The sequence below is a fragment of the Schistocerca americana genome, chromosome 1 (assembly GCF_021461395.2).
Source record: "Schistocerca americana isolate TAMUIC-IGC-003095 chromosome 1, iqSchAmer2.1, whole genome shotgun sequence".
In the NCBI taxonomy this organism is placed as follows: Eukaryota; Metazoa; Arthropoda; class Insecta; order Orthoptera; family Acrididae; genus Schistocerca; species Schistocerca americana.
Window position 1 is genome coordinate 342,823,173 of NC_060119.1, and position 144,179 is coordinate 342,967,351.

A 144,179-nucleotide genomic window follows, 5' to 3' on the forward strand; every position below is an offset into this window, starting at 1 on the left:
GTTACTGTTCTCATAGTTTCAGTAGAATGTTTATTTTCTTATTTTTTTTTATATTTTTAAAATTTTTTGTTGCCCTTGGGTATTGTACCAAGGATTTCTGAGTTCCTATTTCTTGTTTTGTCACTATGTCCCCATCAAGAACAACATAAAAGTAATTACGTGAAAAAGTTTTCGGTTGACTCCGTTTTGCTTCTTCAGGTTCTAATGTTGAAATCGCATATCTTCTAGGTATTCTAGTAAAGCAGCTGTAATGAAAGTAATTTCATTAAATGCCAGTTTTCCTGCAGGCCAAACACGAACATTACACATGGCGATGGGGAATTTTTTTGCAAATTTGTGGTAAGATCCTATACTACCAAACTGCCGAGTTCATCGGTCCCTAAGCTTACACACTATTTGATTTAACTGAAACTAACTTATGCTAATGACAACACACACACACCCATGCCCGAGGGAGGACTCGAACCTCCGACGAGGGGTAACCGCGCGGACAGTGCAAGGCGCTCATGACCGTGCGGCTACCACGTGCGGCGCGATAGGGAAAAGTTTCCATTCTAACCATCTGATGTTGATGATGATGGTGTTGAGTGTGGTTCGCGTGATAACACTAACCTTTCTCTGGTCCAGTTCAAAATGATAGCGATATGCTTGGATAAAAATGTACAAGCTACGGTTACCACTAAACTGCATTTATAACGAATGAAAGGTGGTATCATTTTTATTCTGTACTTATTTTCCAAAGGCGAACAAGTTTATCATTAAATCTAACAAGATCGCACTCACGTTAATGGACTGGAACCTCCAATTGCTGTTGGTTCAAATTCGGCTCCAATGTGCTTCCGAGTATTTAACATGTCTTGTGACATACTGCAGGAGAAAGTGCGACAGACAGGCTGTAGGCTGTTTCATGATGTTTGGATCAACGTAAGCGATCTACAAACAGTAAAGTTTAGTATAATTTGGCACTGAACTGTCCACCTCGAAAGATACCGTTGGACTGGCACCTATAGGGCGACATGAATTGAATAATATTCATGAATGCTGCCTTATTTTTGCTAATAACTCTTCCAATCCAAATGTGGCATACAGCAAACCAGTGCTTAACAGTATTGGTTAAAAACAGTCTTGGTTGAAATTTTACCGTCCTGTGAACGGGAACGGGTTATGCAGATCTTGGTGCCTCTCGCGTCCATCTAGAAAAGATAACCTGAAGATGCCTAAATAAGGCGAAACGCGTCGTTGAAAAATAAAAACTAAAATTGCAACCAAGGCTGTTTTTAACCAATATTGCTAATAATTCTCTGAGTGTTTCTCACATATGGCCATACATTGTTTTACAGACTGTGCAAGCTCTCCTCTATGGCAGGGTGTGACGAAGGTAACAAAGCGTAATTTGAAATTACGTAATAAACTCCTTGCTATTCGTCCAAGTTGCACAGATGCTATACCACTCACGTAGCCTTAAGTAGTTGCACTTTCTCTCTCCATTTTTGAACCATAATGTCTTCTGGTTTGACAGTAATTAGCATATGCAACTGGCGTCTAGAGTTGATGCCAAGACCTGTTTTGCGGAACTGCTTAGCACAGGTAAGAAGGCTAAAGTGTGACTGAGTTTTGCAAGGATGTAGCTGTTTACGTGATATAGCCTTTGCTATCTGTCCTACTTCTGCAGATGCTGAGTCTTTAACGTAGCGTTAAGTAGTTGTACTTTAACTCTTTGGTTTTGTTCTGTAATGTGGTGCCTCGGGTCTATTTCATACAGTAGTTGCTGCGTAAATGTTGAACTTTCGGACTCAAGGCGAGAGTGGCGGATCTAATTTACACTGAAGAGCCAAAGAAATTGGTACATCTGCCTATTATCATGTAAGGCCGCGCGAACACGCATAAGTGCCGCAACATGGCGTGATACGGACGCGAGTAACGTCTGAAGTAGTTCTGACTCCATGAATCCTGCAGGAGGTGGAGAACCCTTCTGACCAGCACGTTGCAAGGCATTTTAGATGTGCTCAATAATGTTCATGTCTGGGGAGACTGGTGGCCAGCGGAAGTGTTTAAACACAGAAGAGTGCTCCTGGAGCCACATTGTAGCTATTCTAGACGTGTAGGAGTCGCATTGTTCTGCTGGAATTGCCGAATTCCGTCGGAATGAACAATGGACGTGAATGGATGTAGGTAATCAGACAGGATGCTTACGTACATGTCATCTGTCACAGTCGTATCTAGACGTACCAGGGGTTCCATATCATTCCAACTGCAAGCGATCCACACCATTACAGAGCCTCCACCAGCTTGAACAGTCTCCTGCTGACATGCAGGGTCCATGGATTCATGAGTTTGTCTCCATACCCGTACACGTCCATCCTCTCGGTACAATTTGAAACGAGACTCGTCCGACTAGGCAACATGTTTCCAGTCATTAACAGTCCAATGTCGGTGCTGACAAGCCCAGATGAGATGTAAAGCTTCGTGCCGTGCAGTCATCAAGGGTACACGAGTGGGCCTTCGGATCCGAAAGCCCGTATCGATGATGTTTCCTTGCGTGATTCGCACGCTGACACTTGTTGATGGCCCAGCACTGAAATGTGCAGCAATCTGCTGAAGGGTTGCACTTCTGTCTCGTTGAACGATTCTCTTCAGTCGTCGTTGGCCGCGTTCTTGCAGCATGTTTTTCTGCAGCAGTGATGTCGGAGATGTGATATTTTACCGGATTCCTGATATTCACGGTACACTCGTGAAATCGTAGTAAGGGAAAATTCCCACCTCATCGCTACCTTAGATATGTTGTGTCCCATCGCTCGTGCGCCGACTAAACATCACGTTCAAACTCACTTAAATCTTGATAACCTTCTATTGTAGCAGCAGTAACCGATCTAGCAACTGTGCCAGACACTTGTTGTCTTATGTAGGCTTTGCCGCCCGCAGCTCCGTATTCTGCCTGTTTACTTGAATGCGCATGCCTGTACCGGTTTTTTTAGCGCTTCAGCGTAGTTTTGTTTAATAGCACACCACTCATCCAGTTATATTTATCTATGATTTATTCTGCTCGTGTTTCGTTGCCTTGGTTGCTCAATAAAAGGCTGAGATGAGGTACGACAGTTTTTGCGTCAAAGATCGTGATTTCTCGGATCTCGACTTGCAGACGCTTCAGCAGGGGCTATGTAGCTACGACATATTATATCGAGGCGGACGAAGGACAGCCCCGTCTCAGACGCCGTTAGAGGTGGATTTCAGTTCTAGCATAACTTATAGCGTTGCATATTGCAATCGTAAACCTTCTGTTAAATTTCATTTTATCCATGAAGACATAAAGTACGCTTTTTGGAAATGTAAAAATGCAGCTGCCAGTGATATGTGAGCTTCCCACGTGAGGTGAACAACGTCCCGATCCTCCACCAAAATGGCTTCATTTTAAGTCCAGACACAGACTTTTTATATGTTTTTAAGATTTTTTGTAACACATATTTTAATGGACATTACTTTTTCTTGTTAAAGATTAGGGCAATGGGCCTCATACTTGAAGACAAATGATTCTTGCCTTTTTTGAAATGAAAATTGTGGCTGCTTCGGCGAGTTCAAGCGGCGGCATTATCCTTTGCAGAATCTCGTTATATATGGTATCCAGTATTTCAGGCAGTAAACGCCAAAATTCAGAGTTAAACTCTATACGTAAGGATCATCGGGCCCTGCTGACATGTTCGACGGGGGCCGATTTCAGGGCACTGAGCACGTCTTTATTTGGAAATAAAGTCATTAATTACAGTATTTTGTGCCTCTGTAAGCGCAATCAGATAGTGAATCTTCAGCTTTTCACAGCGTAATTCACGACGAAATGGTTCACAGGTGAATAATGGCCGGATGTGACTGTCCGACTGGCACAATATTTCAGCCAGCGGCCACTCTTTCTTTTTTCTTTTTTTTCCTGCATCTACATCCGGAAGGGAGAACGCAGCCTATTTCCGGCCTAAATTCTATATTCAAGTAAAAGTACTTTCATTTATTTCATTCTCGCTATACACACGAGTTTTTTTACTTATAAATGTGAACAAAAAGAATAAAGGTACCAGTTTTAAAATCAAAATAATGATATTAGGTGTATTATTGATATTGATAGTAATAGAGGAACAAAATAAAATAATAATATGTTAAAAAGTAAAGTAGAATATACAATAGTGAGTTAATACATTGATAAACAAAGGATACCTTGGGAAGTGGTAAGTTACAGTGGCATAAAAATACAAAACATCTAGCTGCGGGATCAAATTTGTACGTGGGTTTGTTGTCAGCTGTGAAATACCTTAATTTAATTACTCATACAATTACATCTAAATGAAGGTACTCAAATAAAGTTTGGCTAGACATTCGGTTGTTTGTTAGTAGCTGTTTTGTCACTTGTTGATTATTATTTAGGTAATCCTGTATGCTATTAAAACTTGAAATGGTGTGCGCTTACCTCTTGCACCCTCCCCCATCCATGGACTTGTCAGTCTGTCTGCAGTCCGTGCCCAGAATCGCCCCCCCTCCCCACCCGCCACCCCCCTGTTCCATGTTACATATACGCGCTTGCAGAATCTCTGCGTCCAACTTCCCCGAAGTCCCGAAGTCAGTTAGATGTGGAATATCTCCTTCTTCCTCTTAATCAGCCTAACTGTGAGTTCAAAGGGCTTACTAAGGTCTTAGCCTCAATCACGATTGTCGAGGGGTTAACTTACTAGGATATCGGTGGGTTCTTTAATGAGTCGGTCTCACAAGTTAGGATCTGTGTCGAAACCATTTCGTACGATTCCGGTAGGCAGTGTTCCGTGACTGCCGAGATGATGGGCTGTTGCAATCTGGGATGTCATTGGTGTTCTTGAAAACGGTCTTCCACAGTAAACACCTTCTGATCTATACACGTCTTGCCACATTGACAGGGTGTGTGATATCTGCAGATCTCAGTAGTCCGAGGTCGTCTTTGATACTACTAAGCAGTTGCTATGTGTTAGCTGGTGGGTGGGAGACTGTCGTCACTTGGTGTTTCCAGAGCATTCGTCGTATCTCTCTGGATAATGCAACGCAAAATGAAATAAATGAAATGGGGCAGTCCTCCTGAGACTCCTCTTCTGTTTCCGCCGGTTGTACAGTGGATGTAGGACGTAGAGCTCTCTTAATTCGACGCTCCCTGTAGCCGTTCTTCTGGAGCACCATCCTCAGAAGTTCAGTTTCTGCGAGCCCTATGTATCAATGCACTCCGTGCCTCTGTCCCAGGTGGTGACAGTTGCCCACGTACAGGTACAGGTCAGTGTACCTCATCTTCCGATACATTGTGTCCCGAACGTGCCACCCACTCTCCTTTTCTACCAGGACGTCCAGAGAGGGAAGCGCTCCACCCACTTCGACTTCCATGTTGAAACTGATGTTCTGATGTATGGAACTGAGATTTATGAGGAAACCGTTCAGCTTGTCTTTTCCATGTGGCCATATGACAAAGGTGTCATTTGCATCCTGGGAGAAAAGGTAGGTTTTAGTTGGGCTAATTCCAAGCAGGTTTGAGTCTTCTTTCGGGCATCGGTGTGTGTGTGTTGTTCTTAGGATAAATTAAGTTATTTTAAGTAATTTATAAGTCTAGGGACGATGGCCTCAGCGGTTTGGTCCCTTAGGAATTCACACACATTTGAACATTTGAAGGCTACCTATAGCGCCGTCACCTATCGTACTTCACGAAACTATGGGTACAAAAGCGGAAGAATTACACTATGTCCCATAACAAATTCTGTATTTTTTCAACCGAATCTGGCCTAGAAAAAGTTGTGTTCCATTACTTTTTTAAGCTCATCTTATTTAGTAAGTCAGTACGTAGAGGAACAAACGTTACCAACACTGCGACACAAAAGCACTCCATCTCTGTGAATCTTGAATGTCCATAAGGTCTGGGTGAAATTGGTGTTCTCCATGGTAGCTTTTTAACAACTTCGTCTGGCAAACCGTATCTTTTGACGAGATACATAGATTTCCTTTCCACCCTCTTGATAGGATCAGTGGCGGTTTTCCGATATGAACTGTCTTCTGGCAGGCACAACGTCTTCTTAACGTAATCCTGGTGAGACAGGATAACAGATACGTTCTGTTTATCGGCTGGTAACACCACGATATCTAGATCTTCTCTACGTTCCCGAATCGCTATCCTCTTCCTGCTACAGATAATCGGTTTCATAGGCGTTGTTCGTGTGAAAGCATGACAAGTTTCGGAACCTACTTCTTCAGTTGCTTCAAATGGAAATCGTGCAACAGACTGTTCCACTGTGCGGATGATGACCGTAATAAGTGCGAACTTAGATTTTGGTGTAAAATTGGGTCCTTTCTTAAGAACTGAAACCGCCTCCTCATCCATTTGTTTGGCGGTGAGGCTGTTGACAGTCTTGCAGGGAGAGTCAGGAGGTTACCTCTCTGACATATGGCCGAATTTTTATATCTGAAATCCGGTGGATTTCCCTTGTGAGGAGTTCGCTGTCGTCCATTGACATCATCAGTCCGTTCCCACGTCCTGGAATTTAACTAGTTGGCTTGCTAAAAGTGTAATTTGGATGGTATTTTGTTAGTCGAGTCCAAGCAACAAACTGTATTATCAGCTCCTGGTAGAGTTGCGGTCTACCAAAACTATGTTAGGTAGTTTTTGTACGCTACATAAATGACGTAGTGAATGGTAACATTACCGATAGTATTGGCAGGGAACGAAATATAAATGAATATGTAAGAGAGAAAAGCGACGACTTCGCTGTTTTTCACATAATTAGAACCCCTCCATTGTGTATTTTATAGCTCATAGAATACAAATTGCATTTTATAAGTAATAAAAATTAATTGATAGCGTATCTTGTGCGTTTTTATGTAACGTCAGCAATTATTTCTGATACAAATACAGTTTATACGCACAAACATAAAAAATACGTATAATTATTGTTGTTATTTCGTACTCAATAGAACATTCTTCATCTAATCAAAGGCAAGAGTTTCCTGTTATTACTGATAAATGAGAAAGTTGTTTACGAATACCAGAAACATGTTTTATGTATGTTCGTTGTAGTACTGAAGCGCCGTGTGATGTATTTTTGTTTTGCAGGGTCCTTTTATTTTATCTTTTTGTTAAGGAGTAGCGTTTTCTGAAACTATAAGATAGATCTATGTTTTTGCTACAACAGCCATCCGTTTCACGTAACTAATGAACAATTTTACAAAATCTGGATTAAACATTGGTGATTTTAACTTTTCTATAAATGCTGTTTACTTTTAAGCAACAGACTGTAGGATAATTGTGTAGGACAATAAGGTTCCGTAGGTTACCTGGGCCTTTATATATCCTCACTCAGTTTCTAAAAGGTTCACCGCTTCCAGTTTTTACGGTAATCTAGTAACACACCGATCGCATAAGCAAAGAGAGCGATCGTTATGTGGTACCGCCTGATAGGTATGCAACACACCTAACGTACTGTTAACGTGGGTACGACCTGAACTGACCGAAGCTAAACTACCGTAATCCACACTTACTTACGATAGTCTACAGTAGCCCTACGGTACTTTTACGGCTCTACCTCTGGCCTTTCTTTCGTTCCTGCTGCAAACGGGTACATGCCTGCCCGAATTACCGCTGGCTCGGAACGCTGACAAACGTATCCAATAGTGAAGAAACTACATCCGTTTGCTGTTATAATTATTCTGATTACGTAGCAGCCGTCACTGTATCTTGCTTCCACAGGCACCAGAAATCTTTAACCCTGGAGTTAATTCAATAGTGGATTTGCTTACACTAAGAGTCAGCTGGCAGAATGTGCACCAAGAGGACAGCGACTTCCCGTCTTACATCAAAGAAGAGCTCAGAAACTCAAAAGATTATAACGGTGGTCAAAAAAGTAACTCAAATTAAAAACTATAAAACGTTACTTGTTCTGAATAATAAAAGAAAACAGAGACAATAAAGTGTTAGAATGTCTGTTACACATGCAGGAAATTCTGAATGTACCATATTCTAACGTTTCACTATATTATCTACACCACTGAAACTAAAATTGCTACACCACGAACATGACGTGCTACAGACGCGAAATTAACCGACAGGAAGAAGATGCTGTGATACGCAAATGATTAGCTTTTCAGAGCATTCACACAAGGTTGGCGCCTGGCGACACCTACAACGTACTGGCATGAGGAAAGTTTCCAACCGATTTCTCATACACAAACAGCAGTTGACCAGCGTTGCATGGTGAAACGTTGTTGTGATGCATCGTGTAAGGAGGAGAAATGCGTACCATCACGTTTCCGACTTTGATAAAGGTCGGAATGTAGACAATCGTATTGCGACGTTGCTGCTAGCGTTGGTCGAAATCCAATGACTTTAGCAGAATATGGAATCGGTGGGTTCAGGAGCGCCGTGCTGGATCCCAACGGTCTCGTATCACTAGCAGTCGACATGACAGGCACCTTATCCGCATGGCTGTAACGTATCGTGCAGCCACGTCTCGATCCCTGAGTCAACAGATGGGGACGTTTGCAAGACAACAACCATCTGCACGAACAGTTCGACGACGTTTGCAGCAGCATGGACTATCAGCTCGGAGACCATGAGTGCGGTTACCCTTGACGCTGCATCACAGACAGGAGCTCCTGCGATGGCGTACTCAACGACGAACCTGGGTGCACGAATGGCAAAACGTCATTTTTTCGGATGAATCCAGGTTCTGTTTACAGCATCATGATGGTCGCGTCCGTGTTTGGTGACATCGCGGTGAACGCACATTGGAAGCGTGTATTCGTCATCGCCATACTGGCGTATCACCCGGCGTGATGGTGTGAGGTGCCATTGGTTACACGTCTCGGTCACCTCTTGTTCGCATTGACGGCACTTTGAACGGTGGACGTTACATGTCAGACGTGTTACGACCCGTGGCTCTACCTTTCATTTGATCCCTGCGAAACCCTACATTTCAGAAGGATAATGCACGACCGCATGTTGCAGGTCCTGTACGGACCTTTCTGGAAACAGAAAGTGTTCGACTGCTGCCCTGGCCGGCACATTCTCCAGATCTCTCACCAGCTGAAAACGTCTGGCCAATGGTGGCCGAGCAACTGGCTCGTCACAATACGTCAGTCACTACTCTTGATGAACTGTGGTATCGTGTTGAAGCTGCATGGGCAGCTGTACCTGTACACGCCATCCAAGCCCTGTTTGACTCAATGCCCAAGCGTATCAAGGCCGTTATTACGGCCAGAGGTGGTTGTTCTGGGTACTGATTTCTCAGGATCTATGCACCCAAATTGTGTGTAAAATGTAATCACATGTCAGTTCTAGTGTAATATATTTGTCCAATCATCTGCATTTCTTCTTCGTGTAACAATTTTAATGGCCAGTAGTGTATGACTTATTTTATTTTTTTATACAAATACGCAGTTAATCAATTTTAACTAAAATAGGTTATACCACAGTTTCCAGTGATGGTACCTTTACATACCGAATAAGACCAGAATCTTACACACAACGAGTTCAGCTAGGAATAGCAGTCAGGATCTTTGTTAAGTAATATTAAAAAGTTACTTACCCTTATCGCACCAGTTGAGCACCGCGACCAATATGTTGTGCATATCAGGGAATACATTAGTAAGTATTTGCCTAGCAGTTCTACACATAATCATGGAACAAGACCAAGTTTGGACTAACATTTACCAACGAAAAACGCATTGCCTATCAAGGAACATTTAAAAATGATTTAGAGGATTCAGTGTACTGACTGATAACGAAAGAGGGCAATTACGACAACCTACCACATTATACTACACAGTCAGAATGTAATGTTTTTACAAGAAAACAAGTGCCAAGATCTTTGGTGCATGACAGTAATGCCTTATCATTCTCCTGAGCTCTACATCTCATGATGAGGGGACGCTAATTCAGTTTTCCGTCGCACTGAAGGGAGGACATCGAAGACTTGGATTAAGGGTACTTGCATGTTTACGGATGAAGAGTCAGTTTTACGATGAGACTGGAAGGAGCTCAAGGGGCGTAACTTCAAGCTTGTTGTTCAGGAGCTATTAGTGAGTGTCCATAGTATGTGCAGTGAGAGATTTTGGTCTATATTATAACTTATCTGGTACGTACTGTATATGATCAAAAGAACATAGTACAAGGGACCAGCTGAATGAGTTGATAAGACACTGACCTCACATTCGGGAGGATGGAGTTCGCCCTGTTCGGCCATTCTGATTTAGGTCTTCCATGGTCTTTCTAAATTATTTCGCGCAAATGATGGTATCGTTAGTTCAATAAGGCCACAGATGATCGCCTGTCCTTTCCTTGTAACAATATTATTGCATGTTCTCTCTCTCTGCCTCTCTCTCTCTCTCTCTCTCTCTCTCTCTCTCTGTGTGTGTGTGTGTGTGTGTGTGTGTGTGTGTGTGTGTGTGTGTGTTTATGTGTATGTATTTTGAGCTGTATGTTTTCATTGTATTATGATGACACATTCTACATCATTGGGAGACGACCTGTGGATGAATGAGAAACTAAATAAAAACACTTTGCCTGAGCGTTAGTTACTTGTCAGACTTCAAAATTAACCAGTAGCAGTTTAAAAGTGTCTTATGGAGAAGGAAGAAGTAAAACCAAGAAATACAATTAGAATGCCTAACTTATCACTCATAATTCAGCAGCTGGTTTTTGTGTAATCAGTACTTTCTTCCTAAGTGAAAGGGTAACAGAGAAAATTATGCCATTTCATAGGAATGAGTGAAAATGTGCTACATACATTCATATGTATATTTGTTTGTTTCTAGAAAAAATAATTATGAGAAGAACAAAAGTTGCTAAACTTAGCTGTTTGATAAGCACTATGTCAAATTTCTTCCAGTTGAAACTTTCATCGGTATCTACACCAAAAGATTTAGAGCATTATATTCCATTCACTGCCTCTTCATAATAATTCATCACGTTCTTCTGTCTGTTATACAGTACAGATGAATTTATGACAGATGCCGTTGCAGTGAATCGCTTATCAATTATTTTGAATACATTATTAACTAAATCGTCTGTTGGTCCTCTTTCTTACTATATTAATTATAACACTTGTTGCAAATAAGTACGTTAAGTAGTAAAAGTTTCATTGATATAACGAATACGAGAGGATCAAAATTAAAACCTTTGGTTTACCATTTCTAATTTCTTCCCAGTAACTTGAGTTTCCTCTCCTTCTTCCATGCTTTTAATTCTTTAGCATTATGTTTTGCATTTTTGTTACATATAATACAAACCAGTTTTTTAAGCATAATTGATTCCATGAAACTTGAGAATTTCTAAAAAAATAAAATCATGTTCTGCATATCAAAGGCTTTGATACCAGTTGGCGACTTTTATTTTTGTTATTTAAGGCTTTGAACATTTGATGAGCAAATGTATAAATGATCTTCTCAGTTGAGGAAACCTTCTGGAACCCAAAGTCCAATTAACTGAGTAAATTTTTCCTATTGAAGTGTGCTCGGCTCTTGAGTCCATTACTTTATCGCATTTTTTAGAAAGAATTCTCTCTAGGGGAACTGGAAAAAATTATTTCAGTTTTTCGGTCACCTTTCCTGCAATGAAGTCTAACAGCACCATATTTTAATGATTGGAAAAATGCCCTAAGCTGGTGATGCGTTGTATTTAGCGCTAACGATGCGACTTATTAAGTCATAAAAGCTCTTCAGAGTTCCGTTAGAGGACCTTTACGTATACAGCACCCAAATAAGATTTTGTTTCATTCAGTTTTAGTGGAGGACATAAATCACTTCAAGTTGCTTCAAGATTTGTAGAAACATATTTTCAGTGTATTCCTTTACTTCTTCTAAAGAACTGTTTGACACTACTGTTACTGCTACATTTAGAAAGGGATTGTTAAAAATTCTTGCAACTTGTGAGCTATCAGATGCAGTATAGTCAATCATTTCAACTGCGATATAGTTTTGTGCGCTTGCTGTCTGACCTGTCTCATGTTTCACAATATCTTATATAGTTTTAATTCAGTTACTAGTTTATATCACAATGTACATACTTCTGGATCTTTTAATAAACTTACTTAATGTATTGCCGTAATGTTTATAGAAGTAACAAAGGATCTTTATCCATACTAGAAATTGTATAAATCTCCCTTTGCCTGCAACCAGATATTTTAATTCACTGGTTCACTTTTTGCAATGAAATTTCTGGATATTTTTTTAAGCATAGCTATTTCAGACATTGACAGAAATTTATCATAACATACTTTAATTTTCACATTAGTACCTCTTTCCATACATATCCTACAATATCTCATCCATTTTCATACCGTATGTCAGTATATATTCCTCATCCACTTTCATCTCATTTACCTTACTCTTAAAAACCTGAATCCTAGAACGATTAATAGGTTCCACAGTTTTTCTGCACATGTCTTAGAATTGTATGATGTTTCATCATTTTCATTAGTTTTCCGTCATTGTTAGGTAGTGCACTAACAATAGGAGAAATTTTTTTTTTCAATCAGAACAACATATCTGAATGCGTTATTAATCAGGGTCCTGGAGTCTTGCGGCAGTTAATTTGGAAGATGCACTAAAGGAATCAGATTGCAACTCTCAAATGTTGGTTCTGGTTTGTTTTTTTCTCACAGAGCCTCTTAACGAACACCGCTGAAATCTCCGCAACCTGTTAATTATTTTGTGTTACATGACTGGTAGCTCAATCGACTTTTCATAAATAACTGAATGTTCCTAGGGCGGACCTACAGAACGTTAAAGAATTATGAGTATTCAGCAGGAGCAAATCATATGCACTTGCTTCTAGGTTTAGATCTACACAAAAACTATTTTTTCCAATATTTAGGACTTTGTGTTCAACTCTTACATTCTTCCTATTTCCATGTTTGTTTTTGCATGAAAAAAGTGTTTATCTACAACTACTACGTTTTAACTTCCGTACCCCTGTGTTTATATGGTGTTCAGAAAGATAAAGAACGCCTCCCTCTACAGTATTCTGCTGATCTTTTATACAACCAAGATGTTCCTCTCATTTATTTTTTAGTTCCTCGATTGTTCTGATGGTACAAAATTTATGTTTTCTTTTTCTCTTTTTGATTGTAGGATAGTTTTAGTCTTATTCTGTTCTGACATACCATCTGTCTGTAAGCTGTTAAAACTGTCGATAGCCCTTTTAGTGTAGTGAAGTGTGTAACACCGCTGAAAGTTATTTCGGAGCGAGTGCGTGGATAAATCTACGACAGTTCACATTACAAAATACCATAACTTAGACCTTTATTTGTGTAGATTCGTAACCATACATACATTTTCTAACATTCTTGATCCTCCATCAAAAATATTACTCTATCGTCATACCACCATAATATAAACTCCGTCTTACATGATGTGGGAGTGAAGAAGGATGTCATCAGCATTAATTGGGGCACACCTGTAGAGTTCGCATGTACGGCTGTAATGGAATGCCGTTCTTGTCCAGTACTCGTCTCATCTTCCGTATGATATCTTTTCCTGGATTCTTGGCTCGTGTCAGCAACCACGAAAATCCTGAAACAGTGCAGTTGTAGGTCAGCAAATCTTCAGAATACCAGTTCACTCTGCTGTAATAGAATGCTGTTTGAAAACCACTGGGTATTTATTAAGGTATGCCTGTCTCAATAATTTGTTAAATCGTTATGTGATCTTCGCGACGAATTACACACACTCGTCGACAGGAAGTTAAATCTTAATTTTCTTCCCTGTCACTTTTTGCAACAATTTTATTGATTTCTAGTGCCTCCACAAGATACAGTGCAGTTTTGTAATCGTGAACAGAGATGATTATAGGAGCCTTTATTATTTAGGCAGAGTATGTTCGACGCTACTTTCATTAATTGTCACAAATGACTCCAGCAACGCAGACCAGATCAGAAAGCATATCATGATACTCAATAAGGAACAAAACTGGCCATCGATTGGTCAGACGAATATAGACATGTCTCAGCGAACTCGATGGGTAAGGCGAAAAATATGTGCATAGTATGTCCTCCAGAAACAGCATGTGCTCGTGACGTTGCAGAAGAGGCAAACTACTGGGCTGGCTGATGATATGGTCGTACCTCCAGCTTCCAATGTGTACAATCGTTATAAGTTCCCCACAACACGATACTCTAAGTTTTTCCTGTAATTTTCTGCCTGAGGAATTCCGACAGTTGTTATTCTTGCCAACGCTGCAGTAGCAAATGACCATCACTGAAACTAAGGCAGGGTCCGCCCACGTCCCTAAATACGATACTCTCTCTCACTCCGTCCGAACAAGCCTCGAAAGGCCCAACAGTACCGACCGATCGCCATGTCATCATCCGCTGAAGGCGTCACTTTATGTGGATATGGAGGGGTATGTGGTCAACATACCGCTCTCTCGGCCGTTGTCGGTTTTCGTGACAGGAGCAGCTAGTTTACAGCAATATAGTAGCTCCCCAATTGGCCTCACGAGAGCTGTATGCACCACGCTTGCCAACACCGCTCGGCAGGCCTGACGAGTCATCCATCCAAATGTTAGCCAAGCCCGACAGAGCTTAACTTCGGTGATCTGACGGCAACCGGTGTTACCGCTTCGGGAAGGCCGTTGACTCTCTAAATAGAGCCTCGTACATTGCATCCCACTAATTCCGTCTTCCAGTGCATGATCCGAGGCAGGTTGAACGAATATAAATTATAAGAAAAAGCCTACCTAGTTTCCAATAGACGGCGCCAGATTGTCCTATTTGACACTATGGGTGCAACAGTGAACCTAATGCGCTCTGCTGTTGTCTGATGCATTGATTCACGAGTGAACGTGAATGTATTTGTCGACTGTATTCAGAACGATGAACTTTTAAACGCTCCTTAGATCGCTAGCACAAACACTGATACACACTTGATGACTCGTGTCCCAAGTGCTGTATAATTTTAGAAAAGGACCGCGACATAATCACGACACTACTTTTAAAAAATTCACTCAAGTACAGGAATTCGGATTGTAGACGCTGTTGCTGCATGTTTGCAGCGTTTTATATCCAAGTTATTTGCCCAAAACAGCGAAGTGTCTCTTTCAGACCATTAGATACGATTACGAACTGTTGTTGAAGGCCGGCCGGGGTGGCCGAGCGGTTCTAGGCGCTACAGTGTGAAAGCGCGCAACCGCTACGGTCGCAGGTTCGAATCCTGCCTCGGGCATGGATGTGTGTGAAGTCCTTAGTTTAGTTAGGTTTAAGTAGTTCTAAGTTCTAGGGGATTGATGACCTCAGTAGTTAAGTCCCATAGTGTTCAGAGCTATTTGAACCATTTGTTGTTGCAGGAAACAGCATGCAAGGCGTTAGTACGACTTAGTGTCAAATAATGCTCCAATATTTGGGATCTGTATCAAGTGACATGACTGAAGACACCAAAGAAGTGCAGAGAGATATGCGGCTGTCATGGCGTTAAGTTGACGTAGCCCATTGCCGAGATATGCGACTACAGCTGCCAGTCTTAAAGTGGGAGAAACCAACGAGTGAAGCCGGAATTGCGAACTAATACTCGTGAACAAACGTAGAAACGCAACGTTCTTTCTGTGAGTCCCCCCTAACTACAATTCTATCACAGGAGCTACCCATCTGACTTTCTCAGCGTGAAATGCTGAAGGTGGCTGTTACCTTAACAGGGTAAATGTCAAGAATTTATCACACAGGAGTTTCCTACTTGCGCGCCATAACCTTCTCGCCTAGAGGCACACTTCAACCATTTCCAGAGCACGTTGCGAAAGCATCACATTTAAATGGTAATGCAGTGTCACAGCGTATGACTTGATTTCTCAGCAACACAGTTCACACACATAACAATTTTCAGTATTATTTGTTTTTGGCGTGCCGAAGATATAACATTATTAAAATTGGGTTCAAACTGTCCGCATATGGACAGAAGCAGACGATTTCACTGATTTTCACTCTCAGGTTTTGACGCAACAGTGACTTTGTTAGCCTTTCACAGACATATGTTGATTAAAATATTTTATCACAGTTGCAACCTCATTACGGAGACGTGGAAACTCTTCCTGAGGAAAATAACCTAGAACTCCTGGATTACTTCGACATAAAAGAATTTGTCTTTTAAACGGTAATCACACTCCAGATTGTCAGTTCTATCTGCACATGTACAAGGGCGCTTCCATCTCAAACGGGCTCGAAAACGGATGTGAGATTGGCAGTCTCCTCAAAACGTTTAGAAAACTATTCTTTGTAATTCTTCCAAGACCACTACAATTTCTTCAGACACCACGCTTTCTTTAATGCAAGTGAATTTACGGAAATGGGTTGTTTTTTTTCAGTATTTGCCCTTTCACAGTGCATCCCCATCAAAGCAAAAATGAGATTCTTCTCACCTCGCAGCGTCTTACTGTGCACAGTGTGCAGTGAAGTCCACCTAAAATCCGTCTGCAATCCGTTCCGGATGTTCTAGTTTTCGTTCCTGTTCTCGTTCTTCCTCCATAAATTCAACAATGGTGTCATTTAAATCGAAAAAACGTTCCAGGCATGTCCCTTGACTCAACTGAGTACATTTTGCTGTAATATATAAAGTCTTTATAATCTTCCTTGAATTTCAGCGGAAACTGTTGCAAATAACAGTGGAGTAATGCGTGAGAATCCAGATAATTTACTGCTCGTCTGCTCAGTTTTATGCCTGAAAATTTAGTATAACGTGTTTCTTGATGTACAGGGCACGTTTGTCGATCGTCGTCCCTTTTTGCTGTTTCATCGTAAACTAAAAGTTTAAATTCTTTTTGTATTATGTTATATCATTCCCTAGCAAATTTGGGGTACCTATCGACTATGCAACTGTATGTCACATAATAGGCATTGCTCATTCTTATCTTTCTGTCACTCCCATTCGTTTTTAAAGGTTTGTGACGATAGATCACTAGACAGGCTCTTTTTGTGCAAACAGCCACTGGACCTTTGAACTTCTTTTATACCACGAACAAACTGCGAAGGATAAACAGCGCGGAGAGCACGATTCTGCCGAACTGAAGGAAGTCGTACCGTCCAAAGAAATGCTGCACCGCAGTACTAAACGAAATGTCGCGCTATACCGAATACTTCCGAGAAATCCCGAGCAAGGTGGAGACACGCCGAGCGTCCTCCCACAAGCGGTACGTGCATCGTGCTCAAGTGCAGTTTGGCACTCTGGGGCCAACTCTGCCCTGACGCTTTCAAGATGGGCCCAAGTCGAACATGGGCATTGATCCATAGCCATAGACGTCTTACCTCCTAAACTATGTGTCGGACAATGGCATAATTCTTCATATTCAGTCAGTACTATATGCGAACACTATCAGCCAAATGTGTTGTGAATAGGATCAAATGGAGGTTCCAAGTGAAACAGTTGTATTGGCCTGGTGTAAGCACGTAACTGTTAGCTTCTAATTCTGCAGGGGAAATGAAAGTGGCCCATGTGAGTGAATACAATACAGTGTGAATGTATGAATGAAACCACAGCCCTTGACTCGCCCACCGTGTTTACACCCGCCACTTCATGAGCACCGGTTCAGAGCATAGTGAGGGCTGTGTCAGTGTGTGGATAAATGCAAAAGGGACGACAGTCCTCACACTGCAGCAGCGGGCGTACGTTGTGGAAAGTTACGTGACAACCCAGACTAGAAACAATGAGGTCAGTTGTTTTCTGAGTAGTTTAATGGTGTTAGAGTGCCAGCAAAGAGCGCTATACATCGATTACGCCTAAAATGGCGTCAGACAGGATCTGTTTTGAACAAGTCAATAAACATTCCGAAACGTGCCTGCCCATCAGAAAATGTGGCTACAGTTCATCTGCAAATGCTTCAGAGGCCTACCAAATCAACCCGACACCTGTCGCCAGAGAATGGTGTATCACGTCGGCCATGCGAAGGAATACTCTACCTAGACCAGCTCATGCATCACTACCGAATGACTGTTGTTCATGCATTAAAACCACCTGATCCTCCTTTGCGCATCCAGTTTTGTGAGTGGCTCTTCACCGAGATAACAATTAATGACTTTATGTCTGATGAAGCATGGTTTCAGCAGAGTGGTTTGTCAACTCACAGAATCATAGGTTCTGGGCAGCGGAGAATCCGTATGACTTCCACGAAACCCCACTGCTTGATCAGAAGCTTGGGATTTCGTGTGCAGTGTTCGCGCGCGGTATTATTGGCCTCATCGTCTTTCATCAGACTTTGGTGCATTACATGGCCAACATTTTGAAACCATGTGTGGCAGAATGAACGGAAGTGGAAAAGATCTACACCTACTTCGAACAGGATGGATTGGTTGGTTGATTTTGAGAGAAGGGACAAAACAGCGAGGTCATCGGTCCCACCGGATTAAGGAAATTTATATTAAAAATGATGAAATTCCTCCAGCTGAATTTAAGGTGTCGATTTTATTTTGGCAACTAGTTTCAACGTCGTAGCAACGTTATCTTCAGTGACGTCAACTGTGTGCGGCTGATACTAGAAGTCAGTGGTGAGATAGGGCCGTCCATGGACGACTTGTTGGCGTCAACTGCGTGCGGCTGATACTAGAAGTCAGTGGTGAGATATGGACGTCCACATCTCACCACTGACTTTTAGTATCAGCCGCACGCTGTTGACGTCAACAAGTGTTTGGGCCTGAAGATGACGTTTTTGCAACGTTGAAACTAGTTGCCAAAAAAATTCGACACCTTAAATACAGCTGGAGGAATTTCTTCATTTTTAATATAAATTTATACCAGCTGATGTCCCACTGTCCTCCATTTCAACTATGGGTGTACGAGGATTAGGGAAAGGTTGGGAAGGAAGTCGGCCGTGCACTTTCAATGGAACCATCCCCTCATTTGCCTGAAGCGATTTAGGGAAATCACGGAAAACCTAAATCAGGATGACCGGACGCGGGTTTGAACCGTCGTCCTCCCCGATGCGAGTCCATTGTGCTAAACACTGCACCACCTCGCTCGGTCCAACAGGATGGAACAACTGCCCTTACAGTCGGTCAAACTTTGGAGCACATTTATACAATCTTCACGCCTGACTGAGTCATTAGCAGGGATCGATATGGTCGTGGCCCTAGTTGGCCATCCAGGTCACCTGATCTATCAGTGTGCGGAGGCCGTTAAGTTTAGGGTGTATCGCAACAACCCTCATACTCTTCAAGAATTGCAGCATAACATCTCGGATGAGACTGTAGCAATTCTAGCAGTCCAGCTTCGATCCGCCTTCAGCATCCAGGGCCCAAATGTGCCAAGAAGTGAATGGGGGTCGCTTTGATCATCTACTAGAGTCAGGTTTACTACTGTGTCTCCTTTCCTCTGTTTCCTTGTACTCTGGAACTCTGTTCTCCGGGCCACTTTTATTTGGGCCCTGTACGAGCTCAGCAATTAATATTCTTTATACCCAAAATGGAAATGGACCCTACTACACAGCGATGCGCAAAAGAAGACAAGCCAGCCTCAGACAGGTCTTCTGTGATGCTGTTTGATATCCGTCATGCAGGAATGGCTGCCTGTCCGCACTTCAGCGGAAGGGGCGAAGAGAGATCCTAGCGTATAAAACTCCACGGTTTTTGAACAGCCAACTTCCTCGGTGTCAGTCGCAGATGCTCTGAACCTGTAGGGATCGATTTCCTACAAGTGATATCATTGTTACCTCCCGTAGAACTTGAATTCTGTGTGAAATTCTTCTGCACCACCTAAAAACTTCTCCTGCAGTTTCTTACGTTCAAAGACCATATTGCATTCCAGCATTTATTCCCTGAGATTTCCCATTTTCCAAAGATTTCGCTAATTAGCGGAGTCTTTTACTAGGGTCCCAATGAAAGATACATAACCACCTCTTAATTCTTAGCGTTAACGTTTCAGGACATTCAAGGTGCGTTCCATAAGTAACGCAGCCAAATTAAAAAAATATATATATATATATTGAAATTATTGAATATATTCGTACAAATAATCAAAAATTTTCAAAATAGCACCCTCTTGCGTCAATACACTTCTGGAGCCGGTGTTTCCATGCCTGGAAGGTATCCTGGAATGCCTTTTCCGAAATGTCCTTTAGAGCTGATGTGATATGCGCCTGGATGTTTTCAATCGTGTCCCAATGTTTTCCTTTCATGACTCCTTTTAACCAAGGAAGCAAAAAAAGTCAGTGGGAGCCAGGTCAGGACTGTAGGGAGGATGGGGAACCAATGGGGTGTTGGTCCTGGCCAGGAAGTCGTTGACAATGAAGGCGCTGTGACTCGGCACTTTGTCGTGGTGAACTTTCCACGTGTCCTTGATGTCACTTCGGCAGCGCGAGACCCTCCTTTTCAGTCTTTTGACCACTTCCAAGTATAAACCTCAGTTCACTGTAGTCCCGGTAGGTAGGGATTCGTGGTGGACAATACCTCTAACGTCAAAGAAGACAGTGAGCATGATTTTGGTCCTGAACTTGACTAAGTGTGCCTTCTTGGGACGGGGCGACGATGGGGTTTGCCACTCTGAACTCTGTCTTTTTGTCTCAGGGTCGTTTTCAAAAACCCATGACTCATCACCAGTGATAACTGAGTTTAAAAAATGAGGATCATTTTCACACATTTCCAACATTTCTCGGCACCGAAGCACTCACGTGTGCTTGGTTCGTCTGTCAACACTTTTGGGTGGAGTTTGGCACACATCTCTCTCATGTTCAAATCTTCTGTCACAATGCGGAAAACGGTTGTTTTTGACATGTTGAGAGATTTTGCTTTCAATTGAAGGCTCAGCCGTCTGTCAGAGTTCAAACAATCGCTCACACGCGTCACATTTTCGTCGACTCGTGCAGTTGATGGCCGTCCATGAACGACTTGTGCCATCGGAAAACTTGTGATTTGGACAAGCAATCAGTCCCAAAGGCATGCTGAAGTAATGGAAACGTTTCGGTGGCGGACTTGCCAAGTTTAATGAAAAATTTGATAGTGTACCGTTGCACTACAGAATGATCCATTGTGCCGTGTTACATAAACTCAAAACGGGGTTGACGGAAACGGACGTCCTTACTCTGCAGCAGTTCGCAGCCGAATGAGACAAAGAGCGTTTTGAAGCTAACGCCCCCATCCACTTAGCCCAACCTGTTACAACACGCTGTGGTGTACCGTTGGTTCAGAAAAAATTGGTCATATTACTTATTGAACGTACTCTGTAGGTGCTGATCGCTCAAAACACCTAAAGGTGATGGACAGACCTTCTGGTCACGGTCACAAAACCTTATGTACGTGTGATGGAAATGTTCAGACATCCTACATGATCTAATTTTAAATCAATACAGGAACAAATAAAAGACAACTATTGTACTTGTTGTCTTCTCCTTAAAACATCACAACATCTTGACGCTACCACGAGGCTGGAAATCCGAGTGCTTTTCATTAGCAGTATACGCCGGAAAAATGTACATTCACGCATAGGTCTAATCCGTTCAAAACTTTGACTTAGTGACTTCATTATAGATGGTTGCTTATAAGTCAACTTTCTTCCGGCGTGGAAATTGAGCACTAAGGTTCACTTACTTCACTTTAATGTTCATAATAATTTTGAGTAATTAAAAATTTTTATAGAAAAAATGACTTCTTTATGCACAACAGTTTCATGTCCGATGCACCCCCAAAAATTTAAACGGTCGAATGCAAAAGATTGAAAAGAAATGTTTGTAAAATCAACGAACGTATATTCTTATGATGTTGAGTTTCGTACTCCTATTAAATGACGTCTTGTAGTATTTGTTCAAAAAACTTACTCAAATGCAGGCGGGTGACGCTCTCGAAAACTATCGATATTTCGACAGGTGCACAGCCCGTCGTTTCCAAGGCAGAAATGCAACGAGAGAGGGGTGTGCAAAGGAATTTAAACGCTCTTACGGGAATTTGCGTATTGTTAGGGCCCCTGTCAGGTAGACTGGTCACCTAGTGGAAGTCTCTTTAGCTGACGCCACTTCGGCGACTTGCCTGTCGACAAGGATGAAATGCTGATCACAACACAATATGCAGTCCTCTAGCAGAGGAAAATCTCTGACCCTGCTGGAAATCCAACCCAGGCCCCTCACATGGCATTCCATTGCGTTTACCAATCAGTTCCAGAGGCAGACTCTTACGGGAACTTAGCAGCGTTACGTGTATGGACCACAAGCGTCACACACGCTAACAACAGTCGGGGAAATCTGCTATTGCAGAACACTGTTATCCGTCATGCCGTGGAATATAACAGCACTGCTATTGGGGTAGAGTTATTAACGAAGCAGTTGAGATTAAACTAGGAAGTTCCTCATGATTAGAGACAAAGGTTTCGCTTCAGTTTTGCATGGAAAACTTTTCTCTCGCAGGCAAAACAACACTTTGATAGAGTAAATATTATTTGGTCACCAACTGATGGTAATTATTTGTTGCCATTAGCTTCAGACTCTTGTTCATCTTCGATTGTGCGATAGCGCTAGTTGTTTCATGTCTACTGGAGTTAATTATGTTTGGTTATCCAGTGATGGTTAATATTCGTTGCCATTGGCTTCTGACTCTTGTTTATCTTCAATTGTGCGGTGGCGCTAGATGTTTAATGTCCACTTCCCCTGTTTAGCAGCTCGGGTAGTGAAACGTGGGTGCATGGATGCACAGCAGAAAGTCTATACTGACAAGCACAGTCCATTTTGTGACCCAGATATGACCACAATGCATGTTACACCCATTTAGAAAACATCAGATCTCAAAAATTTGTGATGTGTTTGTGAAAAGACTCTTCGAAGCAGAGAGGAAAACCAACATACTGATGTGTGTATATATTAAGGTACCGCATACAAAAATATTTTCACTTATACTCATTACACCCTGTACACGTACACTGATGAGAAAAAAATCGCAACACTGAGAAGGAGTTTTGCAACATAAAAAGGAGTTTCTACATCTGAAAGACGATGTCCATTGAGGTTTTGCGCCTCACCTAGGAGTTGTGCTAGGTACCGCCCCTATGAGGGTGCAAATCAGCTTTGCTTTAAACACACGCTGTGACGGTCGTGAGCGCTAGTTACCTTTGAAATTGGACGTGGTGAGTTGATCTTAGCCAAGAATGTCTTTAAGGCGACAAAGACGACATTATCGAAACCTCACTGAGTTCGAACTAGGTCGTCTAATAGGGCTATGAGAAGCAGGATATTCCTTCTGAGATACTGCAGAACGATTTGGCAGGAATGTAGCCACTGCACATGATTGCCGACAGTGGTTGTCACGAGAATTAACGGTCGCAAGAAGACCGGGCTTCACACGGCCACGTGGCGTTAATACTGGGGAAGGGCATCGTGTCTGACGTGTGGCTCTGGCGCATCGTACTACATCTGGTAGCAAGTCAAGCAGCAGTTGGCACCACGGAAAACAACGAACTGTTACAAATCGGTCACTTCAAACACAGCTCTCAGCCAAAGGCCCTGTATCGTGCATGCCACTGGCCCCAAACCACCACCAGTTGCGACTACAGCGGTGTCAAGTGAGAGCTCATTGGAGAGCAGGAGCCTGGGATGCGGATTCGTATAACAGCGGAGAACTCTCGTGGTTATTTCACAAATTTGCACGTCAGTCCGGTAATTCAATCTGTTGTGCTGCCATTCGTGAACAGCATTCCATGGTGTGTTTGCCAACAGGATAAAGCTCGCACACATATCGCTGTTGTAACCCAACGTGGCCGGCCGCTGTGGCCGAGCGGTTCTAGGCGCTTCAGTCTGGAACCGCGCGACCGCTACGGTCGCAGGTTCGAGTCCTGCCTCGGGCATGGATGTGTGTCATGTCCTTATGTCACCTAGGTTTAAGTGGTTCTAAGTTCTAGGGGACTGATGACCTCAGACGTTAAGTCCCACAGTGTTCAGAGCCATTTGAACCATTTTTAACCCAGCATGCTCTACAGAGTGTCGACATGCAGCCTTCGCCCGCTCAGTGATGAGATCAGTCTCCAGCGGAGTACCTGTGGGACCTCACCGGACGACGCCTCTGGTTTCATCCACAGAAAGCATCAAGACTCCCTGTTTTGACCGACGAATTTCAAAATTCATGGTACTCCATCCCCAAAGTGACATATGGCTCCTGTACAACACAATGCACTCCCGTCTGCATTTTTTCATTTAACATTCCGGGGACTACAGTGGTTGCTAACGTGCCAGCAGTGTACATTGCAATGGCTCATCTCGCTCTTACAGAAGCCTGTGAACTTGCAATGATAGTCACTTAAGTATGTTACACATACAAATGTACCATAATTTCATTACTCTTCATTTACTATTTTTGGTGTTGCATCTTTTCTTCCCATTGTACTTATACTATTCCATTAAGTACTACACAAAAACTGAAAAACAGATGTAAATTTCTTACTTGTTTCATATCTTTGAGAACCAATTCACATCTGATTTATACAATTAATACTAAAACATAGTATATTAACTCTTGTGTAAAATATTTATTCTCTATTACATTACTGGCCATTAAAATTGCTACACCACGAAGGTGACGTGCTACAAACGCGAAGACAGCAAGAACATGCTGTGATATGCAAATGATTAGCTTTTCAGAGCATTCACACAAGGCTGGCGCCGATGCCGACACCCACAACGTGCTGACAGGAGAAAAGCTTCCAACTGATTTCTCATACACAAACAGCAGTTGACCAGCGTTGCCTGGTGAAACGTTGTTATGATGCTTCGTGTAAGGAGGAGAACTGCGTATCATCACGTTTCCGACTTTGATAAAGGTCGGATTGTAACCTATCGCGATTGCGGTTTATCGTATCGCGACATTGCTGCTCGCGTTGGTCGAGATCCAGTGACTGTTAGCAGAATATGGAAACGGTGGGTTCAGGAGGGTAATACGGAACGCCGTGCCGTATCCCAACGGCCTCGTATCACTAGCAGTCGAGAGGACAGGCATCTTATCCGTATGGCTGTAACGGATCGTGCAGCCACGTCTCGATCCCTGAGTCAACATATGGGGACGTTTGCAAGACTACAACCATCTGCACGAACAGTTTGACGACGTTTGCAGCAGCATGGACTATCAGCTCGGAGACCATGACTGCGGTTACCCTTGACGCTGCATCACTGACAGGAGCGCCTGCGATGATGTACTCAACGAGATGAACCTGGGTGCACGAATGGCAAAACGTCATTTTTTCGGATGAATCCAGCGTCATGATGGTCGCATCCGTGTTTGGCGACATCTCGGTGAACGCACATTGGAAGCGTATATTCGTCATCGCCAACTGGCGTATCACCCGGAGTGATGGTATGGGGTGCCATTGGTTACATGTCTAGGTCACCTCTTGTTCGCATTGACGGCACTTTGAACGGTGGACGTTACATTTCAGATGTGTTACGACCCGTGGCTCTAACCTTCGTTCGATCCCTGCGAAACCCTTAGTTTCAGCAGGACATTGCACGACCGCATGTTGCAGGTCCTGTACGGGCCTTTCTGGATACAGAAAATGTTCGACTGCTTCCCTGGCTAGCACATTCTCCAGATCTCTCACCAATTGAAAACGTGTGGTCAATGGCGGCCGATCAGCTGTCTCGTCACAATACGCCAGTCACTACTCTCGATTAACTGTGTTAGCGTGTTGAAGCTACATGGGCAGCTGTACCTGTACACGCCATCCAAGCTCTGTTTGACTCAATGCCCAGGCGTATCAAGGCCGTTATTACGGCCAGAGGTGGTTGTTCTGGGTACTGATTTCTCAGGCTCTATGCACCCAAATTGCGTGAAAATGTAATCACATGTCAGATCTAGTATAATATATTTGTCCAATTAATACCCGTTTATCGTCTGCATTTCTTCTTGGTGTAACAATTTTAATGGCCAGTAGTGTATGTTTTTAGCATGTTCGCCATCCATTTCAGATCATCTGTGAACTTATTCAACAGAATAAACAATATATCTAATCTACTCTTTAAATTGTACTCACTTGCATTGACGACATCACCGAACGATCCACATGACCACACAACTGAATAATTATCGTAATCAGTGCCAAGGATCCAGTAAGGTGCCTCAAAAGAACCTGTAACAAGATGTAAATACCAAAAATTTAGCTCAATAGCAAATACCGGTCAAAATATGGCACTATAACCTATTTGCGTGAAACATAAGTTTTACAACTGTTTCGTAGCCTTCACTGCACACCAGTATAGCTAACATATAAGCGGAATTATAATTTCTGGAAAACAATGGTTTGCACGTAGCCATATTACCATGCCATCCTCAGATATAACGTGACCTGACGGTGGTCTATTTCTGGCTGGAACTGGTTGTTTAATGACGTGGTGAAGTGGCTGCGTGTAAACCATGATTTTCCCAAAATTTCTAGACGCAGTGTGTTATCGCTTCCTCGATAATGATAATCTGCAGCAATGGATTGTGTTACACTATTTTCCCGTTTGTAGCGGTTTTCATACAATTGAACATAATTTGTGTTGCTCCTCAACTTACCAACGCTGGAGAAAACGACGACAAGTCGAGCGTCAGACGTGCTGTTCGCCAGCCTCGCCCGCCCTTTTATAGACTGCGTTCGGCCCGTCCTTCACAAACAAAACACATTCTGAAATTAAGTTCTTCCCACAGCGCCAACAGAACGCCATTTACTGTTCCACATTTTATGGGTTATGTGCACCCTTTAACAAGAGTGCTATGTGCCCCCTTCACTTTTTTTATGTTATAAAGAGAGAAGATTCTGGAATGTGCGTACAACGTAACAGATAAAATTTATGAAGTATTATAGAGCCTCGCTGCTAACAAGAATCGTATTACAACCTCTTGGATTAATTTTTATCCTTGTGACTATAATCTATACGAGTTATAAAAATGTCAGAACGTAATGTTTTTGCAAGAAAACAAGTGCCAAGATCTTTTGTGCATGATAGTAATGTCTTATCCTTCTCCTGAGCTCTACATCTCATGATGAGGGGACGCTAATTCAGGTTTCAGTCACACTGTAGGGAGGCCACCGAAGACTTGCTTGAGGGGTACATACATGTTTACGAACAAATGGTCAGTTTTCCAATGAGACTGGAAGGAGCTCAAGGGCCCTAGCTGCATGTTTGTGGTGCAGGAGTTATTAGTGAGTGTCAATAGTATGGTAGATTTTGGTTTTGGTTTATATTATCACTTACCTGCTGCGTACTGCATATGATCAAAAGAACATAGTACAAGGGACCAGCTTAATGAGTTGATAAGACACTGATCTCGCATTCGGGAGTATGGAGTTTGCCCTGCTCGGCCATTCTGATTTAGGTCTTCCATGGTCTTCCTAAATTATTTCGCGCAAATTCTGGGCTCGTTCCTTCAGTAAGGCCACAGCTGATCACCTGTACTATCCTCGTAACAACATTATTACATGTTTATCTCTCTCTCTCTCTCTCTCTCTCTCTCTCTCTCTGTGTGTGTGTGTGTGTGTGTGTGTGTGTGTGTGTGTCTTTTCCACACCTCCTCCTAAACCACTGGGGATTTCACCCAAACTTGGTGCACACATACGTTACCGTCAGGCGGCAACCACTGTGGGGTAAGGCACACCTTCCTACCGAAGGGGTGCGGGTAGAGATGGAGAAGAGGCGTAGCCCGTGACACGTGGCTTCCCAGAAATTATCCACCCATTATTTAAGAATAAGTGTACTTCAAAACTTGCAACAAACTTCACGCATAATTTCGAACTTTGCGAATTTGTTTTTCCTCGCTGACAACTCCTACGAAACGTTGAAACGAGACAAGTTTATTGATTTCAACTTTTCCGCTGTCCACGCAGTGTAAGTACCGCATAATAATTCATTGCTTCTTTGCTACTTACGGTAATCGAGAATCACTTTACTAATAGTATGCACATATTCCACTGCTTGTAAGTGCAAAGTTAGGAGTATATCATTGTGGGACCTATAGATCAGGAGATACGACGTCGTAAGCAATGAGACACGTGAATACTGCTACATCGTGCATGACGTTCAGTTTTATTACTACATTGCTACTAACTCCATATCTAGAAAATTACATCATTATACGACACATAGGTCAAAATATATGACGTCATAAACATTAAGGAGAACGCCAGACGCTCACTGGTACCGGCGTGGGCGCACAGCTGTAAATAAATGCAAGCAACGCTTGGTTTCTCCGATAGTATTCAGTAAAGCAGGACGACTTTTCCAGAGAAAACACCTGTATTTCATCCTTAAACTCCACCACATCATCCACAAGGCATTTAATGTATTCAGGAAGGTTGTTGATAACGTGCCTACCAAAGTATCAGATTTCCTTGTGCGTCAATGTTAAATCATTGAAACTTGTGTAGAAGCTGTTTTTAGTTGTGTCACAGTTAAGATGTTTTCACTCTATTTTTTTTTAAACAAGAAGTATAGACAACGACTAAGGACAATAATGAAGCCTTTTATTGTGAAACAGTTGTCAAAATATTATCATTCTGGAAGAGGTAGGGAGCGGTAAACCTTCTCTTATCTGGGAATTGTCTAGAATGAAACACGAATGGCAGTTACCAACTGTAAGGAGTGACTGAGGACTGCATGCGGAAGAGAGCACAAGCATTAATATTTTAATTAAATGTTTAACAGATAATTCATGTAAACTGAGAGACTGGTTTGACAACAATTGAAAGGATTAAAATTCGGCTAGCTATACGTTTATGGTCGTAACGATCTGGAGAACTATCTTACAAGTTTCTGTACGATAATCACATCAGTTAGAAAAGTTTAAAAACTCAGCTGAAGTGGAGGACAGTTTATTTCAAAAGCCTCGTCTTTGTTCTGCAAGCCTAAACAGGCCCAAAATCTCCGATATAAGCAGGGATTCGTGGCAGATTTCCTTCAAAAAGAAATTTCATGAGGCTCGCTCGTAAAGAAGCCTCCACCGCCACTTAGTCTTTTTTGCCTACCAGCTGCAAAAGGCATATCACCAGAAAGGAAGACGCGTGCTACCTCCTGGTATTTGGCAGTTGTACTCTCATTGAGATACGGTGGAGGGAGCCCTGCCTACGTTATTCCTCTAGGGACATATTAATAAAAGGATGAATCTCATTTGATTATTTCTCATCGGGTTAATTTTTCGCATTTCTGTTAATTTCATGCTAGCTCAATCTTGGATGAGGAGATTGGTTTTTAACGTCCTGTCGACAATGAGGTCGTTAGAGACGGAGCAAAAGCTCGGATGAGGGAAGAATGAGGAAGGTAATTGGCCGTAGCTTTTCAAAGGAGCCATCCCGACATTTGCCAGTAGGGATTTAGGAAAATCACGGAAAACCTAAATCAGGATGGCTGGACACGGATTTGAACTAGCGCCCTCCACAATGCAAGTCCAGTGTGCTAACCACTGTGCGAACTCGCTCGGTCCATCTTGGGTCAGATTCGTCTGAGGAAGTAGTACCGAGTTAGCACAGTAGTGACACCATGCCTTGGCGTTGCGAAATGGCATAAGTATCTGGAAGCGGAATCAGGCATTAAGTCTGAATAGTTTCCGAGTCACCACGCTCGTGCACCATTGGGTACTGTTCAAGGCAGAGCACAGCAGGCTTTGACCGCCGCGTCCGAAGCTTTGCCGAAGGAATCTTCGTGAGGTAATATGACCGCAGCTTAGGAGGGGGAGTATTGTGTTATCAGTAGAGAAGCAGTCACTCAGAACAGCTCAGTGGGCTAGTCACTGGCTGTCATCTCAGTAACAAATCAATCACCGACATTTCACTCCTTCTAAAGCTGCCCATGTCGACTGTGGTGATGTGATTCTGAAGTGGAAACGAAGGGAACAGCCACAGCTAGTTCAAGACCAAGCATACCCACGTTTACTGATAGGTGGGTATCGTCGAAGGGTTGTGTTAAATATCTCACGAAATCAGCGGAAGGAACTGTTCGTGACTTCCAGAGCGCTGCCAGCAGTGCAGCTAGCGCAGGGAGGGATCGTAGGGAGTTTACGATTATGGGTTACACTGAACAGCTTCTCATAAGCCATGCTTGGAATGGCGTAAAGAGCGACGCCACTGGACAGTGGACGACTGGAAACTAGTGATTTAGGGTCGTGACTCTATTCCTTGTGGCACTCCAATGGAACGATGTGAATCTGACGGACACTGTGTACGGAGGAGGCGAAGTTACCGTGTGGTGGTGTTTTTCGTGACTAGGGTCCTAGCATATGAACAGATTTTACAGAATTGAGTACCCTGTCGTAAAGCGTGGGGCAACGGTCCTGGAATGCACAGTCCTGCACAGTCTCGACTTAAACCCAACTGAACAACTTTTGGGTGAGTAAGGAAGGCGACTTCACTTCAGACCCCAGCGTCCAACACCACTACCTTCAAAAATGGTTCAAAAGGCTCTGAGCACTATGCGACTTCTGAGGTCATCAGTCGCCTAGAACTTAGAACTAATTAAACCTAATTAACCTAAGGACATCACACACATCCATGCCCGAGGCAGGATTCGAACCTGCGACCGTAGCGGTCGCTCGGCTCCAGACTGCAGCGCCTAGAACGGCACGGCCACTCCGACCGGCCCACTACCTTCTCTGGCTTCGGCTCTTGAGAAAGAATGGGCTGCCTTTTCTCCAGGGACAGTGAGGCATCTCATCAAAAGTGTCTCCAGCAGAGTTCAAGCCATCATAAAGGCGAAGGGTGGACACACTACATATTAATGTCCACAAACTGGTGCACGGATACTTTTGATCAGACAGTGTATATGTGTACTATATCTTCTATGCATTAGGCTCCATTTACCGTATCGTTACAGCGTTAACAAATCTTGATCTCTGACGAACAATATACATCGGAATAGCGCATTTTGCGAGATATTGCCAAGTATTTCGTTTCCAAAATACGTTAATACCGGCCGGCCGAAGTGGCCGTGCGGTTCTAGGCGCTGCAGTCTGGAACCGCGAGACCGCTACGGTCGCAGGTTCGAATCCTGCCTCGGGCATGGATGTGTGTGATGTCCTTAGGTTAGTTAGGTTTAACTAGTTCTAAGTTCTAGGGGACTAATGACCTCAGAAGTTGAGTCCCATAGCGCTCAGAGCCATTTGAACCATTTTGAACGTTAATTCCGTGGTACGATTTCTAGAGAAGGGAAAATCTATCGAATGCTCAATTCCTGAAAGACTGCCGGACTGGTAATGGTTGACCTTGTAGCTTGACTGACACGTTCTCCCTTGCCTATATCTATTTACGAGTATTTCATACAGTGGTAAGACACAATACGTGATCAAAAGTATCCGTACACCTTATTAAGTGCATTGTGCGGCCACCTACTACCAGGTACTTCATATCAGCGACCTCAGTTGTCATTAGACATCGCGAGAGAGCAGTACGGGGCGCTCCACGGATCTCAGGGTCTTCGAACGTGGTCAGACGATTGGGTATCACTTGTGTCTTCGCGCGAGATTTCCACACTCCTAAACAACCCTAGGTCCACTATTTGCGATGTAGTAGTGAAGTGGAAACGTGAAGGGACACGTACAGCACAAAAGCGTACAGGCTGACCTCGTCTGTTGACTGACAGAGACCGTCGACAGTTGAAGAAGGTCGTAATGTGTCATAGGTACACATCTATCAAGACCACCACACAGGAATTCCAAACTGCATCAGGATCCACTGTAAGTATTACGACAGTTAGGCGGGGGGTGAGAAAACTTGGATTCCACGATTGAGCGGCTGCTCACAAGCCAAACATCACGCCGGTAAATGTCAAACGACGCTTCTCTTGGTGTAAGGAGCGTAAACATTGGACGATTAAACCTTGGAAAAACGTTGTATGGAGTGACGAATCACGGTACACAATGTGGTGGTCCGATGGCAGGGAGTGGGTATGGCGAATGCCCGATGAACGTCATCTGCCAGAGTGTGTGGTGCGAACAGTAAAATTCGGAGGCGGTGGTGTTACGGCGCGGTCGTGTTTTTCATGGAGGGGGCTTGCACACCTTGTTGTTTTGCGTTGCACTATCACAGCACAGGTCTACATTAATGTTTTAAGCACCTTCTTCCTTCCCACTGTTGAATAGCAATTCGGCGATGGCGATTGCATCTTTCAACACGATCGAGCACCTATTCATGATGCACGGCCTGTGGCGGAGTGATTACAGGACAATAACATCCCTGTAATCGAGTGGCCTGCACAGAGTTCTGACCTGAATGCCATAGAACACCTTTGGGATATTTTGGAACACCGACTTTGTTCCAGCACTCACGAACCTACATCGATACCTCTGCTCAGTGCAGCAGTCCGTGAAGAATGGGCTGCCATTCCCCAAGAAACCTTCCAGCGTCTGATTGAACGTATGTCTGGTAGAGTGGATGCTTTTATCAAGGCTAAGGGTGGCCCAACACTATACTGAATTCCATACTGAATTCCAGCATTACCGATGGAGGGCGCCACGAACTTGCAAATCATTTTCAGCCACGTGTCCGAATACTTTTGATCACGTAGTGTAAGAGCCACCACATATAAGAGGCACAAGCCGACACTCCGGGAGGGAAAGTTCCTAGCGTTATTTAAAATGCAGCAGTTATTCACGAAACGTTTTGAGCGTGTAGGAAAATCATTTATGTAGGTGTCACTTTTGCGTTTGTTTGCAACGAAGGCTATTTTAAAATTACATTTAAAGCCTTATTTAGTCATTTATTGAGATAGTGTGAACATCATTTCAGAATATCACGTACCATTTCGTAGCTTGGTATATACAGTCTGCGAGATTTTTGTCAATCGTGTATTTGCCTTTGTGTGTCCAAGTATACGTTCAGATTACTCCAAATTCAATGATTTTCTTCCATAAACCTTCTGTTCTTTGCACTCTCCGTAAGGTCCAAAATTTGACTATCTCACAAACTTTTCTGAAATTTGCTATAGGGAGTAACAGAATAACAGTTCGACAAGCCGAAATTGTTCTTCCTATGAGGCACGCGTACGATTCTTCTCTTCAATAAATTTGAACGAAATATTCTCCCGCACTTAAAAGGATGCACTTCACACACTTTCTGGCTAAGTAATTTCTTCACCTTAAGATTATTGAGAGAACAGAATGATGGAGAAGTGGTTAATGCACTTCTCCATGAGACAGCTTTGACTCCGCCAAGATAGCCGTTCTTATATTTCTACAAGAGCAAGTGTATGAATGTTGGGTGGATTCACATTTCGCCTTGGGTGTCACTTTATTTATTTATTGCCCAGTGCTTAAAGAAGGCGTGGAACTGTTTAGATAATGTTGCTTTACAAACTGTTTCGAATCTTAGACAAGCTGGTGTGTCACTGTCAGTCGAGAGATATGGGAAGAATTTAGAAGACCGTGTAAGTGTGGGAAGGCGTCGTTTCGTTACGATAACGAAACAGTCAAGTACAAATCGCAATATGCCCCATTTCTTCCAGCTGTCAGATCACGAGAACAAGCTTCACAGATATCACTGTAAGGAGTCACCTATTAGACCTCCACAGAGTAAAAACAAACACAGCATGTCGTATGAATATTGATATACCGCCTATCCACCTATATCCATCACTAAGGTTCTTTTTGTGGCAGCATTCAGTATTGATTTGACTCCTAGTGGTGAAAAAACAAATATAACTGCCATTACGAGATCGATGTGGGAGAGCTAGCGGCTACGCAGATCGTCTAATCCAGTGGTTGGCAACCTCATCCCTGCCGCCCACTAGTGGGCGTTCCACTTCCATGGTTGACGGTAAGCAGTAGGGGATTTAAAAACATTTTCAGTAGGTCTTCATAAAAAGTGTCACGAGTGTTTGGTAAATGACATATAAGTCATATGTGGGCAACGACGGCTTAATCTATGTATTGTTAAAAAAACTTTTAAAAATGTTTGTAGTAAAATCCAACCAAATTTCACCCGAAGATGCGATTCGTTATCGTGAAACCGGATGTAGCTTGATTTCACAATAAACGAGGATTAGCAGCTACAAGCAGACTATATTTTTTGGGAGATTTTACCATAAAATTTTTGTTAAATTTTTAACTACGACTATTATCTGCTCTAACTTGCTGTAACTATACTTTATAATTTTTATAAAATGAAGTTAATCTCCTACCTTGTAAATCACCATTACCATGGAGTTGGTGGGCTGTAGGAAAAATTTACTACAAATAGAGATAAAAAGGTGATCAATAAGCAAAAAAGGTTGATTAGCCCTGCCCTAATCCAAAGGTACAAGAAATAGTTTGTAGGTATTCTTGTTCCGAGGAAACACATTTTAATATGTATCGTGGAGTAAACCCATTCATTCTTTTCATTTTCAAATTTGTGGAAAAGCGCAAATCTAAGTACGCTATGCTACATCCTGCAACTACGTCTACCTGCACTACAGACACGACTGGCGGGTTGCTTAATCGTAGGTCCTCCTCTAGGCTCTACAAGATAGACTGGATTGTAGCCCAATTTAGCCCTCTGCCAGTCACGAGTTTGTCTGAACACTGAGCAAGTGTCAGTCCTCCAAGCCTGTGCTTAAGGGGGCGTCTGGCCACAGACAGACCAGTTCCAACTGCAGCGCCATCAATCCAACAACAGAAGATCGGCACACCAGTACCTCAACCTCAACGAGCAGCCAGCAGTCGCTACTGGAGCCATCGCCTCCACCGACCCCGGCTTCACTAGAGACGGTATACGCCAATTTGACCTTACTTCGCGACTGTGTCAAGTAAGGACATCAATACAAGATACCCGACCGGACGTAGAATAAACTAAGTGCCATAAATCTTCACTTACTAAAGAAAAGTCGGTCTAGGAAGACTGTGTATTTGTGTTTTCTTCAGACTTTCTTCGAACTGGGCCCTGCAGACATTTAACCCTGGGTTATTCCATTTTCTGTGTCTTGAATTAAAAGTCTTTTGTTTGTACTACCTGGGAATCACTATCCGCATGTGTGGACTCGTTCCAGTCATCACAAGCCCTATCAATGATTATGATGATGATGATGATGTTTAGTGAGTGGTGCACTCAACTACGCGGTTATCAGCGCCTGTACAAGTTCCCAGCTTTTGCTAGGTCCAAAGTCGCCACTTTCATGAATGATGAGGAAACACAAACACCCAGTCATCTCGAGGCAGGTGAAAATCCCTGACCCACAAACTCTATCAAATTACCATAATAATATAACCCAGACTGACACAAACCCAGATGCTGAAGACGTGTAACTGAAGATGAAGTTCTTAGCCTTGTAACGAGTTGACTTTATATACAGAGGTGACAGAAGTCATGGGATACCTCGTAATATCATGGACTAAACATGTCTTTGGAAATCCCCTGCAGAAATTTTAAGCCATGCTATCTCTATAGCCGTCCATAATTGCGAATGTGTGGTGGGTGCAGGATTTTGTCTACGAACACTCCTCTTGATTCATGTCGGGCGGTCTAGGTTGCCAAATCATTCGCTCCAGTTATCCTGAGTGTTCTTCAAATCAATCACTAACAATTGTGCCCCACTGACATGACACATTGTCATTCATAATGGTTCAAATGGCTCTGAGCACTATGGGACTTAACTTCTGAGGTCATCAGTTCCCTAGAACGTAGAACTACTTAAACCTAACTAACCTAAGGACATCACACACATCCATGCCCGAGGCAGGATTCGAACCTGCGACCGTAGCGGTCGCGCGGATCAAGACTGTAGCGCCTAGAACCACTCGGCCACTCCAACTGGCGTCATTCATAAAAACTGAACTCCATCGATGGCTGCAGACGATCTTCAAGTAGCCAAACATACCCTCTTTCAGTCTCTTGTACCAGAGGACCCAGTCCGTTCCATGTAAACACAGCACACACTAGCTTGCACAGTACCTCCTTGATGACTTGGGTCCATGGGTTCGTGGGGTCTGCGCCACACTCGAACCCCACCATCAGCTCTTACCAAATAAAATTGAGACTTATCTGACCAGGACAGGGTTTTCCAGTTGTCTAGGATCCAATCAATATGATCACGAGCCAGTAGAGACGTCGTGCCATTAGCAATGGTACTGGCATCAGTCGTCTGCTGCCACACTCGTTAACGCCAAATTTTGCAGCACTGTCCTCACGGATACGTTCGTCGTAAGTTTCACATTGATTTCTGCTGTTATTCCACCGGCTGGTCCCAGCGGAGGTTCGAGTCCTTCCTCGGGCATGGGTGTGCGTGTTTGTCCTTAGGATAATTTAGGTTAAGCAGTGTGTAAGCTTAGGGACTGATGACCTTAGCAGTTAGGTTCCATAAGATTTCACACACATTTTTTTGGTTATTCCACGCCGAGTTGCTTGTCTGTTAGCACTGACAACTCTACACAAACGCCGCTGCTTTCAGTCGTTAAATAAAGGCCGTCGACCACTGCGTTGTTCGTGGTGAGAGGTAAAGTCTGAAATTTGGTATTTTCGGCACACTCTTTATACAGTGTATCTCAGAATATTGAATTCCCTAATACTTTCCGAAATGGAATGTCCTATGCGTCTAGCTCCAACTGCCATCCGGCATTCAATGTCTGTTAATTCGCGTCGTGTGTCCATAATCACGTCGGAAACCTTTTCATACGAATCACCCAAAAACAAATAGGTACTCCAATGCACAGCCCTTTAATACATTGTGTGCGCAATACTACCGCCATCTGTGTGTTTGTGTATCGCTATCCCATTACTTTTGTCCCCTCAGGGTACTATTGTATCTAAAACAGAAAATTACTGGTTCCAAAGTAAAAATCACCCTTAACTTGCATTAGTGACATCCATATGCGTTGAACATTCACACATGACGGCAAATAACAATTTGCTGAGTCTAGCATTTCCGGTAGTAACAGCTCTCCGTTACTGAGTTAACGTTAGACTCACCTGTAATTGTCCAGGGAAAGCACCGGCGGGGAATTCGAAGCAGGAGTATTGGGAGAGGCGGTGCAATATATGTACAGGACTCGTATTCCAGAAGAGCATGATTCATCTCTCCTTCTGGCCAACCAGATTTCGGTTTTCCACGATTTTCGAAATCCATTACAGCAAAAGCTGGGCTAGTTCCTTTACAAATGGAGATAGCCGTTATTATTCCATCTCGTTTCCCATCTTGCTTGTGTTGCGCTAAAAAGGTCGTCGAAGGAAAGGCAAAACGAAATTTTTGTCCTTTCTACCTGGCTATTCCCATATACGAATCCAGTCGCGGTCCACCCAAGTCGGTACGGCGCGAAATGATACTGTACGTGTATGACGTCGAGCAATTCAGCAGGCTAACTTGCTTTCAGATCATTGATTACGATGATAACCAAACTTTCACGACCAGTGGGACGCTGTCGAGCGCCAGACCTGTGGTTACAAACTACTGGCTCGTAATTTGCGAGAGCAATCTGTGGTCTTATTTAAGGTCTTGACTTCTAGGTCATTAGAGACCGAAGGATGGGTGAAGATATGTGTGTTTCAACGAATCGTCTTGCCAAGCAGTTTACGGAAATAAAAGAAAACGCAAATGAAGAAGACCAATTGGGCATGAACCCAGTTATTCTAGATTAGATTCTGCACTTCTAACCCAAACTAAAATAGGTGTATAAGTTGTGGTTATATTTTGTTTGGTTCTGTATCAAGCAGAAAACAAAAAGTGAAATCTTCATAACTTTTTGTGAACCTGGCGATGCGTGCACTCACACGAGGTTAGTCATAGTGTTGTTCACCCCGACGACGCCGTTGCCCTCGTCCGTGTATTCGGCAGTGACGCAGTTGCCGCCCAGCTCGAACACTGCGAAGTAGCGCTCCTGCTCGTACCACTTGCCCAGGTACTGTGAACAGAAGAATAGCAATCACCGCCTGCTTCTATATACACTCATGCTCATAAATTAAGGATAATTCCAGAATGTGGTGCCACACAACGTTGCACTACACAAAACTGGCGCTAATAGCATAGGCACATAGGGAACACACACGACACAGATCTGTAAGTCCACGGTATTGGTGGTAAGTTGAGAAAACCTTCCCGAAACACATGTGCTACAAAACGCCACTGTTTCCTGCGCATGTACCCCGACATCAATATGGGATATACCACCATGCACACGTACACAGACTGCACAACGCGTTTTCATACTCTGAATCAGGTGGTCGAGCAACTGCTGGGGTATAGCTTCCCATTCGTGCACCAGTGCCTGTCAGAGCTCCTGAAGTGTCCTAGGGGTTTGAAGACGTGCAGCGATACGTCGACCGAGAGCATCCCAGAACGTGCTCGATGGGGTTTAGATCTGGAGAACAGGCAGACCACTCCATTCGTCTGATATCTTCTATTTCAACGTACTCCTCTACGACAGCAGCTCAGTGGGGCCGTGCGTTATCATCCTCCAGGGAGAAGGTGGGACCCACTATACCCCTGAAAAGGCGGACATACTAGAGCAAAATGACGTCCCGATACACCTGACCTGTTACAGTTCCTCTGTCAAAGACATGCAGGGGTGTACTTGCACCATTCATAATCCCACCCCACACCATGAAACCACGACCTCTATACATGTCCCTTCCAAGGACATTAAGGGGTTGGTATCTGGTTCCTGGTTCACGCCAGTTGAAAACCCGGCGAGAATCACTGTTCAGACTATACCTGGACTCGTCCATGAACATAACCTGGGACCACAGTTCCAATGACCATGTACTGTGTTCTGGACATCAGACTTTATGGGCTCTCCTGTCACCAGGGGTCAGTGAAATGCACCTTGCAGGTCTCCGGGCGAATAAACCATGTCTGTTCAGTCGTCTGTAGACTGTGTGTCTGGAGACAACTGTTCCAGTGGCTGCGGTAAGGTCCCGAGCAAGGCTACCTGCAGTACTCCGTGGCCGTCTGCGGGCACTGATGGTGAGATATCGGTTTTCTTGTGGGGTTTTACACCGTGGACGTCCCGTACTGTAGCGCCTGGATACATTTCCTGTCTGCTGGAATCGTTGCCATAATCTTGAGATCACACTTTGTGGCACACGGAGGGCTCATGCTATGACCTGATGTGTTCGACCAGCCTCCAGTCGCCCTAGTATTCTACCCCTCATCAATATGTGTTCTTTGAGCCATTTTCAACACACAGTCACGATTAGCACGTCTGAAAACGTCTGCACCGTACTATGACATGCACCAACACACCTCTGCGTATGTGGACTGCTGCCAGCGCCACCGTGCGACGACCGCAGGTCAAATGCAACGCATGCTCATACCCCGAGGTGATTTAAACCCGCAAACCGCCCACCAGAGCGTTGTTTCACTATGTATCAGCATTATCCTTAATTTATGAGCATGAGTGTACTATATTGCCAGCCAGCGCAGGACAGTGGCTGACTAAAATGTGTATGTCTCATCAACTAACAACACTGCGTTACTACATCGCACTTCCTGTAAATCAAGTGGGTGAGCGAAAATTGTATTACGGTGAATGTGTCGTAAAATATTTAAGTCTAAGGCCGATATCGAGTTAACTCGCCTGAAACAGTCAGTCATTACAAAATATGGAACGCCCCTTCAATTCGCTGCTGACACTGTTATCCTTGGCTCTTCGCAGTGTCACTTTCCATGTCTGAAACTGCCTCTTCACCCACCATTCACCACTGCTTTCGCCGCTGCAAACATATGCTTGTTGTCGTTTTCACCACCATCTGTGTTACAATAGCAGTTATCGACTGTCATCTATTTGTCGGCTCCCTCATCGCCTGCATCGTTGTCTATGTCGTGCTCGGCATCACCATACGCCTTCAGACGTCACCGTTCCCCGTGTTTGCAGTTACAACCACGTGAGTATTCCTCAGAAGACTTTATCGCTTTATCTTGTCGTCACAGCATACAGCCATGACCTCCATCACATCAAGACTAGTCTGTACCTACCAGTACTCGACTCCCAAGATTACATGATATCTCGCCACAGAGAACACGAGACTCCTTTCAATGCAAAGGGAGTCCTGGTCACGGCGCAGTTGTGTTTGGACCATGTACCTTACTCTGTGACAAGACTCATCAAATTGAATCAACTCAGAGAGACAGATCAGCAGCATATTCATGACGCGTGCTTGTGTAAATATTTTGTACATCAGATTTGACAGAAAGGAATGGAGGTAGACGCTGAAAATCTGTGTATTTGTGTAGTATAACCAGTCAATGGTGACAGCCATAGTGAAGAACCATTTGAGGGAAATGTGTATGCGTAGATGTATGCGCTCTGCACAAAACATCTCTTCGGGCTGTTTCCCGTGACTCTGCACATTTTCGTCGTTTTTGCTATTCGTGTCTATTCAACTGCTCGCTCACTACAACTACGTCGATCGATTTATACGGAACTTTTCACAACGGAATGGCGCAGTTCAGGGTATAAACAAATAAATTGTTGAACCAGAAGATTATGGCTGTCCGCATCACAGCGTCTAACATGAAAGTGAATTCACTATCAAACTGCTCAACTCGCGATTGGATGAGTCAGGCCTTGTGACGCGGACATTTGTCTAACTGGGAGATATTGTCGCCATCACCTAAGATACGAATCATTAAGAGATGCTGGTGGCTGGCAATAATATACTTTCTAAAAGCCGAAGTCGCACCTGTACCGTCTGTGTTAACACGATGCTCAGCTTCACCAGGGTCATCTCATCACGATGCTCAGCTGCGCCAGGGTCATCTCAACTTTAAACACAGGAGATTGAACATATGTCAACAATTTCTTTTGCATTTTGGACGGTGATAGGTTCCTTAACAACACTGTGACAGGTGGTAAAAGTGGTTCAGCATTTTGACCGCCTACACAAGAGAGCAGGAATGGAGTTCCGCCAGAAAGGACCACAGGTGACAAGAGTCCAAGACCATGCCCTTAAAAGGCAAAGTCATGCTCACAGTGTTCTGGGATGTTCAAGGTGTAGTACAATTGGAATTCATCCCTGAAGGCATCACCCTAAACTCTGCAAGGCAATGCGAAACCTTCGGGAAACTGAAAGCATGAATTCGAAGAGTTCGCCGACACATGGAGCGGCCTCTCCTCCTGCTTGTCTATGCTAGACCGCTCACGACCGCTGTAACGTCTGCAACATCCCTACTCCTTGGGTTTACTGTCAGCGATCATCCTTCACACAGCCCTTAATTGGCCCCAACAGATGTGCCCGATTGTAGGCAATTACGAATATCGTGCTGGCCAGGGAAGTTGCTGCACATCTTGCCGAGTATGTTAAGTTTCACAGGCAATGTGTGGGCGAACATTATCCTGTCGAACAACACACCACCTTCCTGATGCAATAACGACAAAAGAACTAGTCTAACAACAATCTGCACCTACGGAGCGCTGATTAGCATCCCACCCAGAAGCACCAAAGGTGAACGAGCAGCTTGTCGCTCCCCAGACCATAAAGCCTCTGGTGGGGCCAATGTGTCTTGGACGAATGCACTCTACGATAAAACTCTCACTAGGTCTGCGTCGTGCACGCAAACTACCATCACTTGCTTGCAGGAAGAATCTGCTTTCGTCACCGAAGACCACGGCGCGCCACCCCATCTTCCAGGTGATCCACCATTGGAGCCGTGTACGTGGATGCTGTGGCGTGAGTGGAAGACAAGCTAGAGGTGTGCTTGCCCGTAGTCCCAGGGCTAATAACCAATTCGCTAAAGTTCGTGTTGACACGTGTTATCTGTGCTGTGGTAGTTGTACTATCTGCCCCTGCTCCCCTTATAATACGACGATCATGAGGGGCATGTGTGCTGCGTGGACATCCAGAACCACATCTACGGTTGTGAGAATGTTCACGTGACCACAGATACCAGGATCGTTGCACGTATGACGCAGCACGTCCAACTTCTGTGACAAGTCTCCGAAAGGACCATTCCGCCACGCGGAAGTCAGCAATTTGGCCCCTTTCAAACTCTCTCAGCTGGCTAGCATGAGTTCATCTCCGTTGCACGGTAGATTCACATGTTTGCGCCACACTGAGCTTTCTGGCTGTGGGCATTCAGTCGACGTTTAAACACAGCTGGCGCTCAGGTAGCTATGCAACTACGCTATCTGTTGGTGGACGACGCTGAAACTATTATAATTAAAGAAACTGTTATCATTACGTCTACTATCCCCCAAGTGGCACATGGGATCATCAGATCGAAATCGACGTCGTAATTTTTTCTGGCAGTGTATGTATTTAATAACGTGCGTTTAAGCCAACAACAAAAATAAGTTATAGTCAAATAATTTAACTTAAGATTCAATGTTCACAAACTGATGTATACTTATACACTATCAAACATGGACACTATATGTTGTTGTGAGTTTCGTTTCTTTTTGTAGTTAGTTCGGAGTATTAAAAACTCACAAACTAAATTAATAACGAGGGAGCGCCTCCGAACTTTTTATGTGAAAAGTTTTAAGGCTTCTTAAATAAGAGAAACGGTATTAACATTCTACATCTTTACTCTTCAATAATTATTTCTCAACACAGTCACCCTGGCGACGAATGCAATTTACCTAGCGAGAGACCAGTTTGTTAACACCATGCATGTAGAATGTTTGACTTTGTTGAAGGAGCCACAACCTCCCCTCTGCTAACAAGGCTCCATCACAACCAACATCTCTTACGGAACTACGTGAACGGGTCGAGCAGGCAGTATTCGTCGTCTGTAATCGACTGCATACCAGAGTTAGTGCCTGTACTGCCACTCATGGAGACTACACCACCTACTAATATGGGTGTTTCGGGACGGGCCCATACTTGGTACCTCAGAATCGCTTGTGCTATTGATCTGTAAATGCAGTATTTCATTTACCTCATATGCACTGTTGCGACAATGAATCGTGAGTGAATTGGAGAGCTCTAAAAGGGTCTACTATTTTTTCCCCGGCAGTATATAATGCATAAACGTTAGGCGGAGAAACTTGACTTAGGCCACGGCCTAATACTCATAAAACAAATTTCACCAAAAATAAAACACCTGTTTCAACAGGAATTCGTATAACATTAGAGCACTCACTGTACTGAGATGTCTTCCACTAACATGAACGTTGGAGCCGGGAAACTTCACTCGAAACTGTATGGAAACTTAAACTGTTTTAAAGCGTGAGTGCACATAACGGTTTATCACTTTCTGCGAGTCAGATACTTCCCACTATGTGTAACGAACAACGGCCGACCTTCGAGATAATTTATTCCCCTGGGAAAGAGGTATCCTAGAGCGAGTCTCATAGCGCCCCAGCGGTTTACTGCTACGAGACTGTTGCTTCCTATTGGAGTTGGGTTATTATTTTCAGGGACTGATAATAAAACAGTGGTAACGTTGTCTTGAGTTTGGGTACTGTTGTCGCACCCACTAATTACTGAAGCACTAAAGTACTTAGTGGTCTTATTCCGTTGCACATATTACAAAGTGATAAGAAAGCTGTTTGCTGTATCTCGCTTGACAAATGGCGACTGGACAATAGAGTAATGTTTACCGTGTATAAAGTAGTTGCAAATAAACGCACACGTAGATGGGGTAACAAACAGAGCCTATTTATTAGAGGCAGAAATTTAACAGCCGAAAAGGTGTGCAGTATATTGAATTTACTGAAAATCGCAGATAAATTTTCAATAAACTTAATATGACAAAGGAAGAAGTATTTTTCAGTTGTAGTAAATATATTTGTTTTGAATTTCCACATTTCATTTTTAGATGCAGTCATCAGTCTACAACGACATACACGATTTCATTACACTGTATTTAAACGTTCAATTGTTGTACTATAATCATTACAAAAATATTAATTTGCAGTTCATGAGGGTTCAAAAATAGGGTAATGTAAATGTGAAACACAGATATGGCGAAATTCATCTCGCTCTGTTCGTTCCTTGAGACACAGAGCGACGCGGACAGAGGCGCTCAGGTTGATGCCGTATTTCTTGACTTCTGTAAGGCATTCGAGACAGTTCCACTCTCCTACTTAGTGAACAATTATTATTTAGGTAAAAATGAATTTTTAATAGACTTCGTTTTTAAACTGGATTAAAAAATATAAAATAATTTCTCGTAACCCCTACAGACAGTCCTGAAAATTTGTGATTGTGAATTATTAATAGCCATGAAAATACTTGGAACGTTTAAAACAAAAAATGCGACATACAATACTCAGAAGGTGGAATATTCATACATCAATTAGAAAGTAGTATAACAGTAACGAGGTGAACTATCCATGCATCAGTTACGTGTAGCATGCACTCCATGTTTTTCGTTTAAAGTCTTACAGGTGTCTTCGTAGTTATTACAAATTCTCAATAACAAGTTCTCAGGATTATTTGTATTGTGTTAGGCATCTGTCTGGGGCTCGGACAAATTATTTCATACTTTTTTTTGCCCTGTTTAGGTACATAGTACATTGTAAGTTCGTCATTACTTAGATAATTATTTTCTATTTCAAATCTTGTGTACGTGTGTATGTGAAACAATTCAGTAGTTTTCAAGCATTTTGATGAGATTACAACACGAACAGTTGTTAAATTTCAGGTTTATGTCAGTTTCTCAGCACCTGACTCATCCAGTATGTAACGTCCTCCTACGCATATCTCTCGAAGTGGCCGCCGAGGTAGAACTCAGAGAGATTCGAAGTAGCCGTTCTTCCCTCAAACCGTTCGTGGCTGGAACAGGAAAATGGGAAAATGGCAGTGATAGTCGAAGAACCTTCCGCGACACGTTAGACAAGAAAGCGACTTAATATTGCATTGTCATCGTATTCTGAGCTGTATTGAAAATTTCTAGCTCTTCGGGAAATAATACTGATAACTAAAGTACCCTCCGCCATACTCCAGACAAGAAAGAGAGTTAATATTGCATTGCTGTCAAGGTCTGAGCTACGTTTAAAATTTCAAGTCTCCAGCTCATCGGGGAGTTATTTTAAAAACAACTGCAAAATTTTTACCGAACAGACAGACAGACAAGAAAGCGGCCTAACAAAAACGTGGTAAAGTACAAGATTACAGGGCATGGAATCAGATTTTCGTGTATTTAGGCCTTTCTTACGGACAGAACTCAACACACCGTTCTCAACAGAACAAAATCGGGAGATGTAAAGGTAATTTCGGGAGTACTCCAAGGGAGCGTTATACGGCCGTTAGCGCTAACGATTGATGGGGGATGCTGAAGGCTCAGTGAGGCTCTTTATGGACGATTTTGTTGTCTTTAGGAAGGTAGAGTGTAGCCAAAGAAAGACCTCCAGGGAACCAACAATTGGCGCTGGGACTGGAAGTAAACCTTGAACGTAAGTAAATTTACCGCGAACAAATATGCAAAGAGATGAACTACAGTTAGATTACATTATTGGCGATAAGTCACTAAAGACTGTCATCATCATAAAATGCAAAGCATAATCCGGAATGACAGAAAGTCGAATGATCAAGTAAAACAATTTGTAGGAAATGCTCATGCAAGGTTGAGATTCGTTGCAGGAGTCATAATCTATCATCAACGAAATAAGTAGGTTACGAAACATTGTTGAGTATCGTCCATTAGTACGTCGCTCTTACCGAGCTGGTCCAGGAGGATCCAACGACGAGCAGTGCCTTTCGTCGCGAGACCATTTGGTCGACACGACAATGTCACGGACACGATCAACAAATTACACCGACACAGAGTACAAGAAAAGTGTTGTGCATCACGGAGAGGTTTACTGTTGAAATTACGAAATCAGATGTTCCACGGAGCGTGTGGCAACCTGTTTCTTCCTCTCACTAATATCTCGCGAAGTGGCCACTACGGGAAAGCCCGAGAAAACAGAGCTCAAATGGAGGTTCGTCGAAAGTGGTTCTTTCCACGTACCGTTCATTAGGGAGGAAAAGTAATGCTACCAGAAGTACCCTCCACGACACACCGTAAGGTGCTTTGCGAGGTATGGATCTACTAATAGATGCATAAATACTAATACATCATTAGAAAAGTATATGAGTCGCGTCAAGACACCAGTGAAACATTGCTCAAGTGAAAACAGACAAAATCGCAATGCCTGTTAGCTGTGCATGGGGGAAATTAACAAATCGTTGTGACAGAACATTCTGAAACAGGATCTGCATTTTTATCCTCAGAAATTTTCCGTTGTGCACGATATAACTCTCCCGTAGTAACCTGCGTGGTTCATCTCTACCGGTGGTTTCTGAACGAGGGGATACCAGGAGTTAAGAATCCTCAGGTTCTAATTGATTTAAGTGAGGCCAGTATGGGCCTCTCAGTGTTGTATGAACTCATAGAACACGAGTCTTTACGCATCAGAAAATGTAGTACACGGCCACTATGCAATGTAACACTGGTATCAGGACAGTTGTCTAAATGTGTTATTTAATTAACATGTTTCAGGGAGACATGGTCCCATTATCAAGTGCTACAAGAAAGGAAAGCACAAATCGCTATTTCCCATGTGAAAGAAATGGTCTATATTGGCCATATAGCACTACATCCCTTAAAAGCATTACGTCATTTGGCACAGTCCAGAATTAGCAATCAGTAAATATGCACTACCAAACATGTCCAACTCTCCGTTGCATATCATGGTTGATTGATGATGCTTAGCACACTCACAGAGGTCTGTCTACTGCCCAATGAAAGCCAGTTGTCAATCACCTACCAAAGACTGTTACGTATGACGCAGCTGTCGACTCAAAGATGTTCAAACGTTGGTATGTCTATGTCAAGGCAACACCTCAATGTAATCTTACACCCATGTTACAGTGTTTTAACACATTGGGACATGCAGAAATAAAGCTAAAGATATTTCAGATAAATTTGACAGCAGTGTAACATAACATATTCAAGATGTCTCCGATGCTTCCTAATGAATGGTATTTGCTACCGTCAATGAACTTTTCTCTTTCTTGTTATGGTCTGTGAACCTTCCTGAAAAATTCATTCCTGTCTGACCCCCTCATCTAACGATCTTCATATATCTTTCATATACTCCCCTAATCAGTGTTTACATCAGAGTCAGATAATAATTTTAACAGCATAACGCCTTTATTTTGTGACCCTCGTTCAATTGCACTAGCCTCGAACGATGAAAAGCTGTTTTTAACTCTATGTATGGATATTGACATTTTAAGAAACATTTTCACAATGTGATCATAATGGCACCAACGCTAATCGAGAATATTTTGTGACCTGAACATGGCTATATTGTTAGCCGAAACTAGTAATCCATCCGAATAAATAAGATTATGTGCGATCTTGACTTTATGAGTTTTCAGTCCCAAACTAAATAAAATATTTACAACAGGTCTCATCTCTCCTGGTTGACAATGTCAACAAACTTGGCATCTCGTTTTTTTCGTTTCCTTGTGTTTGGTGCACAATCACAGAGTCAATTTAATTTTGACCATCCTGTACTGATGATTAAGAAAGTAAGGTACGGACGAAGCAGACTGATAATGAGGCTGGAATATGCGTGTAGTGGTGCTGAAAATGTGAATTATTTGGCGAATACAGGGTGAGTTACCGGGTGGTGTGAATGAATTTTGCGGTTTAATGGCGTCCGATCAGAATGCTCCAAAATAATGAAGGGGGATGCAGGAAGATTGTATTTATAATGTCCTGTCAAGAACAAAATCATTAGTGGCGGAGCGCAAGTTCGGACAGGACGAGGATGGAAAAGATAGTCAGTCATATCCTTGTTCAAAGAAACCGTCGTGGGATTCACACTAATCGGTTAAAGTTAACAACGGAAGAAAACTAAACAGGGATGACCCGGCGGAGATTTGAACCACACCACTCCCGAAAGCGACTGTAAATCTTTACCACTGCGCCACCTTGCTGAGTAATACCAGGAAGAGGAGTAGATGTGGGAAGTTAGTGAGTTGGCACACATTACACGTTGCAGAGGCATGAAATGTAGGAGGCAAAGAGGAATATTCCTCTGTCGTGATTGTCAAGGTTGTTTCATAATTTAAGAGGAGCCGATATTTCTTTGAAGCATGCGTCTTCGCAAGCATAAAAATCTGAAATCACACATTGTGATGACTACCTCTAGTGCTCCTACCACTAACAGCAATGTTGGATTTAAGTAGATGTAAATAACATTAAAACAAAATTCGTCATCCGTTCTCACAGCTTAACTTTTGCCACTACCTCTCCCCTTGCTTCCAAATTTCACAGCAGCTTTCCTGCATACCTTGCGGGCCTGGTACTCCTGAAAGAAAGGTTTCAAATCAGTGCACACTGCAGCAGAGCAGGGCTGTACCGAGGACGTGGTGAGGCAGGTCGCCATCAACGTATCAGGCACAGGCCACAAAAATAACACGAAAGAAAGAGGGTTTCAGAATCAACCAGGTGTGCTATGTGTGGTCTCCTGCCCTTCTTGTTCCTGTCTTCTATCTACAAGGATAAGCCTTCCCCTGCGACTGTAAATGCATGCCGTTGCCGCATATCATTACATTCCAATCAGCGTCATATAGATATGGCTGCTATGGAAAAATATCTACCGCTAACATTGCTGCCAGCAGTGCTCGATCATGTTCGACAAGGGAATCCCTGCAGATATTTCGCTTGGCTACTGTCGGCTAGCAGTTGTTGTTGGGGTACGCTTTTTGACCGGAGGCTTCCAATTTTTGCTGGCTTCTGAAACTGAGGACTGGATTGAGGTTGTTAAAGCTAGTGTTTCAACGTATTTTACAAAGGAAAAAGTGAAACGAAATACGCAAGGCTTCCCGTTTGGCGTTCCCTTTTTTCAAAGTGTGGGTTTTATTTATTTATTTTATTTATTTATTTTGCGTATGGCAATACAGCGACAATATTTTATATAAGTACAACAATATGTAAATGAAATGTATAAAACAAAACAATGTGTAAATAGTACATGAGTTAAAAACAAGCAATAGAACAAAAAGATAAAGTACAAACACTCAAGACAGGATAACTACACGTTAAAAGCTTGGCAAGCCTGACTAGAAACTCATTCATATATTTAAAGCTCAATATCTGGAGTGCACAGCCAATCCAAATCAGAGGGTTTCACATGTATAACCTCTGAGACAGGTCTGGCGTATCTTCTTAAGGGGCATTCCTCAATAATATGGCGGACGTTCTGTTCTGGTGCTCCACAGTCACAGGCTGGTGAGTCGCATAGACCCCTCATGTACTTGTATGCATTGCATCTTGCATGGCCCGTTCTGATACGGTTTAATATAGTCCAGGTACATCTCTTCAGGTCAAAGCCCGGTAATTCGAGAGTAGGATCTTGGATACCTTGTTTATTAATTCCAGAATCATTCCAAAAGTGCCGCCATTGCTCCTTGATGTCAGGTTGATGTTCTTGTGTTTTAACCCATATAGGCTTCCGTGACTTAAAGCGGGTCGATGGTATTTCGTTCAAAACATCATGGGTTGGTAGATTCTGTGGGTAATCTGAGTCATGAATTTTTGACCACACTCTTGCTGCTGCTTCTTGCCTTCTCAATTGTGGAGGTGGGATATTGCTCAGAGTATGCAGCCAAGGGACTGGGGTGGATTTAATAGTGCCCGTTATTATTCTCCATTCACTCGTTCAACTGGACGTCGATATTCTTAGTAAGAGTGCTCGAATGCCAGACAGCAGAGCAATATTTGACAACAGGATATACCAGGGCTATTGTGTCAGTACGTAAGGTGGATGCTTTAGCTCCCCAGGTCGAGCCAGCCAATTTTCTCAGGATGTTGTTGCGACCCTTTAGCTTTTGGCTTACGTTTTCTAGATGTTTTTTGTAAGACAGGAAGCGGTCTAGTGTTATGCCAAGGTTAAAAAAAATGGCTCTGAGCACTATGGGACTTAACGTCTATGGTCATCAGTCCCCTATAACTTAGAACTACTTAAACCTAACTAACCTAAGGACATCACACACATCCATGCCCGAGGCAGGATTCGAACCTGCGACCGTAGCAGTCGCGCGGCTCCGGACTGAACGCCTAGAACCGCTAGACCACCGCGGACGGCGTTATGCCAAGGTATTTGGGGTTGAAGTTGTGTTTGACTCTTTGTTCACAGAAGTTCACATTCAGTTCCTGGTGGGCCATTTTATTATTCAAGTGGAAAGCTTGGTTGGATTAGGGCAGAGTCGCCATTTTTTATTATAGGAATTCAAGGACTCCAGATCTTCTGTGAGTACGTTCGCTCCTTCCCCAAGTGTTTTAGATTGTACAACTAGTGCCAAATCATCGGCGTAGCAAAATTTCCTGCTGAATGTATTTGGAAAGTCGCTAATATACAAATTAAAAAGGGTTGGAGCCAACACAGATCCTTGAGGAAGGCCATTTTTTATTTTATACGATCTGCTGGTGTTGTGGCCGATGCTCACTTTGAAAGACCTGTTCGTCAGCATGTTGTTCATTAAGGTTGCCAGTTTTAAACTAGGTAAAAGAGGTGCGACTTATAGACAGCCTCCAAGATGGTGTACCCCGGGCAACGGACTGCGATAGCAGGACGGCAGAAAGTCTACACAAATGGCCGACGAACTAAATCATTGATCTCTCACAGCCACACACAGCGACAAAACAAGGAAAAAAAGTGTGGGTTAACAGATGGTTATGGCCGAGCGGTTCTAAGCGCTTCAGACAGGAACCGCGCGACCGCTAAGGTCGCTGGTTCGAATCCTGCCTCGGGCATGGATGTGTGTGATGTCCTTAGGTTACTCAGGTTTAAGTAGTTCTAAGATCTAAGGGACTGATGACCTCAGACGTTAAGTCCCATAGCGCTCAGTGCCATTTGAACCATTTTTAACAGATGGTTATCTAAACATCGAAATACATTGCCGGAAAAAAATAGGACATCCAGAAAGACGACGTCAAGTTTGATCCGATGACGCCATATGCCACCTGGGGAATAGCAGAAGAAACTGATAATGGTTTCTATGCTACCTGGGGATAACAGACGAATTGATAATGGATTTAACGTCGACCGGCAACAGAAAGCGCAGTGAAATATCTACCGGAGCGCCTTCTGCGTCCGACCTTTAATGGGCAATGCTCAGATCTAGAAGGCTCCATGTGGTGCAAACGTGTGAAGCAAGCAGGAAACCATGCCACGGAGACGCACTCGTGCTTCCTACAGCCAACTGAGCGAGTCTGAAAGGGGTCAAATAGTGGCCTTCCGAGGGGCAGGATGGCCCATTCGCAGAATTGACACAAATTGAGCGTGTTTGGTCAGTTGTGCAATAACGCTGGTATCAGTGGACAAGATTCTGGTCGTCCACGCAGCACAGATTCCTGCCAAGATTGTTGTGTTTAAGGGCAGTACTGGCAAATCTTGCAGCTACCGCAGCTGAGTTAAGAAGGCTTGTGAGCCTAGACGTGTCAAAACTAACTTTTGCGAACAGGTTATTAGCACTGGGACTTTGGACATGCACACCTCTAGCCCGCCTTCCACTCACGCCAGAGCATTGACGTACACGGCTAGATTGGTGCCGCCAGAGGATCACATGGACGGGTGTTTCAGTATGGGTCGATATCTGGCACCTCAGAACCACTTGTGCTATTGACCCGCAAATGTGATCATTTATGCAGTATTGCACTATTGCAACAATAAATCTAGAAGCAATTGGAAACTTCCAAAAGGCTGTATTAATTTTTTTCCGACAGAGTGGCTTTTACTATACTTATGGCAATGTCAGTGACTGCAACATCTTGTGAAAGCTATTTTATGAAACTGAAGTTGACTGTGGGCATGAGCAGATTTAGTTATCTTGTCGACAGATTACGATACAACTGCTAAACTGGAAACAGTGGCGTAATCAATTTGTTTGGTTCAAATCAGGCGAATGGTAAGTAAAATTATAATAACACGAGAGCAATTTTTTTTTCAGGATTCGATCGTGCGTGTAGCTAAAACCACAATAAAAATACTATGAAGATTTGCGCCTATCTGTCCGCAGTGTCTCAAATACATCCGTCGATCGTGTCACATTGCACTTTACATTTCTTGGTGTACAGTGAGTACGTAAATATGCCTAATACAATAGAGCCTCCCATCAACTGTGGAACGTGTGCTGTCAGTGGATTACTTCATGCTGAGAGGTTTCTCCTGTTTCAAAAATGGCTCTGAGCACTATGGGACTTAACATCTGAGGTCATCAGTCCCCTATAACTTAGAACTATTGAAACCTAACTGACCTAAGGACATCACGCACATGCATGCCCGAGACAGGATTCGAACCTGCGACCGTAGCGGTTGCGCGCTTCCAGACTCTCCTGTTTCCCCACAGGCCACATAATGTAGCTGTCATACGTTACAGCAAACGACGTATAGACGTTCCTGATGCTGGGAAAGGAACGAGTGTCATTCGATGATCGTGTACAGCGAGTGCATCAGGCTATTCTAGAGAATCGTCTACGATGGACAATTCAGAACAAGCGAAGAGGAATGTTGCCACCAGGCACTGTCCATCATGACAACGTTCGGCCGCACAGTGCATTTGCAACAGAAACGCTCCTGCAGCCTTTTTTGTTGGGAAGTGTTTGATCACCCGCCATACAGCCTGGGTTTGGCTCCCTCCGATTTTCATCTCTTTGCTAACTTGAACTGCTGGCTGTGAGGACGCCGTTTTGGCGCAGACAACGAGCTGCAGACCATCGTAGAGAATTGATGGAAAGCACAATCGGGTGCCTTGTATCATGAGGATATTGGAAAGTTGGTATCACACTTTGAGAAACGTCGAAATCTTAGGGGCGACTATGTAGACAAGTAGACGGAAATTTTAGTCAAATATTGCTAATAATACATTTTTTATTTGCACTGTGGTTTCCTTTTCGCGACCGTTCGGCGCTTAAAAAAAAAGCAGCCCTCGTAATAAAACTGCTTAAGAGGCATATTTTCTCAACGTCCTCTTTCTTTTATTTCTGTCTTTTATTTTTAGTCAGTAATTTATACACTATTAATAATTTATGAGGAATAAACGAAATCTGTTCTTTATCATACATCGCACTAAACCCAACGCACATTAGTTGCCACATCCTATCTGGGAAAGTCAGCCCAAAGCGGCTAAAGACCTCTTTAAGCTGACTTTTCCAGATGTGATTTATTGTACGATAATGTGCTGCATTCCTACAGGACGTTAATTTTGTACTGTTTATATCATTGTAAGGAGAAACCGTATTGGTCGTATTTTTTTGTTTTATTATCCGCAAAATCGATTTTCAGTCACTTAGTGACCATCCTCAGTGCTGTAATATACAATTAAAATTGGTAGGCACTGGTGTCAACAAGCTTAGAGCGATCACATGTGATCATGTAATTGTATCTTACAGCACTGAGGATGGTCACTAAGTGAACGAAAATCGATTTTGCGGATAATAAAACAAAAAAATACGACCAATGTGGTTCTCCTTCCAATTATATCCATTATCGGGTCGTGGTGCACGGAACACTCCATGGAGTCGCCAATCAATGTTAATATCATGTTAAGCCTTGTGATGCCAATTGAGGAGCTACTCGACCTAATGATAGCGGCTCCTGTCAAAGAAAACCAAACCATCATAACGACCGGGAGAGCGGTGTGCTGACCGCACGCCCCTCGTATCCGCATCCTCAACTGTAGATGACACGGCGGTCGGATGGTCCCGATGAGCCACTTGTGGCCTGAGTACGGAGTGCTTTTATATCACGTTAAGCAAATATCTTGAAGTGCTTATTTATCATTATGCACAGTACACAGCAAAATGATGTTAATGCTCTAGGAAGTTGTACTCGATAATGGTGTGAAAACCAAGATGTAGATTCTAAATTACTTACAACAATGATATATTTAATTTGCTGCCGTCAATATTTTATATCAAGTTTTAATTGTTCAATAGTGCTTCACGTTAACTATACGTGCAGCTGGTACAAAATTATAGAATTCGGTAAACGTCTGTAGAAAAAAATGCAGAAAGATAGTTTTATAGGGAACGGGAGGTGTGGTATTTCTGACAGAAGGACAGGATGACCTCAGTATGGCTCTGCAGCGCAGGGTGACAATTCATCCTTTTATTACAGTAACTTGTTTCAGAGCTAATGTATGACACTCCTGCAGTCTCCAGGCTACGTGTACAGCTCGTGACGTGCAGTGAGACTCACCCTCTCGACGCTGAAGTTGTGCTCCACCTCGACGTCTGGACAGGGCCCCAGCCCCGGCACCTGCCCCACTGCGGGTGACGCCGCCAGCCACGCCGCCAACACTACTGCCGGCAGGAACATCGCTAACTGCAACACGGCAACATTGCACGTGTTGTTACCAAAGCAACGGGTGCATCTGAACTTTAGCCGGTGCTACAGTTGCGTTTTCGTCGTGGCATGGATGTATAAAATTTGTAGACAGGCACCGAAAGAATTAATCTTTCTGCGCAACACCTAATTAGATCAGCAATTATGGGATAGGTTCCATGAATTCTGTTTAACAATTTTCGCCTGTCCTATCCATATAATGATAGGTAGTATGAATTTTACCTAACAATTTTCATCCATCCTATCCAGCTAATTGGGTAAGATATATACTATGTGATCGAAAATAACCTGACCCTCCCAAAAACACACATTTACTCCATATCAGCAACCTCAGCAGTCATTAGACATTGTGAGAGGGCAGAATGGGGCACTCCGCGGAACTCACGGACTTCGAAAAAGGTCCGGTGATTAGATGTCACTTGTGTCATACATCTGTACGCGACATTTCCTCACTCCTAAACATCCCTAGGTCCACTATTTCCCCCGTGATAGTGCAGTGGAAACGTGAAGGGATACGTACAGCCCAAAAGCGTACAGGCTGACCTCGTCTGTTGACTGGCAGAGACCGCCGACAACTGAAGAGGATCGTAATGTGTAATAGGCAGACATCTATCCAGACCACTGCACCGGAATTCCTAACTGCATTAGGATCCACTTCAAGTACTATTACAGTTAGGCGGGAGATGAGAAAACTTGGATTTCATGGTCGAGCGGCTGCTCATAAGCCACACATCACGCTGGTAAATCTCAAACGACGCCTCACTTGATGTAACGGGCGTAAACATTGGACGATTGAACAGATGAAAAATGTTGTGTGGAGTAACGAACCACGGTACACAATGTGGCGATCCGATGGCAGGGTGTGGGTATGACGAATAGCCGATGAACGTTATGTACCAGCGTGTGTAGTGCCAACAGTAAAATTCGGAGGTTGTGGTGTTATGGTGTAGTCTTGTTTTTCATGGAGGGGGCTTGGACACCTTGTTGTTTTGCGTGGCGCTATCACAGCACAGGCCTACACTGATGTTTTAAGCACCTTCTTGCTTCCCGTTGTTGAAGAGCAATTCGGGGATGGCGACTGCATCTTTCAACACGATCAAGCACCTGTTCATAATGCACGGCCTGTGGTGGAGTGGTTACACGACAATAACATCCCGGTAATGGGGTGGCCTGCACAGAGTCCAGGCCTGAATCCTATAGAAAACCTTTGGTATGTTTTGCAACGCCAACTTCGTGCCGTGCCTCACCGACTGGCATCGATACCCCTCCTCAATGCAGCACTCCGTGAAGAATGGTCTGCAGTTCCCCAAGAAACCTTCCAACACCTGATTGAACGTATGACTGCGAGAGTGCAAGCTGTCATTAAGGCTAAGGGAAGGCCAATACAATATTGAATATCAGCATTACCGATGGAGGGCGCCACGAACTTGTAACTCATTTTCAGCCAGGTGTCCGGATACTTTTGATTATGTAGTGGAGGTCGCGCTGGTCACGGTGGCCGATGCCCAGTGACCAGTTTTCGTCCAAAGCGCCGGGCAAGTTCGTTCGTTTCTTGAGAAGGGGAGGCCCACAAGCGTTTGCCAACTTTCTGCCGGTCGGCGATGACAGAATCGACGCGCACGCCTGGCAATATTTCTCAAACAGTTAATAGAAACTATTCAGCAAAAAAATTTCATTTTTGCTTTACTTTCAGCTTTATATGTAACGTTTGCTATTATGTACCCATCATTTCGTTAATGGTCATACTTACCGTGACATTTACGCTGTACGAAATTCTAAAATGTTCGCTATGAAAAATAGAGGTCGCTATGATTTTGCGTTTGGTGCATATTACATAATATGTTGCTACGTCTGAAATTTATCTAAGATATTGAGTATTTCTTTAGACTTGGTGGAGGTCTCTGTCTGTTACCAATCTCGTAAAAATTGATCTGACATAGCGAGGTCATTTGCGTTCGAGACGCACCACCTGTAAAATCAGAGTCAAAATTCACAACATTCCTCATATTCTATAAACGGTTTCAGATACCGAAATGAGATTTTGGCAAATGATAGCATACAAAGAGGACCGTATTTTTCCATTTGCTTACTATGTGAAACTTCATTGTCTACTGTTTATTCCACTAGCTACCTACTTTTCCAATGAAAGAATGTAATTTGTTAAAGGCCATCGATAGCTGCAGAAACGAGAAATGCTATGGGTTTTGGAACAACAAAAGCAAAGTCATTACAAAATGATTCAAATGGCTCTGAGCACTATGGGAGGTCATCAGTCCCATAGAACTTAGAACTGCTTAAACTTAACTAACCTAAGGACGTCACACACATCCATGCCCGAGGCAGGATTCGAACCTGCGACCGTAGCGGTCGCGCGGTTTTTAGACTGTAGCGCCTAGAACCGCTCGGCCACTCCGGCTGGCGACGTCATTTCACTTTTATTTTGTACCGAGGAGGTGCTTTTCCATAAGATGCTGATCTTAACTGTCCTCAGTTTCTCACCTAATAAACTTAATAAACTACTGCCTTTTCATAAGATGCTGGCCCTACTTTTCCTCAGTTTAAACTTAATAAACCAATGTTTCAGTTTTCTATTGCAGTTTTGCGTCTATGCAACATGTTACTGAGGTGATACTATGAAAATTCCGCTGAGTTTTGGCAAAAGAAGCAAATTTTAATATTGCAGTAAGAGTAATGTGTAGGTTTTACTCTAAATTCCCTACTCGTTACACTTCTCTGAAAGTTACAAGTGGTTGACAACACAGGCCAAAATAAATCGCTGGATTTTCTGGGGATTTCTTTTTAGATACTAACCAAAGAAGAGGGACAGATCTCTTTGAATGGTCACCACGCAAGTGTGTGCGTGAAGGGGCCCCACTTAATATTTACAAAAAATGTGAGTGTAGTCATCAGTTTAGAGTGGCACTTCCCCTCCAGCGCTCAGCATTTCCCTTACAGCGCCTCCCTGCAGCCCGCATCACTACCACTCTCCCCAAGCATACCCTGTCATCTTTGCGTCTACCAGCTATGGTATTCTGCATGCATTATACTTCAAACTAACTCTCGAACTCTAAGATGCAGGCAACAAGTACGCCATAATAAATAGAGGGAATGGATACATCCACCATCAACCATATCAACAAAATCTTTGCGTAGCCATCTGACCCTACCCAAATAGCATTTGTATTTTTGCTCCACAGAAGCTGTATCACTATCCCCTAATTATTTAATGCTGTTCACTGCACCTCACATTCTGCATCCTCTTACCTTGGGGCACACGAATTTTTTACCACCTCATCAAATTCCTCTCCCTTCTCGTCCCCAATTAGTACATTCATTTATTAGGTCTACAACTTAAATATCACCTTTTTTCTCACAGTTCGAGACTTTATAGTGAAAAATTTACATTAAAAAAATTACTGTTCAATGTATTGAGCATTGCTGGCCACTACTTTCTCCCATCTTTCAGGCAGCATACGAATCCTGCAGCAGAAGAACTGGGCGTCTTTTGCACTTGTTCATATGAATGGAAGCGCTGTTCAGCCAGTCCATGTGTCACTGATCGAAGTGGTAGTCAAAGGATGCAATGTCTGGAGAACATGGTGGGCGTGGTATGACTTCCTATTTCTGTTGTGTACGACATCATACACAATAGTAAGGAGAGGTGGGTCGTGGAGTCATGGTAGAAAAGCTGAACAGGAGCAGAAATGATAGGCAAACAAGTTAACACAGCAAACAAAAGATTTAAGTTAAAATGAACAGTCGAGATAGCAATAATATTCTTTATTGACCGGTTTTGGCTTATATACAAGCCATCTTCAGAGTTATTTGATCCCTATGGCTGCTGCTGACAGCACCTCGGATTTCTCGTGGTACCACGATCGTACACTCGGGGTACCACGAGAAAGCCGCACCAGCCATTGGGGGACAAAACTTCTGAAGATGGCTTGTATATAAGCCGAAACCAGTCAATAAAGAAATATTATCGCGGTCTCGACTATTAATTTTACCTTAAATGTAACATGAAGTCACTGCTCTCCGTAAACAAAATTTATGAACAAAAAATTTGCTTATTTATATTTCTCCAAGCGTATGAAGACTACGAATAATGTAGCAGGAAATAGAGCCCAGCAATCAATGTCAATAAGGATAAGACTCTCTGTACTAAATCACGATCGACTGTAGCCCTCTCAGACCCCACATCACAGCCATTCTCACCATTGTGAATAATGACCTTTTGCTGTCTGTTGCTAGAGTAAGTGGTGAACCAACTGTAAGCTACTCCCCGTATTCCATAAAGGTATAACTTCTGGAGCAATACTTTGTGATCACCACACACAAAGGCCTAGTTAAATCAAAAAAATATGGCTAGCGTTCGAAACCTTTTGTTTAACCCATCCAGTACCTCACAGAGAAAAGAGTATATAACATTTTCAGTTGTTAACCGACTTCTAAGGCCGAAATGTATATTTCATAGCAAATCGTGTGATGTAAAATAATCAATTATCCTTACATATAGAGCCTTTTCAATAGCTTTAGCAAACACTGATGATACAGAAATAGGTCTAAAATTATCTAAGTTATCCCTTTCTCCCTTTTTATAAAGCGGCTTTGCTACTGAGTACTTTAATCGTTCAGCAAACTGACTATTCCTGAAGGAAAAATTACAAATACGGCTAAATACAGGGCTAACATGTGCAGCACAGTACTTTAATATTCTACTAGGCACTCCATTATAACCATGAGAGTTTTTAGTCTTCAGTGATTTAATTATGGACTCAATCTCCCTACTGTCTGTATCACAGAGGAGTATCAATCTTGGAAAGGCATTTGCCAAGAAAGTTATATGATTCCCTGTAGAAACTAAATTTTTATTTAATTCACAAGAAGTACTCAGGAAATGATTGTTAAATACTGTACATATATCTGATTTATCAGTAACAGAAATATTTTTACTACGAACTGACTTTACATCGTCGACCTTGTGCTGCTCACCGGATAATTCCTTCACAACTGACCATATGGTTTTCATTTTATCCTGTGATTTAGTTATTCCATTTGCGTACCACATACTCTTTGCCTTCCTAATAACATTTTTAAGCACCTTACAATACTGTTTGTAATGGGCTACTGTAGCTTGATTGTGACTACTTCTAACATTTTGATGTAATTCCCGCTTTTTCTACATGGTATTCTTATCCCACTAGTCAGCCACCCAGGCTGCCTATTACTGCTAGTACCCCGTTTGGAGCGTTCTAATGGAAAGCAACTCTCGAAGAGCATGAGAACTGTGTTAAGGAAAGCATTATATTTATCATCTATGTCATCGGCACAATAAACATCCTGCCTCTCATGTTTCTTGACAAGGTTTAAAAAACTCTCTATTGCTGTTGCTACATAGTTTGCAATTGTGTGTGACATTTGTTTGAGTACAAAAGCCTTTTAGTGTTACAATTTGTGCATCATGGTCTGAAAGGTCACTCACCCTTTTATTAACAGAATGCCCATCTGGTAATGAAGAATGAATAAAAATGTTGTCTATGGCTGTGCTACTGTTCCAATGCACCATAGTTGGAAAAAACACAGTCTGCACCAGATCATATGAATTTAGGAGATCTACCAACATCCTTTTCCTTACACCATCATACACAAAAATTATATTGAAGTCACCACATATAACTAATTTCTGGTACTTCCTACAAAGTCAATCAAGAACCCTCTTATATAAATAAGGAACTCCTGTTCCTTATTTATATAAATGATATGCCTTCTAGTATTACGAATGACTCTAAAATATTTCTCTTTGCTGATGACACTAACTTGGTAGTAAAGGATGTTGTGTGCAACATTGGCTCGGTTTCAAATAGTGAAGTTCATGACATAAGTTGATGGCCTGTAGAAAATAAACTAATGCTAAATCGCAGTAAGACACAGTTTTTACAATTTCTAACACACAATTCAACAAAACCTGACCTTTTAATTTCACAGTATGGGCATGTGGTTAGTGAAACTGAATAGTTCAAATTTCTAGGTATTCAGATAGTAAACTGTCTTGGAAAACCCACGTTCAGGATATTGTTCAAAGACTTAATGCTGCAATTTTTACTATTGAACGGTATCTGAAGTGAGTGATCATTCGACACGATAATTAGTCTACTTTGCTTATTTTCATTCGCTTATGTCGTATGGTATTATATTTTGGGGTAACTCTTCCCATTCTAAAATCATATTTTTGGCTCAGAAACGGGCGGTTCGGGCAACAAGTGGTGTAAGTTCACAAACAACTTGTCGACCCCTGTTCACGAGCCTGGGTATTTTGACATTGGCCTCTGGATATATATATATTCCTTACTGTCACTTCTTGTTACCAACGTTAGCGTATTCCCAAGAATAGCAGTTTTCACTCAGTTAATACCCGGCAGAAATCAAACCTGCATTTGGTTTGGACTTCCTTAACTGTGGTCCAGACAGGTGTGCAGTATACTGCTGCATCCATTTTCAATAGGCTACGACTTAGCAGTAATACACACGGTTTCAAATCGAAACTGAAGATTTTCCTCGTGGGTCACTCCTTTTATTCTGTCGAGGAGTTCCTTGAAAAATTAAGCTGATCCTTGTTGTATTCTTGATTGCCTTTACTTAAACTTATGGATTGAATTTTTTCGGCTTCATAAACATTTAATTTTTATCTGTTATTACTTTTATGTTGTAATTTCACGTACTGATACGTGCCATGACCTTGGAGATTTTCTCCTCAATTTGGTCCTACGGAACTTGACCTGTAACTAAATAAATAAATTGTGTGGTAGCCATGACTATGTGTCGTCTATGTAGCGTCGTGTAGTGAACAAGCTCCAAGTGAAAGTGGCTGTCTGGGTGCCGCCATCTGTACTATACTATGGTGGCAGAAGGCGTTCATAGTACCAAACCATTCTAGGTGTGGCTCAGCGAGTGCGTTCCATTGGGTCCACCAGATCTTGCACGACCGCTATCAGCTATGACGGAGACTTACAAGTCTGCTGCCAACTTTGACGTCTGTGGGGTGGTATCCATATGTGATACCACAATTTCAATGATTCCAAGTGTATTTGGACAGGTTTTGTGACATAGGGTTTAGCATTGTCATGCTACGAAATCGTCTTTTCATATCTATCGCTATACTGTGGCCATTTGTCTTTCAATTCTCGGCTCAAACACATCATTTGCTTTCAATAACGATCTCCTATGATTGTTTCCATCGGTTTCAGTACCTTCGAAAACCTTCTCTCTTCCACCACCATGGCAGTCTTCGTTGTAAGAGCCACTATTCGTAACGCATTAAAAAGGTTCTCTGCATGTTCTTTCACCAACAGGTGCCTTACCACAGGTCTTACCCAATATATATTATGAGCCGTAGCCATAGATTTATTCATGTTAAAGCAGAAAATTAAAATTTCCCTCAAATGAGGAGAATTTTTCTCATAAAGTGACATATTAAATCGAAAATAGCTTTATGATGCAATCACAAGTCGACTAATAAGTTGATGGCGTTATGTTTACGTATGCCTAAGCTTACTGTGTGGTAATTACGACCTATCACGTGCAACACCTCTTGCTGCTACAGCCATCTATTGCAATTCATCTAGTAAACTCGACCCAAACAATTCCACCCATTATTTCTTAGCACCCAATCTAGGTACTTTGCCTCACGAATACGAATACATCCTCCCAATTCCGTTCTTATGTAGACTCCACATTTCTCCCTCACTCAACTGCAGCACACTTCCAACGCAGTCTGTGATATCCGATTTGACATCTATCTCACTTATTAAATCTAATACTTAGAACACTGGATACATGTTCAGGAGAAGCTGTATCTTAATGTGTCCATCCGTTGCGTCGCTAAAGCACTTAAGATGGTTCCTCCGAAAAGAAATGGCGAACTTCCTTTCACACGCTTGTCAGGTCAGAACATTTCCTCAGTGTCTAATGACCATTAAGGGATGGAAACTCTAGACTTCCAACAACTCATTGCCACATCAGCATTGACATACTTCTGCTACTTCACATTACTTTCCTCTCCTTTATCATGGTCTAGCTTTCTTTATACTTACATTGACCTCAACTCCTGTGTTTTCCTACCGCAAGACTTCCATATTAAATTAATCGCTACATCATCACCCAAAATCTTATATCCTCACAGTATCAGCGATTTTTCCAACTCCAAAACTAGTCTCTTGAGGTATGGGTCCTTCCAAACAGCGCAGTGTTCTATCAGCATTTGCACCCTCTCAGTAGTGTGCCACGACTTAGTGATTCATGACAAAGTTCAAGTCTTATCCCAGTTTGCAGTTGACACCAGTGCTGGTGATGCGTTCCCATGAGAAAAAGCCGAGCGCAGCGCTAAGGCGGGAGGAGGAGTGGCTGTGAGTGTCAGCAGAGAGCAGTCTGCTGTGTGGGCGTTGAGGCAAGGATGCAGCAACCACTTGGAGACAGTGCTAGGGGATACGGGCAGCAACAGAGGACAAGACTTCACATGCAGTGCAGGGCCTTAGATGACGTGCCGTCTTGTTTAAGTCCTCGAATGGCTGCTTCATCAAAATGGCTGGGAGGCAGTGGCACTCGGAAAAAGGGGTGGCAGTTAGCTGTCGACAGCGGCTAAGAGTGTATGGACGTGTATGGACGGTGGGGCAAACACTGTCGTCATGGGGATTGGAAACTGAAGGAAAGAGAAAGTTTACATAGACTCATCAAGAGAGCACAACAAGTGAGCAACCGTGATGGGGTTAGCTGTTTAAATGAAGCGGCAAGTTCACAAGAGGGATCCAGTCTGCTCTTGAACAGCAGTGCACAAGTGGAGTGGCGTATGAGTTTTACCCTGCAGAAACATTGCTGTGCAGACGAATGTGTCTGACGGTGTTTTAGTCTTAGTTTTGTCAGTTGTCATAAAGCTGAGCCCATGGCAAGTTTCAGTAGGAGAAGTTTTGGATGAACTAGCCCCTGAGAGGTACCTTACTTTGCTGTTAATTGTTATTATCTGATTTACCTTCCTGATACATAAATTACAAGCCTAGTTTTGATTTACCTATCCGATTTACTTGTTCCTGTTGCCAGTATTGGATAGGCTGGTTTCGAGTCCTCTGATTTTTATTGTTATCTCTTGTTGATTAATAGTCCGCCCCGATAGCTGAGTGGTAAGCGCGGCGGTCTGTCACGCCAAGGGGCCCGGGTTTGATTCCGGGTGGTTCGGAGATTTTCTCCGCTCAGGGACTGGGTATTGTATTGTCCTCATTATCATTTCATCATCATCAGTGGAAGGCAACGGGAAACCACACATGGCCTCACTTCCCTAGGGGCTCATGCAGTGGACCTCTCTGACGAGGTTTCCCTCATGACCAGACCTGCCGTAAGGCACAACACAAAGTTAAGCTTGTTGATTAATGGCATTCATATTAGTTGAGACTTTTGAGTGTCGACCTGGTTGGATTAAATTTTATGTCGTAAGCTACAGCCCTGCTATTTTAATTTCTTGTTATTGCTTCTAGAAATTGCGTGCGTTGGTGCTATGTGCGTTAAACCTCCACTTCCAGCATGGGAAGGTGTGCCGGCCCTGGATCTAATACGCACAGTGGATTACAGACGGGGGTGGGTGTGCCAGCCATCCAGGATATGGCTTTTAGACGGTTTCCAACATCCCACTAGGTGAATACCTGCTTGATACCAAGTCCTGTCTCAGTTGAACGATTCGCCAACGTTTAGAGAATTTTTGCACGATTATACATGATTCGTGCTACAAACATACAGTTGGGGTACAGACGTCTCCGTACCACGGGGTAGCTCGCTGGCGACAGGAAGGACATCCGGCCACCGGTTAAACTAACTATTCCAAATCGGTCAATAACCATGTTTACCCTGCACAGATGCGGGACAAAGGCACAAGGAAAAGGAGAAGAAAATTCCCTCTCCCCTATGTAGTCCTCAGCGGCAGAGTTGTATATTATTTTATGCACTCCTTGTGACGGTAAACCTACATTTATATGAGAGGCAGGAATTTTACCGTGTTGCCATGCTATTTTAGATATAAAGTTAATGTGTATGTGTTGGGACGAGTGGTCGTCATTTTCCTTGCTTATAAATAATGCCCATATGATTTCTTGAATTATGCTGTTAATAACCATGTTTAAAGCTTATTAAGTATTTGGGCGCACACCACTCCCACCCACTTTCCATTCGCTCCGTTTTTTCGGCAGCCTTTGTAAAAAAAAAAAATTAAAAAAAATGCAATTTTTTTTTCTCCAATTTCAATAATTAGTATACATTATTGGGTCTCTTACGCACTCTTGAATATTTCACATTTTACACACATTTTATATCTTCTGAGTTTTGCATAGGTGACAGATCTCCGCTCACTGGTGCAAATGTGAAATTACAGGAAAGAAAGCGAACAGAGACAGCAAGTTTTCACGCCGTTCTTAGTCAACAATTGCAGACACGTGTTCGATAATGCCAAAGAAGCAGAAAATAATAGGGTTAAGGTTCAGTGTCTCGTTCGGTATCAGAAATGGATCACATGAATGCGATGTAATACACTCTAAGACAAAAAAAGTATGCACCAGGAAAGAATTATCCCGATGGGATGAAAATCGGTAGACGTGATGTGCATGTGCAGACAAGCAAACGTTTATAATTTCAGAAAATTTTGGCTTATTTGTTCAAGAGAAAGAGCTTCACAAACTGAGCAAGTCAATAACGGGTTGTCCATTTCTGGTCCTTACGCAAGTAGTTATAAGGCTTGTCATTGATTGACAGAGTTTTTGGATAACATCCTGAGGAATATCGTTCCAAATTTTGTCCAACTGGCACATTAGATCATCAAAATCCCGAGGTGGTAGAATATCGTCGACGTAGCGCTGCGCTATAAGGGTGCCGCTGATGGCAACCAAAGAAGTCCTGATATGAAAAGAGGTGGTACCCCAGACGGTCATTCCTGGTTGTCGGGCCATATGGAGGGTGACACTGAGGTTAATCCCACCACTGTCCGGGCAGAGTTCCGACACGTCTTTGGCCTGGCATCTCATTGACTGGAACAGAATAGTCTTCAGCGATGAGTTCTGCTTCGAACTGACCAGTCAACAGTTAAGACTTGCCTGGAGACGCCCCGGACAGTAGCGGGATACCAACCGTACGGCCACTTATCAGATGCACGACAACCATTAGCGATGGTCTTGGATACCGTTTCTTTTCGTAGATACCGTTTCTTTTCGTAGCAGGACCCCTTTGATTGTCATCTGCACCCTTACAGCATAGACGTACGTCGACTACATTCTACGCACCGTTTTCTTGCCCTTCTTGGCAAGCCATCCTGGGCTTACATTTCAGCAAGATAATGCACACCAATACTCCGCGGAAGTTACTACTGCTTGTCTTCGAGATTGCCAAACCCTACCTTGTCCATCGAGATCGCGGGATCTCTCCCCAACTGACAACGTTTGGAGCGAGCATTGTGGGCAGACCCTCCAATCAGCTCAGAATTTTGACGATCTAAAGCAACTAGTCGGACAGAATTTGACACGATATCGCATAGAAAGACATGCAACAACTTTATCCATCACTTAGCCAACTATCATTCAGTCAAGGTGGTATACTCAGTGATAAAACAAAGCAGTAGGTTTTACCAGCAATGTCGACCCTTAGACAGTGTGTCTAAAAGTGTATTTTAAATACGACAGTGTGCCGTCTTAGGCACTGTACAACATTTAAAACACTTGATAATGGCACTTTGAAGCCGAAATCATGATCGGGTAAATGGAACACTGCAAATAAAAAATAGTCTAATGGCGGTACTGACTTTAAAGAGCTGTCCATCACTGCCAAGTCGAATAACAGCTTACATAAGAGTCAGTGGTAGACCTACGTGTTGTTGACTTGCTCAATTTGTGAGGCTCTTCCTCTTGAATAAATCATCCCTTTTTCCTGAAATTATAATCATTTGTTTGACTGAACACCTACCTCAGATCTGCCAACTTCTGCTCCGTTCACATAATTCCTTCGTGATGCGTTGTTTTTTTTTTTCTCCTTGAATGCAGCTCCATTCGTATTAGATGGTTCTCAAAAGGTTTTCAAGATCACATCACAACGAACGGGAACTATCTCATCACGTACATAAACCGTACAATGTCTGTGTTCTGCCAAAAAGTCTGTGGACAGACGTCAACTAAAATTAGACGAATCTTAGACAAAGATTTCAACGGGCTTGCGACACCTAAGAAAACCACAGTCAAGTGCGCTGTGAAGGATAGTCACAGATTCAGAATCTAGGCACTCATAATATTCCATGTGAATGTGGTAGTAGGAGCGTGGATAATATTCAAACTACTTTTCACTGCGGTACACAAGCATGCCACATCAAGACCATAAATCTAAAAAAATTAGCGTTGGTCCAAGAGATCTTATGAATAAGCAGATGTTTTCTGATCACGCACGGGTTCCATTCCAAGCTTCAAGTTACTGTCATTTGATTATCAAAGAAGCCTGGAAATTGCTATGTACTTCAACAATTTTAATATACGCACGGGATGCACACTAAGCACTTCGTGAAAATAGGAGCTTCGCAGAGAGAGATTACTGAGCAGTATGTCCAGTGTTACAAGAATTTACCTCTGGAGCACAGCACTGAGTCGAAGTGAATTACAGACTGAGGTAAAACCAGAAAAGAAGAGAATAGAAGCGTTTGGGATGTGGTGTTACAGAAGGATCTTCAAAATTTGGTGGACTAATAAGAAATGATTAGATCCACGACGTAATCGGAAAGGGAACGAATATATGGAAGAGACAGGATGACAAAACGTACGCTAAGGCATCACGGAATAACTCCTGCACTGCTAGAGAGATTCAAAGAGGGAAAAACCTATATAGGACAGGGGTTGGAACACAACGTCAAATATCCGAGGACGTTGTGTGTAGCTGCTACTCTGAGATGAAGAGGTTGCCACGGAAGAGGGAGACAGACCTATATCATATATAGCGATATATTGGCGCCGCGAACCTAGAGGTCACTGGCACCACAGCGTCACCTAAACTTGTGAAATTCCGTCACCTCTTTGACAGTCACCAGCTTTTTTAACATAGACAACTGTGAGTATTAGCGAAGGGTCGGAAGTCTGAATAGATTTAACGGTAGTCCGCCACGATCATTTTACGTTCGGGAAATTCATCTATGCAGCTCTTGCCCTTTTTTTCCTCATTTGCAGTTAAATTATAGGATATGGGTTCCGCCATTATGCAAACACACTGTCTTCTTCTTTGTACAAAAAACATGTTTCGGCACCTCTGTGCTGTTGTCAGTGAGTTTATGTATATTGAAAGCTGTAAAAGGTGAAAGTATTTTAGGTTATAACTGATTTAACAAAGAGGGGTCTAAAGAAAGTTTTTGTTCGTTTTGCTTCTTTCCGTGATTTTACATTAAAGTCGGAACCCATATCCTATAATTATGTTAGGGACTGACATACAGGCATTCAACGTGGGAGATACCACAGACGCGAGGTAAGTAATGATTACAGATACAGTGTATCATTGAAAAGTTGAATTACATCAGTTTCTCTATATGAAAAAATGAACCCGGAAATAAATCTGAATTTGTCGCTATTTAAAGAAAGAGAGAGTCACATTCTTTAGATGTGTGAAATGTCGCGGTATCTATTTAGTACGGAGTTAGAATTACAAAGAGGCCGAAATCCCTTGCCCAGGATCGTGCACAATCAGTTAAGTTACAATCGTTTTGACTCTTAAAAGGGATCGTAAAGTAAAACGAACAAAAGCCGTAGCAACTCCTTCCCCCAACCCCCCACCCCGCCACACACAAATATCTTTGCTGCTGTGACATATTGTAGGGCAGTTCTAAGTACGCCGTATAACGAAATGTGAACCTTGCTATTTATACAGGTTGGGGAAAATAAAAGTGGCCCGGACGAATGGCTATCATTCGTGGTAGCGTTAACGGAGGGGGAAACGACCACCGGATGGAACAAGTGCCTTACAACTGGCTGAACCTCAGAACTCATTTACACGATCTTCACACCCCTGATGAGTTGTTAGGAGAGGCCAGTCTTGTCGCGGCCCTAGCCGGCCAACCACGTCACCTGATCAGTCAGTGTGCGATTGCTTTGTGTGGGGAACTCTTAAGTTTGAGGTGTATCACAAGAACCCTCATAGTCTTCAAGAACCGCAGCAGAACATTTCGGATGAAACTGCAGCAATGCCGTCAGTCCAGCTTCGATTCGTCTCCATCAACTTGCTGAGGAGGGCTCAAAAGTGTCAAGAGATGAATGGCGTTCACTTTAAACATCTGCTATAGTCAGATTAGCACTGTAGTCCCTTTCCTCTGCCGTGTTTCTTTGTAGCCTGGAACTCTGTTTCTGGGCTACTGTCACTTGCCCCACCTTGTAAAATCAAACAAAATCCGCTGTCGCCAAAATTCACTACATATTTAATAAACATTTGTTTATAAACAACTAAACCTGCAAGTTGAACTCATAAACGTCGTACTAAATGAATAGAATGCTCGGATGAGTATTTTGATGGGTATTACGTATATATACCACACTTGACTCTAAAAAATGCTAGGAGCGGCCACAATGTAAGTCTTTACCAGAAAGGAAGCTGAAAGCAACGGTACCTTTCTGTAGAAAACTAATGCAAGTTCTGTTAAAATTTAGTTTTTACACAGCCATTTAGTGTGGGGATATGGAAGAGAAGTTAATCCCTAGCCTTCAGTCCTTACTATTATGTCAGATGGCTCTGAGCACTATTGGACTTAACATCTGAGGTCATCAGTCCCCTAGAACTTAGAACTACTGATACCTAACTAACCTAAGGACATCACACACATTCATGCCCGAGGCAGGAGTCGAACCTGTGACCGTAGCGGTGGCGTGGTTCCAGACTGAAGCGCGTAGAAGTGCTCGGCCACTCCGGGTGGCTATTATGTATAAAAAGTGTATTACAATGCATATACGTAAGAAATTAAGCGAAAAGGTAAAGTACTAAAAAGAAGAGTTGAGAAATAAATGTATGGGGTATCATCACCATAAGAACAGACAGGTGCTACGTCGTCTTGGATTAACTGTCCCGGGTTCGATTCCCTGCGGGGTCAGGGATTTTCACCTGCCTCGAGATGACTGGATGTTTGTGTTGACATCATCATTTCATCATCATTCATGAAAGTGACGAGATTGGGCTGAGTAAAGTTTCGGAATTTGTACGGGCTCTGATAACTGCGCAGTTGAGCGCCCCATACACTAAACATCATCATCATCATCATCATCATCATCTTGGAATAACCAACAGGCACCAACGAGGAAAAACGGTAGGGACAGCCAGACATATAGAACAGATTATAATCGCAAATATATGAAGATATGCGGAGAGCTGTATCAGATTAGTCAAACGACTACTAACAACTAAAACATTAAAAAGATCTATTCACAATAAGTATGCTTAGTAACTAAATATTTGACACGTCTTACGGAAAGAGTAATTTTACGGCTCACCCACGGCGGCGTCCGTTACCAAAATTTTCCTGACGCCATACCGTTCTTTCAAGAACTGAGCTAGAATTGTTCTCCGCGAAACCGAAAACATAGACAGTAGAGAGTTAGTTTCTCTGCAGTGACAATTGTAAAAAAATTACGCCAAGACAACAGCAGCTAGTATACAGCGAATGAAATCTAAATAATATATTTTGGGAGTAGCGGGTCCCGCAGCGCGTGTCATTTTACCTTGTATAGATCGCCTCCCGCAGCGGCAGCCATGGCTGTCGGCGCTGCGCGTGTGGCCACCGCGCGCGCGCTGCTTTGATGTGGGTTTTAGCGCGCCGTGACGTAATGAGTGACCTGGCGCCGGCTTTCCCACCCGAGCACCGCAGAATCGCACCGTCACCGCTGGGCTCCATAACCGGAAACCACTCACGTGCTAAAAGGCTGCGCTTCCGCGTGCTTCTGGCCACTGCCCGCTACCACACAGGGCAGCCACCGACACACTCAGTGGAGCTTACATAAACAAGGCTCTCTCGAAATGGAACAGTAGGAGTTCATGATAATTGAGACCGAATTTTATCATTTAAGAGTTAATTTTGCGTGTGTGGAAGTTGCAAATAGTAGAAGCCTAAAATACGATCTAAACTATTTCATCCGCGTCTCTTTATGCCGTCGTTCACGCTCGACGTTTTGATTCCATTGTTGAAATTGGAGGACTAAGAGCAGTATTTAATGTTTCCTATTTCTCTCGCCTCATTTATCGCCATGTTGGTGACGAGATAAAAAGCAAAGCCTATTTGATAGGTGTTAACGAAAAGGCTGTGATTACTTAAACTTGTGGTAGAAGCTCACTTTTTGTCCGTGTTTGCTCTCTAATACATAATTGTAGAACAATGGTTCTGCATTGAGCAAATAGAATTTCTTCTGCAACGTCCATACGTTTTGCGGCTTTGTTTCCCCATCGTCAGTCGGCTCATCCTATTTCCTGTTGAATAACACCTGAAAATTAACGTAATAATATGTAGTCTTTGGTAGTACGTTATTTATGTTCGAAAAACTATGAACAGAATATACACCTTAATATTATAGTTTATGTTGTTGTCTTTCATTTGCAGTGTAGTTGACATTTTAGTACAGGTTGCCATCTACAGCTAACCACGATTTATCAGCAATGCACTGCGCTGGCAAAAGTCATGGGATATCTCCTAATAACGTGTCGGACCTCCTTTTGCCCAGCATAGATCAGCATCTCCACGAGGCATACACTCAACAAGTCGTTGGAAGTCACCTGCAGAGATACTGAGCCACACTGCATCCATAACTTCCCGTTCAAATGGTTTCAATGGCTCTGAGCACTATGGTACTTAACTTCTGAGGTCATCAGTCCCCTATAACTTAGTACTACTTAAACCTAACTAACCTAAGGACATCACACACATCCATGCCCGAGGCAGGATTCGAACCTGCGACCGTAACGGTCACGCGGTTCCAGACTGTAGCGCCTAGAACCGCTCGGCCACTCCTGCCGGCTAACAGCCCGTAATTGCGAAACTGTTGCCGGTGCAACATTTTGTGCACGAACTGACCTCTCGATTATGTCACATAACTTTTCGACGGCATTCATGTCGAGCAATCTGGGTGGCCAAATCCTTCGCTCGAATTGTTCAGGAAGGTCTTCACCCATTCGTAAACGTTATGGCAGAGTGATATGGCTCATCGTCATTCATAAAAATTCCATCGCTGTTTGGAAACATGAATGGCTGCAACTGGTCTGCAGGTAACCGAACATAATCATTTACAGCCATTGTTCGGTTCAGTTGGACCAGAGCACCCAGTCCATTCCATCTAAACCCAATACATCCCATTATGGAGACACCACCAGCTTGTACAGTGCCTTCTTGACAACTTTGGCCCATGGCGTCGTGGGGGCTGCGCCACACTCGAACCCTCCCATCAGCTCTTACCAACTGAAATCGGGACTCATCTGACCAGTTCTCCGTTTCCCAGTCGCCAAGGATCCAACCGATATGGTCCCGAACCCAGGAGAGGAGACGTAAGTGATGTCAAGCTGCGAGCAAAGGCACTTGCGTCACTCGTTTGCTGCCATAGCCCATTAATGCTAATTTCGTCTCACTGTACCAACGGATACGTTCGTCATACGTCCCATATTAATCTGTGTGTTTATTTCGCAAAATGTTGCTTGTCTGTTAGCAGCGACAACTCTACATAAAAATGTTGCTCTTGGTCGTTAAGTGAGGGCCATCGGCCGCTGCGTTGTACGTGGCGAGAGGTAATGCCTGAAATGGGGTATTCTTGGCACACTCTTGACGCTATGGATCTCAGAATATTGAATTCCCTAACGATTGACTAAATGGAATGCCCCAAGGATATAGCTCCAACTACAATTCCGCGTTGTAAGTCTCTTAACTTCTGTCGTGTGGCCTTAATCACATTGGGAACCTTTCCACATGAATCACGTGAGTACAGATGACAGCTTCGTCAATTCACTACCCCTTTATATCTTGTGTACGTGATGTACGTGATACTGCCGTTTCTGTATACGAGGGTTGGAACTTAAGTAGTGGCAACCACTTATTCACAACCGATACAAAAGAGTTACATGTTTGCACCTGATACTGTCCTTCAAAGCAGTGACTAGCTTTTTGTAGAACCCGTTGCCAGCGACGTAGAAGGCGTAGTATACCGCTAGCAGATCCTGTTCTGTGTTGATGGTGCGAGTGGAGAGGTTCTGAAGCGAGTGCCACGAAGTGGTTCCTCCATCTTCGGAATCAAATCAAAAGTCCGGGGAGTATGGTGGATGGTACAGTACTTCTCAGTCCCATCTACCGAACAGAGCAGCCACAGCTTGCGCTGTATGCGCCTGCGCATTGTCGTGCAAAATGATGAGTGGGTTGCGCAGAAAGTGTCGCCTCTTATTTCGCAAAGCTGGTCGCAAGTGATGCTCCAAAACTAACAGTAATACGCGGCGACACTTTCTGCACAACCCACCCATCATTTTGCACGACAATGCGCGGGCGCATACAGTACAAGCTGTGACTGCTCAGTTCGGTCGATGGGACTGGGAAGTACTGTACCATCAACCATACCCCCCCGGACTTACGTCCTTGTGACTCTGATTTGATTCCGAAGATGAAGAACCCATCATGACGCCATTCGTTGGACTGGCGTTTCAGTTTTGGCTTCGTGGCATTCGCTTCGGAACTGTTCGAGATATTCGACAGGCAGTAGACCGCTCCATTAGCACCGTCAACAAAATAGGCTCTGTTGACGGTATACTACGCCTTCCACATAGCTGGCAACGGGTTCTACACAACACTAGTGGCTAATTTGAAGGACAGCAAAAGGTGCAAACATGTTACCCTTTTGTGTCGGTTGTGAATAAATGGTTGCCACTATTTAAGTTCCAACCCTCGTTTGCGCATATCGCTGTCCCATGACCTGTCACCAAAAAAGAAAAATAATCATACGACGAAGGAATTACGCAGATCGGTTACAAATTGATATTCATACAGGTATCGATGGAAAAGGCAAAATTGCAAAATTGTAAACTTTGGTGGTCGACGGATGAATGTGTGACCCTGCAACGCGATTACACCACGCGGCTGGTGAGAATGGAAAACAGAGGACATTTCGGTGCCAGGGCGTAAAGTCTTTGCCAATTTGATTCCCTGTACTCAGCTGGACAGTAACCATGTCTCGCAGACAGGCGCGTGAACAATATATGCAGGTATCAGCATTTGAGGGAGAACGTGTAGTTGTGATCCAGGAAGCCAGTTCGAGAAATCGGCGAGTGGCTCGACATTTGAATTCGACGATGTGGCAGAAATGTTTGAAACTTGGCCGATCACAGCTTCGAGAAGGAAGCGGTCGAGATAGACAGCTGACAGAATGTGAGGACCGAGCAGTCGTCAGAGAGGCACTCAGAGCTCCACATTCATCATTATCGTCGATCCGCCGTACAACTGGTGCTTCAGTGCCAGCAAGGACTATTAAAAACCGGTTCACAGAAAGGGGGTTGAGATCATGGCGGCCACTACCATTGATCACTGTACACCAACAAGCCCGTTTGCAGTAGTGTTGGGTACATTCACCCTGGAACCTCACTGGCTGGAGTAGAATTATCTTCAGTGATGAGTTTCGCTTCGAAGTGAGCCTCGATAACTAACAAAGACGTGTCTGAAGACGTCCCGATCAGCAATGGGATGTTAACCTCACTGTCGTCCATCGTATGGCACGACAACCAGGAGTAGTGGTTTGGGTGGCATTTCATTTCATAGCAGGACCCCCTTTGTAGCCACCCACAGCACCCTTACAGCAAACTGGTGTGTCGACGATATTCTACGCACCGTTTGGTTCCTTTCATAGCAAGTCATTCTGTGCTCACATTTCAGCGGTATAATGGCCGCCCCGTCACAGCGAGAGTTTCTACCGCTTGTCTCTGTGCTTCCCAAACCCTGTCTTAGTCATCAAGATCGCTGGATCTCTCCCCAACTGAGAGCATCTGGAGCATCATGGGCTGGATCCTCCAAGCAACTCAGGATTTTGACGATCTAACTCACCATTTGGACTGAATTAGGACGGTATCCCTTAGGAAGACTTCCAACAATTTTACCAATCAATGCCAGGTCGAAAATCTGCTTGTATAAGGGCCAGAGGTGGACCAACCTGTTATTTACTTCCTCAATTTGTAAAACTCTTTCTCTCTAATAACTCATCCCATTTTTTTCTGAAATTGTAATCATTTGTTTGTCTGTATGTGTACAACACGTCTACTGATTTCCATCCCATCCGGACGTCTTAGTTTACTGAGAGGTTAGACCTAAAATGAAATTATTGCTTTTTTCTCAGCTTTGCTAGATTATAGTACAGTCATTAGTTTACATTCTAGTGTCAACATTGATTTGTTAATTATCTTTTAACTATCGGTTGCTAGATGGAAGTGACAGCTTTAGAAAATAGAGTGAGGAATATCATTTGTAATAGGCTTTGTTGATAGGTGAGTGGGGGACAGTTTCCGCACATAATTTGAACGTAAGTAATGTTTTTTGTTTCCACGTTGTCATGGCGCAATGTAAACTATACTTTGTAACACGCCCTGTGTCACTGTTTAAAGAGATATTCACCTATTTCGCTGTCTGGCATTATGTGTCCCGACAACTCGCCAAGTAAATGCAGAAGTTCTTATCGTAATGACTAATGACCGTGCAGGTGTCGTAACAGAGTTCCGTAGACAAGGAATAAATGGTCTGGACAGCCGCAACCTGTTACAAGTTTTCGAGAGCAAAGCGACGGTGCGATAACCGTGAATCATTAATGAGGCTAAATTCCGCACTTGTTGACGACCGTCACTTGGAAAGCGATTACAGTGGGCAGTTGGTGAACGTGTCGGCTCTGGACTTGCAGAATCGTCTTCAGATTTCTAAGAAACTTTCTTCTAGGGTAAGATAAACTTTTTTGACAATACACCCAGCGTTACGATAACACGGAGATGGGGAAACTGCCAATCTGGGTGATTCAACTGCAGTAAAGTACTGTGTCTTTGTTTATGTTACAGAATAATGCAGTTCAGGTTTATGCAGATACGTTATAGTGAGGTAATAAGCACAAACTGCTAATGAACGATTGTTTCCACCAGAAGTTAATACATTTAAATCTTTGGAACCCATATTCCTCTGAAAAAAAAAATAAAAAAAACTTAACTGTACAAAACAAAAAAATGTCAAATTCTAATTTGCAAATCAAGAGCATTATCCAATCAACAGAGGCCATGGTACCTAGGTACGGCAGATGAGTTTTTTTCAAATCAGCTGAATGTTGTGCCAGATTCAGAAATAGGTACCTTTTTTTAACATCTGTACAATTACACCTAAATCAGTGACACACAACTGGCGAATTCCCCTTGTTAAACACTTCAGTACCCAACAAAAAATAATCATGAATGTTTTCTACTTGCTCTTGTTTCGCAACAATTCAAGAAATCAGTGATGCATCCAGTTAAGTAGAGCCCACTACGCATATATCTTGGAACATCTCTCTCGCTGCGGTCCCTGTGTCGTGACGCCATGCATCCGAAAGTGTGCGTAAGTACAGGCGGAAAAACAGTGCAGGCGTCAGCAAAATAGTCATCGAGTGGCCATACGACAGGCGCCACATGCACTATATGAAGGCTGCTCGTCTGCTCATTGGAGAGCACTTGGTATCATGAAAGAACACATCAGAGCCCATAAGTTTCTAACTCGTCAAAGAAGAGGGGGCAGCCAGTGAGCTTCGGAAATATGACCACTTCGGAGCGAACACGTAAAGTCTGTTGTAGGGAAAGCGAATTGTTGACTTGACTTTATCGGAAAAATTCTAGGAAAATGCAGCTCATCTAGAAAGGTGACCGCATGCACAGCACTTGTGCGACCCACTCTTGATTACGGTTCCACTGCTTTGGAACCCCACATATCGGATTGAGAGAAGACATCGAAGCAACTGAGAAGCCTGCTGGTGGATTTGTTTCTGGTAGGTACAGTATTATGGAAATGATCCGTGAGTTCAGATGGGAATCTCTCGAGGGAAGAGGAGGCAGGAGATAAGGTACTGGAGGAAGCAAAGCTGTGAGGACGGATCGTTTGTCGTATATGGCTAGCTCCGTCCGTAGAACAATTGCACGCGAAAGGCAAAGGTTGCGAGTTCGAGGCTCGGTCTGGTACACAATGTTAACCTGTCAAGAGGATTCATAACAGCGCACATGCCACTGCAGAATGCAAATTTCATTCTGGAAACACCCCCTCAGTTCTCAGCAGCATCCTTTGTTCCAGGAGTGCTAATCCTGCAAGTTTCGCAGGAGAACGTCTGTGAGGTTTGTAATGTTAGGTGAGCCTCACTGCCCCTTTTTCTACCTAATTTGTGCCTGATTTTATTCTGAGAAGCTCAGTAAGATATGTAAATACCATAAATGCAAATGTGGTTCAAAAAGTACTTCAAGTGAAGTAAAGCACAGCTGGACACCAAGGAACTCTTTAGCGCCCAATCCCCGCAACGGTAGTAGTTGTGAATCTTTGAGTATGGACTCTAAAAAAAAAAGACAATTGATTTATAAAAAAAAGGAGGACTGTTAATTTGTATCTTGTGGAAAGAGGACGTGTTGCTAGGCCGTCGCTCAGAACGTATTGTTACATTTAATGGAAATTGATATTTTAGTGATAAAACCGAGTAAAGCATGTGTAAGAGTTGCCAAACATTGATGTAAACAAATTTTCTGGAAGTGAAGAATAGGAACATCTTGTTTTTGGAAAAGGAGGTGACCTTGATTGTCGTCGCCGTCTATCATTCGACAGAAGTGCACAAAGTTCACTAAAATACAGGAAATGCATTCTCTATAGTTTTCATTGAATACGTAACAACCTCTCATAATTTCTTAATTACAGTAATTTCATTATGTTCTTGTACAATAGTATGGTGCTGAACTCCACAGACCAATTTCGATGTAGCAGGACGTGTAGTCTGAAGGAAGTTTGTGTTCCAAGCAATCACCTTTTCTCACGAAAAGCAGGTTGCTGTTCGATCTTATTTACTTATAACAGTGGTCCCTTAAGTATGATAAGCTACGAAAACTTGGGCTCAAAACTATCCGCAATACGGCCAAGTAACCAACAAAGTCGTGCTTTAAATATTAAAGAACAATAACTTCCTCCAAATTATAATACGCAACCAACTGGTGCAGAAGCTGATCATTTAAGGAGGCAGCAACCAAAATTCAGGTACCACTTACGACTTAAAGTAAAGTCTCAATCAAAATCAATCTCTCTCCAAACACTTATATAAATATTCATATTATTAAGATAAAAGTAATTTTATAAGTTAGGAAGGTAGGATATGAAGAAGACGTGTTTGCATGGAATACTACTGAGAAAGTTTAAAGAATCCGCATTTGCGACAGACAGAGGTAGGCTACTATTTACTGCCCCCAACACACATCTCGCGTGAGTACCGGAATTACGCTACGGAGAAGTTTAATAGGGCTCTAACGGACTCCGGCTGCAGCGACCCTACTGTTCCAGCGTTCATTCACGTAGATTTCACAGCAACCGCAATGTCAAAAATATCATTATGAACTAAAAACGTCATAGATATTCTAAACCGCAAAATTTTCCTCGTGGGAGCAAAAAATTAACTGGTAGCGATCACCGAGCAATGAAGCCTAATGTACCAAAATATTGTCGGACATTTTTGACAGTTAATACACAGGATTTTCGTTGCAGTTTATTTACTGCGGTTGTCCGATACGTGCCAACAGGCGATAGAAGTCATTCTTCAGCCTTACGTCAGTTTCCAGAAACCAACGGTCGCGGGACTTAAAGTGGGACCACCCACTGAGTTGTGCAAATGATAACACATGAATTAACATAGGTTACAATTCTCTTTTTTGTTTTAATGTAATTCATATTACAGTTTTATAACTGATAGCGCTGTAGTTTTTGCCTCTGGCGCAGATAAAGCTAAATAAAAAATTAAAGTATTTAGCACAGCAAGTCTGGAAGTTGGAAGCAAGAGAGACAGTTTGGTTCTGGAAGGTATCACCAGGGATATGCAGCCATGCCGATTCCAGTTCCCTGGCAAACTGCGCCAGGTTTCTTGTTTGAGGGTCCATGGCTATGGCACGTACAATCCGATCGACGTCGGCTCATAGATTCTCGGTTTGTTTTAAATCCGGGGAGTCTGATGGACACTGGAGCGCGATGGACTCATCCTGGTGCTCTTAGAACCATGGACGTACACTGCGTGCTGTTTCTAAGTAGCTACAATTTGCTGCTTGTAGATACCATCTTGCCGAGGAAAAACCAGCTGCATATGGAGGTGCACATTGTCTTGAAGGACAAATTAATTTTGCATTCCAGGACGTCTGTTATTTTGTTGTTGCTACGAAAAATCGGCTTAATACCTGCCCGACGGAGAATTTTGCTCAGACGTTCAGTAACCTCTTGTACGTATGGTAGCAGGGCAATGTTACGTGCTTCGTTATGCATTCCCCTATTGCCCTACTCCTTTGGCGTCATAGTTTTATGTATCATCCTCATGTCGTAGCCATTAGCTCCAAAAATGGACCTGCGATTTTGTAGCTCAGCTCAGATGTTGTGTTCATCGCTGATCCTGTAGGCTCTCTTAATTAAAGTTTGCAGGGCCGATTTGCTTTGCGTAGGTTGGTGGTGGGAGATTGCATGCACGTACCTGTAGGTGTTGGTGGGCTTTCTGTAGACTCTGTGTCCAAGCTCTGTGTCAGGCTTATGGTAAACTTCCATGTCGAGAAAAGGCAATAAAGTGTTCTTTTCTATATGGTACAAATGCCTCTGAGCACTATGCGACTTAATTTCTGAGGTCATCAGTCGCCTAGAACTTAGAACTAATTTAACCTAACTAACCTAAGGACATCACACACATCCATGCCCGAGGCAAGATTCGAACCTGCGACCGTAGCGGTCTCTCGGTTCCAGACTGTAGCGCCTATAACCGCACGGCCACACCGGCCGGCTTTTCTATATCCATGGTAAAGTGGATTTACTGTGCTGCTGATTGAGATATTGGTGGAAGTTCTGAAATTCTTCTTCTCCGTGTGGCTACATGACAAAAGTGTCGTCAACGTATCGCAACCAGCATTCTGGGCGTAATGGTGTGAACTGGAGTGCTGTTTCTTCGAAAGCTTGCATAAAAATGTCTGCTGCGGTAGGTGACAGAGGGGCATAGCTACACCGTCCGTCTGCTCATAGAAATCCCCTTTCCACCTGAAATAGGTGATCGCCAGTGGTGTACTAGCTTGCAGATATCAGGGGCCATTCGTTCCTCTAAGATGTTCATGGTGTCCGTTACGGGTACATTCCTCAAAAAGGACTTCACGTGAAAGCTAACCATCAGAACTGTACCTGAGACAATAGTGCTTCAAAGTGGATGGAGTCCTATATTACCACTAGACGTCTAAGCTTCGGAGCCAATTATTTCGCTAGTTTGTGAGTTAATACTAGCCACTATCGGCCGTAAAGGGAAGGCTTCTTTGTGGACCTTGGTACACCATATATTCTTGGTGCCTGCGGCGCTTGTGGAATGAGTCTTCGGGCAGTATCAAGGTTCATCCTAGTTTGCTTCAGCAGCGCTTGCGTCGATTTCATTATCTTGGCCGTCGGATCTCCCTTAAGTTTATGGTAAATGGGTTCATTCAAAAGATCGTCCATCCGCTTGTCGTAATCTACTGTGTCCAACACTACGGTGGCATTTCCCTTGTCCGCCTATATTACCACTACCTGAGAGTTGTTCTTCAGCTCCTTGATGGCATGACGTTCCTTCTTACTCATGTTTTTCTTCGGAGACTTTGCGTGAACCAAGACTGTTGTACTGTTTCTTGCCGGATCTTCTCTGCCTCTGGTTGTGGTAGATGACGAGCCGAAGCCTCCACTGATTCGGTAATGTCTTCTTTTCGTATATAAATAACAAAACTAGTGCTCATTCAGCAGTTAACAGTACACCCTAAGGAAGGCGTCTTGCAATAGTCGCCGAAACGTCGGAATTTTATAGTTGACAGTGTGGCCTCAAACCCACAAGAATTTTGTTGACTGAGACAACGGCCGCGCAAGCCTAAATTTACATACATGAAATAAAATCGTCGTAACTTCTGAAGGTTTGCGTTAGGGCGTCCATACTGCACTGTTGGCCACGGGGCATTATGGGAATTTGTACGTACACGCCTGGTTTGGTTTAGCGACGAAGCCCACTTTCATTTGGATGGCTTGGCCAAAAAGCAAAAATGGTACATTTGAGGGACTGAGAATCCGCGTTTCGCGATCGAGAAGTCTGTTCACTTTAAGGGGTGAATGTGTGATGTACAATATCCAGGCACGGAATAATCGGTGCGGTATTCCTTTATGCCACGCTGTCTACCCAACGATACATGAAGGTTTTGGAAGATGATTTCACCATTATCCAAAGTGACACGGATTTCGAAAAGATGGGAGCAATGCAAGGCGGAGCTCGGCCCCATCGAAGCAGGAGAGTGTTTGATGTCCTGCGGGAGCCGGCCGTTGTGGCAGGCGCTTCAGTCCGGAACCGCGCGACTGCTACGGTCGCAGGTTCGAATCCTGCCTCGGATATGGATGTGTTTGGTGTTCTTAGGTTAGTTAGGTTTAAGTAGTTCTAGGGGACTGATGACCTCAGATGTTAAGTCCCATAGTGCTCAGAGCTATTTGAACCATTTTGATGTCCTGCGGGAGCACTTTGGGGACCGCATTCTGGCTTTGCGGTACTCAGAGGCCACTGGCATGGGCCTCGATTGGTCGCCACATTCTCCGGATCCGAAGACATATGTCTCCTTTTATTGGTGCTACACTAGAGACAAGGTGTACAGCAATCACCCCGAAACCGTTTCTGAGCTGACAACGGCCATTCAGGAGATCACCGACAGCATCGATGTTCCGACGTTTCAGCGGAACATGCAGAATGTCGCTATTCGTCTGAGCCACATCATCGCCAATGGTGGTAGGCATAACAAACATGTCATAACCTAAATTCGTATATCTGTAGTGAGGTTTATATGTTGAATAAAGTGTGTGCATGCCTTAATTTGTAACTAATTTACGTTTTGTTTTTCACATAGTTCAATACTTGTCATCCTATAACAGCACAGCAGACTTCTACCGCGAGGAGAAGAGGATCCACAAACGTCTACCCTCCTGTACCATATGTGAGCAAACGCGTACCTCAGGTACGGTTCGTGTGTTTATTATCAAGGCTGTAATACCCAGTGCTCAAACTGTCGCGCTTGAGCGTTGCTACACGCTGTGAAGTGATTCTGGAGAAACAATACTGCACGTTTAATTTTATCTGCTGTTAACAGCAGGACAGCTCCATATTATAAGAAATTTCATACCTTTGGGAGTCGTCGGTGTTTCCTAATAGACATGTTGGTGAATGTGCAGACCATTTTGCGTTTCCTGGACGGCCATTCAAATGCTCTCCAAATGTTGTCTTAAGAGGATCTGTCATTACATTTGCGGAATGGCAGTGATATCCGTCTTGGTGATACAACACCGATTGCCTCATGTCCAATGGGATGTTTCCCAGCACCTACGGTACCAGCATATTTTAGGAACCAGAGATACTTGAGTGTATTTCGATTCCTGTCAGTAAAACAGGGACCAATTATATGGGTCTTGAAAAAAACGCACCAAATGTTGGTAGAACAAGAGCGTTATTGTCATCCACTTATTCGAACCAGCGTGAGTTTTCAGCTGACGATTAGCGCATTTTGTGAGGATTGACTTACCCATGGTTTGTAAACGATGCTTCTTCTTTGCATAAAATTTATCACAGATATGCTGCATCACTTTGCACATTTCGTAGATAAGATTCGGAGAACTGTAACCAATTTGGGCGTCATTGCCAAGAGGCTGTAGATACAGCGAATGTGAAGAAGCTAAAATACGATGGAGCGTAGTGTTCGCAGAACCTATCTTGGTTAACCCACTCGTACTTCCGATATGCTTCTTATTCTGTTACTGCTGCTAAAATGTTTGTGTCATTTCTGTCGTTACTTGCTCTGCTGGTGCCTTGGCGTATTTTATTCGCAAAACTTCCAGTTTCTAGAAATTCTGCCATAATTTTTGCAAAGACGGCTCTTGAGTGCTTGGAACGATATGAATAACCTTCAGCATATAACAGCACTGCTGCTCTAATAGTTTGACGACATTCACCCTAAAAGATATTTACGTTTTCGAATGTCGTATACATTTTACATGTCTCAATAGCTGCACGAGCAAGTTATCTGATTACTACAACGGCAGAACACAGACTTATGGCCTTCAGGCCGGCCGGAGTGGCCGAGCGGTTCTAGGCGCTACACTCTGGAACCGCGCGACCGCTACGGTCGCAGGTTCGAATCCTGCCTCGGACATGGATGTGTGTGATGTCCTTAGGTTAGTTAGGTTTAAGTAGTTCTAAGTTCTAGGGGACTGATGACCTCATCAGTTAAGTCCCATAGTTCTCAGAGCCATTTGAACCATGGCCTTCAGGCGCACAGGTAAACACAAGAATCACACCTTAGTTTCGTATTTGCTTACATTTGATATAACAGGGCAGACGTTTGTGGAAACTGTTAGCCTGACGGCAGGAGAGTGACTTGCGGCTTAATTATCTTGATACTGTTTGATGAAGTCCCTATACGAAGCTTCTTTCAACTGCCACAGAAAAATGTATTTAGTTCCATCAGAAACAAGCAAATTTTCTGTCGTAATTTGGCTAATATAAACGATAAAAACTACTTTTTAACGTCAGGAAATTCGCTCTATTGTCCCCTATAACTTGGTGAGAACCGTACCTCGATACATTTATTCATTCTGGATGTATTTGGGGTGACCTGTGTAGCTGCTCGACCCTGCTTAATATACATCTACATATTATGTAGATGCAGACGCTCTACATTTCAAGAATTGTTGACTCTATGAGGCATGAGTGCCTGCTTCACAAACTCTTTATCCAGGACGTCTCAGGGTGGCAACTGCATCTCTTGCATTCCTACATGGAGTGTAGAGCCTTACATGTATAGGTACTAGCTTATTATCCAGTTACCTTTCACCGACTTCTCAGATGAAGTAAAAATGGCAATCAGATCCAGGTAGGTAGAGGAATGGGAAAAATCAAACTTATGTAAAGGAAAGTGTCACGGTTGGCTTCAACCACACATTCCTCCCTTATTTTTCTTACACAACATGTATGTACATCGCAGTACAGTCACTCGGATGAGATTCAATCACGGTCTCACTTGTATCGACTACAACTAAGAAATTTAGACACCCGTGACTGCAATAAATCCAGCGTTGGGGCATTAATAATTTAAACTTATGCTATTCCGAATTATAGTGAGATAGAGAACAATTCCGCGCAGAAATGGGAAAGGTCAGGAGACCATTCCTGACAAGCACTACTGGTCGCTAATGACAGAATGAAACGATAGTTCTGAGGTGTCTGATAAAATTTATTTTGCTTTTCTAAAAGTTTTCCCCGGCGGCTAGAATATTCTATCATCTTTCGGCCGTGCCTCCGGTATAGTATTAGTTCTTTTTCCGAAATTTCGGGTAATAATCTTACAGATATATTCAAGGATAGTCGCTTACATAATTTAAACCACTTTACGCAATATTGTGAATATGTTGTTGTCGGTGCGTCAGAGTGCTAAACGGCAGTCATCATCGCCCCAGCAGTGTAGGGTAAACGCGTGTGCTTGAGAGATAACACTCTGACGCACGGGCGTTTACTTCAAGGTACTGCGGAAACTAGTTTAAAATCTCCCAGCGACGCACCTCGAGCAACGCTGTAATGTTAACGGCAGAAATATCCAAAAAATGAATTTTACTAACTAGCATGCACGCCGGAAAGATGATGAAATATGTGATTTTTTTACTTAGCAATTTAAAAGTCTGACCATAGACCTATAGAGAAGGTACAGTCACCCACCACGTTTGGTGCTTAATTAAAAAACTGTTTGTAACTCAAAGAGTAGCGACTGCAAGACCCGTTTGTAAACATTTTTTGTAAGGAAAAATTTAATTATTACTTCTATATTTTTAGAAGGCTCTTTTCCTTTTCCTGCTAAAGGCGAAGAACTAATGCTATTTTTAATCAATATGATATCCTGTTAAGAACAGTGACACAACTCAAATATGAAAAACTTGAGAAAAATCGACATAAAGAAAAGTATAAAACATATACAGAAATGGAATAAGATTCCTTTAAATTGCAAGTAAGTATTTTTGGCAGTAAATTGCTTTATATCCTATAAAACATGGACATGTAGTTCTGTTCTCGTCCTATGCGAGGTGCTACCAGGCAATTATAAATTAGTCCTTTCAGCTGTGGCGCTTTTCTTGCTTTTCTAAACACTTGTTTGTTTTTGTTACGACCCCTCATGTGACACTTCCCCACTTTTCCAGCCGAAATAACCACTACTTGTTTACTTACTGTAAGACAATAAGATAGTCAAATTGTTCAAATGGCTCTGAGCACTATAGGACTTAACATCTATGGTCATCAGTCCCCTAGAACTCAGAAATAGTTAAACCTAACTAACTTAAGGACATCACACAACATCCAGTCATCACGAGGCAGAGAAAATCCAGGACCACGCCGGGAATCGAAACCGGGAACCCGGGAGCGGGAAGCGAGAACGCTACCGCACGACTACGAGCTGCGGACCAATACGATAGCCAATCGGGTAAAATTAGTACATAAGTTAGAAAAGAAAACGGAGAAAATGTTTGAATCTGTATTATCAGAAAAAACCAAAATACTACATTATAAGGTATGAAAATTAATGCATTTTAATAAGGGAAGGGAGTAAGACAGGGTTGTAGCCTCTCCCCGATGTTGTTCAATCTGTATATTGAGCAAGCAGTAAAGGAAACAAAAGAAAAATTCGGAGTAGGTATTAAAATCCATGGAGAAAAAATAAAAACTCCGAGGTTCGCCGATGACATTGTAATTCTGTCAGACAGCAATGGACTTGGAAGAGCAGTTGATCGGAATGGATGTTGTCTTGAAGGGAGGATATAAGATGAACATTAACAAAAACAAAACGAGGATAATGGAATGTAGTCGAATTAAGTCGGGTGATGTTGAGGGTATTAGATTAGGAAATGAGACACTTAAAGTAGCAAAGGAATTCTGCTATTTGGGGAGCAAAATAACTGATGATGGTCGAAGTAGAGAGGATATAAAATGTAGACTGGCAATGGCAAGGAAAGCGTTTCTGAAGAAGAGAAATTTGTTAACATCGAGTATAGATTTAAGTGTCAGGAAGTCGTTTCTGAAAGTATTTGTATGGAGTGTAGCCATGTATGGAAGTGAAACATGGACGGTAAATAGTTTGGACAAGAAGAGAGTAGAAGCTTTCGAAATGTGGTGTTACAGAAGAATGCTGAAGATTAGATGGGTAGATCACATAACTAATGAGGAAGTATTGAATAGGATTGGGGAGAAGAGAAGTTTGTGGCACAACTTGACCAGAAGAAGGGATCGGTTGGTAGGACATGTTCTGAGGCATCAAGGGATCACCAGTTTAGTATTGGAGGGCAGCGTGGAGGGTAAAAATCGTAGGGGGAGACTAAGAGATGAATACACTAAGCAGATTCAGAAGAATGTAGGTTGCAGTAGGTACTGGGAGATGAAGAAGCTTGCACAGGATAGAGTAGCATGGAGAGCTGCATCAAACCAGTCTCAGGACTGAAGACCACAACAACAACAAGGATTATCAGGTGTAATTTACGGAACACAGTTTACGAAAACATAAATAACAAATGGGCTTGCGCATTGCAGTAGTACTTTCGGCCCAGAAAAGGGATTAAAACGAAATTTAGTTACAGCAGCAATTTCCATTTTTTCTTGTACGTTGCAAGCATGAAATATCGTAATATCTACGACAACTGTAATCGTCGAAACAGTGTTTCTTCGGGTGGCGCCATAGAATGCCGAACCACGGCTAAGAAACCGTGTATGCCTAGCACGAACAACTACCGGTCAAACAGCAGTGGGCTTGCTGCAGCAGCTCCACCCGCTGTTAAACCGGACGTCAACACTCTCACACGATCTTGGAATTATCCTTTATGAGACTGTTGGCAACAGTTCTAAAGGCTATAGCGGTCTCATGAGGTAACAGTGCTGATACATCGGCCATCTACGACATATGCTAAACTGAGCTCTCAAGTTCGCTTCGCACCCGTCTCGAGATTCCCGACTGTGAAAATCCACCGACACGGTTAGGCGATCTGCCAGTGACTTCTACGAGAAATATAGAATGTCACGGTAATGACACCTGAGCAACCTGGGTGGTAATGTGCAGCACCTTTAGGTCACTATGGTGGCCACACCTGTTGGTGGGCTAAGCTTGTCCTTTCCAGCATAGTGATATGTTTCTCCGTGTGGCTCAGACGATGCCGGAAAGGACACTTATATGGACCAGCCAAAAGATCTAAGGCAAACCATAAGGCTAACTAAGTCTTCAAAAGAAAATGGGAGCTAAACTTTACCGATAAATCTGTCTTGCACGTAAATATCATAGAATAATTTTCTGGCGGAATTATACTACGGAGAAGTTTAATAGGGTTCTAACGGACTCTGGCTGCAGCGACCCTACTGTTCTATCGTTCATTCACATAGCTTTCACAGCAACTGCGATGTCGGCAACATTACTATTAACACGAAAATCATAGATGTCCTAAACCCTAACATTTGAAACTTCCTTATTAAAAGTCTTTTCTGCATCTATTGCTGAATGAAATGGGAAGTTGAAACTTCTAAGCTATTTGATTTTGAAGCTGCTGAGTAAAACTGTACGTACTGAGCGTACTTTCTCTTTACTTATTTTTATCATGTCAACACTGACCTACAATATCCTAGCGCAACGCAATCTGACTGCTCAAAAAAGAAAAAGGTAACCTGACTTCAAATAATTAATTCAAAAGAATGACCCTAACTAAAAAGAAATCGTAACAATAACCTACACACTTCATTAATCACTTACCTCACAAAAATCTTCATTACGTGAACTACAGCAATACAGCGATCGCCAAAACTGCCAGCTAAATGAAAGAGTCTATCTACTAAAGTCGCTAACTACTAATAGGCATATGGTTAGCAAAGGAAAGATTTTGTTTCAAACCAAATAATGTATTTTTTTACCTTAATAATGTCACATCTAGTTAAACACGAATATAGATCGTCATTAACAGCCAGTAGAAAGGTATGTAATCACGAATAATATACAACCTCCGAGTCAGATACTTCTAGATCGTTAATTTATGCTAACACTTCAGACCTCTACCCTTCGTCAATGTAACTTCTCACATCTGACAGCAATCACTGCTGGCTGTTCACCTCCAACTGCCCAACTGTACTTCCACCACTGCTGGCGACTAACTTCCAACTGCTCACCACTATTGGCGATTAACTTCCAACGAGTCCGACCAGCCACAGAGTCTCTTACAAATAAAGCGCAGTCAGAGATCCAATGCAAAGCGCTACACAGCGCTGTCGACACAGAAGCAGCCCACTTACACTTTGTTCTCGTGTGAATAAGAAATTAACAGGTACGGATCACCGAGCGATGAAGATTAAAGTATCAAAAAATTGTCGGTCATATCTCCCAGGCCGGCCGGAGTGGCCGTGCGGTTGTAGGCGCTACAGTCTGGAACCGAACGACCGCTACGGTCGCAGGTTCGAATCCTGCCTCGGGCATGGATGTGCGTGATGTCCTTAGGTTAGTTAGGTTTAATTAGTTCTAAGTTCTAGGCGACTGACGACCTCAGAAGTTAAGTCGCATAGTGCTCAGAGCCATTTGAACCATTTTTGAACCATATCTCCCAATTAATGGACAGGACTTCCGTTACAGTTCATTTACTGCGGTTAGCAAACAGGTGCCAACAGGCGATAGGAGCCGCTTTTAACTCGCACGTGAGTTTCCATAAACCAACGGTCGCGGGACTTAAAGAGGGACCAATATTTGACTTGTACAAATGATACAATATGAATTAACATATCTGACAATTCTCTTTTTTTACTTTAATATAATTCATATTACAGTTTTATAACTGATGGCGCTGTAGTTTTTGCCTTTGGCGCAGGTAAAGTTAAATAACAAATTAATGGATTTAGCACAGCAAGTATGAAAGTTGGAAGGAAGAGAGTCAGTTTGGTTCTGGAAGGTATGACCAGGGATACGGAGTCATGCTGACTCCAGTGCCGTGGCAAACTGCGCTAGGGTTCTTGTTTGAGGGTCCATGGCCGGTTTCTTTTAAATCCGGCGAGTTTGATGGCCAGAGGAGCACAATGGTCTCATCCTGGTGCTCTTCGAACCACCGACGTACACTGCGTGCTGTTTGCAACACGATGCGTTGTGCTGCTTGTAGATACCATCTTGCCGAGGAAAAACCAGCTGCCGCGCGGGATTAGCCGTGCGGTCTGGGGCGCTGCCGTCATGGACTGTGCGGCTGGTCCCGGCGGAGGTTCGCATCCTCCCTCGGGCATGGGTGTGTGTGTTTGTCCTTAGGATAACTTAGGTTAAGTAGTGTGTAAGCTTAGGGACTGTTGACCTTAGCAGTTAAGTCCCATAAGATTTCACTCACATTTGAACATTTTTTTTGAAAAACCAGCTGCATATAGAGGTGGACATTGTCCAGAAGGATAGGTGCATACTTGTGTTAATCCTTTGTGGCTTCCAGAATGACGACATCAGCCAGGGAATGTCATGAAAACATTCCCGGGACCATAACGCTTACTCGTGCGCCCTGGACCCTTCCGATGGTCCTCGCAGGGTGTTTGCTTTCAGAAGTTACACGCCGTATACGCCAACGGCCGTCTGTCCGATCTAGTGTAAGACGTGAAACATCCGGAAAGGCAATATGTCGCCGCTCAGTGGACGTCCTGTTCCGGTACTGGCGTGCAAGCTCTATCCTTCGTCGCCGGTGGACATCAGTCAGCATGAGTGCGTGAACCAGGCGTCTATTGCACAGGCCCATCGCAGCACCGTTTGCTGAACGGTCGCTGAGGAGACATTTTTGGCCACCACGTGGTTCACTTGGGCTGTTGGTTGCTCAATAGTTGGACATCTACTCGCCTGTACCCATGTCCATAACTAGAGGTCTGCGCGGATGCGGATATCCGCCGATATATCCGCGGATATTCGCGGTATTTGTTACTTGGCGGATAAAATCGCGACCGGCGCGGATATCCGCGGGTCATCTGCGGATAATGGGCAAGGCATCTGCCCAGTATGTTTGTTGCAATGTGAGTTGAAAACTTCAAGTCTGTTGACATTCTTGGAATCTTGCAGAACCCGGGTAGAGCGGATGCCTGTTGTCCTCAGCCCCTGGCTACGACCGACGTAGCTGTTCCCAAGAGACCTGCGTTTAATCCGTTTCCGCGACCGTGTCTTTTGTGTGGCCTGTGAAGTGCTCTCTGGGTGGCAAACCTGTCCACTGTCCACCAGACAGGTGCCCGTTGCAATTTTCCGCTGCCTTCAGTTAGCGCTTTGTAGTGACCGAGTGACAACGTGCATCGTAGCAAATATCAGTGAGAGTTCTTTCTTCAAATGAACACCATATCGATGGATACAATTTCGTGTAAGGTGAAAAAAGGTGATTTTACATTACTGAAGGAAAACAAATTGAAATCGCCAATTTGGAAAAAATTCGGATACGTATTTGATGGCAACGAAAAGATAAAAGATATAGTGGCTTGTTTTGCATGTAAAAAAGTACATTCCTACACTGGACATAAAAGTGGAACTTCAAATTTGCTAAAACATTCGTGTGAGGCTGGACAAAGTAGCATAGTTACATATTTAAATACCAAGAGAGACGTGAAAGTTCCTGAAGTTCCGCCAGATTTGAAGACAGCCGCGATAGAAAAACTTATCAATCTTGTCAGCAAAGGCATTTTACCATTCGAAGTAGCGTGTGGATCTGGGTTTCTCGAGACGGTACAGTTTCTTATTGATGTGGGGGCCAAGTACGGTGCAGCGAGTGCTAAGGAGCTGCTACCTCATCCAACCACCATATCCAGAAATTTGAAGGAAACGGCCGATCGTCTGCGTGAAACTGTCTCCGTAGAAGTGAAGAATAAATTCAGAGATATAGGTGGAGCACTAACTGTCGATTTAAGGACTGATTCGTACCGTAAAATAAACTATATGGAAGTGACTGCACATTATGTTAATTATAAACAAGTGAAACTTGAGGATCGAGTGTTGTGCACCAGAAATTTTGAGAGTGAGATTAAAAAAAACAGGAGGAAACATTAAACTTGAATTAATTAAGATACTACGATCGTTCGATTTATTCAGTGCTGTGAATAACATCGTGTTCGTTACGGATAGAGGTCCAAATATTGTGGCAGCACTTCGCCAATACAAGAGGCTCTCGTGCTCAGCACACACTCTTAATACTGTGCTGGAGCACACGACTCGAGGAGACGCGAAGGATGAGAAGAGTGACGTGCAGCGACTAATAAATTCCTGTCGAGCTATCACAACTTTCTTTAAAAGATCTGGTCTTCAGAATCGCCTTCAGAAGTCATTGAAAGGAGATATAGACACACGATGGCACAGTAAATTGGATATGTTTGAGTCTATTAATTCACAATGGTTTGAAGTTCTGTCAATTTTGTCAGAAAAAATCAAGATAATTTGATTGATTCTACAGACAAGAGGATGTTGGAAGGTATAATAGCCTTTCTGAGACCATTTAAAATAGCTTCTAGTGATCTCGAAGCCTCCAAAACCCCTACGCTTTATTTATGTGTGTTGTGGAAGTTAAAAACTTCTCTCCTTCCTTGAAAAAAATGATGGCGCCAGCACATTTCTGATAAATTTAAAGAGTACAGCCAAATCTATTTTAATCAGCAAATGGGACATAACAGTAACCTTTACACTTGCAACGTTTTTGAATCCAAAATATAAACACCAAAAATTTCTTAGCAGTGCCGAAAAAGATGAAGTTGTAAAGGAAGCGAAAATTATGTTGCGAGAAATTGTCCACAGTTAAAAGATAAGGAGGAAACAACATCTGGAATTCCTGCAAACAAAAAATAAATAAATAAATAAATTCTGACGCACTGTTTAATGAATTTGAAGATTCCTCAGAAGATGAATCGACGAGAGATCTTGACTTTGACTCAGATAAAATTCTCAGATATACGAATGATAAAGTCCAATTTTCGGAAGGCATCGACCTGATAGCTTGGTGGCATGGACGTGAAAACGTCTATCCGCATCTTTCCAAACTCGCATACTTCGTGGCACTGCATTCTAGCGTCCAGCGCGCCATCTGAGAGAAGCTTCTCTAGTGCGGGACAAATAGTGCAGGACCGACGCACGTCTTTGAAGCCACAGACGATTGATGACATCATGTTCTTGCATAGTAATCTTCCAAAGTAAAAAGGTACTTGTACAGCTTCTCTTACTTCACTGTCTTTTTTTTTTGGCTTATCTGAATTAGTTACAATTTTTTTCCATCTGGTTCTTTCTTTTACGGAATTTGAATCAGAAGCAAGCAGAAGATGAAAATATTTAATCTGAAGCCTGTGAGTTTTTATTGTAATATTTATAATAAAGAATTTTCTCGACATATTGTTAGTATTTTTACTCTTCCCAACAAGAACATTAAAGTAGTATTAGGTAAATAAGGAAATATTTAACAAGCAATTTGTTTTGTTGTAATTTTCATATTAAAGAGCTCAATTTTAAGTTTTTACTTTTCGCAACAAGAACATTCAACAACTAACACGTCAATATTATTAAACTCGGTAATGATGATCTCATAAGTGCCTACCTAAATTTTAGCGTGCACTACGGTAACATTTGAAGCCGCCGGGCATTGTCGCTCTTTGTGAACAGTGAAACAGCCCGGCCGGAGCGGTGGCACGGCGGGCCATGTAATTAATTACGAGTGGGACTTCAAACTACGCTCACGACTACCAACAAGCTGTGACTGCGATAGTCCGTGAAAGATTATTCTGATCACATTGAAAACTTACAAAATATTCAAATCATCCAAAATAATAATGTGTCTTTTAATTTACCAGCCAAGTAGTAAAGATAAGGGCTGAAATTCGTAACAAAATTGAACAATTTAACTGTAACTCGGTATTGCTTAACGGGGAACAGTGCTTAACATTTGAAGTTATGGGACAGTGGTTTTTATATAGACATCTTGAAATCGTTTGCAGTTCCATTAAACTCTGAAAAAAATAATTTTTTAAGATAGAAAGTATTAACTGCGAAATCTACTGCAAATTTTGTCTTAGTAATTTAGACCAATGTTGAGGATGTTTTAAAGTGTGAAAAACTTTGTTTAGTTGAGAATGAAACAGACATTTCATTTATCGCTAGGTCTTACTTCGATAAATCAGCCAAAAGGTGAGGTTCGAGATTTCAATCGTATTTTTAGCTAAAGCTAAATGGACTCCTAATTTCTATAACCACCGATTTTGTTGTCACTCTTCGGAAGACGAGTTATTTCTTCCAGACAACGTCAATTATTGCTGGCAGTTCAACTTTTTCACAGGTGCGCCAGCGTTTTGCAGTGTAGGCCTAATACTATAAATATTTTCACCTGGAAATGACGAGGACTGAACGCGTAAGCTATAATATAATCATCAGCTGACACGAATGGCTTCAGAATTTGACACATCCAAGCAGTGAGTACAAAAAAACTGTCGGTAAATGATGCAATGTGCTAGTAACAGTTTAAAACCATCGTCATTTTCATCTGCCTTGGCACAAGAGCAGCGAAATATAATTGTTTCTATACACGTATTTTCATCGTTTAATACTATTACACTGAATTTTATTTTTTTAAATAGCGTTTCCAATCTCACGAGATCCGAGCCGCTACTCTGTGTGCTCCGGAGCGCCAATGCTTTCCTGTTGGGAATGGTCTGCTTTAGAGTAGGTACAGAGCATTTCCTGTGATTTAAGAAGTCAAAAGTAGTTAAGTTGTCGCAGAAATGGCACCCTAACAATAACTACTTCATTACATACCATAATCTAAGTACTGCTGTCTATTACTATTAATTACTCATTCAAAACTTAAATATATGCGGATGCGGATAAGGAACTTGCGGATGCGGATTAATTGCTGCAGATGCGGTTGCGGATTAGGACCTTGCGGATGCGGTGCGGATGCGGATTGCACTTTTCTTATCCGCGTAGACCTCTATCCATAACTATCGTTTACACCTCTCACCTGTGGTCAGCGGTGCACCAGAGTAACTTCGGCGTCGGTCCTAGACAGCGCCTTTTTGCCTTGCAGAGTGTACTTTAACCACGGCGGCACGCGAACAGCTAACAAACTCAGCCGTTTCGGAAGTGCTTCTACCCTTTGCTCGAAAGCCAATGACCATGCCCTTTAGAACGTCAGATAAATCACTCCGCGTCCGCATTACAACAACTGCATTAATTTCCATCCCCCCCCCCCCCCCCGCCCCCTTTATATACCCTCCACTGCTACTGTTGTCACTGTAACGTTCCCTGGCAACACACACACTATTAATAAACTAAAATTTAATTGTACCATATACGCCGCTATGAAGCAATTTGTATATACTGTAATTATTTAACGAAAAATATTATTTAATTTTGTGTAAAGGACATTCGTTATTATTGTAATATTTTCTGTAATAATATTCTCGATGTATTTATGATTGTAATATTTCTATACTCATAATGTAATTACGAAATTTGTCAATATCTGCGATAGCAAAAATGTAAAATACAGCCGCAGATTGCAAAGAGACATTAACGGTTGATAGTGATATAAATAGGAATACATAGTGTGCATTCTTTGTCTTCTTCCTCGAGAGCTGAGAGAGAGAGGAACCTGTGACGTAGCATTTTATGAATGGGTAGACTTCATCTGTCCATATCTAGATTTAGCCGCCATTAGAGGAGAAATTACAAACTAATGTAAGTTGAATTATTGTTGTGGTCTAAATACATTACAATTTATCAAAAGTGTGTATTACTAATGTAAATTAGCTTGCCCATGTCATCTACAATATTTCTTTAAAGAATTTTCAGCATTTTTAGCGGTGTTGCTGGGCTGTGCCGCGACCGAACGATTTGCAGCGGCGGCACATTAAAAAAATTGTTCCGCTAAGAAAAATTAACCAAACCCGTAAATCGGGAGCAGATAAAAATTGGCAGTGAATTAAGAAAATGTTTTTCTTTTACAGCGATCCTGAGACTGACGGAATTTATTACTAGTTTCACATTTGCGCATTCATAGGCGGATAGTTAACGTTGAAATTTAACAATTTGTTGGTTCTTTCAAATAACTTAAATGTATAGTGAAGTGTGTTTTATCAATGATAATTAAACGTCGGCTTGGCAATATTTAACCATTTTCTGCTAACAGAGACAGTCTTGTGTTCCACAGCTAACGCCGGGAAAACATTCAGTAAATAAATATTTTTAAAAAACCCACTGCATTTAGAAAATGTGTGCCAAGGCCGAATTATGTAAAAGATTTAATTCTCAACTAAATATTCTTAATCAGTTAATATGAATGTATCAGCATGAGAGGGTTGACTAAGTTCACGTAATTTTAAATGTGCTTAATTCTGTCTAAATGAATTTTTCCGCACGTAAATAAGGGGTTCTACAACAAAGTTCGTACTGACTGAAAGAAAGAGCAAATAACAAAAACAATTTAAAAAAGGTAACATTTGAAAACAAAATCATTTCATTATATGTTTATTTTTTGTATTTAATTTAAATTTCATTAAATCACCTGCCCTCTGTGAGTGGTTATTGCACATGAGCGTGGAACATAGTCGGTGGTCACGTTAATGTGACTGGATCGTGTACTTAAAGTGTGACAATTACTCAACTATGTTCAATGAAATCATCACACCTTTTGAACGATTTGCGTTAGGACGTTCATATTGGCCGCAGGGCATGACGGGGTTTAGCATGTGCATGCGCATGCGACTTGTTGTTGTCGCCCATTGTTGTTGTCGGCCACTGAAAAACTGGCGCATTTAGGGGACTGAGAATCCTCGCAGTCGAGAGGTCTCTTCACCCTCAACTGGTGACTGCGTGCTGTGGAAAGTCCAGTCACAGAATAATCGGTGCGATATTCCTTAATGGCACGGTGACTACCGGACGGTTCGTGAAGGTTTTGGAAGATGATTTCGTCATCATTATCCAAAGCACCGCTGATTTTGACAAAACGTAATTCATGCAAGGCGGAGCTCGACCCCATCGAAGCAGGGGAGTGTTTCATGTCCTGGAGGGGCTTTTTGGGAACCGTATTCTGGCTCTGGGGTACCCATGGGCCACTGGCATGGGCCTCGATTGACCGCCATATTCTCCGGATCTGAAAACGTGCGATTCCTTTTTGTGGGGCTGTATTAGAAACAAGGTATACAGCAATAATCAAAAAACCATTGCTGAGCTGAAAACAGCCTTTCAGGAGGTCATCTACAGCATCGATGTTCCGACACTTCAGTGTGTCATGCAGAATTTCGCTACTCGTCTACGCCACATCATCGCCCAAGATGGCAGGCATATCGAACATGATACAACCTAAATCCGCATATCTGTAATGACGTTTACATGTAGATTAAAGTGTGTTCACGCCGTAGTTTGTAACTAATTTACGTTTTTTTCATACAGTTTAATAATTGTCACTCTGTAAAAACCTATAAATGAGTGCAAAGATTTTCTAACTTACTAAATCATTCACAGAGGGAGGATGCTATTTTTTTCGTAAGGCTGTAGCGCTACTAGATCATATTAAAGGGCAAATCATAAGCTTTCCTATGGTGTGTAATACTGGGATTAGTTCTAATTTTTGGTACTATTTTCATCGAATAAAATTCCTATTGCTCTTTCTTGAGATGGCAAAGGGTCGATTTTTCAAGAACGATTGATATCCATTAAGTCGTGCGGCTCATGAACTGAGATCCTATAAGTTAATTTTATTTGAGTTACTGTTCCTTTAAACAGTTACACTGATGTGTCAAAAGTTATTCTTAGCAGAATGTTGGTCAATCTTCGGAGTGCAACACAACTGTGGTTCTGAGTGGGATGAATGCCACAAGTCCTTGGTAGATTTCTGGAGATAAATGGCATTAAATGTTTACGCACAGGTCACGCTGTTACCGTAAATGACGGACCCGTGGTTTGTGGGTGCTCGGCTGGCGACCTGTAACGTCCTAGATGTGTTACTTTGGGTTGAGACCAAGCCAATTTACTGGCCAAGATTTCAGCGTAATTAACTGTCAAGCACCTCATATTACTGCAGGACGATTCTGGTCATCGGACCTAGACAGATACCCTAGTGAAAGACGTCACACTCGCAGACATCAAACATAATAGGATGCTGATTGTCCTCAACACTGTTAGGCAGTCCAGAGCTTGCGTGGTGTCTTCGATTACCTTAACATATCAGATGGATGCCCAGTTGAATGGCCCCAGTAGCATAATGCTGCCCACATCAGTTCCTGCCCGTGGCACGGTGCAATCATTCGCCTGGATGATGCCGACTGTCGTCTAACATGAGACGCGTTTCATCCGACCACAAGACATGTGTCAAATGTTCAAATGTGTGTGAAATCTTATGGGACTTAACTGCTCAAGTCATCAGTCCCTAAGCTTACACACTACTTAACCTAAATTATCCTAAGGACAAACACATACGCCCGTGCCCGAGGGAGGACTCGAACCTCGGCCGGGACCAGCCGCACAGTCAATGACTGCAACGAGACATGTTTCAATTGATCCTCAGTCCATTATCGATGATCTTGTGCCCACTGCATTCGTAACTGACGATATCGTTGGGTCAACATTGGAGTACAAGGGGGTAGTTTACTGCGGAGTCCCCTTTGCAACATGTGCTGTGAGCGGTGTGTTCCGAAACACTGCGATCTGGCGTTACAGCTGCCACAAATAGCCGCCTTTCCTACTTTACAGAGCGTGCAGGCCTCCAGCCTCCCTGTTCTGAGTCGTATACGTCCACCACCTTGTCGCCTACTCATAGTTTCACCATCCTTGAACCAATTTCCATAAATGGTCACGAGTGCAGGGTGTGAACGGCCAACCAGCTTCGCCCTTTCCAACATGCTCCTGACAATGGGCTGGGCTAGAGCAGTCTGCCGTTTGTCAAAGTCGTCATTGCCGGCAGCCCGTATCGTCGTTAGAATGATTCCCTATACGTCTCTGCTCCGTTTATACACTTTCCCTGCCGCGTCACGTGCCCGAAAAGCCAACAGGCTGCATTCACTCTCGCGATGGCCGGTGATCACAATGTTTGCGTAATCTTGATTAATAGCAATCACAGTTTCTCTTGTTAAATTACAAACAAATGGAAAGTTTGATCTAAAAACTTAATAACAAGTTAATTATAAATCTAGTGAAGTCACAAGCGAATGTGGCGCAAGTTCTGACAGATTTGTTCGATGGTGGGAGGGGAGGGGGGAGTGAGAAGTGCTGTACCACCCACCACACTCCGCTGTCTTAAGCACTTGCGACATCAACTTGATTTCCAAACTGAATGAAACGCTTCACGAGATTCGCTTCAGAACTGTTGCAGTGGTATATAGACCGCTCCACTCGAACTATCAACACAAATACCGCTGCTAAGGGTATCCAACGACTTCCACATCGCTGGCAACGATTACACACAAAGTTGCTGACTAACTTGAAGGACAGTAAAACTCTTAAAGCTATATCTCTTTTGTATATGTTGTAAAAAAATAGTTTTCACTATCAAAATTCCGGCCTCTTATTAGAGTGTATCTGCATCCACCGACATGAAAGCAAGCTGTAATGTAGGAAAGAGGTCGTCGGAGACATAAATGAATATACACTCCTGGAAATTGAAATAAGAACACCGTGAATTCATTGTCCCAGGAAGGGGAAACTTTATTGACACATTCCTGGGGTCAGATACATCACATGATCACACTGACAGAACCACAGGCACATAGACACAGGCAACAGAGCATGCACAATGTCGGCACTAGTACAGTGTATATCCACCTTCCGCAGCAATGCAGGCTGCTATTCTCCCATGGAGATGATCGTAGAGATGCTGGATGTAGTCCTGTGGAACGGCTTGCCATGCCATTTCCACCTGACGCCTCAGTTGGACCAGCGTTCGTGCTGGACGTGCAGACCGCGTGAGACGACGCTTCATCCAGTCCCAAACATGCTCAATGGGGGACAGATCCGGAGATCTTGCTGGCCAGGGTAGTTGACTTACACCTTCTAGAGCACGTTGGGTGGCACGGGATACATGCGGACGTGCATTGTCCTGTTGGAACAGCAAGTTCCCTAGCCGGCCTAGGAATGGTAGAACGATGGGTTCGATGACGGTTTGGATGTACCGTGCACTATTGAGTGTCCCCTCGACGATCACCAGTGGTGTACGGCCAGTGTAGGAGATCGCTCCCCACACCATGATGCCGGGTGTTGGCCCTGTGTGCCTCGGTCGTATGCAGTCCTGATTGTGGCGCTCACCTGCACGGCGCCAAACACGCATTCGACCATCATTGGCACCAAGGCAGAAGCGACTCTCATCGCTGAAGACAACACGTCTCCATTCGTCCCTCCATTCACGCCTGTCGCGACACCACTGGAGGCGGGCTGCACGATGTTGGGGCGTGAGCGGAAGACGGCCTAACGGTGTGCGGGACCGTAGCCCAGCTTCATGGAGACGGTTGCGAATGGTCCTCGCCGATACCCCAGGAGCAACAGTGTCCCTAATTTGCTGGGAAGTGGCGGTGCGGTCCCCTACGGCACTGCGTAGGATCCTACGGTCTTGGCGTGCATCCGTGCGTCGCTGCGGTCCTGTCCCAGGTCGACGGGCACGTGCACCTTCCGCCGACCACTGGCGACAACATCGATGTACTGTGGAGACCTCACGCCCCACGTGTAGAGGAATTCGGCGGTACGTCCACCCGGCCTCCCGTATGCCCACTATACGCCCTCGCTCAAAGTCCGTCAACTGCACATACGGTTCACGTTCACGCTGTCGCGGCATGCTACCAGTGTCAAAGACTGCGATGGAGCTCCGTATGCCACGGCAAACTGGCTGACACTGACGGCGGCGGTGCACAAATGCTGCGCAGCTAGCGCCATTCGACGGCCAACACCGCGGTTCCTGGTGTGTCCGCTGTGCCGTGCGTGTGATCATTGCTTGTACAGCCCTCTCGCAGTGTCCGGAGCATGTATGGTGGGTCTGACACACCGGTGTCAATGTGTTCTTTTTCCATTTCCAGGAGTGTATATTGTGATATTTTTTTATGATTCTGCCGTCAAGTCAATCCGTGGCTTAAGTACCGTTATTTTCAGGTGTATGATTTCATATTTCTATCGGGTGGAGAAATGTAGGGTCCCCCTGAATAGGTCTGGCGTGCACTACACACCGGAAGCGGCTACAAGGGTAGCGGAGCACGTGTGGAATGCACATGGTTTTTTTTTAGGTTAGATACTTCCCTCCCTAGGCCCGACAAGACGCCTCCTGAGACGCGGCAAGGTAGGAGTAGGCAAAATGCAACAGGGAATAACAATATTAATGTGCTAATATTAAACTGCAGGAGCGTCTACAGAAAGGTCCCAGAACTGCTCTCATTAATAAACGGTCACAACGCCCATATAATACTAGGGACAGAAAGTTGGCTGAAACCAGACGTAAACAGTAATGAAATCCTAAACCCAGATTGGAATGTATACCGCAGAGACAGGCTGGACAGTGAAGGGGGAGGCGTGTTTATAGCGATAAGAAGTGCAATAGTATCGAAGGAAATTGACGGAGATCCGAAATGTGAAATGATTTGGGTGAAGGTCACGGTTAAAGCAGGCTCAGACATGGTAATTGGATGTCTCTATAGGCCCCCTGGCTCAGCAGCTGTTGTGGCTGAGCACCTGAAGGATAATTTGGAAAATATTTCGAGTAGATTACCCCACCATGTTATAGTTCTGGGTGGAGATTTTAATTTGCCGGATATAGACTGGGAGACTCAAACGTTCATAACGGGTGGCAGGGACAAAGAATCCAGTGAAATTTTTTTAAGTGCTTTATCTGAAAACTACCTTGAGCAGTTAAACAGAGAACCGACTCGTGGCGATAACATATTAGACCTTCTGGTGACAAACAGACTCGAACTATTTGAAAAAGTTAACGCAGAACAGGGAATCAGCGATCATAAAGCGGTTACGGCATCGATGATTTCAGCCGTAAATAGGAATATTAAAAAGGGTAGGAAGATTTTTCTGTTTAGAAAAAGTGACAAAAAGCAGATTTCAGAGTACCTGTTGGCTCAACACAAAAGTATTGTCTCAAGTACAGATAGTGTTGAGGATCAGTGGACAAAGTTCAAAACCGTCGTACATAATGCGTTAGATGAGTATGTGCCAAGCAAGATCGTAAGAGATGGAAAAGAGCCACCGTGGTACAACAACCGAGTTAGAAAACTGCCGCGGAAGCAAAGGGAACTTCACAGCAAACATAAACATAGCCAAAGCCTTGCAGACAAACAAAAATTACGCGAAGCGAAATGTAGTGTGAGGAGGGCTATGCGAGAGGCGTTCAATGAATTCGAAAGTAAAGTTCTATGTACTGTCTTGGCAGAAAATCCTAAGAAATTTTGGTCTTATATCAAAGCGGTAGGTGGGTCAAAACAAAATGTCCAGACACTCTGTGACCAAAATGGTACTGAAACAGAGGATGACAGACTAAAGGCCGAAATACTAAATGTCTTTTTCCAAAGTTGTTTCACAGAGGAAGATTGCACTGTAGTTCCTTCTCTAGATTGTCGCACAGATGACAGAATGGTAGATATGGAAATAGACGACAGAGGGATAGAGAAACAATTAAAATCGCTCAAAAGAGGAAAGGCCTCTGGACCTGATGGGATACCAGTTCAATTTTACACAGAGTACGCGAAGGAACTTGCCCCCCTTCTTGCTGCGGTGTACCGTAGGTCTCTAGAAGAGCGTAGCGTTCCAAAGGATTGGAAAAGGGCACAGGTCATCCCCGTTTTCAAGAAGGGACGTCGAGCAGATGTGCAGAACTATAGACCTATATCTCTAACGTCGATCAGTTGTAGAATTTTGGAACACGTATTGTGTTCGAGTATAATGACTTTTCTGGAGACAAGAAATCTACTCTGTAGGAATCAGCATGGGTTTCGAAAAAGACGGTCGTGTGAAACGCAGCTCGCGCTATTCGTCCACGAGACTCAGAGGGTCATAGACACGGGTTCACAGGTAGATGCCGTGTTTCTTGACTTCCGCAAGGCGTTCGATACAGTTCCCCACAGTCGTTTAATGAACAAAGTAAGAGCATATGGACTATCAGACCAATTGTGTGATTGCATTGAGGAGTTCCTAGATAACAGGACGCAGCATGTCATTCTCAATGGAGAGAAGTCTTCCGAAATAAGAGTGATTTCAGGTGTGCCGCAGGGGAGTGTCATAGGACCGTTGCTATTCACAATATACATAAATGACCTTGTGGATGACATCGGAAGTTCACTGAGGCTTTTTGCGGATGATGCTGTGGTGTATCGAGAGGTTGTAACAATGGAAAATTGTACTGAAATGCAGGAGGATCTGCAGCGAATTGACGCATGGTGCAGGGAATGGCAATTGAATCTCAATGTAGGCAAGTGTAATGTGCTGCGAATACACAGAAAGATAGATCCTTTATCATTTAGCTACAAAATAGCAGGTCAGCAACTGGAAGCAGTTAATACCATAAATTATCTGGGAGTACGCATTAGGAGTGATTTAAAATGGAATGATCATATAATGTTGATCGTCGGTAAAGCAGATGCCAGACTGAGATTCATTGGAAGAATCCTAAGGAAATGCAATCCGAAAACAAAGGAAGTAGGTTACAGTACGCTTGTTCGCCCACTGCTTGAATACTGCTCAGCAGTGTGGGATCCGTACCAGATAGGGTTGATAGAAGATATAGAGAAGATCCAACGGAGAGCAGCGCGCTTCGTTACAGGATCATTTAGTAATCGCGAAAGCGTTACGGAGATCATAGATAAACTCCAGTGAAAGACTCTGCAGGAGAGACGCTCAGTAGCTCGGTACGGGCTTTTGTCAAAGTTTCGAGAACATACCTTCACCGAAGAGTCAAGCAGTATATTGCTCCCTCCTACGTATATCTCGCGAAGAGACCATGAGGATAAAATCAGAGAGATTAGAGCCCACACAGAGGCATACCGACAATCTTTCTTTCCACGAACAATACGAGACTGGAATAGAAGGGAGAACCGATAGAGGTACTCAAGGTACCCTCCGCTACACACCGTCAGGTGGCTTGCGGAGTATGGATGTAGATGTAGATGTAGATGTAGGATTGGAAGGTGGCTGGAGATCTCTGCGGGTTGCTCAGTTGCCTGACACAGGTTTTTCTTACATCGCATACGTAGGCAGGCCCTTCTTTCCGAAGCGGGCTGTCATACATTAGTAGAAAAGAAAGATATGGTTAGAACCTGTTGGCGATGAGGTCATTAGAGAAAGAGCACAAGATTTAATTCGAAGGAACCATTCTTTTCGAAGCAACAGTCCCGGCATTTTCCTTAAGCGGTTTAGGGAAAACATGGCACATCGAAAACTGAATGAGTGGAACGAGATTTGAACCGCCGTCCCTCCGAATGCGAGTCCAGTGACTCACTGCTGCCCCATCTCGTTCGGTGCCATTCTTTAATAATGGTACCAGAGTTAAATTCCTCTAGAGTGTAGTGACCTTCCTGTGTTGGCGGGGACGAAAGCAGAGAAAAGAGAGAGGATGACATCCGTTGCCAGCAGCTGGAACGAACCTATCGTTACCGTCGGCCGGACAGATGAGTTTCAGCTGTGTCGCCATGCGCACGAACTGTAAACTAAACTCCTGTAGGACTTAGATATTAACTCAACTCATCGACGCGTAACCTGGTGCTTTGAACAGCAAGCTACCACTTCGCCTTCCCTTTCCGGTGAAACACTACTGGTGAAAATTCTTTCTGCCAGTAGGATGCAAACCGGTTACATCTGGGGAGATTGCCATTGAACAAGCGTCAATTAGCGACGACGGTGCATAAGAGAGCTCTGAAGGTGAAACTCTTATAAGTTACATAGTTAAGTGTTCCTCTGACAAAGGAAAACGTTACCAACAACTATGATGCACCAACCGAAGAGTTTCAGAGCACGCTGTGATGAGCGCCACCTACCTGCTGGAGAATTTCAGCTGCTGGAGCGGCGTCCTCGAGAATCCAGTCGCAAGTGCCGACGGCGTTTCCAGCTGGCAGCTTTATGTAACTTTCGCCTCTGACGTTAGCGCCTACCTATCGCTGTCTGCGACCGTCTCTCTCTTTCTGTCTTTCTTTCTTTCTCTCTCTCTCTCTCTGTGGCTGCAAACAGTGGGCGAGGTCGCAAGCGTGGACTCTGACGGCTCCGTGTGGCGCTGAAACGCCAACTGTGACTTGTCCTTGAAAGCTGCTTCCGCGGTGTGTCATACACATTACCCGTCTTTTTGAACTGTGACGGGGTAATATCACTCTGAGTTGGTAGACGATGGAATTACCTCTACTTGCGAAACCCCAACGAACTCGAGGAGTGAAACAACTGACTTAGGATAAGGGAGGTTAAAGTTTTTCGTTCCGTCGATGCTGAGGTCATTACAGACGAGGCGAAAGCTCAGACAAGTATGAGACAGAAAATTGCCCATCGAATTATCGAAAGAACAATTCCGGCTTTCACCATACATCTACATCTACTGGAAAATTGCTCAAGTCTCACCAATACCCAAAAGGGAAGTAGGAGTAATCCACTGAATTACAGTAGGGTTTTGGAACATATACTGTATTCTAACAGCCGGCCGGATTGGCCGAGCGGTTCTAGGCGCTACAGTCTGGAACCGCGCGACCGCTATGGTCGCAGGTTCGAATCCTGCCTCGGGCATGGATCTGTGTGATGTCCTTAGGTTAGTTAGGTTTAAGTAGTTCTAAGTTCTAGGGGACTGATGACCTCAGAAGTTAAGTCCCATAGTGCTCAGAGCCCTTTTTGTATTCGAACATTATGAAGTACCTCGAAGAAAACGATTTATTTACACATAGTCAGCACGGATTCAGAAAATATCGTTCTTGTGAAACACAACTAGCTCTTTATACTCATGAAGTAAGAAGTGCTATCGACAGGGGATGTCAAATTGATTCCAAATTTTTAGATTCCCAGAAGGCTTTCGACACCATTCCTCACAAGCGTCTTCTAACCAAACTGCGTGCCTACGGAGTATCGCCTCAGTTGTGCGACTGGATTCGTGATTTCTTGTCAGAAAAGTCACAGTTCTTAGTAATAGACGGAAAGTCATCGAGTAAAACAGAAGCAATATCCGGCGTTCCCCAAGTAAGTGTTATAGGCCCTCTATTGTTCCTGATCTATATTAACGACGTAGGGGACAATCTGAGTAATCGTCTTAGATTGTTTGCAGATGATGCTGTCATTTACCGTCTTGTAAAGTCATCAGATGATCATAACGACTTGCAAAATGATTTAGATAAGATACCTGTATGGTGCGAAAAGTGGCAATTGACCCTGAATAAAGAAAAGTGTGAATTTATTCACATGAGTACTAAAAGAAATCAGCTAAATTTCGATTACGCAATAAGTCACACAAATCTTAAGGCTGTAAATTCAGCTAAATACTTAGGGATTACAATTACAAATATCCTAAATTGGAACGATCACATAGATAATATTGTGAGTAGAGCAAAACCAAAGACTGCGATTCATTGGCAGAACACTTAGAAGGTGCAACAGGTCTACTAAAGGGACTGGTTACACCACGCTTGTCAGCCCTATTCTCGAATATTGCTATGCGGTGTGGGATCCGCCTCAGGTGGTACTGATGGATGACATCGAAAAAGTACAAAGAAGGGTAGCTCGTTTTGTATTATCGCGAAATAGGATGATACGTGAATTGGAGTGGCAATCATTAAAACAAAGGCGTTTTTCGTTGCGACGGGATCTTCTCATGAAATTTTAATCACTAGTTTTCTCCTCCGATTGTGAAAACATTCTGTTGCCACCCACCTACATAGAGAGAAATGATCATCACGATAAAATTAGAGAAATCAGGGCTCGCACAGGAAAATTTAAGTGCTTGTTTTTCCCGCTTGCCGATCGAGAGAGGAACAGTAGGGAGACAGCTTGAAGGTGGTGCATTGAACCCTCTGCCAGGCACTTTTGTGAATATCAGAGTAATGTTTTAGTGAAACCAAAAACCTAAAACAGGATGGTTTGTTGGGGATTTGAATAACATACAAGTCCTCTGTCCTGACCACTACATTATCGATTCTTAAATTCCTTTGTCTTAAATTTATTTTATATGTACCACAGGTGAGGTCCTTCAGCACAGTAATGCACGGTAGCACAACAAGATCAGTGTGCAACAATGTTAAAAACGTCTGCAAACGCCAGCAACAAACATTATCTTCACTGTTTATCGAATCCTTCACTTATTTAAATAGTTCCTCGAATATAATTACGACGCAGAACACATTTCTCATCCCCAAAAACCACTCGAAAAGTGCAGAAACAGGAAGGAGTTTCGTGAGTGATTTTCATTACCTTCGAATGATCCTGGTGATCAGAAAGAGTCCGGTACTCATAAAGTGAAGGTCTGATTTGCTTCGATGGTCTTAGGTACTGGTAGTTTTTAAGTATATAAATTATTTGTGAATACATACTACAGACTAACAACCGAACTATTTTTAATGGTCACTACGGTGGTGGAATATGGCACAGAATTCGAGTATTTGCAAATAAATCTGGCTCCACTGATTTATTCCTACTGCCATCATGAATGAATGAAAATGTGCTCTACCATATTCCACCACTGCGTGATTTGCTAAAAACACCTATAGTTGTTTGACTGTAATAAGTATTCAAAAATTATTCATTTTTCTATCAGTCAGAAAAATTATATATTAAAAACTTTAGTTGATAAATACACTCCTGGAAATGGAAAAAAGAACACATTGACACCGGTGTGTCAGACCCACCATACTTGCTCCGGACACTGCGAGAGGGCTGTACAAGCAATGATCACACGCACGGCACAGCGGACACACCAGGAACCGCGGTGTTGGCCGTCGAATGGCGCTAGCTGCGCAGCATTTGTGCACCGCCGCCGTCAGTGTCAGCCAGTTTGCCGTGGCATACGGAGCTCCATCGCAGTCTTTAACACTGGTAGCATGCCGCGACAGCGTGGACGTGAACCGTATGTGCAGTTGACGGACTTTGAACGAGGGCGTATAGTGGGCATGCGGGAGGCCGGGTGGACGTACCGCCGAATTGCTCAACACGTGGGGCGTGAGGTCTCCACAGTACATCGATGTTGTCGCCAGTGGTCGGCGGAAGGTGCACGTGCCCGTCGACCTGGGACCGGACCGCAGCGACGCACGGATGCACGCCAAGACCGTAGGATCCTACGCAGTGCCGTAGGGGACCGCACCGCCACTTCCCAGCAAATTAGGGACACTGTTGCTCCTGGGGTATCGGCGAGGACCATTCGCAACCGTCTCCATTAAGCTGGGCTACGGTCCCGCAGACCGTTAGGCCGTCTTCCGCTCACGCCCCAACATCGTGCAGCCCGCCTCCAGTGGTGTCGCGACAGGCGTGAATGGAGGGACGAATGGAGACGTGTCGTCTTCAGCGATGAGAGTCGCTTCTGCCTTGGTGCCAATGATGGTCGTATGCGTATTTGGCGCCGTGCAGGTGAGCGCCACAATCAGGACTGCATACGACCGAGGCACACAGGGCCAACACCCGGCATCATGGTGTGGGGACGATCTCCTACACTGGCCGTACACCACTGGTGATCGTCGAGGGGACACTGAATAGTGCACGGTACATCCAAACCGTCATCGAACCCACCGTTCTACCATTCCTAGACCGGCAATTGAACTTGCTGTTCCAACAGGACAATGCACGTCCGCATGTATCCCGTGCCACCAAACGTGCTCTAGAAGGTGTAAGTCAACTACCCTGGCCAGCAAGATCTCCGGATCTGTCCCCCATTGAGCATGTTTGGGACTGGATGAAGCGTCGTCTCACGCGGTCTGCACGTCCAGCACGAACGCTGGTCCAACTGAGGCGCCAGGTGGAAATGGCATGGCAAGCCGTTCCACAGGACTACATCCAGCATCTCTACGATCGTCTCCATGGGAGAATAGCAGCCTGCATTGCTGCGAAAGGTGGATATACACTGTACTAGTGCCGACATTGTGCATGCTCTGTTGCCTGTGTCAATGTGCCTGTGGTTCTGTCAGTGTGATCATGTGATGTATCTGACCCCAGGAATGTGTCAATAAAGTTTCCCCTTCCTGGGACAATGAATTCACGGTGTTCTTATTTCAATTTCCAGGAGTGTATTTATCAGATGGTGACATTATGAAATTTTCCCGTCCTTGTGAGTATTCCATAGGAATTCCGGGTCGCAACTGCATGTCATCCACATCTTACCACGATGTTTTGATAGACAACCATTCAACCACCTTTACGCGAGTTTTACAGTGAAGATTGCTGGAGCACGAAGATGACGTTATGTCGATGATTAAGGTTGTGGTGCATTGGTTTTCGCTGCATGAAAGCCCCCTTACCCGTCTAAGACGCTCAAGCGCAACTGTGATACTCCATGCAAACCTTCTGTCGAATTACGGACCCGCGAAAATAAAATTCCGTGGTAAAAATAATAAAAGAAACTGTCGCTGGACGCTTTATTAGACACAAAATTTTGTCTTTCTGAAGATCTTAAAAAAAATCACCTTGTCCCAAGCCTTATCAAGCTGAAAGTAACCATCACGATGAATAAGATCTTCCACCAAACGTATTTCTACAGATTCCTCAATAAATGAACCCTAAAAGGATCTCGTTGTGGCCGAAAGTTTCGTGGCAAAGTAATCCATGGAATGTCCTATGGAGATGTAATGCTGCCAATGGTTGGCTTACTGGTCTGCGGAAGGTGAGTGTGGCAGGCGTATTCCACTGACCTTTCGATAATTATGCTCGAGATATCACCAGCGTAGGCTTTGCCACATCGGCATAAGATTCTGTAGATTCCATCCTTCCGCAAAGTCATATCACCCTTTACCGAGCCGAAAAGAACACAGGGTTTTGCAGGTGGTCGGGAGGTTACTTTAACGTAATGTTTCTTTAAGACTACGCCCTCATATTCGGAGAACATCTTGTACAACTCCTTCTTTATCTTGTGAATAGTGAAATTTACTCCTGATTAAAGCTATGATAATCTGATACAGAGAGTATCTGTTACTTTTAAACACAGATTCCAGCTCCTCTGCAAGGCTATCAGAGGCAATTTGTGCGGGTGCAGCTGCGTTTGAAGGACGCCCGTAGTTTTTGAAGTGTGATGACTGGAAAACGCCTGTATGGGCTTGCGAAAGGAGAGGGCGAAAACGTGTGGCGAAATTAGCCTAAACCTCTCGAAGGGCACTAAGGGTTGTCAAACAGCTTAGTGTTTACGTGTGATAAACAGACCACCGTCAACAAGAGCCATGATGATGTATGAAAATTCTGGACTCTTCTGAAAGGCCAATATGTGGCCGCTCATATACCCAGCGTGGGCGTGACACTATCTGCTCGCCTGTGGAATTGACCAGCTTTCCAGCACAACCAAAGGTTTAAACTGTTTTACATAAGAAGCATGTACTTTTATAGCTCTTCTTATAGATAAATAGTATATAGACACTACTGGCCATAAAAATTCCTAAACCAAGAAGAAATACAGATGAGAGACGGGTATTCATTGGACAAATATATTATGCTAGAACTGACATGTGATTACATTTTCACGCAATTTGGGTGCACAGATGATTTGGGTGCAGAAATCAGAACCAAGAACAACCACCTCTGGCCGTAATAACGGCCTTGGTACGCCTGGGCATTGAGTCAAACAGAGCTTGGATGGCGTGTACATGTACAGCTGCCCATGTAGCTTCAACACTATACCACAGTTCATCAAGCGTATGTGACGAGCCAGTTGCTCGGCCACCATTGACCAGACGATTTCAGATGGTGAGAGATTTGGAGAATGTGCTGGCCAGGGCAGCAGTCGAATATTTTCTGTATCCAGAAAGGCCCGTACGGGACCTGCAACATGCGGTCGTGCATTATCCTGCTGAAACGTAGGGTTTCGCAGGGATCGAATGAAGGATAGAGCCACGGGTCGTAACACATCTGAAATGTAACGTCCACTGTTCAAAGTGCCGTCAGTGCGAACAAGAGGTGACCAAGACGTGTAACCAATGGCACCCCATACCATCACGCCGGGTGATACGCCAGTATGGCTATGACGAATACACACTTCCAATGTGCGTTCACCGCGATGTCGCTAAACACGGAAGCGACCATCACGATGCTGTAAATAGAACCTGGATTCATCCGAAAAAATGACGTTTTGCCATTCGTGCACCCAGGTTCATCGTTGAGTACACCATCGCAGGCGCTCCTGTCAGTGATGCAGCGTCGAGGGTAACCGCAGCCATGGTCTCGGAGCTGATAGTCCATGCTGCTGCAAACGTCGTCGAACTGTTCGTGCCGATGGTTGTTGTATTGCAAATGTTCCCATCTGTTGACTCAGGGATCGAGACGTGGCTGCACGATCCGTTACAGCCATGCGGATAAGATGCCTGTCATCTCAACTGCTAGTGATACGAGGCCGTTGGGATCCAGCACGGTGTTCCGTATTACCCTCCTGAACCCACCGATTCCATATTCTGCTAACAGTCATTGGATCTCGACCAACGCGAGCAGCAATGTCGCGATACGATAAACCGCAATCGTGATTGACTACAATCCGACCTTTATCAAAGTCGGAAACGTGATGGTACGCATTTCTCCTCCTTACACGAGGCATCACAACAACGTTTCACCAGGCAACGCCGGTCAACTGCTGTTTGTGTATGAGAAATCGGTTGGAAACTTTCCTCATGTCAGCACGTTGTAGGTGTCACCGCCGGCGCCAACCTTGTGTGAATGCTCTGGAAAGCTAATCATTTGCATATCACAGCATCTTCTTCCTGTCGGTTAAATTTAGCGTGTGTAGCACGTCGTCCAGGTAGTGCAGCAATTTTAATGGCCAGTAGTGTAGATAAAACTGAAAGTAAGTACACTCAATAATAAACTTAGATGAATATTATATTCTATGACTTGTAATCGTCTTTTCGTTATAAAAAAGGAGTGCTCGTCGTTTTACTAGGAGATGATTTTAGTCCACGGGTATTGATTACCCAGTGATAACCATATTTCAGACAGTTTACTCTCATTTTATTTCACATTTTTATCTAGGCACAGTAGTTCAAAATGGTCCAAATGGCTCTGAGCACTATGGGACTTAACTTCTGAGGTCATCAGTCCCCTACGACTTAGAACTACTTAAACCTAACTAACCTAAAGACATCACACACATCCATGCACGAGGCAGGATTCGAACCTGCGACCGTAGCGGTCACGCGGTTCCAAACTGAAGCGCCTAGAAGCGCTCGGTCACTTCGGCCGGCGCACAGTAGTTCAGTACTCCACACGTGTTTTGACACACAAAAGAGCTATTTGCGGAAATATTTTTCCAAACAAAAGACGTTCTATATGCGCACAGCAGGTTCTTACTTATCACAAGCAGCCATCAGAATGTAGCCTGATCGCAGACTAATCGCAGACTAACTATATAACTGAAACGGCGAGCATTCCAAATGTACATAAAACAGGAATACTTCCAGGTTGTTGCAGTAATTTCAGTGCCTAACTAGGTCTATAGGAACAGGCCTTGGAAGGCCCAACGGTACCGAAAGCCCACCGTGTGATCTTCAGCCGTTAGGCGCCACCGGATGTGGATTTGGATGGGCATGCTCCCAGCAAACCGCTCTACCGGTCGTTGTCAGTTTTGGTGACCGGAGCTGCTTCGTCTCAATCAGGGAGCTCCTCAATTGCGAGTACAATTGGTGGGTGAGTGCACTTCGCCAGGCCGCGCGGGGTAGCCGAGCGGTCTTAGGCGTCTTGTCACGGTCCGCGTGGCTTCTCCCGTCGGAGGTTGGAGTCCTCCCTCGGATATGGCTGAGTGTGTCGACCTTTGCGTAACTTAGTTTAAGTTAGATTAAGTAGCGCGTTTAGGGACCGATGATCTCACCAGTTTGGTCTCATAGGACCTTACCACAAACTTCCAAAAAATTGCACTCCGCTTGCCAGCAGCGCTCGGAACACCCGGACGGTCACCCGTTCAAGTGCTAGCCAAGTGCGACAGCATCTGGCTTCGGTGATCTGACGGGAACCGTTGTTATCACTGCGGCAACAGCGTAATTTCAGTGCAAAAATTGTAAATTTGTACAGCTCGTGGTCGTGCGGTAGCGCTCTCGCTTCCCTCGCCCGGGTTCCCGGGTTCGATTCCCGGCGGGGTCAGGGATTTTCTCTGCCTCGTGATGACTGGGTGTTGTGTGATGTCCCTAGGTTAGTTAGGTTAAAGTAGTTCTAGGGGACTGCTGACCATAGATGTTAAGTTCCACAGTGCTCAGAGCCATTTGAACCATTTTTTTGTACAATTTACGCTTCTTAGAATGCTGATAAATTTCGGAAAAATTATACTATTTATAACTACAAAATTCGCAGAAATATAATAAAAACGAAAGACATTTACACTGCGCAACAAAATTAAAGAATCACTTTTTCGAAACCCCGTAATTGCCTCTAACTGAGACTCATAAGTTTCAGATTTGGTTCAAAGGTGCCTACAACGTTCCTCTGTAACGGTGCAAATGCATAACGCCCTGTGACCTCACTCTCGGGCTCGACAACGCTTCAAACAGCGATGTGTTGACACAAGCAGAACAAAAACAAAAGCCACTCACAGCGCAAAGATGAGAAGGTCGATACAACCCCTCTTAGATATATTTCAACCCTTGTTTTGATGCGTAAAGGATGTCAAAGCAACCCTTTTTCTTGGGACATTGATGCCCACACATTTCGCTGTCGAAAACGATAGTTCCCAGTGCGATGAGCAACAGGAAGGTGTTCTTGACATCCTTTGGCATTGCTGACACCCTCGGACGTTTCAGTCTTGGTCTAAGGACATTCTGGTGCTGCATCCCCATTGAACTTCATTGCACCCCTTTGGAGTGCAGTGTGACCTAAATTTTTGTTTTTGTGTAATTTTGGAACGACGAAGGGCTGTTCAGAGTCATTCGAGGAAATTTGAATGTGGACTGAAGTGGTTAAGAGTACTTATGCTTCTCCAATCATCCTGTTTTCCGCCCTCCTGTCGTATGATCCCACAGGAATGCAACATAAAGATGTTCGTAAATAAAAGTGCAAAGGGCCCCTCTAAGACACCCCCCCCCCCCAATTAGACAACACCTTTGGTGCCACCAGCGCAACTTTGTTGAGTGTCTGATAAATGTACCTGTCAGAAATTTCGACTCCAAGTCAGCCTGAGCCTACTCTAGCACCTGAAGTTTAGACGACCCCTTCGACACTCTTGAGAGTGGTTTGTCTACCTTCACGCGCTAGAACAGCTGGCAGGCTGAACTGGTGTCGAAGTTGCTGGCAGGTGCATTTGTAAAGAACTCAACAAAATTACATGGATGGCACAGAGTGTGGTGCCGAATGAGGAGGGGGGAGGGGGGGGCGGAGTCGCGGGTCTTAGAGGCACCCATTCAACACTGGGTGTCACGGTCTGACCTCCATCGCAAAGACGTCAAAGGAAGGTGGGTAAAAGGGGCTGTGACGGCCTTCTTATCATGTGACACGTCCACGGTGTGCATAATTTTGGTGATATTTGGTGCCAATGTGACGTCATTAACCCATCTAACAGCTCACGTGAACTTCTGACCTCTGGTCTTTTTCTCGCGCGTTTGAAGCGCCGCTGAGCCCGCTAATGAAGTTACAGAACGCCACGCTTTTGCATCGTTACAGAGAAAGGTTCTAAGCACATTTGAACCAAATTTCAGACTTACAAGTCGCCACGGGGGGTTTCTAAAAGTGATCCTTTAATTTCGTTGCGTATTATAGTTACTAAAATAAATTTAAATATGGCAAGTTTACAGGTTTGCTTACATATTGTAATATCAATGTTTTACGGAAAACAAATTGTTTATAAAGAAGTTAACTGTGGTTTTGAACTATAATGATTATTTTTATTGATAATGTTTTGTTTATAATTACGTAAATAAATTTTGGAAAATAATCAAGTCCGCGTAGCATTAGTTATAAATGATATGACAAAAATAGGAACAAATTACATTTTTCATACTCACAAAATCTTTCCGCAAAGTGAAATCTATGGAATGTCCATGTTTTGTATTATACTTCATTTACACAATAATTTGCAAAAATGCCTAATAATACCGTAATCTTCGGTTGAAGTAGAGACCCCATACTCTTGGTTTGTTACACGTGTCAATGGAAGTCGGAACAACGGCTATTACGCTGCCAGCGCGTGTGGTGCTACAGACACCGCGCTATGTCCACACGTGACTCGCTGTGAACGGCAGTTTTCTGACTCAGGGTACGTAGCCTTATTATACGATCCTGCACAGCTGAGCGAGCAGTTCGTCTGTCCTGTCTGCCGCTAGTCGCGTAGGGCCCTCGAGATTTTGCATGGCGTTGAGTAACGCCCTCCTGAATTAATGTTTCCATATTCGCGTGGATGTCGTGGTGTCCCGACCAAAGCGAGCAGCATTATCGGGCAACAATAAGCCGCCATCTCGAAGGACCCGCGATGCTGTCGCTACACATTGGGTCAGAATCCCAAAAATGTGGCTACAAATTAAAATAAAAGTTCAGAGGTAAGAAGTTTCCTTTAATAGCTTGGCTACAATAATGTTGGGAGGCTGTTCCAGAACTATGTACTTAATTGCGAACATTTATTACATTATTTAATCATTAACTGACAGCTGGTTTTTGTCAATTAACTTCTTACTGAAATGCAAGCAGAAAATAAAACGCAAGCGAAAAAAGAGAGATGAGCTTTAGATTCCCTGACATTCAACCTTCTTTTTCATGAACCATTTTTAGTTGACATTTGCTAAATACCGTTATTTACAATGACAAACAGAACTGAAAACGGTATTAAAATACGAATAGAACGCATTTGCTCACATAATCATACAGTCATTATTGCGCCGCGCGGTGTAGCCGTGCGGTCTTAGGCGCCTTGCCAGGATTCGCGCGGCTTCCGCCCCCCCCCCCCCCCCCCTCTTGTCGGAGGTCCGAGACTTCCTTTGGGCATAGGTGTGCATGTGTTTTTCTTAACGTACGTTAGTTTAAGTTAGATTAAGTAGTGAAGTAGTGTCTAAGCCTAGGGACCCATGACCTCAGCAGTTTGGTTCCATAGAACTTACCACAAATTTCCACTTAACATTCATTATTTAGATAACATTGCTAATAACCTATTACAAAATAAAAATACAATTACTAAATATAGAAATAAATTTTAAATAAATTAAAAATACAAAAGTTCTCTTTATCAAATAGTTATTTTATTTCATATCCATAAGGTTTTCCTTGAGAAATTTAACTTTATTAAATTATATTTTACTCTCTTTGCGGAAACCATCTGCAAGGAAAGTGAAAACTTTGTCGTCGGGAGCTGTTTCCCTCTTGATACCTGATGCTGAGCATTACGAGGAATCGTATGCTGAGGATGACGAAGGGGTACAGATGCTGGTGCCGAAGAAGACGAAGAAGAAAATAAAGATGAAGAACAAAAAGCACAAGAGGAAGAACATTAAAACGACTTATAAAACGTTAAATTTTTGTTACTAATATATATTTTCTGTAATACAGACAGTAATAAAGGCAGTTTTGTAATAATGTTCAGTCACAATTATAAATGACCACTGGAAACATTTTTTGTCAAGATTCTTTCCATCATAATTGATCCGCCATTTTGAATTATTCAGTTTTGATATAATGTCATAATCAGAAGGGTTAAAAACCCCATTGAAGGGTTAGAAACACCATTGTACCCATTTCTGGTCATATTCAACAGCATCTGTACCTATGGGCAAGGTTGCTCCCCCCCCCCCCCCCCTTCCTCCCCCATTTTTAGTTCCGAGGGAAAGGAAAAAATATAGTGTACTCAGGTGTATTTCTTTCAAGGAAACGACTAAAATGTCAGTATTACAAAGGTTATTAACATGGTCCGTACTGAAAATATTTATGTCTACTTACAAGTCGCCATTCGTCTTCGAAAATATTAAAAATACACCGTATCCCCAGGTATAGCCAACCACACTCCGCCCCTTCTATACAATCTCTCTTGGCCACAATGGAGAAGATTTTGCAATTTTGGCCAGGTTTCCAGGATTCTGGCTGTGCGTTGTAGTATTCCAGTATTTGCTGGTAGACGTGTCTCGTCATTACATGGGGCATAACTCGATCTTCTCACAAGCCAACAACACTGGAAAGCTGTTACTGAATTAGAAACCTACCGTGTAATCTCTCCCTTTACACGGAATGCAGATGCCGTTACTGCTACCTGTTTTTTGCGCCTGAGTTAAAATGCTGATCACTTGCTTGTGAAAACACGCAGTACACTTCACGCCAGTTTCCCGTCGTTACACGCCGCCTTCATCGTCTTCCAGTTTTAGTGGCCAGCAATGTTCTGACCACTCCATCGCCCACTAAGCATTTAAGAGCTGCATTGAACGACTCGTCATTCGCCACCTATCTAGCCATTCAGGAATTTACGTGAGCGCCCGACTAGAATATTAAAAGGTGGCTGATATTTCAGCTCAGATTTTCTTGCTGTACGGCCAAATATCTAAATACGGAAAAGTTAAGATTTCAGTGCTAATTTTTTCGTAAATTTTACATATTTCATTTAAATAAACTAAGTAAAAGAGAATATGAAGAGAAGAAAATGTCGTTACGCAAAGGGTAGTTCTACCGTGAGACTAGTCACTAGAAGAACGCTTTTTAAGCGAAATTTTGGCAGATATCTTCAGTGAGTCGGATAAATGAAATTATTTGTACGTAATGTTGCACGGTTTTTACATACCTATTAGCGGGTCTATTCTTGTATCACTGAGGAGAAATGCTACAGTTATACACTGACTTTTCTTGTCATCCAGTCATAGACTCTAGGTCAATTCGTCATGAGAGATATATTTTCTATCGATATAAGCACTTCGAAAGATCGAAGAGCGCCTTACGTGCACAGTTTAAGTGCGACTTCGTACCAGTTCGCTTTCTTATACTCGTAACTGAGCCACACATCCGCTTCATTAGCACTTGCGCCTTCTGCAAGTCGTAAACCTTTATTGAGAAATTACTTCGCACAGTTTGGTTACGTAATGACAGCTAGGTAAAAACTCTTCGAGCAGTCGTCGTCAGCTGTTGGGATTTTTCCTGACTACTAATCAATAAACAACACTCATCTACTTTTTTCGTCGGTTACGCCATGTGTATAATGTAGAATGTGCAACTGTGACTTCACATACATAAAAACAAATAGGTCAGATCAAATCTGATACAGACTTTTAATAGACTCTGTAGTCGGGCCTAACCTTGACTTCGCCGACCAATTACGCTGATACGGTGTTAAATAAAGACTAAGGAAAATTCTGAAATGCTCTTTTCTGCGTATCAAGTGGTCCATTAGGGCTCATGCGTCAGTAATATTGGCAAACAAGACATTGGTTCTACTCAAACCAGTAGACTGCGCAATATCGTTATTATCTCACTACCTCAACTTCCATTGCACTTCAGCAGAGTAGAAGCGAACTGATAATTGAATAGAAGTTCGGAAAATACATTCCGTGTTCCCGTAACTATTCTCAGCAATCTCGAGGTTTGTCCTTTTTTGGACTCGTCGGTGTTTCGACTGGTTTGATGTGGTCTGCCGCGACTTCCACTCCTGTGCCAATCTCTTCATCTCGGAATAGCATTTCCACCCAACATCTTCGATTATTGGTTGAATATATTCCAACACCTGTCTTTCCCTACAATTTCTGCCCACTGCAGCTTCCTCTAGTACCGCAGAAGTTTGTCCTAGTAGCGATAAACTTGAACAATGAATGGCATAAATTCATAAAAAAAAGATTGGAACTAGGTCAGAAAATCTGTTATAATAAGAATAAATAATGAAGACCGAACAAGTAACCAATGAAGTTACACAAGCAGTTTTTGAGCTGTTACTGGCAAACTACACGGGTTTTTAGAAATTTATGGCACATCTTTTCCAGCACCTGTGAAAAATAATTTCTTAGGAGTACTGGCAGGAAGCAGCACTTCGCAGAGGAGTACTGTCAGCGGCAGCACGAAGTAGCCAATGGAAATATCTGCATTCTGCTCCGGAGACCGGAGCTGATGTTGCAAGAGAGTTGCGTATGTTGTAACGTTGTTGCTTTTATTTGTTCTGATTACGGTGCTGATAGCCAATAAAAGCGGGTTAAAAGCTGTGAGCTGTCTGGGGAAGTTAACCTTGCATTACTGCGCAACTGTTTCACCAGGTATCCAGTCTAGCTTATCAAATTCCCAACCAGACTAAGATTAATTATAATCTTTTAATAGTCATACGACAACCGGTGATATGTATATAAAAAGAGAATTTAAATAAAAAGAAATAAATCAGTTTATATTTGGAAATTTATTTTACCATTGATCATTGAAATTTCAGCATATTAAACTCGATTCATAACTGAGCTGGTGCCTTATTTAGGATTGTGAAAATGTGAGATTGTAATCTTACAGAACACATCAAATATGGAGCCAAGATTGGGAGACTGCATACAACACTGCAGTCATAAAAAAAAACACACGAAGAACGTTGAAACATATGTAAGAGGAAATTAACCACAACCAACCGATTCAATTTTCACCCAAAGAAGTTACGTTCGTAGCACAATCCTGTCCGTCATGCAATTACCACACACTGGTATAGTAAATTCATACTAACTCCCTGTGAAATCTTCCAGAAAAGAGCAGCTGAGGGCTACTTTGATGATTATACCACATGCTTCACGTGGTCAACTTGATAATTAAAATAAATTAGATCGAAAAGCAATTTACAAAAGAAAAACCTCGAACTGGTTACTATCGTCTTACTATTGGCCTGATGGGTCAAACAATTGTATAAGTACGTGGTACTGGTCTCACAAAGTACACCCCACATGGGTTGAACATAAAGAAAAGTTGCTATATTGAAAAATACTGTCAAGACGAGACGTTATAATCTCACGCACATTCGCACTGAAGATCGATGATGCTAGTTAGAGTTACTGATCAACACGTGGTTCCACTTTACTCACAAAGTAGTGACAAAGCAACTACCGGAATATATTCTGAACTTCACACTCGAATTACACTGCGTTGCAAATACAAACAGAAGTGGCCAGAGGGGCAGCTTCCTATACCAACATGACAAGAGACGGACAGGACCATACTAAGGATAGAAACCTCCTTGCTTTTAGAAAGCGTAGCTACCTGTTCCGACGTTGGTCCTACTGTTCTCTAGCAGACAGCCTTGTCTGCTACCATCCAGCATGCAACTACAAATACATTTGCTCATTCATCCTCTCACACAGAAGGGAAGGGGGATGACAGTATCTTATCATATACAGTATATAAAAGAAAGCTGATGTAGGTTCCGTATGAGACTGTGTGACATGAATTACATATAAACTGTGTTTTAAAGTGTGGTAGTGTGACAGATCGTTCTTGTTTGTGTGTAAAAGTAACACGTTCCACTGCTCAGTCTCCTCCCAGATAGTCAGAAACACCACAGTAAATTTAGAAGAGGAATTTATGCCGTAAATGACAACATATTTAAGAAATTAACGTGAAAGGAATCCAACAGAGACCTTTCATAACCCCAACGCTCCGGGAAAAGACTGTGCAGGGAATTTTCTGGCCATGCTAGGACATTCCCAAGCAGGCTTCTCACACCCTACTTAAACCAAAAATGTAAAGAAAAGGCAAAAGGTCACGAGCTACTTGCTAAAACACAATAATTTCAACAAATCTTTAAAATCTACCTATTTCAAACAGGAAAAGAACACAGTCTGTGACACCTATTTAAAAGATCGTGTAGACCTAATTCGGTCAGCAAGTAAAATCAATGGTTCCTGTGTCATTAATATGAAAACAATTTCTGGTTGTTACCCTTATGGAGTTCACCAGTATTTGCTCATTGCAAGAGCCAACTGATCACAGGAAGATTTATGACTGTTCATTACCAAGTAAAATTTATGAAAATAGCAAAGATGCCACAGCAATTAAAAAGAACATGAAAATAACATCAGTATTATAAAGCAGAACATTACAATGCACAATCTGCAAACCAAAAAAAAAAGAGAAAAAACATGTTTTACAAAGTGGTTATCGCAAAAAATTCTATATCTTATAAAACTAATAATTTATAGAATTAAAATAACTTTGTGGCACTAATTTAATCACTCTACTATCTTTCAGTTAGTTAGCAAACAATGATCACTGTGTCATTATACTGAAACTAGAATTAATTATGTGATTGTTACCCTTAAGGGGTTCCTCACTATAAATATGCTCCATGCAAAGGCTAATCGATCACAGTCCAATGAGCATGAATAGCTATCTGACTGATAAACGAAGCAATGCCACAGGAATGAATTTACGAAACAAAATATCACAAATCTAATAAAACACACACAAACAAACATTGAGAAATAAAACAGCTCTGAAAGTACAATAGCCAACGACTAAAAAAAAAAAAAAAAAAAAATACACCAATAAATAAAACGCCTGCAAAATACAAGAGTCAAAGTCTAAAGAAAACAATAAATAGAACACCTGCAAAATACAAGAGTCAGTCTAATAAACACCAATAAATCGAACTCCTGCAAAATACACGAGTCAGAGTTTCTCTGACAGAAACACACGTATATGCATTGGACTAAGAAGCGTATAATCACTGTTCACTGACACACTCAGTAGTTCCACTGTTCCGAGGCACAATATAAGGGGAGGGGGGGGGGGGGGGGTTCGTCGCCGCAGCTGTCAGTAGGGATTTTTGTCCATCTGTTGCGTGCAATCCCGCCGTCTCTGCCCTCTCATGAAGTTTCACTTGGTGGCCCGTGTCATGTACATCTCGATTTGGTTCCATGTTTGTGATGTCAAATTCGTGCGGTATCCTCGTTTGACACGCCAGGTTGATATTCCTGGGCAAGGATGACACTTAATGGCTCTTCTTTGTGCCACCCTTAGCTACCAGCGAACATCGAACTATGATTTACTGTCGCTTGACAGTGGGCATCTGCCAGGAAATGTTGATAGGCGTCGTTGAAGTCTGTCGGTTTCTCTGGACAGTATGTGTCAAAGGGCTCCACGCCCCTTGTGTTGTTACATTATTGAGTTATCCTCAATTGGCTCGCCGGTTTGATATTCCTGGGCAAGGATGACACTTAGTGGCTCTTCTTTGCGCCATCCTTAGCAACCAGAGAACACCGAACTACGATTTATTGTCGCTTGACAGTAGGCATCCGTCAGGAAATGTCGATAGGCGTCGTTGACGTCTGCAAGTTTCTCTGGACAGTACCTGTCAAAAGGCTCCACGCCCCTTTATCCCCTGTCTTCTGTCATTTCACCGCGGCTGTCTCATCACGGTCGCGTGCGTGTGGTGCGTTGCCAGCAGATGGATTTCCATGCGGTGGACTGCTCGGCCATCTCAGGTCATCGCCTCCACGAAGGGTTGCACTGGTGCGGCCGGCCATTAGCTCCGGGCGCAAGGGAAAGTGTTTGTCCCGTACCCTTCTTTTGTTGTGACCGCGCTCCCGAAGTGGCCCGATTGACAGTGTGTCCTGCTGGGAAACCCGCCAGTTTACAAACTAGCCCTCCTCCTCGCTGCTCCCGCTGTCACGTAAGAGTTTAGCCGGTTCGCTTTCACGTTCTCAACTGCATTCACAGAAATTGTTCATCATAGTTATGTGATTACAAAATGTCATACGTAATACCACTTAGTATTGTCTTTCACAATTTTTAAGAACAAAAGTGAGACTTAATTTTTTTTTTAATAAAAAAAGTTAGATGAATCGACAATATAAAAATAAAAGTTAAATGACTTGACAATATAAAAAATTAAAAGTGAAATGACTTGACACTATAAACATAAAAATTAAATGAACTGACAATATAATACCTAAATCCACATCACTAATGTGGTTCACTTCCGTTTTAACAAATCAAATGCTACTTATTAATTCACTAAAATGAATAGGATTATGCCTTGTGCAAGTATAGGTCAGGGCAGCATAGGGTTCACATGTTATTTACACACACACACACACATATGCACACCTGTTGTCTATACTACAAACTAACTACCCATAAGCATGTATTACTCAAAATTCTACTTCTATCCACTACTAGTTAATCCAACAAGCTACTTCAACAAAGTGTTTACACCACTACAACATTGTTCTAATTCGTCCTCTTCCTGATGCTTGCCGCATGTCTTGTCACATGATAAATATGGAGAAACTTTCCTTAAACACACACAGTAAGAAGAACAATGGTTATTTACACGCCAAAACTTTTATACCAGTTGACACACCTGATAAGAGACTCGCAATTATACAGTTATCATACTCAAATATTCACACACAAAACAGTAAGAAAATTTCATCTAAAATCACGTTATCACAAGAATTAATCACATAGATGACTCTGAGCGGGGTAAAACTATTTTCCTTATGCAGGTTATACTACATTTTCTTACCCATTTCGTTCCTTCTTTAAGTTACCTTTCGCTTCCAAATCAGTTATTTCGCCTGTGGTGGTTATTCTGGATTCATTTCTCATGAATGGCAAAATTGTGGTCTCCTCTATTCTGTAAAACAGTTTCACCTTAACATATTGAACTTACAACAGACTTAAAAGATCCGAATCCTCCTGTAGTTTAAATGACAAATGTTTTGCTTCATCCTTATTACCTTAAATCAACCTTTCCTTCGGTCCCATAATCAAAATTATTTAATCTTCCTCTACCTTCAAGAGGGAAATTTCCTCAGTACAAATCATATAGGCTGCAGTGCATCCCACACCAGCGAAAACAGTAAGCTGTAATGCTCACAGCATCAGCAAAACACATAAACGTCGCTTTTCTAGGACAAGTATTAACGCAGAATAATTTTTCAGGCTCTGGCTCAACATCAATCAATACTACAGAAAGGATCCATATTTCAATTTGCTGGAAAACTGCTCGTCATTTGACTGCCATAATACTATTTCAGGGCCACGTAAATTACACCAACCACAACTCTTCTTTCACCTTGAAGGGAATCAATCTACTTACGAAATCCACAGACAGCACTTTACGTATTCAGCTATAAAGAACAAAAAAGACATATATCATCATTATTAACATATTAGCGTATTTTGGGAAGCCTTTGGTTAAACAATCGTATTATCGCATCCTGTTTTCAAGATTCTAAACTTACTCATTCCTTTCTCAGAGTTCTCCTGCCTTAAAATATTCATACAGCACGCATACTATAGTAAGAGATCCTCATTTATACTGACAGATATAGAATAGTAATAGATAGATAGTAGCACTGAAAGCAGAAAATCGGAAACAAGGCTACTAACAGCTGGGGACCTGGGTTTGCCAGCCCCATAATACCACAGATCGGATATTCCCCTGAGTTTTGCATTAATTCAACACAGATCTTGCTTCTCTCAGGAGCAACTCTTTTCAATTTACACAAAAAAAACTATAAGCAGCATTTCACTTGTTCACAAAGAAACCTTATCTTCACATTTGAACCAACCTAAATCCTAATTGCACAAGGAAAAAAAAAATTTAAAAACATCACTTCAATCAATCACATAGAAACATCTTTATCATTATTTTTACCAACATATTATTCAAAATGCATATGTCCAAATTTAAACTAATCAATTCTTTCTCCTCACCGTCCTATCTACTCCTCACTGTCCTCTCTATATACCCTATGTACTCATTTGCCATGTCGCTCAATTGTTCCGATTGGGCGCCTTCTGCGCTGATCATTTGTCATTGCCGGTTTTGTTCATTTCCATTTGCTGGATTATGTCTAGGGTTGGCCGGCCGAATTTCAACATGTTGTGGTGCTCCGCCTACAATCCTATTCCCACCGTGTTCACCGTAGTATCGATTCTGGTTGTGGTACCTGTAGCATTCACGAGCCTGTCCACGTCCTCGATCATTTCCGTTGTTCCACCTGTGTTCGCGACTGTTACCCCGGTTTCTATACGGCCGGTCCCGATTATTGTTCCGCTCGCGTCGCGACGACCAGTCACGCCGTTGATTAGCACTACGGCCACGACTGCGATCGCGCTGCTGTGCCCCATAATAACTTTGTGCATGATTAGGCGGGCATTCTCCTGTATTGTATTCCAACTCTTGGAGAAGTGTCTTAAACGTTTCCACGTCCTCTTTGCATTGTCCCGCAAGAATGACGTGGCGCAAGTGCATCGGCAATTTGGTGATGCATATCCTAATTAGTTCCACAGGCCCGTATGGGTCGTATAGAAATTGATTTGCCTGCAGCATGTGGTCGAATAGGTGTGCTGGGCTGCCGAAACCAGACTGGTTCAAATTTGGCAGCAAAATTATGCCATGCTTGACCCTATCTTGTGCCGCTTCCGACCAATAGGCGGACAGAAAGGCTTGTCGAAACTCCCGAGTGGAGTTGCAGTGACGCGCTGTCGACCTCATGCGAATCGCCGGTTCGCCTTCCAAATAGCCACACATATATTCTGTCTTATGTGAACTTGCCCAGTCGGGGGGAAGACAGAACTCAAATTGCTCAAGCCATGCTCATGGATGTATTCCTTTTTGCGAATTTCGAAATATCTCAGACTTTCTCACCGTAAGGAAATGTTTGAAATCAAATCCCCGCATTTCCTCCCGGCGAGGCCCTTGAATGTTTCTATTTTTCTCATGTCTGCCCCTCAAAATACATTCTTCCCTGTCATCAAAATCTCCTTCGTGGCCAGAGTCCCTCTCTGCACTGTGTGTACGGCTATTTTTAGTGCTATTGGCGAGTTTGGAATCACACCCCATGCGGCTTTCCAGATGCACCACGCGTTCTTGTAATTCGCCTGTTACAGCTTTGTGCCGCCTGTTCACTTCGAACTGTCCCTTCTGAAATCTAAGAAGTGAATGCACTTCTTCAGTCTCTACGACCACTACCGGTGTAGTATTGTTATCGCTCTCCGTCACCTTCATCGTGCCTATGATGTCCGCTAATGCCGCAATCTTATCATGCATTTGTCTGTTGTCCTCCGCCCCAGTCTGCTTCAATTGTTCTACTTGCTGTTCGAGTGCGTGAATCGCTTGACTGTTGTCTGCTAATGTGTTGCTAAGGGACGCAGGACGATGCATTTCCACCTCCTGGACCCTCAAGAGTACCTGCTGGTGTTCTCTTTGGCATTCTTCTCTCAGCGCTTGGAAATTCCTAAGTAGCTGTTCTTCGCTCTCTTTCGATTCCGCATCGCCACTCTGCTTGCCCTGTTCTAAGGGATGCAGATGGTTATCGATTTGTTCAAATGTACGGCCTAATTCTTTCATAATATCAGTTTTTATTTCACTTGCCAGATTGTTTATTCTCTGTGAGATATCATCGGACACTCTCTGCATCGACTTGTCAACTTTATTTGTCTGCTGGATTAGTTTTTCGTCTATTTGTTCACCTAGCTCGCGGATCGATTTTTCAGATGATTCTTTTTGTTCTCGGAACGATTTTCCTCATTTCTGCGTCATTTGTTCGCCTAGTTCCCGGATCGATTTTTCAGATTTTTGCGTCATTTGTTCGCCTAGCTCACGGATCGATTTTTTAGATTTCTCTGTCATTTGTTCGCCTAGCTCTTGAATCGATTTTTCAGATGATTCTTTTTGTTCTCGGAACGATTTTTCTGATTTCTCTGCGTATTCTTTATTTTGTTGCAATAAGGCTTTCATGAGTTCTGCCAAATCAATTTGGTTAGTAGGGGGCAAATTAATTTCTGGCTCTGCTGTGAGCCCGTTCGTCCTGTTTTGCATTTCCTCTGAAGTATTCCCCATTGCATTTTCGGAACCGTCCGACGCGTTAATATTCGAAATACAATTATTCCCTTGGTCCATGTTGCTTAAGTTGTTGTACCGCCTACTTTTAGCTTGGTTACATGTCTGCATTAGTTCAATTTATACCTGATACGCAACACACTAATCACAATAAATGTATCCCCCAAAAATTACGACAGTTTCACGAAAGATACCCAACCGAGTACACACTTTTTCACACGCAAAACAAATTTTTAACTTTGATCGAAGCAGTGCAATTTACAAGCGAGAAAAAAAAACACACACACATATAAAGCACACAATATAGAAAACAAAACAACAAGACAAACAACACAACGCCACTCAACAACGCCGTGAATCATTTGAAAGTCTGCTCAGAAACAACGGAGAAGTTGTTTGAGCGCTGCAGGGAAAGAATTAAGATTATACAACGCTCGCAATCTAACGTTTCAGAGATTCCAGAGTCTAGCGGAATCACAGAACAGAGTCGTCATGTGTAGCATTGTTGCATTAATTTGTTATGAAAGCGGTACTGATAGCCAATAAAAGCGGGTTAAATGCTGTGAGCTGTCTGGGGAAGTTAACCTTGCACTACTGCGCAACTGTTTCACCATGTATCCAGTCTAGCTTACCAAATTCCCAACCAGACTAACATTAATTATAATCTTTTAATAGTCATACGACAACCGGTGATATGTATATAAAAAAGAGAATTTAAATAAAAAGAAATAAATCAGTTTATATTTGGAAATTTAATTTAACATTGATCATTGAAATTTCAGCATATTAAACTCGATTCATAACTAAGCTGGTGCCTTATTTAGGATTGTGAAAATGTGAGATTGTAATCTTATGGAACACATCAAATATGGAGCCAAGGTTGGGAGACTGCATACAACACTGCATTCATAAAAAAACACACGAAGAACGTTGAAACATATGCAAGAGGAAATTAACCACAACCAACCAATTCAATTGTCACCCAAAGAAGTTACGATCATAGCACAATTCTTTCCGTCATGTAATTACCACACACTGGTATGCTAAATTCATACTAACTCTCTGTGAAATCTTCCCGAAAAGAGTAGCTGAGGGCTACTTTGATGCTTCACGTGGTCAACTTGGTTTGCACAAAGAGTGTAACTCCACAATAATTTTGATAATTAAAATAAATTAGATCGAAAAGCAATTTACAAAAGAAAATCCTCGAACTGGTTACTATCGTCTTACTATTTACCTGATGGGTCAAACAATTGTATAAGCACGTGGTACCGGTCTCACAAAGTACAGCCCACGTGGGTTGAACATAAAGAAAAGTTGCTATACTGAAAAATATTGTCAAGACGAGACGTTATAATCTCACGCACATTCGCATTGAAGATTGATTATGCTAGTTAGAGTTACTGATCAACACGTGGTTCCACTTTACTCACAAAGTAGTGACAAAGCAACTACCGGAATATATTCTGAACTTCACACTCGAATTACACTGCGTTGCAATTTAAGACAACATTAGATATTTTAGAGCTAAACCTGAAATAAAGGTGATTAAATTTTCAGTTAGGCTGAACTTAAGAAATCCATTGTCCTACGGACTTAGCAGACACGCGCTTAGCCGGAGATCTTACCACTTCAGACGCTCGCCGCGGACAGACTGACCTGGTCCCTTCCTGAGGGTGGCTCACAAATACAAACGGAAGTGGCCAGAGAGGCAGCTTCCTATACCAACATGACAAGGGATGGACAGGACCATACTAAGGATAGAAACCTCCTTGCTTTTAGAAAGCGTAGCTACCTGTTCCGACGTTGGTCCTACTGTTCTCTAGCAGACAGCCTTGTCTGCTACCATCCAGCATGCAACTAGAAATACATTTGCTCATTCATCCTCTCACACAGAAGGGAAGGGGGATGACAGTATCTTATCATATACAGTATATAACAGAAAGCGGATGTAGGTTCTGTATGAGACTGTGTGACATGAATTACATATAAACTGTGTTTTAAAGTGTAGTGGTGTGACAGATCGTTCTTGTTTATGTGTTCAAGTGGCTCTGAGCACTATGCGACTCAACTGCTGAGGTCATCAGTCGCCTAGAACTTAGAACTAATTAAACCTAACTAACCTAAGGACGGCACACAACACCCAGCCATCACGAGGCAGAGAAAATCCCTGACCCCGCCGGGAATCGAACCCGGGAACCCGGGCGTGGGAAGCGAGAACGCTACCGCACGACCACGAGATGCGGGCTTTGTTTATGTGTAAAAGTAACACATTCCACTGCTCAGTCTCCTCCCAGATAGTCAGAAACACCACAGTAAAGTTAGAAGAGGAATTTATGCCGTAAACGACAACATATTTAAGAAATTAACATGAAAGGAATTCAACAGAGACCTTTCAATGTCAATCCGGAAGTGAGTTACCCTTCGTGATTCATAAAGGATCTTTTTTGTCTGTGGTCTTGCGACTGATGTGGCTCGCCACAACTTCCTTTCTTAGACCAACTTCTTCATCAGAAAGTGACAGTTACACTCAACGTCTTCAGTCATTTTCATTAAAGGATATTTAAAAAGATCGCACGCGGATTCTCGTCGGTGAGTGTGGATTGGACCTTGGGATTCACCCATAGTTATCGCTGATATGTAATTAACAGTTCTCCCCTACCTCCATATTAAATGAGTAACAATTGTAAGAAGGCAACGAGTTACGTGGCCGAAATATTGTGACAGAGCGACACAAACATCCGGCAGTAGACCCGATTATTCCACATGTCAAGATCTCGCCGGGAAAACCTGAAGAGATATAACAATTGTATTGCTTGAATCTAGCATTATAGGTCTCTTTCAACAGCATTCTACTGTTCGAGAACAGGTGTGTACTGTGATTTAACATATGTCAGTGTTCACAGCAAAATTTTTTGTGGAAAAGATAAAAAGAAAGTTGCTAAATACGGAGCCAGTGACTGCAACACAGTGCTCTTTGAGCTCCATTCGCTTGCAAACAACTTAAAATGAGTTAAACTGAACTGTACCGACAGATTTCATCCTCTCATTTGGCAAATTTTGTCATCTTTGCCTAAAAAGTTATTATGTAACCGAGAAGCTATAGAGTATCGTTCACCATACCGAATGAAAAATTTTTACTTTTTAGAAAAGGTTCTTATATTTTCGTACTAATCGCACAATCCCGTTATAGTTGTACCAGTTCCTAACCTAATTTGAACATAAAACGTGTACTCAATCTGCTGTTCCGCAGGTTTAACTGATGTTCTTAATGGGTGATAAACGCTAACCTTCGCGGCTAGAAATCAAATAAAGAAAATGGTCAAACAGATAACTACAGCGTTGCGATAATATACAGGAAATAGTAAAGTTTGCATAGAGAGCGGAAGCGATAAAAAGGGTGTCGTACCTAGATAACACGCTCTAAGTGCTCCTTCCTTCTCCTTCGCGATGATGAGAACATATTTGTCGTTATTCTTATCTTGAAAACAACAGAAAGTACACCTCTATCAAGCGAGCGAAGATAAGACGCCATCAACAAACACTGCATGACTGTAAAATATAATCTATATTACTAAGCGACTATCCAGAACCTATCTAACGGCTTGCGAAGGGCAACAGCGTAATTATTCGCCCAATTTAAAAATTTAAACGCTGTGACAATCAGCTCAGTAAGAGGTTTAATCTCATGTTAGAAGTTAGCGCAGTAAGTGAAATAACACAGTTAGGAACTATGTGTATGTTTGTCTTGAGGCCGTGTGACTGACGGTCCGTAATTACCCCGACCTTATTCATCTATTGTTCGAGAACGGGATAATTTGCAACAGGCTTTGCATGTAATTTCAAACCTCCACGAGACATTTTCTTGCTGATACCCTCTAGAAATTGGTGAAAGGAAAAATGTTTGTCGCTTACTACATTTTGACTGTTGATGCAGTAAACCATCGGCTTCACACATGACGTTTTGATTTATTACTTCTTTACTGCCGGCTCTGTTCACAACGCAGTTTGCAGACAGTATCCACATACAGCACTGAATGTATCTAAAAAATTAAATTATTGCACTTTTAGTTACGTGCACCATATAACTGTAAGGTTAAAAATGCTGAAAGCCTGGAATCAACGATAAGTAAGTGTGATTTGTTGTGTTAGGACTTTTTGTTTCTTTTTTTTTGTCTGAATTAACTATAAAAATATAGTGAAACATTATGTCGTTTACTTTTTCATGATTGCGTAGCCGATAAATGAACTATGTTTTACTCGCCCCTACAGTTAAAGTTAAATATTTTATTTTGTGAAATGCTTCTAAATTTCTAGGGCTGCGTTCAAGGTCACACATTTGGATATTTTCGGTGAATATTTGATCTCGCTGTAAAAAAATAGTACTGCCACAAGTTACTACTGCAAACACCTTTATTTGAAGCTACACGTTTCGCTTTTCCGTTGGGACGGCGCGCAAACGCATTTCCTCATGCGCCACCCGTCTGCTGTGATACCGAGCTGACGACAAATAAACCAGCGAGCAGAGAATCGCTGGCCGTACGAAGCACCAAGGAATAGTACGCCTCGCGCTTGCCTCTTTGCGAAGCATAGGTTCAAATGGCTCTGAGCACTATGGGACTCAACTGCTGAGGTCATTAGTCCCCTAGAACTTAGAACTAGTTAAACCTAACTAACCTAAGGACATCACAAACATCCATGCCCGAGGCAGGATTCGAACCTGCGACCGTAGCGGTCTTGCGGTTCCAGACTGCAGCGCCTTTAACCGCACGGCCACTTCGGTCGGCGCGAAGCATAGGGTTTTTCCCAAAAATCACAGGGCAGTGGGTATTCTTCTCAGCGGCACTTCCTGAGGAGATGCTTAGCAACGAGCACGACGGGACCTCTCTCCCGAATTTTATTAGTGTTTCTAAAGTAAGTTCGTCCTTGTGGTATCAGACATTTAACGACTTGTCAATTGCTTAATTTAGGTTCAAGTCAAAAGACGACGAGTGGGTAAGTCGGCTTGGTACCACCCAGTAACATAGCGGCGTACTACGTTTGCCTATGGAGAGAGCATGCAGAAAAACTCTCGCCAGGGACTAAATATCACGTGCACGGATCATCAAGTAATCCGAATCGGCTGAACTGAACCGATGGCGCAAATTGCATTCTAAACTTCATATCCTTTGGCAAACAAACGATACGGTAACAAACGTATGCACCCCCTTTACAAAGTAGGACCCTCTATGAACGCACAAGGCAATGACGATTTTAGAAATTTGCGCACCATGAATAATTAATAACCGAGTGATTTGAAGGACAATAGTCTCTGAACAGTATTATTCTGTGGACAATTTTTAGTAAGTTGTGTGTTAAGATACTAAGGACATTGCAGTAAACCACTGTCCGACATGTGTAGTCCGTAGCACTGTTAATATTTTTCGTTTTAGCGTGAGACTTAGCTACTTCACGGCGGTGTTTATTTCCGTACTTACGTCATTTTTCAGTTATGTATCGCTCCCTATAGTGTTCCAAACATTTTCTTATTCAAAATTAGACGTGAATTATTGTTAGCATCGAAGTGACCACTATAACTTGTCAATGAGATTCTTATCAATAAACAAATTGAAAACTGAAGAAGTTTACTTCACCCTGGAACCAATTGAACAGCATACAAAAAATGTCAAATTACTATGTTCACATGTACACTCCTGGAAATTGAAATAAGAACACCGTGAATTCATTGTCCCAGGAAGGGGAAACTTTATTGACACATTCCTGGGGTCAGATACATCACATGATCACACTGACAGAACCACAGGCACATAGACACAGGCAACAGAGCATGCACAATGTCGGCACTAGTAGAGTGTATATCCACCTTCCGCAGCAATGCAGGCTGCTATTCTCCCATGGAGACGATCGTAGAGATGCTGGATGTAGTCCTGTGGAACGGCTTGCCATGCCATTTCCACCTGGCGCCTCAGTTGGACCAGCGTTCGTGCTGGACGTGCAGACCGCGTGAGACGACGCTTCATCCAGTCCCAAACATGCTCAATGGGGGACAGATCCGGAGATCTTGCTGGCCAGGGTAGTTGACTTACACCTTCTAGAGCACGTTGGGTGGCACGGGATACATGCGGACGTGCATTGTCCTGTTGGAACAGCAAGTTCCCTTGCCGGTCTAGGAATGGTAGAACGATGGGTTCGATGACGGTTTGGATGTACCGTGCACTATTCAGTGTCCCCTCGACGATCACCAGTGGTGTACGGCCAGTGTAGGAGATCGCTCCCCACACCATGATGCCGGGTGTTGGCCCTGTGTGCCTCGGTCGTATGCAGTCCTGATCGTGGCGCTCACCTGCACGGCGCCAAACACGCATACGACCATCATTGGCACCAAGGCAGAAGCGACTCTCATCGCTGAAGACGACACGTCTCCATTCGTCCCTCCATTCACGCCTGTCGCGACACCACTGGAGGCGGGCTGCACGATGTTGGGGCGTGAGCGGAAGACGGCCTAACGGTGTGCGGGACCGTAGCCCAGCTTCATGGAGACGGTTGCGAATGGTCCTCGCCGATACCCCAGGAGCAACAGTGTCCCTAATTTCCTGGGAAGTGGCGGTGCGGGCCCTACGGCACTGCGTAGGATCCTACGGTCTTGGCGTGCATCCGTGCGTCGCTGCGGTCCGGTCCCAGGTCGACGGGCACGTGCACCTTCCGCCGACCACTGGCGACAACATCGATGTACTGTGGAGACCTCACGCCCCACGTGTTGAGCAATTCGGCGGTACGTCCACCCGGCCTCCCGCATGCCCACTATACGCCCTCGCTCAAAGTCCGTCAACTGCACATACGGTTCACGTCCACGCTGTCGCGGCATGCTACCAGTGTTAAAGACTGCGATGGAGCTCCGTATGCCACGGCAAACTGGCTGACACTGACGGCGGCGGTGCACAAATGCTGCGCAGCTAGCGCCATTCGACGGCCAACACCGCGGTTCCTGGTGTGTCCGCTGTGCCGTGCGTGTGATCATTGCTTGTACAGCCCTCTTGCAGTGTCCGGACACACCGGTGTCAATGTGTTCTTTTTTCCATTTCCAGGAGTGTAGATCAAAAACTTAGATGGGACAGACACACAAATTATGTATGTGGCAAACTTGCTCGAACTCTCTTTCTATTACACAAGCTGAGACACGTTATCAGTAAAAATCTGCTAATCTCCACATACTTTGCTTTTTTCCATTCACGACTGCAATACGGGGTACTTCTTTGGGGCAACTCAGTGGGTTCAAGTACCATCTTCAAGTGGCAGAAGAAAGCAGTCAGGTGCATTTTAGGACTAGCACCATGACAAAGTTGCAAAAATCATTTTAAAGAACTAAAGATAATGACACTACCTAGTATATACATTTATAATTGTTTAATATATGCTAAAGAGAACATAAGGAACTTTAATTTAAGATCTGAAGAGCATGTTCATAATACTCGAAATAATAGTAACATAGACCTACCATAGACAAGGCTGACATTAACACAAAAGAGCCATAAACACCTTAGCTTGAAATTTTATAACAAACTCCCAAAGGCTGTGAGCGAACTACTGATGAATAAGTTTAAGCAAACAATAGAAGTGTGGCTCAAATGTACGCCATATTACTCACTTGATGAGTTCCACAGTGACACAAAAGAGATATACTACATGAAACAAAAAACTGCCATATGAATTATAACTATATGTTTGTGACAGTAATGTACCAATAAAGACTTTTTACATGGATACGTAATATGTAGCATAAATATATCTTGATACTATTGTATATTTAACTGTTATGATTTATTATTATTATTACTATTTCCAATGAATAATTGTTGTATTATCAATATTACTTTAGCATGCATATCTGCTTGCCCTGCACAGGCACAATTATGTACAATAATAGTTACTGTAATTTTTAAAAAAATTATTGAACTCACTGACGATGCCAATTGTATGGAAAACATACTGAAAGGCAAATAAAGATTCTATTCTGTTTTATGTCCTTTAATTGAACAAATGTTTTTTTTCTGTGAAATGTAGTAAGTTATTACATGTAATGTGTGCCCTGGGACATTCTGCCCCGTGCATTCCCATGTAACATTTCTTTGGACTATTTTAGTTGGTACTACTGTTCCAAAGTAGTGGTCCCATCCGAACCATACAACAGACGTATCATGGACCAAACTGAGAATGAGTTCAAAGCTCGCCAACTCCTCCCTTCGATCTGATCCCCGGCCGGCGGCCAGAGCCCCCCCCCCCCCGCCCCCCCCCCCGTCTCCCTCTCTGAGATTACAGAGCTGCACACATTCCTTACCCAGTATGTGCAATCCACGCAAAACGACACCGCCTCTGTGCAAACCTCACCTACCTCCATCTGCCCAGATGTGTAGCAGTTCACGTGATACCTTTCAATTCTTGAGTTCCTCAGCTGTGGTTTGTTCAGCAGAAGCCATTTACACACTCTTTGGTGATCAGTGACATTGCACAGTTCACTCTGACTGTCGCACAGCTGGAGCCTTTCGGTCACTGCAAAGGCATGCAACATCGTCACTGCTCCACCCGAATTGGGCAAATTCAATGCGCCCAAAGACCAATAGATAGACTGGTTGACCTCGTCAGAGATACAGTGCACACGTACGCTATTTTCCATTTGTGGCTCGCACAACTTCTGCAACATCTGTGAACTCTGGTCGAACCCACAATAAAACCAAATATTCTGCTGCTCGCAAATTGGCTCACACGCCTGCTTGCCGTCATCTGTATTGCACTGGCTGTGCATGAATGTGTGAATGTTGATGCAGCAGCTGTCATAGTTGACAGGGTGTGTGAATCATTCGACAAGCACTCCATGATCACAACTACATGACACCATACACTCGCTCCACAAAGTTGTCCCCACCCACACCCAGTGTTGGTTTTCTCATCCTCTAGACCAACCAACACCCTCGCAGACGTGACTCAGCTCATGAACCATGTGATTGCGAAGGTGAACAAACTCACCACTGCCCTGGCGTGTATGCACCAATCGAACCTGACACCATGCCTGACACAACACGGCAACTTCTGCAACTGGCACGTGTCTGCCTGGCATGATTTGGACACTCCCACTCACCTGGCCCACAGCCACCAGCAGGCCCGCTCATCCAGTTATGCCCCCCACCCTCCAACTACTTGTGACTGGGGTGGTCCCCAAACAAGTGGCTTGTGCTGGTATCATGATTGCTTCAGAGACAAAGCTACCAACTGCTAGGTATCATGCACATGGCACCCAGTCTCTGACAGCAGCTGCCAGTATGCATGCCCAGCTGCAGTGTCAAAGTGCCTGTTTGTACACATTCATGGGAGTCCACTATACCTTCCTGACACCAAATCATACCTCTCCATCTACCCCCTCCTGTTGCTGTCCACTGCTGGTCACATCCACTCTGTGCCCAACTCCTCACTTGAGCAAATGGCTCACCAATCCCCAATTACTGTTCCCACGCCTGTTCCATTGACCACATTTTGAATGGACCTTTACCAAGGTCGATGCTGCAGTTTCTATTCTCATCGCCAATTTCATTGCCCACTATGGTCTTGTTAATAACCTGGTGAGCCGCCATGTCGTCGACAGCACTTCCAACCACTCTGTTCCCTGTGACTCCCGCACCACTGTGCATTTTGCCATTAGACTTATCCTGTTTTGGCCCTCTGCCGACCTTCTCTCTGAATTCCCACTCCTCAACCGCCCTTTCAGCTCGCCTGATGAAGTATGCCATGATGTGCTGAACTACACTGCTATGACCCTGGGACATTACACTACATTGCAATGACCCTGGATCCCCCAGCTTTCTGCCTCCCCTGTTACCTCCCATCTGTCAAAAGGTGGGCAGTGTAGGCCAAAATCGAGGCAGCCATCGCTGCTGGGGTGTTATGATCCCTAAGAGCCCCTGAGCCTCTGCCAGGTCCTCACCCCAAAAAAGCAACAAAGAGATCATTCCTGACCATTATCTAGTCCTACTGTTGCACAGCTACGTCTACAACCTATCAGGTACTGCCATGTTCAGCAAATTAGACAGAGCAAGAGCTTTCACACAAATTCCAGTTGCTCTGTAAGAAGTGGAAGAGGTGGTAATAATCATGCATCTTGGGCCATTCGAAAGTGCGTTTACGCCATTTGGGCTTCACAACATTCTCTACACGTGGCAACGTTTCCCTGGTAACATCTTGCTTCGCTCCTCAGGTTGGTTTGTATACTTGCATGATGTCGTTATCTACATCACTTTCGCCACCTCCAGGAGGTCTCCTCTTGCCTCCAAACAGCACAGGTGTTAAACAAGCCGGAAAACGCGTTGTCGGTGTCTCAGAGCAGCTCTCCACTGCTATATTGCTGTGCTCTGCTATATTGCTATATGTTACCAAACCAACTAACTCATCTGTAATCTTCTGGTTTGAACCTAATCACTTGGCAAGCCATTAACTGTCTGATGTCACATGAACGAATTTATTTTACAGTCACTAACAAAACTGAGGAGATCGTGTCCCATCTCACATGTTGCTAGACAACTCCACAGGAAGTGCCATCAGAAGAATGTCTGCTGAAGCATGGCTTTTTGGAAAAACCCCATGCTTGGCAAAGGGGTGAGCATGAGATATACTACTGTTTGATGCAATATGTGGCCTGTGATTCTCTGTACATTGGTTGATGTGTCATCTGCTTGGTGCTAGCCCATCTGTAACAGCAGATGGGTGGCACATGCAAAAATGGATTTGCATGTTGCCACCAGCTCCCCCCTTGCGAAAGGTGATGGTTAACTATGAATATAATTGACTGCAGCTGGCGTTGATGATCACTCTGAGCTGCAGGCGAGTGCAGATGTGGTTGGTGTCACATGTGGCAGCCTCCAGAATATCGTCTTGTGCTGGATGTGGGGAGGGAGAGGTGTTTTCATGTCTCACTGCCAGTCAGGGAGGGGGGCATTGAAGTGTCACAGCTGGTTGGTGGGATCAGATGGGCTGTGGAGTGTGTGATGGCCTGTGAGCACCAGGTATGCCCTACAAGGCAGGTGACACAGTATACATCCCATGTATGCAATATACCATACACCATCATGTGCTGGTGTCACAGGCCCTTGTAGTCTCCTGGCTGAAGTATGGGTCATGCAATGTTGTGTGGACATGTGTTCGTGTCATGGGGTTAGTGATCCATCACTCAGTGATGGATGCATAAAGCAGGTGTCCCACGAATCAGGTAGGATGGTAACATGCAGGTTCAGATTCTGGGACATGGCAGCAGCAAGCATATTGGGCAACTCTCCCAGTGTAGGTGGTGATGGGAGTGGCAGCTCAGTACCCAGGTCAAAGTTACATGTGGCGGCTGTTGGATTAGCAGTGGCTAGCAGGTTATCACTTATAGTGCCCAGTGGCACCTCAGTCTCGATGTTGGATGGTGCACATGGGCTGGAAAGGTCCTGTGCTTGTGCTTACTTCAGATGACCCATGGAGGCTGTTGTATGGTTACCATGGAGGTGGATGCAAAACAATATTCTCTTCTCTCTTGAGCATCTGATGTGGGTCAGAATATTGTGAGCAGAGGGGTGTCTGGTTGGCATCAACTCATAGCATAACATGTGTCTATGTGCACAAAGGACTAATGCTTGCTGTGGCAGCATGCTGTGCACTCGTGGTGCTGTTGAACAAAGGCCAGAACTCTGCTGATTGTTGGCATTGTCTGATGCTCGGTGAAGTTCCCTGGAATGAGGAGTTGCTGCATGATTTTGGCAGTGGATGCAACCAAATCGCCTTTGTGGGTCACTCACAAACATAGGAGAACTAGCAGAGGGGTGGTAGACCAAATTGTGTTACGGCTCGTGGAAGGGCATCCTTCAATGTTCTGTGGGATGTCCCTACCTTGCGATTTGTGCTGGTGTGCTAACTGGTTGTGAAATGAATGACTATGTCTCATGTCATGGCTAATGTTTTAAATAGTCCTGATTTGAGATGTCACCTGCAGTCTGCTGCTATGTGATGGGGCACCCAAAATGTGAAACTCAAATGTCCATGAAAGCCATAGACACTATATCCACCCTGATGTCAGACAGTGGTATAGCTTGTGATCACCAGGTGACTCTGATGATGATGGTGAGTACGTATCTGTGACTATTTGATGACAGGAGAGGTGAAGTGTGGTCAGTGCCGACATGGGAGAAATGGTGGTCAACAGGAGGGAACGAGGTGACTGAAGGATAGACATGGTGGCCAAATTTGGCATGCTGACATGGGAGGCAAAAGCTTACCCAGGTGGCACAGTCTCATTGTACGCTGGCCCATATGAAGTGTTCTTGCATAAGAGTCATGGATGCCTGAACACTGGGGTGATACAAACTGTGGAGGTGTTCAAAAGCCAGCTGGCGGAAGTTGAGGAGGGGCGGGGGGTAGGGGGGGTAGGGGTAGGTAGGAGTGTACATGTTCATTAGAACCATCTGGACAGTGAGGGTTCATGTACAAATTGCAGCAAATACACAACACTGTGTCTTACATAATGTAAAGCTGAGTCCGAAGTTGCAGTCACTGTGCAGTCTTTGTAATTCAGGGTCAGCTGCCTGGGCAGCTGCCAGGGCCTTGTAACTGAAGGGGGGCTGTAAAGATGCAGGAATGAAGAAGACAGTTGGTGACAATGTTGATTTTAGAGCTTATGGGATTTTCAAGTTACCAATGCCTGCCACATGTTTTATGTCTGCTGTGGCTTGTGCCATGCATTCTTGTTTGTGGAGCTGTCAAGGGGAACTTTGGCTGCTGTCTGTTTGGCAGAAATCTGTGGGGGAGGGATGGTGGTCGGTGAACACTGTAAAGGGGCACCCGTCAACAGAGGGGCAGAAATAGATTATGGTCTCAGACACAGCAAGAAGTTTACAGTCTTATGATGCCCGCCTCTGTTCTGGCTCACATAGCTTCACGGAGAAAAATGTCAGTGGCTGCAATGCACATTCGATGCATTGCATGGGAGATAAAAGTCAGTGGCTGCAATGCACATTCGATGCATTGCATGAGGGCAGCGCAAATTGTGGATTGGTTGGTGTCTGTGGAGACTGCAAGGGGGCCAAATAGGTGGGGGTGTGCCAAAAGGGCGTCATTATTTTGTGATCTCAAAGCCACCTATCATTTGGGCTGTTCAGGGAATGGGGGCTCTAGGTGATTTCATGCATGCATGCAGAAAAATGCTCGCCAGGGAATAAAAACTATGTGCATGGCGAATCCAATTATTGGAGTCCAGTGAACTGAAATGATGGCGTAAACAGCATTCTAAACCTAGTATCAGTTGACAAAAAGGTGACATGATAACACATGTGTACACCCATTGTACTAAGCAGGAATCTCTATGAACACTGGACAATGATGTTACTGGAGATCAGTTACTATAGACATTGCAATAAATCACTGTCTCACATGTGTAGTCTGGAGCATTATTAGTATATTTCGTTTTTATGTGAGACATAGCTATTCTGAGCTAATGTTGATTTTAGAGCTTTTGGAATTTTCAAGTTACATATAGCTATCCATACAGCGCCAGTCATTCAAAAAATTCAGTCATTCAAAATTAGGCACGAATTGTTATTGTCAGCATCAAAGTAACCACCGTAACTCGTCAATGAGATTCTTTCTTTTAACTGAATACATGTTTTTTCTATGAAACTTGGTAAGTTGTCACATATATGGATATCCTGGCCCACTCTGTGCCGTGCACTCCTATGCAATTTTATTTTGAGCAGTTTAGTTGGTGGAACATATTACCGTTCCCACACCATCATCATCAGGCTTCTTTCAGTCAGTAAATTTGTTTTTTATGCACCTTGACACTTCGCCGAAGCTCTCTTGCTGGAAAGTATTACCTGTTATCCTCCTCGGCGTTTTTATCAGGAACCAGCGGATTTCAGTCGTGATAAAGCACTTCACTTTTTGCTGAAAGGCACAATGAGTGATCCATAAGGTATCAATGTTATAAATGTGAAAGTATCTCTGTCTGTTTGTCACCTTTCATGGCGGAACCACTGAATCGGACTTGATGAAGTTTAGTACGGAGATAGCTCGAAAAAATTTTTGTCGGCAATGCACTTGTTTACAATACGTTGCACAGCTGGTGAGAGCTTCGTCAAATTGGAAAGTACGAAACTGTAGATCGCAAAAAGGTCTGCACAAAAGTCCACGAAGGTATATGCTTAGTTTTTATAGTTCACCCACAATAATTTTAGTCCTTTGATTGCACCTGGTGCAGTGAATCGGAATGACATCAGAAAAATGGTGATTGTGTGCGAACCATAATAGAGAAATGTATGTTCTTCCGGAAGTTTTTGTAGAGATTGAGATCTGTGTTGTATGTGACATCAAATTACTTACCATGTATTGATTAGGCAGCATATTGCTGTCAGCGAACTCTTTACTTTATACAGCAGATTACCTTTAAGCGGCTGAATAAACTTTCATAAAACATATGACACGAAAATTCCGATTAATAAGAATTTTCAGATAAATAAAAAGTTTGCACTGGCACTGATATATTCGTGTCGGTGTTCAGGAGCTATGATGCCACAGGCATACAGAGACGTGTAACACCTGAGTTCCTGCGATGAGGCAGTGGAGGGGACAACGCACAAGTGCCGTGCTTCTCCGATATTTAGTCGTCATAACGATACAACTGACACGCTAACAAACCCAGGGTTTAAAGCTAACTGAACATATAAATAAATAGACACTATTACTAATTGATGGAGAACTTTCGGAAATGCTTTCAGGTCTGTTTACGTAGCAGTGTACAGCTATGGTTTGAATGGGCCAACAGATCCAATTTTCAGACATAGTCAGTAAAAGATTATTACCGTCTGTCAGTGTCCATACCTTTTCTCAATCATTTATCAAATGAAATGTCATACAGGTTCCCTACAGCTCAGCTACAAAGAATCAAACACAGTGCTGAACCATACAAAGACGGTCTCCCTTGTTTTGTAACCTTGAAGGAAGAGCTAGAAATCTGGCAACAAATCGACGAAAATATGGAAAAATCTCCAGCAGAGGCCTATTAAATAGTAACGGCGCTGCCAAATGTCAGAGCCTTGTGTCCGTTGCACACATTTCCTGTAACAGCCAGCACTATGGAGAGATATTTTCCAGCCTTAAGCTGCCTGGAGACATATCTTCTAAGCAGGCTGACAGAAGATCGTTTAGATGGACTAGGACTGATGCATATCCACAAAAGTACTGCATCAATGATGAATGCTGAGGAAGTGTTGGATATCTTTTGTTGGTGGTGGGCGTGATGTGACATCCTGCAAAACATCAAGAGCGTTCTCTGAAAACTACCTAGCACAGACAGTTTGAACCCCCCTGATGATGGACATCTATTGGATCTAATGGCAACAAACAGACCTGATCAATCTGAGATTTTCTACAACGAAACTGATGTCAATGGCCATGACGCAGCTGTAGTAACAATGATCAGTGAAGTACGAGTGACAACTAAAACAAACAGAAAGACATATATATGTTCAGCAAACTATATAAAACATCAGTAGTCTCATATCTCAATGTAGGACTTGAAACTTTCAGCACAGGGCAGGAACACGTAGAGGAAGTATGGCTGAAGTTTAAAAGAATAATTGGTCAAGTCCTGGATAGATATGTATCCAGTTGAACAGTGCATAATGGGAGGGATCCTTCCTGGCATAAAGTCACTGTAAAGAAACCTAAATAAACAGAGGGTACTTCACAATAGGTATAAAAAAGTGCATGTTAATAGACAGAGAGATGCTGAATGAAACTCACTGGGCTGACAAAAGAGCAATGTGTGAAGCCTGCAGTGACTATCGTACCTGAAGATTGTCAAATTATCTTTCAAGAAACTCAAAGAAATTCTGGTCATTTGTAAAGGCTGTTAGCCACACTAAAGTGAGTGTCCAGTTCCTAGAGAATGAGACAGGATCTGAAACTAAGGGTAGCAAAGGAAAATGTGAAATGATTATCTGCCTTTTTAAATGTTACTTTACAAAGGAAAACCCAGGAGAATTGCCCCAATTTAATCCTGAAGCCAGTGAAGACATGAGTGAAGTGAGTATTAGTATCAATGGTGTTGAGAAACAGTTTAAATCATTAAAATTGAGCAAAGCTTCAGGGCCTGATGGAATCCCTATCAGGTTCTATAGTGGATTTGTGGCTATTTTAGCTTTTCTTCTAATCTATTGTAGATCGCTTCAACAAAAAACCGTGCCCAGTTCTTGGAAAAAGCAGGGATCACACCTGTTTACAAGAAGAGTAGTAGAAGAGAGCCACAAAACTACCGTCCAGTATCGTTGACATCGATTTATTGTATCTTATCATCTTAGAAAACATTCTGTGACCTAACATAACGAGGTATCTGGAAGAGAATGACTTCCTCCATGCCAAACAGCATGGATTCCGAAAACGTCGATATGTGAAACCAAACTCGCATTTTTCTCAAATGATAGGTCTAAATTGAAAGCTCTGTATCAAGACTGGCAGGTAGATGCAGTACGGTACGGTTTTTCTTGATTTCTGAAAAGTATTTGACTCAGTATCACACCTTTGCTTATTGTCAGAAGTACGATCATATGAGATATCAACTGAGGTTTGTGACTGTATTGAGGACTTTTTGGTAGGGAGGACACAGCGTATTACCTTGGATAGAGAGATAGTGTCAAATGTAGAATTAACTTTGAGTATGCCCCAGGTACCCTTGCTGTTCATGTTGTATATTAATGACCTTGCAGACAATGTTAAGAATAACCTCAGACTTTTTGCAGGTGATGCAGTTATCGATAATGAAGTACTGTCTGAAGAAAGCTGCATAAATATTCAGTCAGATCCTGATAAGATTTAAAAGTGGTACAATAGGGCAACCTGCTTTAAATGTTCAAAAATGTAAAAGTATGCTCTTCACAAGACGAGCAGGGTACGCTATGACTATAATATCAATGAGTCACTGTTGGGATCGACCAACTCATACAAATACAAGGGTGTAACAGTTTGTTGTGATATGTAACAGAAAGACCACATAGGCTCATTCATGTTTAAGCAGATGGTAGACTTTTGGTTATTGGTAGAATACTGGAGAAGTGCACTTGGCTTACAAAAGAGATTGCTTACAAATCACTCAAGTAAACAGTTCTAAAATATTTCTCAAGTGTGTGGAACCCATACCAAATAGGACTAACAGGGGATACTGAACATATGCAGAAAATGGTAGTGCAAAAACTCAGATGTTTGCTTGATCCATGGGAGAGTGTCAAAGAGATACTGAAGAAACTGAAGTGGCTTTCTCCTCTAGATAGACATAAACTATCCCAGGAAAGTCCAGTAACAAAGTTTCAAGAATTGGCTTTAAATGATGACTCTAGGAATATGCTACAACCCCCTATGTATTGATCACATAGGGATCCTGAGGCTAAGATTAGAATAATTACAGCACATACAGAGGCAGTCCAACAATCATCCTCTCTGGGCTCCATACATCAATGGAATGGAAAGAAACCCTAATAACTAACACAATGTGAGACACATTAGCCTCAAAAAGCCTATAAGGATATGTTCACATTTCTAATCCTTGTGACCCCTCCCCCTCTCCACAAAAAAAGTTTTGCATCCACCCCTGAATCTATCCATCTCATAATATTTTGTCCTAGACAAAAAATCATAATAAATTTTGCTTTTAGCAATGTCAATAAACAGGCCAGTCATGTATCCAGTTCCTCAAATAATCACCAGAACTGATCTGTCTGCTAAAAGGAAGCCTATCTACTTGCCTGAGATTGTTATGATGCTATGACGTTACCAAGGGAAAAGAAAAAATTAATTGTATTTAAAATGAAACAGGAAGACTTTTTCCAACAGAACCACCAAAGAAAACTGTTGTCATAAGAGCCAAAAACATCAATAATGAAGCTGTTCAGTGGCGTTTGAGTCAGTGGCTTTGGTTTGAAAACATTAAGACATTTGAAATCACACACAAGACTAGGCTTGGATGGGATGAATCTTTCCAAACCTTGGATGTTCAACCAAAATTAACCAAAGGTCACTCCAAAAGTGACTTTTTCTTCAAGAACTACTCTACAAAGAACCACACACCATAAATGCACTGAAAAAATGGGACATGCTTTTTCTTGCTGAAGTCATCCATGTTTTAAGAGCACTGAAGTTCTTATGCTGCCTTGGATGTTCAATTACTTCCAGAATAAGAAGAGGGATTTACTGCAAATGAATTAAATAACTGAGAGTTTTAAGTTTTCTATATATTTGTGGTAATATTTTCTGTATCAGCTTAATGAAGAATTTCATTTTGTAACATTATTTTCGAAGTTTTGAATATATACGCATGTGTTTAACTCAACAATATACTGCTTTTGATTAATTTCAAAGTGGCTTATGTCTTTATACCTTAAAATGTACAATTGCTATCACAGACACAACCACTATGTAAGTGCACCAATATATATTCGTCCAGCCTCTGCCATGTATTAGAAGCAAAAGAGAATTTCTAGGAAAACTGAGTTTTGGTAGCTTTTGGGAAAGAACTCTTTATGCAGAAAAGTTGCACATTAGTGACTTACACTGCCTTGATTCTCAAAGCATCATGTGTAGCCCTACTTCACTTCACATCACATTACCTAAAAAGGACCAAAATGGAAATTGTCTGTTACTCAAGCTGCTAAAATAATTCTCACAGCAGTGTCCTGTTTCACTCACAGGAAAAACTGTGATGTATCATGAGTTGTTAGTGTGACAGGTGTTATTTTAAAAATTTTCTCAAGTAGTAGTCATCTCTTACAAGCAAAAAGCACTAGATACATTGAATACAAAAGTATTTCTCCATGAATCATTATTTATCCCTCTGGTCTGATAAG

The 144,179-nt window shown here is 43.1% G+C and overlaps 1 protein-coding gene across 1 annotated transcript; it reads right to left on the minus strand.

Moving 5' to 3' along the window:
* Positions 1–13,264: 13,264 nt before the first annotated feature.
* Positions 13,265–103,497, minus strand: LOC124622440 (apolipoprotein D-like). The gene is made up of 6 exons (XM_047148142.1): positions 103,415–103,497; positions 53,991–54,116; positions 37,621–37,751; positions 26,475–26,563; positions 25,951–26,046; positions 13,265–13,551 (listed from the first exon to the last, which is right to left on the minus strand). The coding sequence occupies exons 2-6, from the start codon at positions 54,108–54,110 to the stop codon at positions 13,421–13,423; spliced, it is 567 nt and encodes a 188-aa protein (XP_047004098.1). The 5' UTR covers positions 54,111–54,116; positions 103,415–103,497; the 3' UTR covers positions 13,265–13,420.
* Between the last annotated feature and the right edge of the window lie 40,682 nt (positions 103,498–144,179).

What these genes read in the sequence shown, in the direction of transcription:
- LOC124622440 (XM_047148142.1), bottom strand. Translation starts at nt 54,110, where the DNA reads ATGTTCCTGCCGGCAGTAGTGTTGGCGGCGTGGCTGGCGGCGTCACCC. An exon ending in ACAACTTCAGCGTCGAGAGG is followed by an intron (nt 37,752 to 53,990) that starts GTGAGTCTCACT and finishes TTCTGTTCACAG; the next exon opens with TACCTGGGCAAGTGGTACGA. An exon ending in CGTCGTTTTCTCCAGCGTTG is followed by an intron (nt 26,047 to 26,474) that starts GTAAGTTGAGGA and finishes ATCTTGTTACAG; the next exon opens with GTTCTTTTGAGGCACCTTAC.